This window comes from Hippoglossus hippoglossus, chromosome 10 (genome assembly GCF_009819705.1).
Source record: "Hippoglossus hippoglossus isolate fHipHip1 chromosome 10, fHipHip1.pri, whole genome shotgun sequence".
NCBI lineage: Eukaryota > Metazoa > Chordata > Actinopteri > Pleuronectiformes > Pleuronectidae > Hippoglossus > Hippoglossus hippoglossus.
Window position 1 is genome coordinate 9,335,671 of NC_047160.1, and position 144,179 is coordinate 9,479,849.

The 144,179-nt window shown below is 42.4% G+C and overlaps 2 protein-coding genes across 3 annotated transcripts; one reads left to right on the top strand and one right to left on the bottom strand.

Moving 5' to 3' along the window:
* Positions 1-718: 718 nt before the first annotated feature.
* Positions 719-15,502, top strand: lonrf1 (LON peptidase N-terminal domain and ring finger 1). 2 transcript variants are annotated; one of them, XM_034598400.1, is made up of 12 exons: positions 719-1,611; positions 5,791-5,909; positions 6,846-6,968; positions 7,976-8,164; positions 8,262-8,379; positions 9,512-9,587; positions 9,743-9,857; positions 10,399-10,520; positions 10,630-10,788; positions 11,468-11,630; positions 11,718-11,867; positions 12,901-15,502. In XM_034598400.1, the coding sequence occupies exons 1-12, from the start codon at positions 1,311-1,313 to the stop codon at positions 13,048-13,050; spliced, it is 1,785 nt and encodes a 594-aa protein (XP_034454291.1). In that variant the 5' UTR covers positions 719-1,310; the 3' UTR covers positions 13,051-15,502. The 2 variants fall into 2 exon arrangements, with proteins under 2 accessions (XP_034454291.1, XP_034454292.1); XM_034598401.1 differs by having other exon boundaries at positions 773-1,611; positions 8,262-8,371; positions 9,510-9,587; positions 12,901-13,487.
* Positions 15,503-36,399: 20,897 nt separating this feature from the next.
* On the bottom strand, positions 36,400-109,260 carry gria1a (glutamate receptor, ionotropic, AMPA 1a). The gene is given in 19 exon segments (XM_034598010.1): positions 36,400-37,982; positions 38,071-39,699; positions 39,702-39,770; positions 39,772-39,933; positions 41,834-41,968; positions 48,236-48,350; positions 51,685-51,932; positions 52,520-52,718; positions 69,776-70,218; positions 71,315-71,521; positions 75,933-76,043; positions 76,816-76,920; positions 78,041-78,208; positions 78,609-78,767; positions 82,887-82,940; positions 86,030-86,214; positions 91,445-91,684; positions 108,497-108,631; positions 108,778-109,260. Coding segments are annotated over 18 exon segments (2,892 nt in total). The 5' UTR covers positions 108,866-109,260; the 3' UTR covers positions 36,400-37,982; positions 38,071-39,630.
* Between the last annotated feature and the right edge of the window lie 34,919 nt (positions 109,261-144,179).

Sequence of the window (144,179 nt, forward strand, 5' to 3'; positions counted from 1 at the left end):
ACAGCCTAATTCTAGCATCTGCTGAGGAATTTCTATTTCTGCAGAGCATAAAGCAAATGTGTAACCTCATCTTTAAAGTACATATTTGTCAAAGGTGCTCTGGTTGCCTAACTCTCCCCCTGAAGCCACTTGCTGTAGTAATAATAATAATAATAATAATGATAATGAGTAAAGGTGTTTGGCCAGCGGCAGACTCTGGCCTCATTCCATCGACACTGCACGCGGCTTGTGTAACACTGGTTCTTTACGGTTATACGGTGTTATAACCGTAAAGAACCAGTGTTACACAATGGGCCTCCTCTTGTCATTCCTTAAAAGCGCAGGATACAGAGTCTCCAGCCTCTCCTCGTGCAACCTGTTAACCCCATAGACTGTATATAAAGGGTCGACCCCCATTTCCTGGCCTTACATCAGGTGCACGTGGCTTCTATGACAGGGTATGGAAATGCGAAAAACAAGTGAGGATCACCACCACTGGGCTTATGTCACTGTCACCACCTCGCCCCCTGGCTGTTCTCATCGGCCGCTGCTGCTGGGATTCCCTTCCCTGTCTCCATGCAACCGCGTTACCATAAGCACGCCAACCAGTCGCACGACGTCCCTAACCCACTAACCCAGTGGAGTTTTAATTAAACCGGGTAGAGAAAGAAAAGAGGAGCATCTTTGTCGCAGGGAATTATGTTACGAAACTCGGCATCCTTTGGTTTCACAACAGGCTGGAAAGGCGTGCTCTCAGCCAATGGGACGGCGCGTCGCTGCGTCACGTGGCCTTGTATTTATGTAATGTAAATGGTGTTACACAGTAACCCAGCTCCGAGGCTGAGTGTGCACGTCGGGTTAAGATCGGACACGGACCTCGGTATAACAAATACCTATATGTGCACCTCTTCTTCTTCTTCTTCTGCGGGTCGTGCATGGAGTCCGGGGCCGATCGCTGGACTGGAGCTGACTTCTGATTCTCCCTGGCTCTCTTTGCTCCAGCTGCTCTGAGAGGGGGAGCTGCTGTGCGCGCCCCGAGGTGAAAACACCACGTTAGCCCTGGAAATGGACCATGCCAGTTTAATACGTAAATGAACATTACTGAGGTGAGCGTGTGACAGCTGGAGTTAGCATTTAGCAGCGCTGGACAGGAGCCGGTGGGTGATCACAGAGGAGGGGGACACACCGACGGGGTCTGGCTGCCAGTGGGTTATTTAAATGGTCCGCGCACGACCACCACTGGTACCACGTCTTATAAAACCGTCCACGTCTCCACGGAGCTGCGTCTCTTCCCCTTCTTCTGTCCGACACGGCCGCATCCAGTCCTCCCCATGGACCTGCTGGAGTGTCCGCTGTGCCTCTTCCTCATGTCCGAGCCGGTGACCGTGGCGTGCGGCCACTCGTTCTGCCGGAGGTGCGCGGTCGGCGGGTTCCTCCCGTCCAAGTGCCCGGCGTGCAAAGCCAGGCTAAAACAAAGGGAGGTGAGGGCCACCAAGAACAACGTCCTGCTCATCAGCGTCGCGGGGAAGTGCTGCCCGGACCAGACCCTGAGCACGTGCCACATCCAGGAGAAGCTGAGAGCCGGCGCCTTCTCCGAGGCTCTGCGCATCGCCAGCGAGGGGCTGGACGAGGGTAAGGGACACACGCACCTTTCCAGCTGCATGCAGATGTTTGTCGGACATGTAAACCCGCACTTCCGGTCATAAGTTTTATAACACCTCAAATGTTTTTTTGTTTTTTTTCAACCTGTCATTTAAATCCACACTTTAAACGGTGTCAGTGTTTTTGAATTTGAAACACATAACAATCTATAACATATTGATAATAAAGAGTCATGGAATTTATTGCTGAATTAAATTTAATCAAGAGTATGTGTTTATTCATGAAGCAGAACACACCCATGATGTTTTTTTTAATGCTGGATATTAAATATTGTTCATATTGTTTGTCCCATTAGTTCCCATGGATGTGTCACACTTTGCAATTATGCAAAAGCAAACTACAATATATATTATAGTATGACAATGTTTTGTATTTTAACAATACTACAAAATGCAATCATGAATGTGTCACACATGTAGTTTGCAGTGACTTTCCCCCTTTGTCAAGTTCATGGTGGCAAAAGCACAAAACGCAACAAGAATTCACAAAACGCAACAATAATTCACAAAACGCACAGCAAAAGAAAAACGCAATTGCAAAAATGAAAACACAACAACAAATCACAAAACACTTGGACAGTGCATCTATTCAATCAGTCATGAGCCGTGTTGATGCCCTCATAACTGTTCCATACCAAGTTCGTGTTTAGTGGTTTGTTATTGTCTTTTACTGCTGTGATTTGCCCTTCAGGGCCACCGTACAACCTGCTCAGAGGGGTTTCAGTCTGGAGACTGTGCTGCTCTTCACCCTGTGAATCCTAATCCTAATAATAACTGTATTGCAGAGCACTTATCTAAACAAGGTTACAAAGTGCTTTACACATAACAATCTAGGGCAAGATGAGGATTTAAATGAAAATAAAAGGCATTTAGTTCAGTTCAAATCATAACATAATAAGGTCAACACCTGCAATTTATAGAGGGACCCAACAGTTCCTCTGTCCGATTCTGTTCTTTATTGCTTTGATTCATTATGTTACAGTACGATCAATTTCTGACCTTCCAGTCTGTCTTCCTCTGTTACATTGTCTTATTCTCACCATTCTGACAACAACACACAGCTGCCTACTACTTCCTGCAACACAGCGTTGACCTAATGATGCATCAGAGGGTGTAATAGTAACACACTTTGTTCAAACACTGTCTCTGTGCAGACAGAGGGTTTGTGAGTCATCAACAAACGTTAGGTCACTTGTTGTTAGTTTTGTATTCAAACTAATTTACTTCCATATCTGCAGGGAACTGTATGTTTAAATCATTCTTAAAGGTTCAGTGTGTAGAATTTAGTTGTGAATTTTCATGTTGCAGCTGAATACCCCTCACCTCCCCCTCCCCCTTCCAAACATGAAAGAGAACCTGTGGCAGCCTTAAGTTGTCATGTAAAGTTTTTCTAGTCTGGACTACTGTAAAAACATGGCGGCGTCTGTAGAGAGGACCCGCTCCTTATCTAAATATAAAGTATTTAAATATAAAGGGCTCATTCTTGACATAAAGAAAACAACTATTTGTACATTTAAGAAGATTATACACGAGTGAAAACATCACTAGGATTGTTTTATATTCAATTTCTGCCAATAGATCCCTTTCACCTAAATCTTACACACTGATCCTTTAATCCCTGACACGTAAATGGACTGTATTTAAATAACACCCTTCTAATCTAATAAATTACTCAAAGCACTTTACAGTACAAGTCACATTCACCCATGCACATTAATACAGAACTTCTATATGCTGCACTTTTTCTAACCCAGACCATTCACACACTATTAAAGCCATCAGGGGCAAAATGGGGTCCAGGGTCCTGCCCAAGGTCACCTTGGGCATGGTGGCTCGAGGGACAACTCGCTCTACCTCCTGAACATCAGCCACCCAAGGGCCCATTGTACTAGTGACTTTTTAAAAAAAATTACCAAATAAGCCACTCAGGCGTGAATGGGGGGGATCTCGGTCCGACGCGTGCTCTGAATCAGCAGGTAACAAATTCTATGTCCGGTGTGCAGCTTGTCTTGCATTCATGGACTAGATTTATTTATTTATTTGGATTTTTTGAGTTCCAATGCACAACACAAAACTGAAACAGCTACACGGTCAAAAACTGTTGATTCTCCCAAATCCAACCCACACCTCATACCCATCACCAGGTGCCCCATTATATTCCTTCCCCAACAACAATGCTCCACCCAGTTTTTGTATGCAAATACTGCAATATAAGAAAAATAAACACAAACAAGTTAACATTATGGCTGCAACACTCAGTTTTTGTTGACCTTAACCTTTTTTTTTTTTACCTTGAGCAGTTAACCGTCCACCTTTATACAACATCAACTGTAAAATTTTACAAAAAAAATGAATACATATGGGTGTGTTCTAAAAGTTTTAAAAGGAAGTGTGACTGCCTGTATGGACAAAAGGGAAAACATGTTTACCTTGGATTGCATTGCAGTATAACAAGAAGACGGACTAGTTTGGCGTCCCACTTTTCATGTCGTGCGCACAGTCTTGTCTGTTGCCCAGTGATAGTGGCTGGCAGTGCATCTATTTCACAGAACAATATTGTAATGGCAGGAGATACAGGAAACTAACATTCCTGATGAGATAGAATTGATTGTGTTCACTGTCGAATGACCTGAATGTTTCCAGATGCTGCTTCCTCCTTGTTAAGTTTATCGACAGAGGCTTGTTTTCCTTTTTGTGTTAATCCACTTGAGCAAAAGAGCAAATACGTAAAACTTATGTTTCAGAATAATCAATCAATCAATCGGAGGGCCGCAAGTGAGGGATCCTTCTCCCAGGACAGACAGAGGTAGAATAGATGTCACATTTAATAGAGCACAATACAAAAAAGCACTATTTACAACATTCATGAGAAAAGACAATGCCTAATATAAATGGAGAGGTCAATCAATGTTAAAAGTAGTTACACAAAAGAAATTGTCAGACAGAGATGAAGGGAGCTGCAGTGACAGCTGTAGTGATAGTGATATTCACAGTAAATAGCATTTTTGAGTAGTAGGCATATTGTATATCTAAGAATGAGAAATGTGCTACAGAAGAAGTTTACCTGCATCGGTTTGATATAACATTTACTTTCATCACATATAAGAGGCAGTAAAAGCAGCTATAACAGCTGTTGTCAGGGTAAAATGTTGGACTCAGGACAATTTCTGTTTTTTTTTGCAGTTTTTGCACATGTCTGCAGTTAAAAAAAACCCTGCACAGACGAATTGGATGCAAGGGGAACATTGTGAAAGATTTTCATAGCTCAGAGCGCTGGATTCCCCAAAAACAGCCGTGCAATCAGATCTTTTCTTTTCTTTTATTTGTGCAGTTATACTTACAGTATCTCCTGCAAATTACCTTATTTTCTCCATTCAGCAGCGAGAATGTAAAAAAAGGGACAATTTCCGCCCCAGTTATTTCGGCGGTGTGGACATCCAAGAGTGTTTACTGCTACAGTGAATCTACGGACGTACACGGTCGCCATCTCTGCCAATCCAGTTCAATAAATACCGCCGCCTCCCTCTCTCCGGCACAATCGTACCTTGTGTAATGATTTCCTTGCACTTTTTTGTCATTCAGCCATTGGAGGTTTAAGTTTGGGCGTGGTCATTTTCATTTTATAATTCCTCTGTATGGGCATTGTCAAGGGCAGAGCGTGTGTTCGTAATTATAACCCTTACATACGGTAAATAAACATTATTTAACTGGAGCAACAGCTTCAGGCAATAGCGACTGTATGAGTGGTGTAACTGATGAACTAAAACATTTGACACAAACAATAACTTAACTTATTTTAAGTCTGTATGAATATTAATTATGTTGTTATAAAAAGCTAATTTAAAATTGCATTACTGCGCATTTATAATGACAGAGGCTTTTAAGGAGTATTTCAATGTGGATCAGACCCATCCTGCCGAGTCATTATCTGTTTAATAAGCACTGTGTCAGTATTAATAGCAATCTGGTACTTCAGGTTTGTGGCTCAAAAGTTATTTAATGTATTTCGGTCATGTTCTAAATCGAAAGCAACTTGTTATGCAGGTTGTTTTATACGTGTTACATGTGTTAAGTTTGTTGGTAGTAACATTTCTAACTACTCGTCTTTTTCTCAGTTTCTTTAACCTCTCTCCTGTGTTTCCACCCTCAGCCCCAGATGACCTGAGCTTGAAGTTGTACAGAGCAGAAGCTCACTGCGGCCTGATGCGTTTCTCTGATGCTCTCACAGACCTCGACTACCTCTGCTGCCTTCGACCCAACTGGACCGAGGTGAGAGACGGGACGGTGTCGGTCAGACTCATGGCGTCTCATGTCTTTTTCATCGCATTTCTGTCTGTCTGTCCCAGTCTCATGAACTAGATATCAGGCACATCTCCAGGAAATGTCTTTGAATTTGTTACAAACGTCCACTTGGACTCACGGATGAAGTGATTAGAATTTGGTGGTCAAAGAGTAACATGTGATCTCATTACTCAAGATTTCATGTGCTGATTGTGTTTAACTTTCTTAGTGCCCTTTCTTATATTCATTAAATATGAAGTCTTAAATATAAGACTATACGTAATATGACAGACGTGGATGTAACTGCAACTTGACTGATGAAGGAGTACAAGCACGAGTCAGTAATTGCAGTGTCTACACAGCAGAAAAGAACAAATCCACTGTAAGTCCATGAATAAAACCAAATTCATTGCTGTCTTTTCCCTTCGGTTGATCTCTGTGCAAGTCTGCTGACTTCAACCGCAGACGCACTTGAATCATCTGGTTTTGTGACGTGCGTGTAAAAGCACACATGTTACCACAGGAGGAAGGTGCTGCCTCTCTCATTTATTGAGACTTGTATCACTGTACCTGTAGAAAGCTGACCCACTAAAGAGGATTTTATCTGCTTTTATTGACGTTATGTCATTCACAAAGTTATGCAAACAGCTACTTATGTCATAATCGCTCTGTGCCAGTGGGTGGCCCGCTGCTAATGCAGTCGTTTCATTTTATTTCCAGAGATCCGTTACATCACTTTTAAACGTCACATTGCATTTAAGCAGACACATGATGCAAACGACCATCAATGCATTTGTGTAAACTTTTCAACGAGGTTGGTGCTTTTGAATCTTAATGTTCTCTGCAGTGACATGGTTTGAATGTCTGATTCACTTTAACAGGCAGTGATGTGCTGGTTGCACTTTTCTCTCTCTCTGCGTGCAGGGCTTCTTTCGTAAAGGGAATGTACTGCTGGAGATGGGTCAGCAGACAGAGGCTCTCATCCAGTTCCACCACTGCCTCAAACTGCAAGCCGACTTTGTTCCTGCAAAGAGTCAGATCAAGAAGGTTTGTTAACATCACCACAGGGCTGTTCTATTTCATTGATCTGTTATTTATCCTTTATTTAACCAGGAAGGGTATTTTAGATATATGTCTATTCGTCAGGGAGTCCCAGTCAAGATGGGTCAGCAAATTCCATAAAGAAGGTTCATATATAAATACAAGAATGGACAGAGACAACAAAAAAACATACTAAAACACAGCAATCAGACTAAAGTACAAAACAGACACAGTAACACACAGGGAATCATAAAATTAGGCAAAGATTAGTTGAGGAAAATAAGAAGTACATGCTCAAAGCAATGACATCTTTCCTGAAAAGTACCGAGAGAAATAATGATTCCAGGCGTAGAATATCTTACAGCTCATTCCGAGCATCTGCATATAAACATTAGTTGGGACCAGAAGGAGAATTTAAAGCTGCTCTAATGAATCAGCAGACCAGATAAGAAACGCTCAGTAGTAACAGAATGGTACTCAGTAGAAAGCATACCTCCCTCAATGCCCTACAGTCCCTTTAAATGAAATCAAGCTGCACCAAATTGCACACATTCATTCACACAGACAATTCACACTGATCCTGAGCAGAAATGCAGGCTGATGGTGTTTGCTACATGAAAGACTTTCCGTATCATGAATGTGTTATTTTTCACAATAGGTCACATCCTGTTTCATATGATCACAAGCCAACTTTACGCTGCCTGATCGTCTACTCTGATTGAAGCTTGTTTTCATTATGTGTGGGTGGTGCTTATTATAGCAAGAATTTGTCCTCTTTTGCTTTTGCTTTGCTTATAAATGAATTTGTTTTGATAGTTGTTTATGGTGTCAGTTTGTTCCATTTTAGCTCTTCAATCTGAAATGACAGCAGTAATCTTACATTTACACATGTTAAATGTATTGTTATTTAATTATAATAATTTCTTATCACCTTTTTACTTTCATTTTAGTTTACAGCACTGGTGAAAACAAACAGTGTCCTTTTAATACATTTGTTTCCATTCAAACGGCAGATCCTGGAGGCAGAGGGCATGGCTGTGCCGGAGGAGGTGCCCTGCATCCTGCAGGTTGTGTCAGAGTACCTGAAAGACCCCTGCCCAATCACCAGCCTCAGTGGCTCTCAGGGGCCGATGCACCCCGAGGCCCTCAAACATCCACTTGGGGAAGAGGGAGAGGGTAAAGGGAGGAGAGAGACACACCAGGTAAGCTGGTTAGGAATGTGTGCATGGCTGGTTTTGAAGGCGTTAGAATGTGAATATCACCCTCACTGATCAAATCATTTGTCTTTTGGGCTTCAAGGTGAAACACGACACGGGTACGGAGTGCTGCCTCAGCCTCTGCCAGGCTGTGTCCTTCCTCCCTGCAGCTGAAGAGGACGAGGAGATGATGATGAGGAAAGAAGATGAACATGACAGACGTAGGCAGAAACACTCAATACACATACTTATCATGATTTGACTGACACCGTCATCATCTTTGACCCCGTTCCGACCTGGTTTTAACATCTGTCCTGAGTGCTCTGTTGTTAGGACAGTAGACCCTCAAAATTCTGAACGTTTTAATTATCTTTTAACACCAAATCCTCTTCATCCTCAAAGGTCAACTCTCATGTGATAAGAGCAGACACTTTCACTTAGTAACTGTAGACTAACAGCTGTGGTGAACTAGATCTGTGAGCTACGGATGTGCGTTGGGGAACCACCGAAGTATTTATAATTACTGACATGGGAACTGGTACACAAAAATGAACAAAAAAGTTTTATGTCTATAAAAAAAAATGAAACAGACAGTGTCGCTGCAGGGAAAGTTATATTATCGGTATGTGTCTCAACGCTATAACTCCAGTAACACTGCCTACCCCGACAACCTGAGTGTGCACGTGAACGCCTCCTGGGCCACATATGAAGGACGACCTACTCGACGTCCTCTGACCCGCTACAGCTTCAAAATGAATCAAATACATTTTAACGGTTCTCAGTGTTCTCATACGTGGATTCGTTTGTGGCCACCATCCCTATATCAACACTGACCAACACATAATGACTGATTCTTTTCTCAAATGGGTAAAATCTTCTCCATAGCAGAGCTGCACACAGCACCCCCCCCCCCCCCCCCACCCCCCCCCCCCCCCACCCCCCACCCCTCTCTCTCTCGCTTGCACCAACACACATACACACAATGACACATCTGTAAACTAAAAAAAAAACATCGAAATTTGGACTTCATGAACAAAAAACATGTATGTGTATTTTTAAATAGAGCAGGGAAGTGAGATCTGATCACAAGTGTTCACAGGAGACATTTTAATACCTGGTGTGAACAGAAGAATGCTGCCCTCTTGTGGTTAGATCTCTTAGGATGAATGTTAGGACCAGGTATGAACAGGGCCTTTGTCATTGTCACTATAAACAGTTCCACTAATACACGTAACCAATGAGTTTAATAATCATTACATTATAATCATTGTTTCATTGTCTTCTTCTTCTCCAGCAGAGGAAACTCATGACAGAGCTTGAGTGTGACTGTGTTTCTCTCTCTGTGTGTTTCAGTTGAAAGTATTCAGCTCCGAGAGAAAACTCTGGGTGTTCTCACGGTGTCCGATTTCGAGTGCCCCCTCTGCATTAGGTCAGTGTCCTGGATTAGTCAAATCAATTCTGTATCACTATCTTCTGCGGAAGTCATTGATCAGACTGAATCTCCTCTCTCTGGTTAATGTCTACTTCTACTACTCACACAATAATCACCACCTCCACTGTGCTAAACATTCCTCCTCTCCGCAGGCTGTTCTTTGAGCCGGTCACGACTCCTTGTGGTCACACCTTTTGTAAAAACTGCATCGAGCGGAGTCTGGACCACAACCTCCGCTGTCCACTCTGCAAACAGCCACTGCAAGAGGTGACCACTGACAGCACAGACACACGCAGCCATACATCTGTTTTCAACACGAGAGCAGAAGACCCCGGTTTTTAGCTCCACTGATTTCCACATTTGATTTGAAGCCGATTCATTATTCAAGATTTTTTACTTGGCTCCACATTGTGGTCTCGAGATAACAAAGTTAGCTCTGGCAGGGTGAGGCAAATCTCACTCCTTTTTGTTTTGCTGACAGCTTTGTAAAAAGGATTTTCTACTATTCATAACCGATTTCTCATTAATGACTCATCTGCTAACAAAATCCACACCAAGTTACAGAGAACATCCCTGGTTCCTCATTGCTTGTGCTAAATGATAACATGTATTGTTAGAAATGCTGCTGTAGTTGTCTGTATGCTTTTATCTCCATGGACAAGCAGCAAGACTACATTTGAATATAATACGATTAATACAAACAAAGTTTTAGCTACAAGTATTAATCCCTAGTTTTTTTTGTTCCTGTTTGAATACAATCAGTATTTATGCTATTTCTGATATCTTACTGTCACCTTTCTCTTCCCAGTATTTAAAAAACAGGAAGTACAACCCCACGCTTCTGCTTCAGGACATCATGAACTATCGTTTCCCATCACAGTTGGCTGAGAGGAAGCAGGTGCACGATGCCGAGATGGCTGAACTGTCCAAGTAGGCACCTCTCTCTTGAACATACAATAAAATATCATATAGGTTTAGGATTTATTGTAGCCGCTCTGTGGACTGTCTCCCTGATTTCTCCTCCGCCTTGTCTTTGCAGTCTAAATAAGGACATCCCTATATTTGTCTGCACGGTGGCGTACCCCGGAGTCCCCTGCCCCCTGCACATCTTCGAGCCTCGGTACCGGCTGATGATGCGCCGCTGCATGGAGACAGGCACCAAGAAATTTGGCATGTGCAGCTATGAGCACGGCAAAGGGTATGAAGCACACAAAAAAACACACCCTTCATAGCTCTGTCCCTCACTCGGTGTAGGTACATATTTTCAATTATCCACAGCAAGCAACATATTTGAAAATTGAACTCGAGCAGGACACAATGTGGGCAAAGCTGAAATCCCTCATACGACATGTGAGGGTGGAAAATAGCACCATGGTTACAAATCTGCCCTGGTTTTAATTTCTTAGATTACTGACGGAAAAAAAATTAATCTACATCAGAGTAAAACATCCAAATGAGATGCAATATAATGTTGTATTTTAGATATTTAATTCCTTCATGTCATTATATTGTGTCAATAATCATGGGTCAAAACGGCCTATTTAGCAACGTTAAAGAAAGTAAAAAGAAAAATACTGGATCCAACCCCTGATCCAGATTTATATCAAAATTGAATAGGTACTTTCCTGACCCAAACCACATCCTTCCACCAAGTTTCGTGGTAAACTGTTCAGTTGCTTTTGCATAATCTTGCTTACAAACATACCAACCAACAAACAGACAGGGGTGAAAACAACAACAACACAATATATTTGTAGCTCTAAATGAACCCGATTTTGTTGAACTTTCTGTGTATCTTATGTGGCAAATATTTTGCATTCAGATATGTTTTCTTTTGTACAAGCATGAGATTTCTGGTTTTATCTAACGCCCCATAGGTTTGCTGACTATGGCTGTATTCTGGAGATCCACAGTCTGGAGCTGCTGCCTGATGGACGGTCTTTTGTGGACACTGTGGGTGGCAGCAGATTCAGGGTGGTGAAGAGAGCTCAGAGAGATGGCTACCACACTGCTGACATAGAGTACCTGGAGGACCTCAAGGTCAGCACCATGAAATCACAAACTATACTATACTATAAAATGTTACTGCTCGACAACACAACCACTCTCCTCTCCCCTCTCTCTCAGGTGGATGACAGTGAGTTAGAGCTTTTGCAGCGTCTCCATGACAGTGTGTACCAGCAGGCTCAGGAATGGTACCTGCGCATGGGCAGCCGCATTCGCGAGCAGATCAACAGACAGTACGGCACCATGCCAGAAAAGGAGGAAGACATTCAGGTTGGGGCCTTTACATATTTGTGGCAGCAGTCGCAACCTTTATCCTTTAAAACATTTCCACGATAGTGTAAAGAGCCTATGTGAGAATATAGCAGGAAAATGTCCGAAGTGCATGAGTGGGTGTGTCAATGATGACAAACACACGACAGAGGCAAAACTGAAAAATACTAAAAGAATATCAGACACGGTGCTTTTCGCATTTATGTCGTGTCCTGCCTCCTGCTGCTCTGCCCAGACACCCCCCCCGCCTGAATGTTCCGGACATTTTCCTGTTGTTGTGAACGTGTCTGTCTTTGACAATCTTCTGCTTGATTCTTCATATGTGAAAGGCAGAGTTCGAAAAATGTTAGGACCCAATTTTCCCCATTTCTGTACTTCACGTCTGAAAACGGCTTATCTTTGAAACCATTGAATGTTGTCTACCGCTGATATGACGTGGACCTTGTTTCCTTACTGATGAGAGTAAACAACAGAAATCAAGTTTAGTTTAGTTTCCTAATGCCTCTGTGAGTGTTTTCAATGTGACATCACAAGGTTTCAACACTCCTCAAACAAAAGCAGCTAAATGGTTTAGTTCATTTAGTAGAATTCGTGTCAACCAAAAATCACTGGAAACCAAAGCCTGCCATTGTTTTTTATATGTATTTACATGTTTGTGTTACTCATGCTCCTGGTAGTCACTGATTTATTTATTTTTGTATGAATGAAAATGAATTTGCAGAGACTTTAATCTTATTTGTAATTGGTGAAACTGCATTCAGAGCTACATTATGGTAACATCACACGACACTTATAAAAACAGAGTTCACTCAGATAGGATCTATGCATGCAGTAAGCGTTCAGTGAAATTAATGAAAATGATAAAGTAGTTGGAAGTTGTGTGGGAAAACGTTTTTTGACATAAAAAGTTGAAAGTGAGAGTGATTTCCTCTAAAAGGGCTCATGGGCTTGAATAGTACGCCATGCTTTTTCCTGATAATCAACGTTCTATGTTTCTGTTCTAATCCTTCTTTCTTTTTTGTATCTCTTGTAGTCCTCAACCAATGGTCCAGCCTGGTGCTGGTGGCTGCTGTCTGTCATGCAGCTGGACCCAGCCTATCAGACCACTGTCCTGTCCCTGACCTCGCTCAAAGACCGCCTGGGACACCTCCGCCTCGTCCTCGAGTACTTCTCTCAGAGCTAGACTCCGCAGCACAGCGTTTTACATGCGCACGGATCAATGGAGTGAAACCATTGAATGCACTCACACCACAGAGTTTTGGGACTTTTTTCATTTTTTTTTTTGACTACTCTGAATCATAGAGGGACTGTTATAAAATCACAGCTCAAGGCCAAATCACCTTGTCGAAAGGTGAAAGGGTTGTTGTCTTACAAAACGGAGCAGTTGTGCGGGGGTTGGATTTTTGCTGTTTGAATTTGCATAGGTTTTCTTTCTTACACCATCTTCTTCCCTGGGAATTCAAATTTGTCGTGTCTGAACGCACACTGTACTTAATTGCAGGGTTGACCAAAGATGCTTCTTATTTATGGTCATCAACGAGTGGTTAATTATTATAATATTATTATTTGTGGATAAAGTAAGTCGTTTTCTAAATAATATTATGGAAACTCAACACTAGGTGTCACTGTTTTTTCACCAGGTATTACAAACATGGAGAACATGCAACAGGATCACCTGAGCTAGTACAGTATAGTGACTCAATTCCATTTAAACTCTTTGCATTAGTATAGCTAAGTTTGAAGTGAGAATAAACATTACTAAAACACAATTAGTGCAGAAGTTTTCAGGACTATGCACGTCAGAGGATTAGAGTTCATGCATTGCGTCTGATTATTTGGAGTGATTATCATTTGCTGGAGGGCTTTATTTGTAACACTTGCTATTTAGTTGCAACTATTGGCCTTGGCAGCAATTGACTGACTCATTTTATGCCATTTAGTAATCCCAAAAGATCCCTATTTCCTATTAGTAAATATCGCAATAATGATTTGACGTGTCACTTGGAATAGCACCAGCTAGAGGCGAATTTTTTTTATATGAATAACTCTGCTGCAGTCGTCATTTTCTGGTGAAAAAATGAAAAAATTGAGGAGATTGATTTGGTCAATTCAGGCGTACCAGCTTTGTTTTATACGTATGAGCCAGTGTGATTATGTGTGTGGATTTGTCTGGTGTGGATGCAGCACTTTATGTTTGAGTTTCATCTGTAAAGAAAGAGTTACTTTTGTCAGTCAACGTGATATTGTGTGAGCACCGATGACAGCTGCCTTGAAATGCAGAGACGCAGCGTGTAACATCTCCTGTGCAGGGACAGGTGTAGAGTCTGAGGCTGAGCCCCCCTGCGGTGGATCTGTATGGGTGGGCCACCACACCTACTGTACCTCCGGCCCCTCACTCTGTCTCCGTGCGTGTGTGTTCGGCCCTTCTAACAACGCACCATGGTGCCTCCGAGTGCCTGGGCCACACAACCTGGAGACCTGCAAGTCTCAGTCATAACATTATAAGGACATATACGTGATTTTTGCCATCTTCATATTTTTAGTACTACATTCCATAGAATGTTAAATCTGCAATGTTACGTGGAGTTATTTCACAATCACTAACAAACACGGGCTTAACTGGGTGAAGTAAGAATTGATGTGGTTTATTTTGTACTTTGATACATTTTTTCTGTGTAATGTGTTTAGAAGCTAGCGTTTAACTTTCTGTAAGTGCACGGACACTGACATCGATTTCACCATCAAAGTGTGCATGCGAGGCTCCACACAACTTGACAAGGGAAGCAACAGTGCATGCACTCCTCCGCAGGAACGATAAAAGCTGTATAGTAAGAACAACTATGTGTCCACAAATTTAACTGAGGCCTTATAAGGACAGTTTGCGGAATGAAATCAGTGTTCGTCTTCAGCACAGCCTGAATTTAGGCTTTGGCCCTCATGCCTTTTGTATGGTGGATAGTGAACGATCATGTTTTCGTGGCCAACATATCACTTTTAAACAGAATCAGACTTAGTGCACCAATCACGCTTGAACAGTAAGATTCTGCCTAATGTTGTGTGTGTATATATATTGTAGCTTAGAATACTAGAGGACAAATGGACGGACTGATGGACAATGGGGCAGCAATGACTATCTGCATAACTACGACCTGGGAACTAACATTTTACTTGAGGAGAACAAACACTGTTTTTTACTATTTCTTAACACGGGATTGTTTGACGTCAAAGTTTTTGAAGCCATCTGGGAATGAGATCAGAGCCTCGAGACTTTAATGTGCCAGTTACCACAACTTTTCTCCACAGCTGCTGGTTTCACTGAAAAACAAAAAGCATGCACCATAAAGCTCCATTTCCTGCAACCGCTCACTCGAATCAAAAAGGGATGAATTTTTGAATGTCCAGCCTCGTGAGCCTTTGTGGTGAACACATGACGTGACAGCAATACATGAGTCCACGGCCACTCAGGTGAACTTCACCTCAGAGAAAATCTTATTTTTGCAAAGTGACATTATTTTGTGTTCTGCTGCTCAGAAGTAGTTCTCACATGTTTTTGTCATGCATATTTCTTTGTATTACTTCAATTACTTGAAGATACCACCCGTCATTGAATAAAATGGTGAATTACTGTTTATTGATCACAGCAATTAGTCTAGTAGTGATTTTCTTTGTTTACACTGTCTAAAACAGAACTCAATCTCTGCTACATACGGTATATTTGGCAAATCAGGTATTTCACTCCCATATTTTTGAGCCAAACTTGCTTGATATCATTTACTAGCTTCAACTTTGCTGTTGCCAATGCAGCGCGGTCATGATTCTTCCTCTCATTTAGACCCACAGCTTTTGGCCCTTCCTAAACTGGGCAGGCGTCCACATGTGGCATAATTATCCATCAGCAAATGTCCTCTAACACAGTTAAAACGTTTTGCACTGAATCCACATTGTCTGTAATGGACAACAGGCAGCATAATAAGTGACCCGTTGTTGGCAGCGATTCCCCCGCGAGGACAAGTCTTACACTCGTGTTGTACTTCAGAGAGGCTGTGAAAAGCACCATGGCTGACATGTTCCTGCTATGTGCTGCAGCTTTGCAGGAAATGTTGGCTGTGTGTAAATTGCAGTCATGGCCGTTGTTCTCCGCACAAATACCTTAGTACATGTAAAACTAAAACAAGCAGTTCTCATGTGTTGCATCTGTATTCTGCTTTCGAGCCAAGAGCAGTACACTATCCTGATCTGATTCATTTATTTGCTTTTTAAACGTTACAACATATATATATATAAATAGCAAATTTAAAAGCAAATCCTGCAAAATCTTTATTTAATGTTTGTTAGGTTTTTTGTCTGAGTGATTTTAAACGTTATACCACCAATGTTTTGGTGGTTACAGTGACATTACGTTCCAAGTGGAAGTGCTGAGAAATGGTGCAATTCTCAGCGTGACAAGAAATTGGTGTAGAGGAGTGAAACATGCCTCACATACTTATAGATAGACACTTTGGTACGGAAACAGTTATAATTACGGAGAGAAGTGTGAAGTGCTGCAGCTGCAGAGGGCTGAAAGAAGCCTCTGGTTTCCTCTCTTGTGGATAGAAATTAAAATTAGAATAGCTAGAATGGGTATTCCCAGTGAATTTATAATTGAATGATATTTTTAGGCTTACTTCCAACACTTTCAGTGTGTAGTCGTGAAGAAATGGCAGAGGTTACTGTATTAAAGTTCACTGTTTAAGTTATGTTCTTCTTTTATCCAGCCAATTTATAATTTGGGAGGAAGCCCCTGCAAAGTGTGATCCTCACAGCAAGGAACAAATGTGAACAAATCCTTCTATATACAAAAACAAGTCTGCAGGTTTCCACCAGGGGGCAGTCTGTAGCTGTGGAAGGAGGTACAAGTATAATACAAATGGAATCACACTTTATAAACAAGGCGAAATCTTGTGAGAATATGGCTCATAAGGAAAAGGAAATGGCTTTTCAAAAAATACAAGCTCACGGTTATCATTTCAGTGTCACAGATTGGGTCAAAAGAAAAGTGAGGTTCTGCGTGGGAGGGAGAGCCATCACATCAAATAAGCTGGGAGAAGGTGATTATTTCCCATGAAGCTTCAAGAGAAAAAAACATTAGTGAAAGTAAAAAAGAGGATGTGTTGTAGTGCGTGAGCGACACTCCACGAACAAGAAGCGAAAAAACTGTAAAATCAGCGTGGCAGAAGTCTCATGACTGTGTCCTCTGCATAGGGAGCAGGCAGATGAAAAGAGGTTTCACTGGCTTCAGCTAGGTTCTGTAATGCAGCTCAGCGTCTACATCAAAGCCCATTACATTTGAAGAATGCTGCAGCTTTTCTGTACTAAATTGATCCATCAGCTTGCGCTGACTCCCTGCTTGTGTATGACTGAGTAAGGATGACAGGCGTTTTATAGGAGTTATCACAAAGAGGGGGACCGTGTGTGTGTGTGTGTGTGTGTGTGTGTGTGTGTGTGTGTGTGTGTGTGTGTGTGTGTGTGTGTGTGTTTGTGTGTGTGTGTGAGAGAGAGAGAGTGTGAGTGTGAGAGAGTTCTGGCATGACTACTGTGAAAAAAATTCCTCACAAGGACAGATATGTGACGAGAGTCCATCACTGAGAGGATGTTTGGACTAGTTAGGAGCCAGCGTCGAGGATTTAAGTTGTAATTAATGTCAGGCTAGGGTCAAAGTGCAACAGAGAGGATGGTTTCAGTATGAGCCCTGAAAAGCATATTACACATGCGTGTGTGTATGAGTGAAGCTTTAATAATCTTCTTCCATAATTATAAAGCAACTCGCTGGGGTCCCCCTTAAAATAGACCAGCCTGCTTTGTGCAATATAGAACGACAGCAAGAGAGTCACAAAGAGTATCAAAGGATGAACGCAGCACTGTTGTCATAGGAACTGAACTCAGCCTGCAAAACCTCAATATCATGGGTAAGATTGTCAATTAGATAATTGTAAAACTTTTGTCTTAAAGTGTAAAAGCCTGAAAGACAACACTTAGGGAGCTAATTCCCTCAATACAAACCAGCAACGAGAGTCACAAGTATCAAAGGATGAACACAGCAGCTCTGTTGTCATAGGAACTAAATCCAGCCTGTAAGATTATCAATTAGGAAATCAAAATTTTTTTGGTCTCTGAAGTGAAAAGGTAAAAAAATCCCACAAAATAGAACAACAGCAAGTCACAGAGAGCATCAGAGGATGAATGCAGCTCTGTTGTCATAGGAACTAAATCCAGCAATATCAAGAGCAAGATTATCAATAAGGGAATTGTAAAACATTTGTCTTTGAAGTGAAAAAGCCTGAAAGACAATCCACTGCAAATTCTCACAATATTGAATAACAGCAAAAGAGTCACAGAGACAATCAGAGGATGAATACAACTGTGTTGTCATAGGAACTTAATCCAGCCCGCAAAACCTAAAAATCAAGAGCAAGTTTATCAATTAGGACATTGTAAAACTTTTGTCTTTGAAGTGCAAAAGCCTAAAAGACACGACGCAGGGAGCCAATTCCCACAACTAGAAGTGCGGTGAATTGGAGCAGAGTGGAGGGAAGAGAAGATAGTGAGCTCAAGTTTCCAAACGTGTGTGTGTGTGTGTGTGTTTTCTGCAGTGCTCAATGCCTCTTCTTTGGAGGATTACAGTTTTCCTGAGTGTATGTGTCAGTAAGTGTGGCGTGTGTGTTCTTCTTTGGGTGTGAGGCTGACAAACCGTAGCTCTTTTCTGTCTTTGTATAATCCCCTCGAGTGTCAACACGATGATAAAGCCATGAGTACGCTCTTCTGTGGCAGTGCCTCTGAGACCCAAGGTAAACATAACGGCCACCTGCCTCTGTCAGTACCGTGGGACATCTCATAAATACCTTGATATACACTAACACAAGAGATCAGAGGAAAACATAAAAAACAAAGACTCTCGACCCAGAAAGAAGCATTGTGTTGCAGGATTAGGAAACAAAACTCTTTCCTTTCTTCTTCTCAAAGATCTTACTTTTCCCCTCCAAGACCGGCCTGGCTGATTCAGGCCCTAGTTTTGTGAGGGGAACAACTCTGACCTTTCATGTTGCATGATTGTCCAAAAACAAGGAAGGATCAGCTCGTTTGTCCCCACTTCAAAGTCAATATCTGAGGCAGAATTGGCACAGCTTGAGGGGGCTACAGGGGGAAAAAGTAAACTTGGCTGCCCATTTATATTCCGGTAATTCCTCGTGGAAGAAAAAAAAAAACAACAACAAATGAAGCAGATCAGGATCGCCTGCTGGGAGATGAAGGACAGAAAAAAACAGGAAGCGGCGGAGGTAGGAGGGGGTGGGCGCTGCGGGAGACATGATATAATGCAACTGGCTCACTGATTCATAGAGTTACCGCCTGCTGGGACACACACCTGGCTGAGTTTCAGAAAGTCCTCATGATTGTATAAAATGAGGTGTATATTTTTAGACCTGAAGGACAGAGAGATCTAAATGTAATCATGGCAGGACATGCCCAAAGACAGTTTGTAATAGCAACGCATGTGTGTGTGTGTGTGTGTGTGTGTGTGTGTGTGTGTGTGTTTGTGAATTCTTGATTCTTCAGCTGTTTACTGTGTTGTGTGAACAACAGATGTTTGAAGAGGCGTTTCCATATGTGTCCAATTATACTCATTGCGTGCTTTGAGTTAAATTTAAATCAGTTTGTATGTAGAGACAAAATAGCTACATTTTTGCAATCAAACGATGGCGCCCCATGTGGCTTCACCCACAGTGGGCAAGAAAGATCAAATGTAGCACCACCTGTTTTGTGTCACTAGAAACCTGTCAACAAAATCTAACTGATTTACAGTATTTCTACAATTTTACTGATTTATCTCTTTTCATTTGCTACAATCTGCTTGTCAAACCCATAGTCAATTAAAGGTGCATGGACGACGTGTCCTCTTCTTCCTGTCGTACAAAAAGTCAAAATATCATGAATACGGGTGCCGTCATATTGGGCTTTGGAAGTTTTCGGAGCCAGTCTGCACAGTAATGATCACAGTATCGAGGTGCTGCCGATACACACGCTCAACCAATTGCAAGTCAGTCTCAGCTGTCAATCGATATCAACATGATATCTGTGAAGACTCTCAGTCATCCAGGTCATGGCATCTTCAGAGGTTGTACCAGTGCACTTAGGCAATTGGACTTGATATGTCTCTTTAAATTAACACAAGTAACTTCAGCAGCATATGAATAATTGTATAACTTCTGAAAATGTCCATCAAGATGTTTTGCCCTGTTTTTATAGCATCAAATTACTAATTAAAACCAAACTTATCAGAAAAATGAACACTTAAACAAACATGAGTGTGGTGAGAACTACTTTAATTGATAGAAACCATCTATGAGAAAAATGTATTTCACGTGGACTTTTCAAACGTTTGGTTTTGTCCCATCCATTAACATGGAGGAGTTGGGGTTTACGACCTATACTGTATCATACTGATCAGAGGCAAATGACTCAAATGCAGACATGAAGCAGGATGAGGCTCAAAATCGAGGTCTGTCATAAACAAGTACACAAGTCAGTCCAAAACATTGCAGAAGTATCAGAAACATCAGGCTAAGAGGTCGTACACATAGAACAGCTGAACTCAAAAAGTGTAAAGATGAACTGGCGATGACAAAAGATAAACTCTAGACTAAACACTAAAAGAGGAGGGGAGACATCGAGACACAGGTGTGACACCTCTTAGTGCAGGTGTGGAGCATCAGGAGAGCAGGAAACACTGGAGGATCAGGAAGTGAAGTGACCTGAAATGAGACCAGATGTGAGTTTCAAAATAAAGCAGGAAACAAGACAACTTGTAGAATAAAAAAATGACTTACCTAAAGCGAGGATGTGACATACTACAGCCAGCCAGCAGGGGGGGATGGAAATGATTTGGCTTCACTTTTTGGGGGCTGTCATGTTGTCCACCTTTATAAACAGTCTGTGGTCAAACTTACTAGGAGACAATATGTCAGAATATATTGTACGTATGAATTATGTGTGTAAAATGATGCACAGGACCAATTTCCACTAAATGTAAGTGAACAATAGCTACAAAACTTGCTATTAGCCTTAAAAAGATTAGTTTGAAGTATTTCACTCAGTGTAAACATATACCTTCAATGAATGTATTTTCTTCTTCTATCTTTCAGCTCTTTGTTTGAGTTGTCCAGCCCAAAAAGAAACGACTGTTCCTGTTGTAGCAGACTGTTGTTTGTAAAAATGAAAAAAGCAGTAAAACCCTTTTTGCAATGAGCTATAGAACATGGGGAAAGGGGAAAAAGAGGGTCAGGGGTTAAACCAACAAATCACAAGTCAGACTGACTTCCTTTACTTTGCAAAAGCATTTCAAATTCTTTGGTGGGACGAGTAACATGAGCCTTTGACACCTATGATGTAACGGAACAGAGAAAACGTCAAACCAGACTGTCAAAGTCCAGCACATCGTAGAAAAGTATTTCTGCTTAAAGAAAGGGATGGTGGGAGGCTGGGAGACGTACAGTTTGGGAGAGATTACCGAATAACCATCTGTATTATGAAGAACTGTGCAACAGTTCATAATGTATCAACAACAATTCCCAAGACCATGGCGAGGATAGTGAGTGTGAAAGAGATGATGAAAGAAGAAAATAAGTATTGAGGAAAAATGAGATCATGCAGAGGAAGCCAAGGAATCCAGGGAGGAAAATGAGATAAGAGGACGGGCAGATTCAGGGGTCAGCTCCGTTTGATAAATATGCTCATTTCAGTAAACACAGTCATATCGGTCTATTCCATCTCATCACCTGGTGGCAATAATTTTCCCAGATGCGTCTTACCTCAGGTGAGTTTTAGATTTGAGCGCGCTGCTGAGCAAAGGTGTGTCTGGAAGATAAGGAGAAGTGCGAACACAAACAGCAGAAGCCACGGCTGTGGATGAAATTATATTTGCTGTTAAGCCTTTGAGTCTCACCATTACAGTAAGTCCATGAACAAAGGAACAATGTGCAGCAGCAGGGAGAACGGAGCAGCTCACTGTGACGTGGACAAAAAGAATACCAAGTCAAGTGTTTTCCTCAAACATCAACACGGCGCAGTGACTAACTGCTTTGATCCGACTCATCTCAGTAGCTAGCGCTGAGCACAGGAACTTTCTTCACTTCTGATGTTTGGTTGTCATGGATGCAAGGCGGTTGGCCTTGGTTACCAGTACATTTATAATCTGCTCAGTGGGCATTTCTTAATTAGATCACTGCTGGATGCAGACATCCTGTGTATTCAGGGACAATATATTTAAGTTTGTATGTGCGCAAATAAGTTAATAATACCTTAATAATAAATAGTTCTTATGAGTATTTCAACTCGCTGAAAATTATGCAAGTTGATGCCAAAACTAGTTTATTAACGTCAAGATTTTTGTACAGTTTTATAAGACTTTATAGTTCATGCGGTCATTTCTAATAAATGGGATAAAATCCACCCTAATGCTGAGTGACAGTGGCCTGGATCGCTGGATGACGCACAGCCACCTCTGTCTCAGTTTGAGCAGTGTGGTCCCACTCAAAACACAGCAGGCGCAGAGTTAGAAATATACAGTGCTCAATTAGGTGTACACGTCCTGACACGTGACCACAGGGCTCTCAGTGTGAATATTCATTACTTGTGTGTGTGTGTGTGTGTGTATGTGTCGAGTTTTATCATGTGGCTTTATAGTCGCCCACAAAGACACATGGAACGTGCTGTAACAGGAACGATAGAAGAGGAGGAAGCTCTGTCGTGTCTTTGTGGTTGTAAGCTCAAGGTGTGTGCACGAGTGCATGTGTCTGAATGGTCATATGCCACAGTGTGCCTTGCATCTTTTTTGCTGAAGGGAACACTTAAAGAGACGTATGACAACAGAGATGCAATATTGTTCTAAAGCTACGGAAAACCCCCCAGAAAAGACGACACATTCAAGCATATAAGTAGCCATGTCTGTCATTATTGTACATGAGCGGGAGCATGCACACACATACCCACATGCTCCCACACACACTCGTACACAAAAGCATGTGCTGGAGATTTGTGAGTGCAGTGTGCGTGTCTCCTGTGGGGGATTTGCAGAACATAGCAGTGAACATAGTGCAGGATTTCTGTCATCATTGAGCACATGGGGAGAGGAGTCTGCCTCGACAGCAGCATTGACAGATTGCATGAATAATTTAGGAACAAAGTGAGAGGCCTCATAGACCTCTGAATCACTACCAATGACAGCTGCCTGCTCTGACTTCGTCTCCTCTCTCATCTTTTTTAATGCATATTATTTCCATAAATTCCTTTTCTTACATCTCTAAGCTGTGTCCGGATGCAAAGGGCATGGTGCTGAATCTGTCACAGCTCGGACACAACTTTAAAACATTTTTTATCTTGTGTTTTTGCTTCCACCTTCAGCGAGCCGTCGCCGGCCCCGCCTCCTCAGCTGCAAACCTCCAGCCAGACAACAGCATCCCCGGCCTCACCCTCCAGTCAGCTTTTCTTTCATTAATCCACCCTAAACTTGCTGACCTTGTCTGGGTGTGCCTTTGGGTCCAACAAAAATACAAAACAAACTGTCCCAGGTTCTCTGACATGTGAACAAAGGCAATGGGCTGGAGGCAGAATGGCAACAGGAGAGATGGCCTTGAGACTTCTCACATATTTTCTTGAAGCAGTGAAACCACAAGTGTCTTTGCTTCCTGTCTGAATTTATAGGGAGGAGGTATAGACGAGCTGGACCCGACATAAATAACCTTACAATGTGTGATACATGGGACATTACAAAATGATCTCCGATGATCCAGGGTGATATATATCGTGGGCATTCTGTAACGGGTGGCAGAGAGTCTGTATTGATTTGCAATTTCCAGTCAGATTTAATTGGGGGATGGAGATTAGTGGACTTGTTGATTTCAGAGGGAAGAGGAGAGCTGGAGGAGAGAAGGGAGGAAATGGAAATAAAAGCTGCTGGGAAATGTTTACAAACTGGTTTGCTGCACTACAGAGGCCCAGCATCAGTGGAAAACAAGCTTCAGTGACGTGATTCAACTTCTAAAGACGGAGATGCCCAAAATACAGATGTGCTGATTTAACATCTCAGTGCTCGCATCAATGAAGACGGAGTAAAAAGCATGTAACTGAAGCTTTACTGAATTTTTGTTTAAATTTGCATAATCATAGCTTTCTTTATCATGTCATTATTGAGACAGCAGAAGTTCTTCACAAGGAGATGCGTAGTGTATAAAGACAATGTTGTTTTTTTTACATTTACATGCTACATTTTCTGCATTATATAAGGCAGCCAATTTTAACTTATTGATCATTTTTGTCTGTTTGGCTTGCTCAGGTAAAAATGTTTTGTAACAGATTAAATTCACTTTGTGGTATTGATACTTTCACCTAAGTAAAGAGTCTGAATACTGACAGCAAATTACTATTTAGTAATACGTGAGTACTTTTATTTTCCTGCTGCTTGAATTACAAGTTTCAAATCATAGACGTCTTCGCAGGATTTTGAGCTGACCGGTTGTCAAGGGGGATGTTATTAGTTGAGCTATTCTCTGGTTAGTTATACAGGCAACAGACTAATTACTTGTTGAAAACTGTTATAAAAGCAAACTCACATCCGTTGGAGATTCACAATGTCAATGCTTTATCCTCTGGTTCCTGGGATATACATGCACAGTGTATAGCCGAACGCTGGGATTGTTAGACAGGCGACAAACTGGACCACTTCACTGCATCATGTTTGAATTTTAAGCCAAGCTGCAGGGGTTGATATATTCACTTGAGCTCATGATTAAAGAGGGTTTAAAGCTCTGTCTGGAGTGTGTGTTTGTGTGTGTGAGTGTGTCACACACAGAGAGGATGGGATATGGTAGTCAGAAAGGATTGCAGGCTGCAGCATCAGTGCCTGCAGACTCGCTCCACAGTGTTTGGACTGATTTTAACTTTGGACAACTTGCCCCAAGAGCCCTGACTTCAGGAGTGTTGCAGAGTCACTTCTCCAAGGCAACCCAAAAACAATCATGGTACATTCTGCCTAAACCCCATCAGGCACTCTATAATCCCCACAGCCTTTATTAAAGAGTGACCTTTTTCATTGTGGATTTAAAAAAAAGAATTCACAGAATCCACTGATTCGCAAATGGTCTTTTTGCACTACGAGTGATTAGAAGCAGCATTCCTGTTCCCCGTGTCACGTACAGAGGAACAGGCGGACAGACCTGCTGTAATCTGCATTTTTACCCCCCTCCCCATCCTTTCTTCAAAGAGGAAGTTGGAGGTTTATTAGAGTTGGTGGCCTGTGATTGTGTTTTAATGAGAGAATGACTGCGGAGGGGAGATAAGGCACCCAGTTCAGGCTGAGAGGTCCTTGGTGGGATTAGAATAATCATCAAAAAAACGCCATGTCTTTAAAACACACACAATGGAACAGGGTTGCTCCTGTCATCCTCCACTCCTCTGCCCATTCATCCCTCCATCTCTCCATCCCCTCCACCCCGACGCCGGTCGGCCAATTGACATTCCAGGGTGACGGTCCGCTGCTTGCAGTGGAGTGTGACATTTCCTCTCAACGCTCTCTGCACCGAGCCAAATGTGCGGTTTTACAGATTAGAGAGTATAGAGGGGCAACGAGAAAAACGTAAAGATGGGGCGGGGAAAGTGGATGGAGAGAAGATGTGATAGATAGAGTGAGAGGGTGAGAGGAGGGGAGATAGAGAGAAATAAAGTGTTCAAGTACCGACTAAATGCAAATCCATGATAATGAGGCCTTCAGATACACGCAGCATCATTAATCATCAAGATATCAGAATTACTGTCTTAACTTTATTTACACATCCTCTATTTAATGTCAACAGTTGACCAATGGCTTTCAGCAGAAGGGTGAGTAGGACAAATACAACAGCAGTTTTTAGTAAGGTCTCTCGTAAATGTCAGATGTTAATGTGACATTAAGACTATTTACAGTTCTCCCTTTGGCTGGAACATAACATGTTTGTATATCTATTTTCATATTATGTGTTTACATCGAGGAAGTATTTTCACTAAGGTGCAGTAGATAGCTGTGTTTTGTTCTCCTCCACCTCCTCAGAGACAGGGTCAGGCTAAATATATTTGCTAGTATTTTTATACTCTTATACTGTGGCTGCGGTATATGAGAGGGTGATGAGAGTGAAAAGAGCAAAGTTGCAGACAGTGAAACAAAAACAATGAGCTGAAAGGCACTAAAATGCTCTTTAGAGGGAAACCGGGGTCTAGATAGAAGAAGCTGAGCCGCTTTGTTAAGCTTGTGATTAACCGGTCGATCGAAGTTCTGACCCTTAATCATGGTCATAAGCGCTGGGCTGTGGCAGAAAGAACAAGGTTTCAAATACAAGCGGCCCACATGAGTTTCCTCCGTCTGGTGGCTGGGCTCAGCGTTAGAGATGGGTGAGGAGTTCAAACATCTGGAGGGAGCTCAGACTAGAACCACTGCTCTTCCACGCTCTTCAGACATTTAAAATAGACTGGAGAGGAGAATACGATTAGAATAGAACCAATTAAAAAAATTATGTATTGTTGAACATGTCGGTATGAAGAGAATTTACCATCCGTCCTTCTGCTCTTAAATCATCCCTCCGCAGTGTTGACGATGACCTTGGCGCTGCACTATGCGGTGGCAGCAGACTGAATTTGTGCATTGAGACTTTTCACAGCTCTCACATGTGAATACTTCACAGGGCCATAAATTGACCACTGGGAAGAAAAGCTCCCGTCGGACCCCACCGACGGGTATTATTTGATTATTGATAACGATGGCCTGATCCCACAGAGAAGCAGAGCCTGTGCTGCAGAGTCTCGGAAAAAAGCCACCACACCACAAGAGATTGTGTGGGTTGTGAATATTATCGTGTGGTTACCGTGTTTGTGGTTTTTTTGTGCGTGCGTGAGGGAGAGAAAGTTCAAGGGGTGTCTAAGAGCTTCTGTTGTTATTCTGTATTTAGTAACGCCTCCATCCCTGTGCATGTGTTTGCCCTTTTCCAAATCCGATCTCACTGCACGTGTAATTATGATCTGTTTTACAATATCATTGTCCTCTGTTAGCTTTGCACTAGTCATTAACTAAGCAGGGAAATGAAGAGGAGTTTAAAGGTGTCTGTTATCAACAAGTTGGAAAGGTGTTTAACATTGGTAGAAGCCGCACATTCCCCTAACGCAAAGATGCCACTGAGGCCGCCGTGCAACTTTCATTCCAATTATCAAACGGAGAGGACCTGGGTGTGATAAGGTGACAAAACCCTGCAGGCGACAGGGGGATATGTGAACTCAACTGGAACACTCCCTTATTTACTGCTCTTTAAATGCTGTTTAAATCAGGCCGGCTAATCTGAAAAGCTTTACCAGTGTTGTGTGCGTGTGTGTGTGTGTGTGTGTGTGTGTGTGTGTGTGTGTGTGTGTGTGTGTGTGTGTGTGTGTGTGTGTGTGCAGTTTGTGACAGAGAGAGAGCGAGAGAAAGAGAGAGGGTGGGGGGGTGTTAGTTTGCAGCCTCTCTCTACAGGGACTGTGGATTATGTTTCTCTGCTGTCATGTGTTCTGACATTCAGAATGTTATTAAACTTCAATAGGCTGAGCTCAGGGTTCACTGATTACTCTTACTGGGGCTACATCCATTATTCAGGGTTTACGCAGCACCGTGTGTTTAACAAAATCACAATCACACCTGCACGCTTCACGAGCCGATGCATGCACACCTGCACATGCACTACTACATGCATGCATATATGCATCCTTCCTCCAGGTGCTCCAGCACGCAGATTTGTGCACACAGATATAAATGCATTAGGCTAAATGCACCATTACTGCGGTAATGCGTTTTAGGTAATGTGACTGTCTTGGGCAATTTGATTTGTGTGCCTACTAAATATGCGTTCAGGATCGCGGGAAGGACAAGGCCAAACTTTCGAGTTAAGAATGTTTCTTGGGTGATGTGTGCGTGTTTCAAGTGAACTCTGACATTGAGAATGAGAACGGAGAAAAGAAACTGTCTCTTAAAGCTGAAGAGATTGCACACGCACGGCTCCGAGCAGCCGCAGCACCGTGCGCTGACTGGTAGAATGAAAAATGCCTGCTTGTGTCAGAAATGGAGAGGACAGATGAAGCATTGCTTTGCAGCAGGGCGCTTTAAGAAGGGAATTCTGGCCCATTGTGACCAATATTACATTGAAATGGAGGATATTTCCTCTATCTTTGGATTTTGACCCTTACCCCCAGAGCGATTGGCCAGGAGTACACCTGGGTTGTGCAGGGGAGGCTCCCTAACTTTGATCACTGTGGAAAGTAGCCGTGCTCCATAATCCCTTCATCTGTCATTCTGTCTGAGCCGATGTGGGCCGCCATACATCTCTCCCTCACTCCCTCTCCCGCTCCCTCTCTGTCTCCAGCGCGCCGTTTACTACCTCCATCCATCTTCCCCTCAAAGCCGTCCTCTGCCTGCGTCCACCGAGATGGACAGATGGGAAATGGAGGGGAGAGAGAAGCGGGGTTCAGGGTGCACACTTTCCCTTCAGTCGGGGAAAGGCTGGCAGAGGAGCAACTTTCCCGTTCGCCAAGCAACGAGGAGGCACATATCTCAAACAGGGACAGTTAATCTGGAGAGCATCGGCTCTGTCTCGTGATTGACTGTCCCCTTCAGTCGGTCCCTGGGTGACCCTCAGCACCCCAGATGGGAGAACCAATAAAGCTCCAACTGGATAATAACCCACTATCACCTCATACGTTTTCATTTACAGAGCAATATAACTGCATTACCAGTTATAAATCTACAGCTAATGGGATAAGCGGCGCCTAAACTTTCAGCTTTGATGTGTGTACTGGCCACTGAGGTGCTGAAGCAATAGTTAAGACACTCCTGCCTCAGGCCAGTGTTGTATTAGCTGATCACCAGTCTGGTCAGAAATATGTTTTTTTTTTACTGCAGCACACTGACTTTGAATTGAAACAACTGACTTTTATCTTAAATTTGAATTGTTTGCATTCACATCCAATTATAGGAGTTGATCTTTTCTACCCACAACCCCCCAGATCATAGAATGTAATTTAAAAAGTTAACACAATTTAGAGCCTCTATTTGTAAGATTAAGGGAGTCTGGTCTTTCCCAAGATCATAGACTGTATATCAGGTCCCTAAAAGTGAAGCCCAAGTGTCTTGATCGCCACCTGGTGATTGGCTGTAATCACCTGGAGACTAACCCTGCCTGTTTTTAAAGATTTTTTTTATTATTAGTAATTCGATTCTATAAAAAGGCGAGATGTCATGATTTGCAGCTGAGACTGACTCAGGATTGGTCGAGCACGTGGATCCACAGGACCTCACTACTGCAGCTACATCCTCCGGACACGACTGCGCATGTTCAAGCTTCACATGACCTCATCGGAGCAAGATGGCAGCATTCGTTTCCAGGATATTTTGGCAACGTCGATGACATCACAAGGGGTCTAAGCACCAAATACTCTTGTTTATGTCACATCACCTTCATCTCTTAGTGTGCATGGCAACACATTTAGTTAATTCTTTAACTGAAGTCTCTCCTGATTGAATTACTGTTTCCCTTTGAGACGGTTTGCACAAACTATGCTTGATGAGCAGCTTCCTCACCCTGTTAGGATGCAACAACAAACTGTCATGGTTACACACACACACACACACACACACACACACACACACACACACACACACACACACACACACACACACACACACACACACACACACACGTTATATGTCACTTCCTGTTTTACTTGTGTCTCACGGATTACCTTCCCCTCCCTAATATGTTACACCTGTGTCGAGTTAACCTCACTTCAGTTAGTGGTCTGCATCTCCCCCTGTCCAGGGCCAGTTCATCTCGTCTTGGACGTTGTTCGACCCAGCCTTAGCCTCACGCTGTTGGATACCTGCCTTGTCTCTTCGTCTCTGTGTACCGAACCTGGATTGGAATAAAACGACCACTGTTTTGGAAATAGGACACTGTGTTCAGAGTTGTGCTTTTGGGTTCCCGGTTCACGTACTCAGCCCTTACACAAACCCTGTTCTCATTCTGAATGGTACAAAGCATTTGGAGACTTCATGTTATTCCAAGCATAGCTCCAACCAAATCACATCTGACTTAAAGTCCAAATCTATTTGCTCCGGTGCAGAGCCCAAACTATTTGACACATATCACATCGCTTTTCAACATATATTGTTCTGCATATGTGTGTGTCTGTGTGTGGTAGAAGACTCACAGTTTGTATACAGTGTGTTTGGAAATCAAGTAAGCACCAAGAATGTCCTGGAGAGATGTCTGTGTATGTCAGTGTGTTGTTAGAGGCTGTCTTCAGATCTCATCCTGCTGCGAGTGCCTGTCACTCAGACTGAGGGAAACGGCCTGAGGGCTCGATGGATGAGAGGCGAGAGGTTCTACATGCTACTGAACAGGGCTTCTGCCTTACAGCATCTATGTAGGCAGTGTGTGTATGTGTGTGTATGTGCACTCTCTGTGTCTTTGTTCATGTATGTGCGGGAAAGAAAACTCCCACTCAGAAATGTGTGCAGCCCCTGCCTGCATCTGCTTGTCTACATGGTATACACAGCACACATGGAGGGACAGCTATAGGGGGCAGACACACGAGAAACAGAACGACTGACAGGTGAATAACAATTACCTTTAAAGAAAAAAAAAAGCTGTGAATGAAGCTATGAGCGTCTCTTCCCTTCAGCTAAAGACTGAGGCAGTTCACGGAAGCTGCCCCAAAGAGGAGCAAGCATTTCCTCCCTGATGGGCACAAGACTTTACTCCATCCCCACAACACGACGTGGCAGCAGTGTCTTCACCACTATTGATTTCCTTTCCTCCTCTGTTTGGAAAAACATGGCTCACCTGCCATGAAGGAGACACAGCAACAAAGTCAAAACCAGCTCTCTTCATAACGGGATTATTAAAATGCAAAGGAAGAGGAAGACGGAGAGAGAGAGAGGGGGCTGGGTAAAATCCCCCCCCACGCTCACAACAAAACCTGATAACAATAACCTCTCACACACACACAAACATCCAAAGTAACAATGAAAATATTCTCACAAGCACAAGCTGCATGCGTAGAACAGCTAGCATCTGCTAATTGAGTTCAAAGGTTTGCGAATACTTCACCCAAAAATTGTAGTTATCCAAATGCTCATGTCTTCACAGAACTGGGAGCAACAGAGGTGGTTTCAATGAGGTTTAATGGACCATATTGAAACATTCCTGAATCACTATTGGTTGACTGCATCGCATATACTCACATATCTGCTATATTGACACAATTTGCTGTTGTTGATTTATCATTTAAAGGTACTACCTTTACAGTGTCTGGTTTGTCTGCTCCAATGTGAGCTAAACACTGTCAGGCTGGCTTACACAGTAGCTTACTACCTACAGTGAGTCAGTAAGTGCAGCCGAGGAGGATTTCATACTAGATTATTTTGTGGGTTTAACAGCTTATGTTAAAATAAAGCCCTTCATCATATCACATCCAATGTGTGGTAGTTTGCTTGATCAGATAGACTCTGACACATAGTTTCCCCGTAATACTCTATAACTCTGGACTGCAACAGAAGAACAAATTAACTGTGTCTCAATTCAGGGGCTGCATCCTCCCATGATGCCTCCTTTATGGGCCACGTAGCTGAGGTCAGACACACCGAGAAATGCCTGTTTGGTTGAGGTGACACTGAAGCGCTGGATGTCTTGTCGCTTGTCGGCGTCATTATCTTTTTGGAAAATATTTTGTCACTGAAGTGCAATGAATAGGCAGGGCCGGCAAGGATCCAACTGTTGGAGCCTTGGTTTCTCGGGGATTGTCGGCTGCATTTGAAGAAGCCTTTGAAGAATCGGTAAGTCACTGTGACACAGTCTTTAAATGGGACGCAGCCCCTGAATTGAGACACAGCTGTTGTCTTTTATGCTGATCATTATCTGATAAGGAAAAACTGTTTGTCTGGGAAATCCGTCTTCAGCTCAACCTCTTCACGACAACATGCAGCCATCAAATTGCTGTTTTAAAACAACTCAAACATTAAAGAGTCATTAAAGAGAAACAATAATGTTAGCTAGCTCTGCTCCAGCTAGAATGTTTTGGAGATTTCTACTTTGTGTGTTTTTTGTCCTTTTCACCTTTCCACATGTTTTGTATATTTAATACCAGAAGATGTACAGTATGTAAATTAGGGGTGTCTTGTAGTCAAAAGAAGGGGTGGGCCAAAATGCATTGGCACGACACAGCAATAATAATATATGTATTTATGTACATATATAATTTTTGGGTTTGGGCTAAAATATTTTGTATCTGTGACAAAGACAAATACACACCTGTGTTAGTCTGGGAGTAGTGCAAACTGTCCCTGTTGCTAATAAACTGTCCCAATTAGAAAAGCTATGCGTCTGCTTATGAGTGTGTGTGCGTGTGCGTGTGCGTGTGCGTGTGCGTGTGCGTGTGCGTGTGCGTGTGTGTGTGTGTGTGTGTGTGTGTGTGTGTGTGTGTGTGTGTTCACTTGTTGGGCATGAAGCTCCGGGGACTCATCAACAATCCGCTAATGAATGATACAGTGTCTGTAAGACATCTGAACATGGACACGATGAACCAGCTAAATACTCTCCTTGTTCTTTTCTCTTCATGTCTTATTTTTCTCTCTGTCTCTTTTTGTTTTGCAGGCTTACTGACTTACTCTTCACTCCTACATAATATTCCTGCTGCCTTCACCACCATCACTGCACCTTCAGGTGCTTCAGAGAATCTTTTCATATTCCTTGAAAACATCATAGTTTTAAAGGACATCATAATTTTAGGATGTGATTTCACTGGTCTGCAAAAATCCAGGACAGGTGACGTGTCCAGATTTAATTTTAGATAAGGACTAATTAACCAGGCTCAAACCTGGGGACATGATTTTACTCTCCTGAGATGAATTTCCTCCAAGGTGTGAGCTCTGAGTCAGTGACTCGTAAGGACCAGCAGACAGCCCAGGACATTCACTATCACAAACCAGAATCAATAAGCAGCAGGGAGAGGAAGCTGTGACGGACCTGTATGTCTGATTTCACATAAATAAGATGTGATGCTGGAAAACACATTTAAAAGGGTTGACAGGTCTCCAGGCTTCAAAATGAAGGTGAAAAGCAAAAGCAAGACTGTGAGTCTGGAAACACCTATCTCAGGAAAAGAGAGCGACAGAGAGGAAGAGAAATAGAGATGTTAATTATACATTAGGCCTGTAGCTGTCGGGGGGGGGGGGGGGGGGGGGGGGGGAGAGAGAGAGAGAGAGAGAGAGAGAGAGAGGGGCCTCTCTGGCTTTCGATGTCACTAATCATGGGGTGTGACACAGCACGACACCCTGCTATCTCTGTGTAACACACACACACACACACACACACACAAGAAGCACCTCGCTACATGACACATTCTATATTCATCATAATGGTAATTCCTTCCTCTGGGCTGAACAATAACATGAGAGACAGCTGTTGCATGAAATGTTACTTCCGGGGAATGAAAGGACGTTTCATAAGGAAAAAGGCTCAGAATTGGAGAAATGTAGTTTTGATGAAACTCAAATCCCTGTCAATGTAACTGGAATTGACCACATTTATGCAGTTTGTCTTCATTTATGATTAAATGTGCTGAGCTATAATTTCTGAAATTACAGTGGAAACAAATAGATTAATAGAGATGCACAGTGTAACTGCTCATTTCCTGTTTGTGCATCAGTGAAGGGAAGCCCGTCGTCTTAGTCATCAATCTGCCGCCTCACTCGCTTGGCAAACTCCTGTCGTATCAGTCTTTCACATGACACGTCTCCGCACAGCATCCACCTGCAGAGCTGAGTCTACAGTCTCCCTAGGACAAAGGTGCCACTTCCTGCCATGCTGGGCTTCCGGTCGCTTGTGTGGAGTGATGAGTTCAGAGCGGCGACGTCATTATATATATCTGTAACAGTAGTAGTAATATTGTTAGTATAACAGTATTACAGTAGTATAAGATTACTTGTGATACTACAGGTCACAAATGAGGATGATGTGTTTTGAAAGAGGCCAAAAAAGTGGTTCCAAAGAAACATGAGAGAAAACTGTGGTTAGTCTCACTCAGACCTAATAAAGTTTTTTGATTGGTTATTTAATGCTACAGTACATCATATTTTAAAGTAACAATAGAGACGTCTCTTATCGTGATGAGCCCACAGACAATTATCGCCCCGGCCCCGTGGTTCCTCTCTGCTGCATGGAACATTGTAGTGTCTTTCAGCTCACTGTTTTGATTTAGAGCCTCACTATTTTGGTTCGCTCTTGCCATCACAGCGACAGATATTTTCCTCAGGCATCAGTGGAGTTGATCGAAAATGACTGAGAACTGTACGAGATGACATTATAAGCGTGCTCTTGTGCCTGAAACCAAAATGAACCTAAAATCTGAAATTGAAGAAAGAAAACCTGGCTGTTGACTCAGAGAATTAGCTGTTAGCTCCAGTGATCTGGTCCGAGCTCTGGATTTGATGAAGGCTGTGGAGGGTTTCACTCAGAAACTGTGGGGATAAGCAGCAGTTTTCGGGTAGAACAGTTCGCAGGTTTAATAGGTTTTCAAGGCTGAGGCTCTGTGTTTGATATGTTTTTTAGAGTCACGTTGTTATGCCTCTAAATTTTCAGAGAAGAAAATGAATCAGCTGCAGAGAGATCCAGTGAGACCGATAAATAATACCGATTTATTCCTGTATTGACAAAGCTTGACAGGAGTGAAGCTGTGTCTGCTACACCACATCTATCTTTAATATGAGCTCCTGGATTGATGAGGCACAGCTGGTCGAAATCCAGTGTCTGGTATTTTAAGAGTGGGTATAACTTTTATACATGTTAATATTACCAATATAATAACCAGAATGGGTATAATGCTAACATTAATCATGTTTATTGTGATTTTAACCTGCGTTAATAGTTTATTTTTTATGATCTTATTTTTTATGTCCAACTCGAGCTGTCGAGTAATGGTGTAAAAATGTATTTGTACCCTAAATATTTCAGTATGGGTCTTTCAGTTCAGCATGCCTGTTTACCAATGCAGCCTCTGCCCTTGTGGAACTCTTTGTGTGTGTGGAACTCAGTTTGAAACCCCAAAGCGATAACAAACACCACAGGTCCTTTTAGAGCAGTGGATATGCAGTCAAGTCGAGAACACCAGTTTTAAACATGCTGAAAGTTATCGAGTCCTGCAAATGAGCCCTGAAAGCTGCTTTCTTGTGAAGTACAATAAAGTTCAAGCACAGGTAGATTTTTTTCTAAATGCCTCACCTTAATGGATTTTAAAAAAAATTGTATATTAAAGTATATTATGTGATTTACCATTATGTACTTTTTTATTTGCAGCCAGTTCTAGCAGTATTGCAGACTTTAAGAATGACAGCCATAGTCTGCTCAATGGGTTAGTATTGAATTAAAAAAAGAGCATAAGCAGTTCTTTTGTGATTTTTTAACTAAAAACATACCGAACACTGCCCTCAAAATTGAACTATATACCGAAACCGTGCTTTTTGTGTAGCCTACCGTTACACTCCTACTGTCGAGGTAGCTTTGTGTTTACCCTCGTTATGAAATGTGGAGTGCGGTTAATGAATTACATAAGCAATGTAAGGATGTGTCACTCACAAAATCACCACTGGGATCAGTATTGAGTAATAGGGATACTAAAGAGATAGTTCTGTTGTCAAAATGTGTCTTTCTATGAATGTGTCAGTTAATAAAACACATACAAGCCACTGGTGGTGACCTCTAACACAAACTGCAATGTCCCCAACACAGACTGTATATAAAGATGACGATGTGTCTCCACTTCCTCCCTCTATCCAGAAATATTTGCATATTTAGAGCCAGAGTCTGCACAATAGCAATAGATGGAGGTCCCACCGATACAAACCAAACTTATTGGAAAAATTTTAAAATTGAACGTACATCAGTGTGATAAGAACTGCCTAATATGACAGAAACCATATTATTTTCCACCAGGTGGCGATCTAGATGCTTTGGCCTCACTTTTGGGGAGCAGTCATCTTGTCCATCTTTATAGTCTATTGTTCCCAATATGAACCAAGCAAAGGAACCTTATCATGTCATCACTCTGTTTAGATCTCTCCATGCTATCTGCCTGAAAAAGGCATGTATGCCTACATATGCAAATTAGCGTGAGTGGCGTGAAGGTGGCGCTTAATTAAGTCTCGTCTTGACTCACTAATTTGTAAGTGCCTGACGAGGACCATTAAATCGACACAAATTGGTTCTTTTTAATTATTTCGCAGCTCATGTATCCCTGTTTTTTTTCCATTCTTTAACATGAGACAGGGTGCTGAGATAATTTTTTGGATCGCTGCTTTTCTTTCAGACGCAGACAGTGCTTTATCCCTCGCTGCTTGTAATATCTAAAATCACATACCATTTGCCCAAGGCCGCGAGAATTAAAACTGAACAAATACATCGTTTTTTCCCCTTTATTCGGTTACAAAAGCATGATGACTTCCTTCTAGGACACTTTGGTTAGAAAAAAAAGTTTATTTCTCAAAAGTTGGATTCCTAATATCTGTATTCTTTAAATTCTTTTAAAGTGTCAACCCATTTATTGACCGTAGTTTTCATTTTGAAATTCCGCAACACCCCTTGTCAAAGTTTAAAAATAAAAAAACAAAAATAATGATGCTTCTGGTCAACAAACTGTGATAAGATTCCAATAGTCAAATACTGTGGAAAAGAAAAAACGACAAAGAATTATTCAAATGGTGTTAAATCCCAAGCACTTAAAAAACACTGACAAATTAAACTAACTCAAAACTGGCTTTAAACAACATTAGCGTCACAGATTATTCAACATCAGTGTGTGTGTTTTTTTACACTTGTCCAAGTGTAGAACACTTTGCCGGCACCCCAACTGTTTCTTCTGTATAATACAAACATTGAGTCTTTTTTTTTGTTTTCCTTTTTTTTAAACAAATCTTGTTATGGCATATAAAACATCTTTCTGAAGGTAAAACCTCCACTGAAGAGCTGTGCTGTGTCCTAATTAATACAACATCAGCAAAAGAAGACGCGTAGATGACGGAGGAAAGGAAAAGTACTCACGCAGTAGGTAACTAAGTCAGGGACACTGAGGCATGGTTTGTAGGAGAACGTTTTCACCGGGGGAAGAGGAAAAAAGCCTTTTATATACATAATAGGTGGAGATATGTATGATTTCAGTAAACTCGACCTGCCCGTTTTTTTGTGATTCTGTGACGAGTTGGGGGGGAAGGAGAGGAGCCGTACTTTCGATGTGGTACTTTTCAAAGCAGAAACTCACAGGAGGAGAGAAAGTAAAAAAGACGGCCAGTTGAGGAAGCAGAGGATGAGTGCTGCCTTTGTACAGACGCTTGGCCCCTCCTGTGAAACGAGGGGTCAGCGAGAGTGTGTTGCTCATCGTATAGAGCTGACCACTGTCATCACACAGCAGTGAAGGTTGAGCAACAACCTTCCTGTCACCTTCAAGTCAAATCACACCTCTGAACACATATCCACCCTGTGACGATGATGTTCAGTGCATTTCAAGACGACTGATTCCCACTTTTACTCAACCTACTTCATATACTTCATATGTATTACTATATCAGAAAATCTATATTTGATATATTTGTGATACTACCGGTATCTGAAATAGTTGTATTTAGCTGTGGATTATTTGTGTGGGTGGAGAGAGCGAAAGATAAATAAGCAAGCGGAGAGCAGTGAGATTTCTAAGAAGGCACATAATGTCACCTTTACATAGCGTCTGGCTGTGATGTGTTGTAAAAAACTGTTATTGGTTTGTCTCACGCTCCGACAATTTTTACCTGTGACACAGCTGAGTTTAAAGGAAAAGGCTGCCGATGATTTTTTTTACTGTCAACAAATCCTATAAAAAGACTAACAGTAAATCCATCTTATAAATAAAGGACTGCATGTGTTTTACAAGCCCGATATGGTACTACTAAAACCATATATATCACATTTTGAGACATATATTTCAAAATCCTGACCGTTTCAGAGATATCACCTTTTCCCAATCGAGCCTCTTGTCTCAAGTGATAAGAGGTTAGACAAGAGTGAAGACGATGACATTTTACATGCCTCCATGTTAGAACTTATCGCTCACTGGAAGACGCTGGTTTTCAGGGAACAAACAAATTATTGTCATGTGTTTAAATAGCACTTGTTGACAATAAGGAAACAAATAAGCCAGCTTATTTCTTTTGCTATTCAAAAGTGTAATTTAATTTTAAATCAAAAGTTTTCTGCTGGGGGTCATTAATGACAGTGTCCAATCGTACAGTCCTGCAAATGCAAATGACATCAAGAGTCATTTTCTTCACAGTGTGGAAATGTTTTGGGGTGAAATTTTCCTTTAAGGGCCGCCGCTCTGATTCCTGTTTACCTCACATGATCTGAAAGGGACGACTCAGAGCTGTGCAGCCACCACTTGACTCGCAGTAAACACAGACAATTCTGACTGTGACACCACCTCCGCTGTAGCTAGCAACAGTGAGAGGAGGCGAACCTTCCTTTTATAGGCCGTGCACGATCTGATGGGGATGTGCCACTCTCAATTAATCGAGGGAGAATAGCTGCGCTGCCCATTTCATTAAAAGTGAATACAGCTGAAAATAAATCAGAGGACCGAGTGAATTATGCAGCAACGGCTCTAACGGTAGGTGGAGGAATATTTTCTCCAGATAATATCTGGATTTTGTCGATCTTTGTTCTTTAACGTGCTGCAAATAGACTCCCAAGGTATATCGATGGATATGCTATGAATGTCACAAGAGTACATTTACAGTGTAAGGTCACTCAGTACTGTACAGAACCAAAGAGTAATGTGTGTTTTCTCCCATCTGTCTCACTAAGATCAGAGCGTTTGAATCTGACCTCTGCAATCATGAAATACTAAAACTCTATCGATCTGCAGGTCAAACTGACCCAGCAGCAACAGGTGTAAAGTGGATCTGTGTTCATCTGTGAGAATGGTCATATGGCACAAGGACAAGGCATGATGTGTTAGATGAGGTGTAGCAGCGATGCATGTTTGTCATAGCCTGGTCAAACGGCATCAACCTTCAGTCGGGGGGGCAGTCCAATCAAACTACCCACAAAGCTCTTTGCGCTTCTTCAACAGTGTAAACCATACAATATATATATATCATAAAAACAGGCTATGCTACACAGAGCACTTTGTCCTTCCAAAACATAGCGTGTAAATGTGAGAGTGAGAGCGAGCGCAGACGTCCCCAAAAACAATATCAAATCATGGCAGCAGTCACAAGTGTTTGTCCTCCTCCGCCGACGTCTGTGCAAAGACATGTTCCATTAGCCGTCGCAAAGCATCTAGGTAGTACAAGGTCAGCGGTGGAGGTGAGGATATTGCACACACAGTCTAACGTCAACAGCTCCATCGAAATGGCACAATGCAGGCGTCACACTGAAGAATAAAGTTCTTTTTTTTCCCACACACAGTAAATGAACACTGTAAAAAAATTCAAAAACACGCCCCTCGTCTTTATTGCAGCACATTTCCTTTCTTTTTCTTTTAGAATCTCTTTTCAACTCTTAAAAAAAAACAAAAAAAAAAACAAGTCTCTGTTCTGTTCATAGTTCGTAAGGAGCGGTTCGACAGTGCATTTTGGCAGTAAAGTTAAGTCTTTAAAGAGTCAGAGCGCATTGACAGCCAGGAGAATAGATGGGTCAACGTGGACAGCCATGATTTTCGAGGTCCTTAAAGAGTCTTGTGCTCTTCTTTTACCCCACCCTGCCCGTTCCTCGCCGCCAGCACAGTCATGTGATGATCACATGCCGGAGGCACCCAGACCCATGCTGGCGGTGTGGCTCATGCAGGGCAGAGTTTGAACGGTTTTGGGGAAGTCGTGGGTGAGGATTCGCCCGTTCTCGCCCCCGCTCCCGTTGCCACTCATCCTGGTCAGGGTGGAGCAGCGCATGGCGTCGTTGATGGATTGCTGTGGAGACAAACAGTTAACAGTTAGTCTACAGGTCTGATTTCAATGTATCTCAACTTAGAGGAATCTTAATCACAACAGAGACGGCTTATGTAACAGAACTAGCAGCACACAGAGATACTTTAGAAGGTTTTGCAGCTATAGAACAAAAAAGATAAGTCTGCAGAATATTATGCAATTTCTCTGCTCTTTATTCTCTGAATACATGCTCACAAGCAGCTGCTGAGTCCCTATCTGGATGTGGTGCTGGCACAGCAAGAAGATTCAGAGGCAGAATGGTCTGATAGGAGTCATAGGGTGCTAGTTTTCACCGTCTTTATCTGGACCTGACTGAAATTAAATGCTGGCCGATGCAACTGATTTGCAACAGGAGGTGCAGAGCCACGTGTGGGCGGCAAGACTGCAGCCGAGCCTTCACTCATTGGTTTAATAGGTCCGTTGTCTAGTTTGGCAACAATAAAAGCCACTGAGCCCGAAAGCCATCTTAATGATGTGTGATGCATGTGTGTGTGTGTACGCGCGCACACATGTGTCTGCCTACCTCCCTTATTCAATAGCTGAATAAATTGGGTAAAGCGAGGGCAACCTGAAGCAACCGGTGAGTGGGGCGCTGCAGGCGGATCGGAGAATCACGCCGCCCTCTAATTGGAACGACGTTGTTGTTTCTTTCAAGCCAAACAGCATAAAGGCACCTCTGGACTAATAAGCTCCTCGCCAATCTCATCAGCATACTGATCAGGTGTGTCTCCGTGGGCTGATTAAAACATACTCGTGTAGAAGATCACTCCTCGTTTTGGCCCTGCCTTGCTTTTTATTGCTGTTTACATGGAGAGTAAATCGAGTGGCTTTGATGTTGGACGAATGAATCAAAGGCTATTTGTTGTAAATTGATCCACGAGGCAGAGATGACTAACAGCATGTCGAAGCTGCTGGACGAGAAACCTCACGTCTCCAAATAGAAGTATTTCGCTGCAGGTTATTTTGAGATTTCTGAACATACAAACATTTTGCGTTAAGACTATTCTTGGTTATAAAGCGGTGATGGGACACATGTTAGCCGCAGCAGGCCTGCCTTATGATATACATATAAAGGATGTTTTCACCACAATGGGCCCTGCGTTTGCAAGACAGTCAGCAAAAAGAGGAGAAGGAGCAGCGGAGAGGTTTGCTCAGAGCGACAGAAGTAGATTGATGATACCACTGCGATTCAAATTGCCTTTATACCCACGATGAACAGTTACATTTCCTCACTTTGTAATGTGAGCTACAAGATTATTAAAAATATGATTTAACGAGAGGCCTGAGATGAACATTTTGGTAAAATGAAATAGAAAAGTATTTTCCCTATGATTGTCCAACAAAATAAACTGCATATTGAGATGATTTGAGGATATATTATAGAGAGTAAAGTCTTCTTTTATGACCCCCCACAGGTAAATTAAAAGATTTACTAAAGGAAAATGGTTTATTTTAACAATCTTGTTATACTAAAACAGGACATGAAGAAAAAACTGGCATAAGGGCAATTTAAAACTGAGTGATTCGACAACACTGCAGGTCAGTGACATAAAGACTGAGCGAGGGAGCGGCAGAGGTAGAAAGAGGTACAGGAGAGCGTTTGCACTGCGGTGGAAGCCTTGAGAGGCCGTACTGTGATAACAGGTTAGATGGGCGGGGGTGTGAATAGGCGGATGTCATCATCATCATCATCATCATCATTATGGCTTGATCACAGCGTTTCCTACCCCGTGGCTGTGCTCTGCTCTTATATCTTAACAGTGTTGTTCGCGTACAGGCCGTAGCTCTGCAGCTCAGTGTAGGGGGCGCTAGCACCACTGTCTAAGGCTGAGCAGTGAAAGGCCTGAGCGGCTGAGGCGGCAGCGGCCCGCGCGGTTGACACCTTCATTCGGCGCGACTCGGTCCTGGACTTGTAGCAGAACTCCACCAGCGCCACCAGCATGGCCAGGCCCAGGCCGCCGATCAGGATGTAGAAGACTCCCGCCACGTTGCTGAGGCTCAGAGCGCTCGTCTTGTCCTGTGGGGGTGAGGGAGAGAGAGCGGAGCCGAGTGTTGAGAAGCCGTAGTGAGATGGAGTGATACCAAAGACTTGACAGATACACACACGTGACACACACGTATTTACAGACAAACATTAACCTCACAAACAGGAATCACTGGTGCAAGGACTCACACACACATATACAGTATTTATATATACTCAGTCTCACACACACACACACACACACACACACACACACACACACACACACACACACACACACACACACACACACACACACACACACACACACACACAGCTGTACAAGTACATACTGTACATGTAAAGGATATGACCGGAAAACAAGACACATACATAAAACACAAAATAACACATTAACAATAAAAACAGAGGTTAGAGGCCTGTCTCACAAAGTTCAGTTTAATGCGTTACCTGGATAACTTGAATAATAAAACGCCTTTTTAATCTCACTAACAAAGGTAGAGTTTTTTTTAAATAAATTGTAATGGAAAAAAGTTTTTTATCAGGCCTATGTATGAAAACGTATTGATTGTGAGGAGAAAATGAGTCAACAATCCAACAGGATCCAAACTAGACAAAAACACACTCACGTTAAACTGACAGGTAGTCACAGCCTATATAACCTTTTATATAAACTGGTGACATGACTTTGTTTCATTACTCAGATCATTTATTTTACAGGCTGGTTTATTAGCTAGAAGTAACAGATATGATCACATCACACCTGTTTTATGGTTTTTACATTGATTCCCTGTTTGTTTTTGTACTGATGTGAATCAGATCTTATAATTCCCTATTTACCTCTGTGCAGCCTGCGATCTTCGGGCGAGGGTTTGCTGTCACATCAGAATCTAGGCTGACAACTAAGGGGGGGGCAGAGCGTTTGCCATCAGGAAGACATTCTTTTTATTTTTGCTCTGTTGTTTCTATAATTATGAGCATTATTATTTATGTACTTCTTTCTGTATTTTGAAGATTTGTTTTCTAGTTGTGCTCTACAAATTGTTATTAGTATTTTAGACATATATTAAAGACTTCGTCGTCCGCACAACAGCAGGTAATAAACAATTATGTAAATGTCTCAAAGGCAGTTTGACAGTATGTTAAAGCAGAGATAGAAAATGGTGTCATCTGTCAGAGGGCTCATTAAATGTATGACGATACGGCCTGATACCCACTACAGGGCCTAATTATAGGTCAAAACATCATTTAACATGAATACTGGGAATACCCACTCATCTTCTGATACATGTCACCATGGGAATGGAAAAAAAACCTCTCATTAATAATTGCAGCACAGCTAGCTATCTACCTTTCTGAAAAAAAAAAAAAAAAAACTTCTCACAGAACAGCAAGTACGGTGGGGAGTTAGAAAAGCCACGAATAGAGTCGAGTCTGCTGCTGCATACTAATATTATTGCACCTACGTTCTTTCTGATTGAACATAGACTGTTGGACTCATTTTCCATCACAGCAGAAACCGAGAATACAAGTCGACTTCCTTGATGACACTGTCACATAAATAAGAGACATTCTGATTGTTCCTTAATGACGAGGAGAAATCTGCCTTTTTTTTTTAATTTAAAAGAGAAGATGCAAATGAAAATTACAGCTCCCGGTGATTTATCCAAGTTACATTTTGGTCACAGGCCATCATCAAGTCAATTTTAATCTAAGAAAGCAGACTCCAGCGGTGAGCCACAACACTGGGAAACATTTAGATTTTCAGTCCCCCCCCCCCCATAATTATTCATCCTGTAATATATTTTCATAATAAGAGAGGAAGAAAACATATTAATGTTTTCATGTACACGTGTTTGTAGCTGTGTGGTCACCAGCTTTCCGAGACCATTGTCCAGAATCACCAGAGTAAGATTAGATTCACAAAACCAGACGCTGATTCAAAGGGATGTTGCTTTGTGAGACAGGCCCTATAGATATTGAAAAAATACATTGATCTAGACTTTTTTAAAACTTATTTATACATTTCTAAACATTTTACACAAAATTGCTGTCAAATTATTGCATTTTGTGAGGGAACAGGTAGGAAAGTGCATTACTACACCATGCATTCATGCAGCTACAGCACAAACGAGTCTTCAGTTTGACTTTTCTTTATTTTATAGCTCATTATTCTCTATTGCATGGCTCAGACCTATTTATACAATAGTAATGAAGTGGAATCATTAAGATTAGGATTTAAATCAGTCAACCTAACTAGCATCATGGAGCAATGAGGGCTAATGGGAATGTTATTTCCTGTAAATCCATTTGGGGAATACCTTTGAGTCAATTGAGGAGATCAATGGCACAATAAAAGCCATTTTGTTAGGACAGTTACACTTTATTATGCTTTGATATGGATTTGAGCTGGCAGGTAACACCGGTTATCAGTGATCCCTAGCTAGCCCTTAAATTCAGGCTTTCGTGTGTCCATTCACTCAGATAGATTTGCATTTGGAATACATTTAGTCAGACTTTGGGCCCAGTCTTATTTAGATAAACCCTGTTATATGAAGTCGCATTATGTGACATGAGTAATGGTTTTCTACTAGGGCGTGTATACGTGTCAAACTGTGTGCTATCGGAGTCTGCAGAGATTTCCAAAGACTATTCTTCCTCCAAGGTTGAATTTATGTTCATCACCTGGAGCTGTACAAAGCCTCCAAAAATATGTATAAATACAAATAAAACCAACGAAATGGTTGCGATAAAACATGAGCTTTAAAGGTGATGCCAGGTGGATTTCGTTACCACTGGACCTAGCTAGCTGCTTCCCTGTTTAAAATTAAGCTAATCTAACTAGCTCTATGTGCTAACCATGTAGCTGGTAAGCACATAGACATGAATATCAATATTCTCATCTCTCTGCAAGAAGGTGATCAAGCATTTGCAGGGATTTGAAATTTTGAAGTAAACCGCCTTAAAGCAACAATATGTAATTTTAACTGAGTAACAGCGCCCTCTGCAGCAAAATTTGGTAATTAGTTCTGTTGGGCTCCAACATACAATGATATTCTTCATTTTAAAAGTTCCCTTGCTGAGTATATGAGATAAACGCTGGTTAGTAATGACTTCAAAGTCTTTTTAACTGATCTACAGCTCAGCCTAACTCTTGAACTTTCTGGATGGATTCTGATTTATTTATGTGTTTTTATGCTGCGACAGTCAGTAATGCACTAATAAGAGGAGATCCTGCCCACTCACCAAAGTTACATGTAGAGAAAGAACGGGTGTTCAGGGTGAGGAGTGGGAATGAAAGCAGCTCCATTCTCCCCATTTCACGACAGTGAAACATCAAACTCATTCTGAAGCTGCTATTTTAATGTAAAGTAAGTGTCACGGTGTTGCTTTAAATAAAGACTGACTGTATTTACTGTATGTAACATGTATTTTCTTGGCCGCTGAAAATATATTCTGATAAATGTTAAAATCACAGATTGCCTTTATATGAGCCTTAAACTGTGTTAAGATTTCAAAAAGTCATTCTCAGATCATTTGTCATATTTTCTCCAGAGACAAAGCCCATCATAGCACACAGTTTGACAGCCCTGCACTAAAACTATACGGAAATATGAGCAGGGCTAAGGAAAAGTGCTGACAGATCAGGAGGCCAGCTGACATTACGGACACATACAGAGGAAGCTGAGCCAAAGAGCAAGAGCTTTTCTGTCGGGGGGGAACTGCTTCATGAGACAGTGGATCAACCACGAACGCATGCAAGCACAGTAGCAGACTGTGTGACTTGGGGGGGGGGCAATCTAGCAGACTGACAGGGATGGCATCAATACATGCACACTCTCCAGTGAGAGTTGCGGGAAGAATTTTCCTTAGAGCCAGAGAGCAAAAGTCACTGCTCAACATGTTCCAGGGCTTCAGTTAAGTCCAATGGCTTCATCTCATCATCTGTCTCACCCTGTGTCCTCCTGTCTTTTTCTTTCTCCACGGGAGGGAGATTTATTCTAACAAATTGCTTTCAGAGTGATTTATATTTAATCTACAGTACAAACTCAAGGTCATCATAACAATGTGTGTATGCATCTGTGTGTCTTGGGGGGGGGGCGGTCGGACAATCTGTCCCGAGAGGATTTATTCTACCTATATTGTAAATGTACTCTCTGTGCGTATAACAGCTTGAATAACAGTTTAATTCAACACACAATATTAATGTACACTCTGGTAACGAACATTAAATCTCTGACAACACAAGCTCATCAGTGAGAAGAAAAAGACACCTGAGAACCACCAGAGTACTGGCCCGAATAGAAGACGACATTTTGGAAAATTCATTTGTAACAGTTAGAGTCGTAGCATAAGAGGACTCAAATGTTACATATTAACAATAGAAGATATTATCTTTTAATACTGTGCACTACAGAATTGTTATTTCAAGGCTCAGCTGCATTAAGCCAGCTTGTTTTAGTAATGCTGACCAAGCTACGTTGTTATATCTGCACTGATCAACCCCAAACATTTATACTGGGCCTAGTTTAAAGCACGGCCATGCAACATTTGTTTTTAGTTTTTTTTCTAGAAAAACGCAAAGATTTATCATTTTGTCAACAGAATACATTTTTGTTCAGTTCAATACAAATGGGGCTTTTTCTTGACTTAGTTTGGTATAACCAGTTGCTTTTGGTAGCTAATGTTAGTTAAAAACATTGATAGCTGTAGCTGTTGAAACTTTCACATCTAACATTTACAACAACCTTTTAAATGACACTTCTATCTACTAGGCTGCTGTTCCGATAAAGTTGAATAGGCTAACTTGAATTATAATTTTTTGGCTGATGTAAAGAGATAGATCACCCAAAAATGAAAATTCCGTCATTATCTACTCACCACTATGCCGATGGAGGGGTGGGTGAATAGATAATGAGGGCATTTTCATTTTTGGGTGAACTATCCCTTTAATGTTACAGCAGAAAAGGATTGGACAGTCAGTGGTGTCCATTTTGTTAGCTTATTGGCAAGCCAAATAAAACGCTCCTAAAATGACAGCAGTAGTAAGAGACTATTGGAATTTAAAATATTAATTCATTATTCATCCTAAAGCCAAAGGGTTTAATCTAACTATTTGTTTCAGTAAATTAAAAAAATGTATGCTTCTGAAACTGTATTTTATTTACTCAAGCATAACTTGAGAAAAATGTAGCAATTATGTAGATTTTTGTGATTTACTGCACTTTTAATTAAAGGGAACACACTATATCTTAAAATCCAACATTTTGAAGATACATTTTTATGATAAAATGTGGGGTTGTCTTATATTTGAGCCAGTATGGTGGTGGTCTCATAGTCACATGGGGAGCATTGCTCAGTGTGATGGAGGCTGGGGGCAGGACTTTGGGCTATTCTAGGACCACGGCAGGGTTGTGCTATAGGAGGTGCTGTGAGGTGACAGGTTTGGGTTGGAGACTAACCTTTCTTGCGGAGTCCTTGCTGCCACACTCCCCTTTATCGTACCACCATTTGTTTTTCAGTTTGTCTAAGACGGCTTGCTCATTGAGTTTCAACACCGCTAGGTTTACTGGGATTCTTCCAACCATAAGGAAATAACATAAATAACATATTATACCATGTTATTTTATGTTATTAATTCAGAAACATAGAGCAGCAAATACATACACACGTTAATGCTTTGAGCTTATATATAAATATATATAAAAAACTTTGCACACACACAACACATACACACGCACACACATACACATGAAGCATAAAAATCATTAGAAACATCAGAGTTAAAGTGATATGCATTAATACTCCATCTATCTTTGTTGGCTTGCTCCCTAGGGCAGTAGATGTGTATTACTATATCACTTTGGGTAACCGGCACACTGCTTATCCTTGCAACATGAATGTCTCAATTATTTTAACAATCTTTTGTTGAAAGAAAATGGCCACAATTGATAATTTAACCAGAAAAAAATCAAAAATCACTAAATGTGATGTGTGGTCTTATATATCATTGAGCATGGGGGACCCAGCTGGATTAATTCTAGACTTTATCAATTTGAAATACCTTTTGTTTCAGCAAAGGAGATGATACAAAAGTTTCCTCTCTGCGGATTTCAAATTCAGCCACTACATCCCCACACTCGCCACAGCTCCTCTGCTTTTTCCCACGCTACAGAGAGGTCAGCGTCGCCAGAGTGGAAGCACAGCGTGGGCCTGCCGGTTACCCCGTCTCCCCACAGTCCCCGCCTCCACTCCCAGTGGTGGCGGGTTACCCGCAGGGTTTATCATACTGGCTCTGACCTTGGAGTCCCCGCCCCCGCTGCCGCACTCGCCCTTGTCGTACCACCACTTGTTTTTCAATTTGTCCAAGAGGCCCTGCTCGTTCAGTTTTAACACTGCCAAGTTTACTGGGTTTCTTGAAAATGATATCAAACAATAGCCATTAGGAGACACTCTATGGGACAGATATAAAAGAAGATTGGTCGCATGGTGGTGGTGATTATGGTAACACTGACTTGACTATTCGAGACCCTCCTGCATGTAACTACTGATATGAAGCAGGAGCACTGGCATCAGATGCAAATATGTTAGTTGGGGCTGAAATGCTGAGCACCCATACAGTAGTAGAGTCAGGTTTTACCAAGCAGGGGCCTCAGAGGGAGACAGAGCAGACACTATGAATGGAGATGATTTGGATACTGAATTCTGACCACAGATGGTAATTTCCTTCAGTGGCACCGGCATACAGATTTCCATGGTAACTAACCAATCAATATTCAACCCCTAACGGCATCCTCGTACATGTGGAAGCCCCCGTTGATTAATTTAGAGCCATCAGCAAAGACGAATGAGGCTTTAAACGTTTCACTTCCACACCAGAGTTATGTCTCTATCTGGCTGAGAGGAAACTGTGTGACCAGCTACAGGTGACGTGCTGAAACCACCTGAACCTCCTCATCCAAAGCATCTCCTCAAACGCTGCTCTCTCTCTCTCTGCTGAGTGTGTGTGCATCTCCTTTAGCTGACTGCCCGAGAACAAAGACTCTCTCCATTCGCAAATCACAGAAAGGCAGAATCTGCAATAAAGAATTTGCATAAAAGAAGTCCAGATTACAGCCTCTGCCAGATTTATCTTTTCCCTCAAATCAGTCAATCTGTGCAGCAACATTTTAATTAGGTGACATTCTGCCTTTCTCACTATCAGATGAGTGGAGAAGAGTCTTTATCCCCCAAACCTTGAGTGCACGACACAGCTGTAGGGAACACAAGTATCCTCGGAGCTGGTAAAACCTCTGAATTCTTTCTCGGCCAGTGGACTCAGATGGAAAGAAAGAAGTCAAAGTGTGTGGACATGAATGATCTGGAGACCTGCAGGTCGCTGGAGAGGCTACTGTATGTGAGGTGGAATGGGGGGAAACAGTCAGGCAGGTATGGGGGTGGACAGATGAAGAGTTCTTTGAAGAAAGTCCTGTAGAATGAAAAGTTATGTCATTTGAGTATCTTTGTTTCCAAAGCGCTAATTTCAGTTAGACCAGCACTGCAAAAGAATAAATAAAATATAAATATATAAATATATTCAGTAGTACGCTCAGATCTTTGGGCTCAGTATCAAGTGACAGATCTGAATTATATATACAATGTGCAATTTTCAATACTGCTCCATTCAATTGCTGCAGTGAACTAATTTTGATGCGTTACATTATTTCTATTAAAGTATTCAGATCTTTTACTGATGTGAAGGTATGTATTAACAATGCATTGCCGGTATAACTGAATCCAACTCTTTGAATTCACAGCACATTCACTCATGTCTGATTCTGGGTGAGCCGGACAATTGCAACTTCTACTTCAACAGTAAAAGCATTTGAATTAATCACGTTCCCATCCTTTAAAAACAAAAATCTGAAATATTTGTCATCTGTCAATGGAACTCAGTATCAGACATCTGTGAATGGACCAAGTGGCAGCCCAGGTACAACACATGAATGATAAGTAAAAGAAAGAGGGAGGTGACAGGGACGTCCTCTGCAATTAAACACTGCATCCCATTGGTACATTGTAGGTTTAGACCAATCTGACCTGGGAGCAGATTGATTTCACTTGTCTCATTACTAATACAGCACTTAACTCGCTGCATGAAATCCAATTTGTAGGAATTTTATAAGGAGCCTCTGCGTAAACATGGGAAACATTTCTCGTTCTTGGTGTTCTGACCTTTGGCTGTCAACCAAGGTGGAACCCCGAATGAATCCTCAGCGACTCTGAGTGAAACCTCCCCATATGGCTCCTTTCATTAAAATGAATGAGGCCTATTAGAGACAGATTAAAAGCTTCAGATGCCACCAGCGTCTGTGCACTCTCTCTCTCTCCCCCTCTCTCTGTCAGAGCAGGAGAAATTTCGGATGCAGACGTTGGTTAAGGTGTTGTAATGTAATGTGAAATGGCAGCTGCTGCTCTTGGACATCGGCGGCAGAAGAGCATCAAGTATGAATTATCATTCATTACAGCAATTATCACATTGCAAATATTAATTCAACTCAGCTGACTTCACATTCAAGGTGTGAGCCCTGGCCTAAGTGGGAAAGTAGCCACATGAGATGCGGCCTCTAGCTGTGATTCCTGCTTCTGGGGCCCTGCTCGTCTATGGCCCCCGTTCAGACCTGGTGGTGTGGACACATTCTTTTCGCTGAGTGAACACAAATGCATCCTGGGACACATATGAAGGACAGTCTACTCAGTAGACTTCCTGTGACCTGCGACAGTTTCACTATGAAGCATATTTTTACTCTTCTCAGTGGCCATACAGTGATTTGTTTGTCGGCATCGCACTGAACACTGATAACCACATAACGATTGATACGTTATTTACAGCCCCTCCTGACCCCCCTCTCTCTCTCTCTCTCTCTCTCTCTCTCTCTCTCTCTCTCTCTCTCTCTCTCTCTCTCTCTCTCTCTCTCTCTCTCTCTCTCTCTCGCCTGTGCAGACACCGTTACACACACGACACACACATCGGGATAAATCTTTAAACTCAGACTGGGCAAAACAACATAATTCTGTCTTCCCCAACACAAATGACAGACGGGATTATTTGCATATAGAGCGGGGAAGTGAGATCTGATCACAACTGTTCTCAGGAGACACATTTTGATACCAGGTCTGAACAGAGCCTCTGACACATACATTTACATTAAGCGTGTGTGTCTTTAGGTGATACTACAGGTTTACAGAAGACTCATGAAGAAGAGTATAAATAAAGGGCAAGATAAAACAAGAGTGGGACATCTCATTGTCCTACTTCCCACTTCTGCCAGAGCTCAAAATTCAGCTATGAACAGGCTGGGTGCATACACACATGTGCAGAAACAAACATGGATGATCTTCAGTGGTGCAGATGGACTAGCAGACGATGTAAATGTCTGTGTGATGAGTGCAAACTATGAACAAAAGCAGAAAAAAGTTGGATGCAGTGTTGTGAAAGTAAAGGCATGCATTCCATATTATGTAGCAGTCTAAGGAACTAAAATTGTAATATGGACATGTTATAAGATAATTAACGAAGCATGAATAAATCAAAACGCATGAAATGTCACACAAAGGAGGAACTAATCAATCCAAGCTCATGTAAGTGTTCATACATGAGCAGATGCAACAAGAAGCAAGCTCTGTGAGCAAATGAAGGGATGACAGATGACGGCCATGCATGAGCTGGATGGCCTCCAGCCACGCTGCGGTGGCTGGGGCGTAGTTACCTGAGAGGAGAGCCCTTCGGCGTGGCGATGCCGTAACCTTTAGAGTCCAGGTTCCCCCCCACCTTCATGGTGTCGCAGGGTTTCCTCTGCTCTATGTACTCGTTCATCGTGGACTCCAGCAGGTAGGCGTACTTGCCCTTGGACTTCCTGACCCTCATCACGCCCTCGTCCGTGGTCTTGACGAACACGGACGGGTCAGCCGCCTTCATGTAGGACCACATCTTCTCAAACACGGCGATCTTAGACCTCTGAAAACCACAAGTGGAAACCAGTGAGATAGGAAGATAGAGAAAGAAGCAGCATCAGAGTGAATATTATACTATAAATCTTTAAACTGTAAACTACTGCATTAAAATAATATACATTTTTTTATTAAATAAAACTCCATTTCTGATTGTATTTACGGTGACTGAATAGATATATTTCTGTAGTAATGTGTATTACATCATGTGTTATACCTCCTCACAGTGTTTGTACATTCTATCAATATATATCAAAAACCTTTGTTACATTGCTACTGATTAAATTTACATTGGGATAGTTATTTATTGCCCAGACATATAAGAAGGAGTCGACGCTAACCAGAAGCTCGGTGGTTCAAAGTGTCCTAAACCCCGACAACCTGACAATGGTAGCGCTGAATGTGTGCATGAAAGGGTGAATGAGACTTGTACTGTGACAGGCTTTTAGTGGTTGAAAAGACTCAAAACGTGTTATATAAATACAGTCTATTACGAGGGAATCACCGGAAATTATGCACGTATGTAATCCAACATTGCGGTTTGTAATTTTGAGCATTGAGCAGGCAGGTTTGAGTCTGTATTTTTCTTCTCACCCTGAAGAATTCTTTGGTGGAGCCGGCATCCAGCGTTCCATAGGCGATCTCCGTCTGCTTGGCCAAATCCTCGGCACTCTCTATAGGAGACACCATCCTCTCCACTGTCAGGAAGGCGGCCAAGTTGGCAGTATAGGACGAGATGATGATAAGGGTGAAGAACCACCACACGCCTCCGACGATGCGGCCCGACAGAGAGCTAACAACAGAGGGACAGGATGTTTGGTTTGGACGAGAATAGACACATAAAAGACCCAGCATGTTCACACAATCATATATTTTAATTCATGACATTTTTTCTGCATGGTCTTTTCATTCCTGATAAATGTGGTGACCCGGTAAATAAACAGCGTCAGTCTTTTTTCTTCCTGGCCAAGTTTTTGCACACAATCAAGAAAATCGATCTAAGACGTGTGTGATGTTCACACCATCCACATGACCTACATTGCATCACACTCCCTCCGCACTCACACACCCTTCATACCACCGGGCTTGGAGAGCTTAGTCCAATGTGCTAAGGAAAGATAACCAGTTCCACAAAGGCCCACTCAGCTTCTTGCCTGCCAAATTAATCTCACTTAAAGAAATTTGCCAATATGTTTCATGCAACCATGCGTATTATTTGTTGAGGATTAATAGGCGGAGGAGAACACTTAGCCACTGCTCCTAATTGCACTTAATAAAAAAAAAAATTTGCGCAAACTCCCCTGAGTCAAATCCCTGAGTCTTTCCTCTCTGCACGTCTCTTCACCTCAAGAGAAGCCAGCGAGAAGAGAAACAGCAGAAATCATGTTGCGTTACATATCGGGACCCCTGACAAGAGTGGTGCGGCTTACGCAATGAAAATGACACAAATCTGAAACAAAAAAAAAAAAGGCTTTCATGATTCACCTTTGTACCGTCGAGCCAAAATGAGCGTGAACATGAAGGCAAGATTAAGTGCGGAGAGTCAAAAAAATGGAAGAAGCTAAAACATAATCATTTAAGATGCTTTTCAGATGACGGGTGGATGATGAAAGAGCAGCCAGGGAGCAAGTGGAAAGCAAACACAGAATGGATGCCGAGGCTTTGAAAATCAGTCGGGAGAATGCAGAGCTGTCTGCAGGCTGAGTGTGAGTGTGTGTGTGAGTGTGTGTGTGAGTGTATTTTGACTTGTTCACTCATCACTGCTCAAATGGGTGTGGGTGAGGTTAAGCTTTGACTGTGAAGTGAGAAAAACAACATGTATTTCCAAATAGCTCAGTGAAATCATGAGCAAGTGGTTGGTTCTCTAACGTGTCGCGTAAGCAGCACTGGTATCATGTATATATATGTAAACAAAGAAACCTCAGCACCAATACGTGGGGTCTATAGTGGTAAACAAAATCCTTACCTCTTTAGGTTGTAAACAAGAATAACACATTACCAAATATCAAAAATCCAAACTACATTTATACATATTATGCTGAAACTGGTCCAGACTCATACAATCATTCCTGTTTCATCCAAATTATAATAATTGTTTTTTATTGTAATATTTTCGATTCCACTGCACGATAATTTTAAAGCTGCACTTTGTGTCGCTGTTCTTATGCATCACATTAAACAAAGAGGTAAGTCTGTGGTTCAGCCTTCTCTCACTGGTTTTACTGGAGTGGACAAAATAACAGCAACACCCCGAAACATAATGCAACGTAGTTGAACAGCTACACAGCTCACATCCTCTAAAATGATCTTTAACACAGTTTAAACCTAAACTCAACATTGAAACCTTCATGCAGGAGGATTTATTACACAAGTGTTGTATTAAGCTGCAGTATTAATAGCTGGGTGTACCTAATGAATTAAGTACACATCTGTCCAATCCCCCCTTACATCTATCTTACTCCTCTTTCTGACAGTAAAGGCATCTGCAAATAATGAACTGGACACGTCAACCCACATGTTGTAACTCATACATGAGTGAACATGGCCGACTGTTTTAAGTGGAACACTCCGTAGTATGAATACATGTCACCAAGGTCAACAGAAGTCGTGTTAAAATGCAACATTAGGGGAGAGCGACAAGTCACTTGATTAACTATTGTCCATCGAACACACAGAACTTGTGATGCCATAAAGAGACGAGTGCTTGTCCTCAGCCTCCCTCCAGTGTTCCACAATCTGTGACTCATCAAACTCTCTGACCTGTTGCAGTGTAACTACAATTTCGCATTGTGCCAACATGCGTTCAGAACAAGGGATTTATTTAGTCTGATTAAGTAGAATCAATATTGTTTCTACTGAGCGTTTTTTTACTTAAGCATAAAGAGCTTCTGTAGCTGCAGCACACCAGTGAGGTGTAAATGTCACCTTCCAACCGCAAGAAGAAAAAGGAGTGATGGCCGGTTTAATGAAGGCCTATGTCACAGAGCAGTGAGAGAACACATGGTGAAAGCACTTTGCCCTTAGAGCATAGTACAATCTCTGTGGTTTGGATGTAACACAAAATGGGGTAGAAATGCTAGACATTTGGAACTGGATTCAGGTCAAATAATGTGAAACTCATCGAACACCATCCCTACCCGAATAAAATATGTACACGGCCACATCCAGAAGTTGATGTTTTTGCAAACCAAGAGCCTGTTTATAGTCACGTATGACAAAGAACAGCAGGACGTTTTCATGTTTCAGCTGCGGAAAAAGTGGCCAATTAACTCTCTGTCTAGCAGGAGATTAAATTTATCAGATGGCGGGGGGTCATCTGCAACAATATAAGAAAAAGCAATTATTCATCTCAGCTGACGCGTGATAGAAGTCGAAATAACTAGATCGAATATAAATCTTTCAAAAGCAAAGAGCCCCCCCCCATACGATTTGGTGTAAGTGTGTGTTATGTTGGGCTGCACAGCTATAAGTGAGCGAGATAAAGCGAGAGGAAGGGAGAGAGAAATGGCAGCAGAGATGAAAAGTAAACTGGATAGGGCCACCAGGGGCTGACAAACTTCCCAGCTTTGACTGCTGCCGGCCTCCAGAGATGGCAGTAAACAGCTGTCTAATCCTCCTCCAATCAATCGGTCATTCCTCTTTCCTGCTCCCTCTCTCTCCTCTCCTTTCTCTTTCCTTCCACCCTGACGTCCCTGCTGTGCTCCCCGCCTGTCTCCTCCTGCACTCCAGAGCTGACAGGGGTTTGTTTTTGGCAAAGACAACAATGGCCTACACCTTGGCACAGACACTGATGCACCCAATACACACATACACACACACATACACAAACTCCTCAGGAAAGCAGTGTATGCATGTTAGCTATACGTGTGTGAGTGTGTGTGTGTAAAAGCGGGTCACCAGTGACTGTGCTGAGGAGAACTAAAGGGGCTGTGTGAGAGTGTGTGTGTGTGTGGGTGGGTGTGTGTTGGTTCTCATGCAGCACTCCTCCTCCCTGGTCGAGCAGAGCGACTGACAAACACAGATCTGTTTGTCTCCGTTTGTTTCCTTTTGAACTGGTTTCCGTCTCGCCTCCTTTCCGCTCCTCATACATTATTGCACAGGAGCCAACCTTGGTGCTTTGGTGAGACATTAACTCAGCCGTCTCCTTACAGTAAGGGACATCCTCAAAGTAGCACTGTGATTTCATAGTCTTGTTAAGGCGATGATAAATTATTTATTCACTCTACCTCTGTTATTGCATTACCTTGAAAATGAATGGGAGCGCTGTGCACAGGAATACAGCTGTGCATCCAAATCATTAGTGCTGAAGTGACTTTTTCATTATTGTCTTGTTGAAATCATCTAAGACATAGATATACCAAAGATTTACCAGTGACTAGAATACAAGACTGTGAACTAGAAGGCCACTCTGGGAGGGTATACCTCCACCAAGGCTAATGCCCAATGTCACCATGTCAAAGCAGTGTTTCCCATTAACTATCTAGACTGTGGAGGCCCACCATATTCTAATTAGTCCTTACACGGTTTCATAATGAACAACAACCATTTTTACACTTCTCATAATTACATTTGTTCCTTTCCACGCAGTCAGACCTCGTAGCTGCAGTTGCTCTCGTACCCTCAAGTGGCATGTAGTGCAGTTCTCTCTCTCTCTCTCTCTCTCTCTCTCTCTCTCTCTCTCTCTCTCACGCAAGAAGTTGACTTTCACCCTTTAGTCTGTTCACCTGTCACTCAGACTCTGTTTTGTGTAAGAGCGACGTTAGTGCATGTGCACCCCCGCTACTGCTATAGATCGAATTAATTCTGTGGGAAAACGCTGCAGAGAATGTCAAACAAAATTCCTGGATCCCCTATTTATTGGAATCCACACCAACATTCTATGGTTTTTCCCCTAAACCATACTGCTTCCTTTCACCAAGTTTTAATCTGTCAAGTAGTTTTGTGTAAACCTACTAACTAACAGACATACAAACAAAATACATATAAACAGATTAACTCCTTGGTGGAGGTAATAACAGATACAAAAAGTGTTTGTCAAATTTGAATCCAGTACCAAACTTCAAATCCCTGTTTGAATTAATTAAGGTTTAACTGTTTTTAGGTCATGCAAATTATAAATCACTAAATATTTAAGAAGTATAACTCAAAGAGTGCCAATCTAAGCAGTGTTTTGAAAAGTGGGGGATAGTGAACATGTGATTAGGAAACCACACTTTTAGCTCCAAAACCTTGAAAGCTGCTCTAATTTAATTTGGGGCTTCCATGGGGGGAAACACAAAACACAAAAGTGACATGACTGTATCACCTCATAAAGCTGATAAGGCGAAAGTGTGAGTAAACAGTTGTTATTTACACATCCAGTTCACAGAGCAACAGAGCCACCTGTTCATGTCCGGCTCTCCCTCTCCTTTAACACCTGAGGGAAATATGTGGCTCTCTAACTGCGTAAAGCTCCACGATGTTCAGCAGCACGTCTCTAACCTTTAGCTTTTGTTTTTTGCTGAACAACTTAAGTTTCACTATTTGGGGTAGATCCCCACAGTGAGTCATCAAAATGAGTGCTGTGGAGGAAAACAGCTGCTGCTGCAGTGTCTGGAAACTGGGTTTGACGACGGCGGCAAGACTGAACCAAAACAAGGGGCTGATAGACGGCAAAAGACTCTGAGCATCATCATCTGTGGACGAAATGCAAATCCAATGCAATGCTGCAAGATGTAAGTAATGTATTGTGTATTTGCAATGTATTCTACCCTTGTCAGAAGCACATGCTAATGTTCTCAGGCACTTTTCCAGGTGTGCATGTTTTGTTATGATGGAGATCGAAATGAATCGGAGCGTCTGTCTATGTCAGATCCAGATCTTTATCCTTTGTTATATGATCTCCACCCACAGTTCCCTGAGATTCTGCCCGAGCACTAAACTCTCATTAGAATTCCCCTGGCTGGCCTGCTCTATTCAATATGGTAATTAGCAATGACTAATGACTTTAGCAAGTGTAAAAAATGAGCCAGTAATGGCCACATTACAATGGATTAGGAATTACAGAGGTTTAAATGAGAAAGAAAATGGTCTCTAATTGTGGTGTGATTCTAAGACAAATCAGGGATGGAAAAGGAGTTTTCTGCTACACTGCCTTTTTTTTTATCGCTTCGGGAAAATTAGCGAGACAGCTGTATGTTCTCATTGATCGGGCACAACCCCTCCCATTATATCTGTTCTGACAAGACTTATTTTTCACGCCAGTCAATCGAGAAGATAAAATGAGAGTGACAGTGGCTGGCAAGAGAAAAGCACTGAGGCAGGGAAGATCTATAGATACAGCAGACGGAGAGAGTACAGAGGCTACATACATAAGCTGCTCTCAGACCTGCACTGGACGCCGCAGTTCCTTCGTATTTTCTCCCGAGAAGGTGCATGTGTGAACACCAATGTCCGAGTGAGACTCTCCGCAGTTTCTACGGACTTTATCTGCCTGGCCTCCTAGTATAAAGTCTGTAGAAATCCAGGGGAACTTGATGTGTGAATCCAGCGGAGGATCCCCCCCACACACACAAAGAAGATTCCGACGAAGCTGACGACGGGGTCATGTGTTGTAAACAAAATCTTGTGATCTCCGCAGCAGAGTAAATACGTCACTACCTGCCTTTGACTGCTGCATCCGGCTGGTACCCCCGACCTCATGTCTGAAAATGGCTATACAGTGAACATATAAAGTGAACATATACGTCAGTGTAGCAACAGAGTATGAAGTGTTAGTGAGTATGTGCTGACTAATTGGCCACTGCTGTGGCTAAGCGCAGGAAACATCCTTAGCAACCACAGCTCCCTAGATGTGAAAATTATGACAGAGTTGAGAAGAGGAAAAAAAAAAAAAAAAAAATCAAATATAACACCCGGGCATCATTTATATCAACAGCACACCGGAGAGCTTTCACTTAACATCACAGGACCACAGAGGAGGGGATGTGACACGGAGACCTCAGGTTCAACATGTTCAACACTTCAACACGACTGTCTAAGTGAATAAATACACCTCGTCCTGCTGCTTTCAGCCGATACTTCTCGAACACAAAAGCAGTGCAGCTCCACAGTCATGTTTCCAAGCTGTGTGTGCACGGTGTCTGTATTTGCCGACTTATATCACAAGGCTTTTGCTAATTAGCGCACCATCGACTATGCTTCAGCTGCTTGCAAATGTTAGGAATAGATACAAATTTTATGAAGCCTCTCGAGCTCCCCACAGCCTCCTCAGCAGAAAACAGCGTGTGAAGAACATGCATAATAATGTGCTAGTGTCAGGGTAATTAACCAGGATAAAGTATTTATAAATGTGATTACCTTTTTATGGAATTCCATATAGGTCACTGTGGTTCCTGAAGCTACACGCAAGGGGGCAACCAGGCTCATTGGAGATGTGCATTATGGGTTTGATATGCAACACATGATGCTTCTGGTGCATGCTCGGCCCATAGACTGTATATAAAGATGGATGACGTGTCTCCAATTCCTTCCACTATCTAGAAATGAAGTCAAAATATCTATATCTCTATAGATTCTGGACAGGAGCAGCGGCAGTGAGGTTCTGCAGATGCGCTTGACCAATTATGAGTCAATCATGGGAAAAAAAGTAAACAAACATCACTGAGGTAAGAACTAAAATGACAGAAACCATTATTTAGGGTGTACTTTGATTTTTAGTTTGGTCCATGTCAGATCCAATAACATGAAGGCTGTTGTTTTTTTTGTAAAACCTATACTACAGCCAGCCACCAGGGGGCGATCCAGATGAGTTGACTTCACTTTTGCGGCGCTTTAATGTCGTCCATCTTTATATACAATCTATGGATTGTATTTTTTTGCAACCATACTTACACACAAATAACAATTTAAATGTTGTTCCAATCATCTAACACAACTATACATCTAAAGCCATGATGCTAGCTGCTCTGTGAGGCAGCAGTAGGGCACAGTGTTGACATGAGCTGAAAGCAAATGTCAGCATGCTAACTTGCTCACAATGCTAATATAGTAGCAATCAGCAGGTGTGATGTTTACTATCATCACTATCCCATTTTAGCAAGTTAGCATTTTTTTGCTCAAAACTAGCAAACAAAGATTAGCTGAGGCAAACCAATGCTGACATTCCCGTCCTTGGAGCATTAAATGACTTTAAAAAAAAAACGGGGGAAAAAACACTGCAGCCAGCAGGTGGCGATCGAGACCCTTTGGCTTCATTTTTGCAGAGCAGACATGTCGTCCAACTTTAGATACAGCCTATGGTCTTGGTACAGACTGGAAAGAAACCAGTATATATTACATAAAGTTACTCTAAATTAAGTTTGTAAATTACATTCTATGACCTAGAATGGGGCTTTATGTATAAAAAGAGCCACAATAATAATTTAACATAATACAAATAATTAAAAATCAAGCTAAAAGTTAGTGGTTTCAATTGAAAGTCATGGTGCTACAGCACAGAACAAGAGTGGCCATCAGTTGCGTGCATACTTCTACCAAGGCCCAACACCCCCCTTAAGAAACCACATGTATATTCACAACATCTGGATTTTTGTACTTAGACTTTAGTTTGGTCCATGTCCCACACGCTCACATGAGGAGGTGGGATTAATAACCTACACTGCAGCCAGCCATCAGGTGGGGATTGAGATGCTTTGACTTCCCACTGTCTCAAAATTGCCGAATGAGGCTCTGAGGGATGAAAATGTGCTGATGTCAATGTTGTTGCTAAGCGGTGAGTTTACTTACAGATTTTGTTTGCTTGCGCTTTTGTTTTGTGGGTCTCACGATTGTTAGGTTGTATATTTTTTGTGCACTTTCATCTTCAAGGCCAAACTGAGTCGAGTTAAAAGCGAGGGGAAGAAACAGATGATTTCTTGAAGCATCTCTCCTTCTCCTCCTCCTCCTCTCTCTGCCGCTGAAGGTCAACACCCCCACACCACTGAGTTGAAAGGGAATATTATGATAATGCTGTTGCCAGCCTCCCACAAACACACTAAGAGTGGGTAAGTACATTCATTCAAGTGCGCTATGGAGGATCCGACAAAAGGCATTATGATTTAAAATGCAATGTTTATTTCATTAATAAGCAGCTGGGTTCAGTGGCGAACGCAGAACAATGAGTCTTCCAGTTAATGATTGGCGCAAAGGAATCGATATGTTTGCGATACGACGACTCTAACCTTCGGATCTGTGGCTGTACGTACACGCGTTCACCGGATGATACCATGGGCGCTCTCTTGTAACCTCGTGCAACCTGAGATAAGTCGGTGTTGGCGAGCTGTGAGAGCACTCGCGACGCGCCCACACACATACGCACAGCCTTTTAGTCACTCCGGCAAGAAAACAGGAATCATAACAGATACATCACAGCTGTTCACAACTGAGGAATCAATAACCATCAGCAGACACACAAATGACTTATGGCGCATTCAATCAGGCTGCATAGTAACGCCGAGGAGACATGCATGTGTGCTCAAGTGCAGTTTTTAACAGACCAGAGACACTTGATGTGAAGCTGCTCCGCTCTGAAAGAAAAATCTGTCTCTTTATGGTTGCCATGGCAGCACACTCTGCGCTCCAAACAGTACAGCTGAGCTGAGACACTTTTAGTCATCCCACTCATCTCCCTCTCTGTGTGTGCATCTATAAGGGCGAGCACCCCTATAGTAAGATGGATTTGCCATTACCTGCGGAATGCTCTCATTATATCCCCTTTCGACTTACTTATCGTTCCAGTCAAACTATTGGCATTTCCTGCGATCCAGGTAGATTTCCCATACGGCCTCTTGCCTGGTGTATGATTCATGGCTGCTGAAAAGATGTTCCTATACCATCACAGCTTGATTACAGCAGATACCCTTGCTGCTCTGGAAACATATGTGTGGCTCTTTGTGACTGTTTTAAATGCAGATTTGACAGAGTGTGCTCCTCTGAGGAGATGGTGTGTCTGTCTGTGTACAAAGTGTGATACCCCAGTGAAATCCTCAGGGTGTGTGTGTGTGTGTGTGCCTTTGCATGTATGATCAAAAGTTGCCTTCATGCGATTTCCAGATAAATAAAACATAAGTGTTGCTGTGAACTAAAATGAACCGTCTCTTTATGAATAAAACATGCTTTCCTACCAAGTCTTCCCCAACTGCTTTGACAGCAACTTACTAACTTCAGAATTATGTAACTCAGTGGTGTGTAACACAATCTAATTTCTTGTGGTGAAGATAAATAACAGCAATGTTATACCTAATGGATTCCTGTGCAAGATCAATAACGATTACAAGAATCTGCTGGCTTCGTCCCAGGGGGCTCGATTAGCAACAGCCGCTTGCATCTGATCATACAACGCTCCGAACAACATCACATTTCCTGCATCATGAACCCTATGGTGCTGCTACAGTATGTCTGACAGCACGGATGAGAGTCTTTTCCAGAGATATGTAAAGTCCTTTGTAAAGGCTTTGTGAACTCTAGGTGAAAAGATTAGAAGTGTATGATGTGCACTAAGTTGAGCATCTTATAATAAACATGGTGACACATAACAGCAACAAGAAGGGAATCAGAAAACCATGATCAAAATATCACCTACAGTAGCAGTGCCAAGCCTTACCAAAGAAAACATGGATTTTGCATATTTTAGTTCTTTAACTTCGTGTCATATTAAATTGACCATTATAAGTCCATATTTGAAAATATGGAGCCGCTGGTTTCTATTCCCTCGGAGTATGTCATAAACATTAAGCTGAAAAAAGCTGAAAACATTATCGAGTTAAATTCTTTCCCACAGAGAACATTTTGTTGTCCTTATTTGTCCATTAGCACCCAGCGCTAATGAAGATGCAAGCAGGGACCATTGTGAACGCTCTCCGTGGTGGGGTGTTCAAGGACACTCTGACATAGAAAAATATCACAGTTTTGTTATCGTCATCTGTGCAGAACTAAAAGCCAATACTGCAACTATAATGAAGACGATGTGATATGAAACTTTAAAAAATTACAGTTTGCTATGGAGAATGTTCAATTATATAGTATGTAAAATGGTTAAAACATGATAAAACATTGGTGTGGTACTTTAAAACACCCAAATAATTGTACACTGTATCTTTGTGGACTGTTGCTATGCATCTACTCTCTGTCCAAAGGCTCATTTTTCAGAGTCTGCTTTAAACTATGTAACCGTTACTGCCCACATACTTTCATGCCCCTTTACGTTGGCATGGTTGATGAACAATACATCCACTAGAGGGCAGCGCAGACCCAAGAGTTGCTGACAACAACAAACATGTTGACTGTGGAGGAGGTTGTGATGATGGACCTCTTAAAAAGGGACAAAGTGCCCCTACAAAATAACACCAAATAGATGCCTGTCGTGTCCTAGCAACTCGCAAAGTCGCAAATTTCTTCTTCCTGCCCTGTGATCGTCTTACTTGAGCTATTGGCTACAATTTCCAGTGGTTCTGCTCCATTTTGTCGGTTTCATCTGTATCTTTAGGCCTTCAGAAGAAGCACACAAAATTGTTTCCATATACCTAAAGATGGACATATAACTGCCCCCCAAAAGTGAGGCCAAAGCATCTTGATCGCCACCTGGTGGCTGGCTGCATTATAGGTAATTCAAAGTACACGTCAATCAAGTTTTTCTCAAAGATGGTCTCTGTCAATTTAGGTAGCTCTCATCAAACTGATCGCTACTGTGGCTCCATCCCCTGATTGCTACTACACAGGCTCCAAATGCACAATGCCTTTGTATCGGGGTATTTTGGCTTCATTTCTGGTTAGTGGGACGGTAGAATAGTGCTGTCCATGTTTATAAACAGTCCATGCCTAACATGTATCGCATGTTGAGCAATGTAAGCAAATCATTTCTTCAACAGATAGATGTCTATTAGGATACTTTGTCTTAGCCCTGTCCTGTTCAATGCTTCAAAGAGGGAAACACGTATGATAGAAAACTCAGTTTGAGAAACACTGTCCCTCCCCAGGTTACCATAACACACCACAGACACACAATCCATTATTGAATGATTTTGACCGGCAGACTGAGAAATTGCTGTTGTGGCAGCAGGGTGTGAGTGACAGAGCTGATTTATTTCTGTCTACAATCATGTAACAGCAGCAACACAGGCACGGAGGAGAGTCGGCTCCATGGGGCCATGCAGTTCAAACACACACACACACAAACACACACAGATATCAGACACAGACATAAACATCTGAGAACACATGCTCTGGGGGAACATCGTGAACCCACGCCCTTTTTACGCAATTTCGCTTCCTGCCGATCGAGACCCTGCAAGCTTCATACGGAAATTGAAAGGCCAGTCAAAATCCACAAGGTCATGTTCGACACAGGTTGGTGCTATAATAATATAAAGAGTCAGTTTCTCTGTGACGTTAAGAAATCCAGACTCTCACCACCTTTCTTTTGCATAACTGCTTTACAGTAGGCGCATTTGCACGAGCAATGGAAGCATTAAATTTAGGAACATAAAAAAACAAAATCTGAGCCCGAGGTGCAATAATCTGTGAGGATGCAATTAGAACTTCTGATTCTGACAACTAACAAACGCACTCGGTTTTTTTCATTATCATGAAAAGACAAAAAATCACACTCTTGAGACTGTTGGTTTCTGACTGTGTTTGGCACATATGTGATATGAAACCTAAAACATTACTGAAGCCATGACACGAGACAAGGAACACATGAACACAAATCATTGGAAGAGAGATGAAGGATGGAGAGCAGAGAGAGAAGACTGAAAAGAGGTGAACGGGGAGGAAGTAAACGTGTGGATGGATGGAGGTGGTGGTGGTGGTGGTGGTGGTGGTGGCGGTGGTGGGGGGGGGGGTGGTTGCTCTCAGAGTGCACCTGTCTGCAGAGATAAACACGGGGAGGGTCCGACTGCACGGACTGGGGCTTATGGGAGGGCCTGACTGACAGCGCTGACATTTAGAAAGAGCACAGTAAACAATGTCTTGCAGAGGAAAAATAGCAGGGGGAGACACACATGTTTACGTACTGTACATTAATGCATCACATCTGTGTGTGAATGCGCACAAAGACACACACACACACACACACACACACACACACACACACAATGCAGAGATACCTTTAGGACGGTCCGTTCCGATTGTTATGATGCAGAAACAGCAAAATGGCAGTAAGTGTTTCTTTTAATAGAAACAGCTAATACATACACTTACACACGCGCACGCACACACGCACCAGCTCATACAGGCAGACAGGGAAATTAAATACGCCCACTGATTAATCCAGGACAGAGTGGATCGTCAGTGTTGTTCCTTGGCCTTTTGTCTCTTAATTAATGGAGGATCGTAAAGCACGAAGCTCGTCACGCTGCCTACCTCCGAGCTGAACGCACCTTTTACAACACTGGCTTTGTCACCGACAGGCCCTGTTCACAGCGGACATTTTGACTTGCCACAGTAGGAAAAGCACAGGTGTAAAATATAAAATGAATGACGGTTGAATTGAAATGAACAATGTTATCATGAAGACCTGAGCTTCTCCTACTATGACATGTCAAAATGTCCACCGTGAAAATGGGTAAAGGCACAGTGTTGTTCACAAATTTCAGCAACTTCATGAGTAAAACATCTACTTCAAATTTCTTCTGCTAATTCTGTCTTGGGTAAAATGTTACATGCAGGACATTGAGCTTGTTATGTAACAGTGTATTTTTATACTCAAACTGAATACTTATTCCACCACTGTAACTATGTGGTATATATGATTTCATTGTACAAATCACTAAAATCCTCTGTTTGAAAATCATAAGATTTTATTTCAATGAATTTCAAGTCCAAATAAAATAGAAGACAAAGAAAACACAAAAGATCAGCAGCTCCAGCTTTTCAAAAACACATAGAAACCGGAAGACATCTTTACTTGGAATCCATTTTAGTGAAGTTTTCTTCATAATCTTACAATTATGCAAATAATCTGTCTGTGTCTTTATGTATGTATATAATTGTGCATGTGCATATGTAATTTGCCTATTTCAAGAACAGTTTCTCTGATCTACTTAAGACTTGGCAAGTGTGTTGCTGGGAGTGCAGTAGCAAATTTGGCGCAATATGGGCCCATGACATGTGAAATATTGATACATTTTGAATAAACAGAAAATCAGCACTCTGTAGCAGAGGGTGCTGGGGCTCTTCGACATACGTGATGTCATCAATCCCGACTATGGCAGCCCCTGGTCCAATAGAGTACAGAAGGATCTAACCATGATTCTTCTGGAGAACACCCTGCAGCTAAAAACCCACTCACCCCTGATCATCTAAACTGTGGGAGTATTTAACACAGAGACGAACCAATGTGATTCTCTCTAAACTCTGTGCATTGGAAATGTCTCATCACAGCCTCATAATTCAGGATTACCAACATAGAGAACGTGCTTCTGTTTGTAGTAGACACAGATTTTCTAAATGTTTCATAATTGGTCCCACGACTATTTCTGCACAGCTGATGTTAAGGTAACTTTTAAATGGGTTTAAAAAGGAAATACTTCCATCCAGGTTGTAAATGAGCTCAGAACCTCCAAGTATGAAGAAATGAACAAATAATTGCAGGCACACAAGGACTAAAAAGCCTCATTCTCTCAAGTCCCATTAGCCAAGTGAAACTGTACACTGCGTTAATGCGAAACTCTGACAACAAAATATATGTGAGGTTACGAGTCTCCTACTGTTTTCATCTGACAGGACACGAGTAAAAACATTACATGTCCCTTTAAATCCGGCAGAGCAACGGAGAGCTCGCTTCAGGACTCGCATCAACCTGCAGCTCGGTGTGTGAATACGCGCTGTGCTAACTGGAGCATCTAGGTCACCCAAATTTCCGAGCGGAAGATGTTTCCTTCAGGGCAGAAATTAGTGGGGTGAAACATTCGCTGTGTTGGTTTTCAAGACATCAGGCAGACTCCACCATGGTGATCGCTGCACCGTGGACTGCTGCACACGATAAACCTGTCCTTTGCTATTTTCAAGAGCTTCCCTACTGAGCTCGAACGAGAACAACCTTGGAAGGACACTGTAAGTAAAGGAAGACATCTCACTCGAGGCCTATATGAGGATACCACCCTCACAGATGACACAAAGGACATTTTCAGTTCTACCTGAATTATTTTTAAGCTAGAACTTAACAAGTGCCAGTTACCCAGTATCCCAAAATACTAAAAACTGTTGCTGTTACTGGGCAGACAAAACTCAATATAATCTGTAGAGTATGTCACATCTCAGTATGACAGTAGGTAAATGGGCCAACAGTCTTGTAACAGTTATTAAGGGATGATGAAATATTTCTCACAACTGGTTATTTCTGCAGTCGGAGGCAGCATCAACAGGATTTATCTGTTTTGTCCAGATAAACCGTCAGGGAAAGGTCTTGCATCAGGAGGGATTGCTTCCCCCGAGCAAAACAAACGCAGATACCGTACAAATAAGAGCAAATCCAAGCTCAACCTCGCATATAGTAACATGCATGCAATACAAACAAAAATAACGTGTGTGCGCATAAGAAGCAAAAACCACAGGGACCAGATCATTTGCAGGGGCACGGTGACATTCTCCCTGCCTCTGTAAGATGTACAAGGAAATCAATAGGTATTGGAGATGTATTTTCAGCTTGTAAGAGAAGAACACTGAGACAATAGCCATCACCCTGCATGAGGCGCAGCAGAGTCTCCAGGCAGAAAATGTAAATATCAAGTGAAGGCCTGTGGGAGTGGGGTTTCGCCACCTACACCGTGTACCGCTGAGCACCTATGTGTCGCACGCAGGCCCTGTGGGTGCAGAGAGATTTTCTCCCTTCTGATATTTGTGCAAGGTAGAAGCAAAGTGGAAATACATTCTGTAAATGTCACACGATGGAAGTCGAGATATAAATCGAATGTCGCGCGTTGATATAATTTCTTTAACCTTCAGCCACTCAATCAGGGAGGGTAGACTGAGAACCACTGATATTTATCAGCAAAATGCTACAAAATGAATAAATACATTCCGACCTGGCAGCCTTGCAACACATTTCTCCTATAGTTGTTCACGGATCGGCCTCGGTAGTCAGTTCATCCGAATCAGCCACACACAAAAAAAAGGACCGGTGGTATTGACACATGCATATTTGGTTAATTTTCCTCACTAAAATGCAAGGTGGATTAAACATGAATTACAACAGATGTTATTGTGAAATCTGGAAGGATATTAGAAATGGATAGGTCTACGTTATATTTTTAGGGAAAGGCAATTTCCTTTATAGATTACGTTTCATACACAGAGGTAGAAACTGATACCTCTCCCTTATCTATCAATCCAATGTGCACTTATTGCCAGGACATGGTTTGCCTTGCTAACGTTTAACCGTTGACTTTAATCTATACAATAACTGAAATATTATATTATAATCACAATTCAATTTGTATGCACATTAACCAATTCGCTTTAGAGGCGCTATTGGGTAGATTTATTTCTATTCTAGTCCTTGTGCTAACCTAACCAACCTTTGCCTCAGGCTTCATATCACAGAACATGGGGAAAAAATGTATTGACTCCTTTCCCATCGCCAGAAGAGGAGTTTGTCTATATGATTTTTCTATACCCCTGCAGTGAGACATGTTCGACGTCACAACGTCACAAATGGGAAACCAATGCTTCTGACACCTTGCTTTCTCGGCAGTGTTGCAATTTGCACGATACAAAGCAAAAAAAAACAACCTGTTGCACATTATTCCCAAGATGTGAAAATCAATAAGCACACAAACCTTTAACGCACGGAAGTTCAATATCTGTCACAACGCTGCACCAGAAACATTTCTTTCATGTAGTTTAAATGTTATGGCTGAGTACAAGTCATTATTTGTCCAGGTATTGATGATATTAAGAACTTTTCAGCGTTGAATCCGAACCACAGCAGCAGCCTCTCCATCCTCACAGTATAGTACACTTCAGTGTAGATACATTATGTATACGTGCGCCACCACACTGCACAAATACATAATGCATACGCAGCTTAATGTTTAAAGATACAAGAAGCTCTGTGTCTGTCCATGACCTAACCTGTCTGTGCTGGTTCAGAGCCTGCAGTGATCACACTCACATTATCTTCTCATCTCATCCTTCAGGTCCCTCTGGAAAGCTCAGAAAGTCGACCTCGGTGTCTCCAATTTCAGACACTTAATGAGATTTTTAATTGGTGACCTTTTGAGGACTGTTTCATTCCACAGCTCTTGAGAGCACTTGAGGGGGAGCAAAACCACACCACGCAAAACTCACACCAGGATCCTTCATAACAACCTCTCAGTTGAATATTTACCTTTACCCACACATGGATAGATATATGGACAAATAAACAGACAGAGGTAGGTAGGTAGGTGGGTGGATGGATAATGGGTGGATACATAGATAGATTGAATTTTAAACATTGGAGGGAGCTACCTGTAAGTTGTTCTAGTCCCAAAGGTTCATGCCACGTTTATAACACTACAGCAAGTGTCTGGAGAGGAGACTGAGAATGAAAACACAACATCTCTGCAGCATGACCACATCATAAACTCCCTCGGCTGCTCCTCGTGCCACTTGTATCATTGCTCCGCATGAGAAGTGACTAGCAAAAACAAAATCTCAATAAACAAAGCCCCAACTGAGTCGAACACAAATGCAACCTGTTATGTTCAAAGCGTTTGTGTGGCAGACAGAAGGACACTGTACACAGGTGGTTCTGAGTGTGTCTTTGTGGGCCAGCAGTCAAAAGGGATTCAAAGGACAGTGGATGGAATGCATCAAAGTTTGTGTAAATCTATGGACTTGGTTTCTTACCGTGGGGAGATATCACATCCCTGCTGCATGAAGGCGCCCAGTGAAAACCAAAGGGAGTTGAAGATGCCAAACTCATTGGTCTGGTCAAGATTCTGTTGGTTTATGTTCTGCTGCGTCTGTGTCTGGCCCTGCTGCACCCCGTTGGAGGCTGAAGCTTGCGTGGGAGACTGTGGCTCTCCTTCCTCATAGTCCTCGGCGTGCCACTCGTACGGGCTGAACCGGCTGACGAGGAAGAGGACGACGCTGACGCCGATGTAGGCAAACACTATGCACATCCAGATCTCGTAAGCCAGCGGGTCGAGGAATGAAAACACACCAGGCTTGGATTTGGTGGGTTTCTTAATCATGATGGAGATTCCGAGGGACATGAATGGCTTGGAGAAGTCGATGACTTCTTCACGGACCAGGGTGATGGTCAAAGGAGCCACAGCCACATCCGCTTTCTGATGGAAGAAACCAAAGACATATAAAGACATAAACAGAAGTACAGTGTGCCATTAATGTTTGAGTAAACCAGAGTTACTTATCAAACACCTCGAGGCAAAAGGATCTTCAGCAGAATCAAAACTACTTATCAACTTTATAGTTAAATAATTTTTCGCTCTGCAATTGTCAGGGAATGTCAGCATCGGTTGGCCTAAGCTAGTCTTTGATTTGCTACTAATTAGCAAATTATGCTACCATGCTACAATAAGATGGTGACCATGGTGAACGTTATCGCTGCTTACTGGTATTATATCAGCATTGTTAGCACGCTGGCATTTGCGTTCAGCTCAAATCAACAATGGGCCTGACTTGTGCCTCATGGAGCTGCTAGGATTGCAGCTGCAGACCCTTAGTCCTGCTATATGACCTTTAAATAACCTTTAAATGATTCTCATGGTGCAAGTTTATAGTTGCAGACTGAACTGAATAAACATGGACGACATGACAGCTCCCTAGAGGTGAGGCCAAATCAGCTAGATCGAGCCCTGCAGTATAGTGCCGTGGCTGGCTGCAGTAAAGTTTATGAACCATGTTTCATTCATGTTAGTGGATGGGACATGGACCAAAATAAGTCCCTTTATATATTTTTCTCTAAGATGTTTTTTGTCATTTGAAGTCGTAAAAATAGGGTGAAACATAATGATTGACAGCTGAGACCGACTCGTGATTGGTCGAGCTTGTTTATTGGCCGGTCCTCAACACACACGGTTCCACTCCCTGATCACTCCTGCGCAGAATCTGGCTCCAAAGGACGTCAAAACCGCAAGATGGCGGCAGCTGTACCCGAGATATTTTAGCTTCATTTTATGAGACGGTGTTGCAGACATTCCTTCTCAGTGGCCTTGTCTTTTTGGTTGTATCATTGCGGTAAACTCTACACAAAGTGTTGGTTCTGCAAAATAATCAAGGCAGACTACTAAAACAAAACCAAGCGTTAAATAAATATAAAGGATTTGGCTTGTTTAGTGTAATCACTGTTAAGGCATTAGACTTTTTGTAGGTTTTGTCTTCCAGCTTTAAGATGAGAATGATCACAAATCTCTGTCTACTCACCCCATACACCAGTTCTCCCACCATGCCGTTCCACATCTTGGTATCTGGGTCTCTGGCTCCATACTTGCCATCTGAGACAACCTTGAGTTTGTACTGGTAGCCCACATGCTTGGCTATCTCTGCAGCCAGCTCCACGATGTAGCCCTCGTACTTATCGTTTCCCACAAGCTGCTCGTGGTTCTTCTTCAGCATCACATACGGTGACTCCTGTCAGGTGAGGGGAGGTAACCATCAGTAAACAACAGCTGTTTCTGTCCACACTCATCGATTCTACATCAGGCGTCAAAAATCACACCCAGGAAATAAATGAAGAATTTCACTGAAAATAAATCTACACTGATGTGAATTCCTTGACACAAGCTGATGTGACTGTAAGACACATAACATTTACAGCAACAATTTGTAAAGCTAATTAAGTCAAAGGCAGCATTATGGCTGATGATAAAATTTAAGTATGTAGTTAAGTTTAATAATACTATGTGAAAATGTTGGAAGACATGGATACTTTTAGTGCCTCAGTGCAAACCCACCGACCCTGATCAAAGCTACAGGCTTTAAAAAAAATCTTACTCGGCCCAAAATATAATTGTTGGTGTGAAAGGTTCACAAGAAAAGATAATTCTATGAAATTACAAGGTATTATTTTGGCTTTATTCCTTGAAGGTATGGTGTGTAATTCAAATACAAAAGGTGCCTAAGTATGATCATTACAGCAGCGTTAGAACGGGCTGCGAGGAAACGGAGGAATAGGAGGAGGGTTATTAAAGCTGGGAAGACGCTCCGAGAGGAAGGAGCGCGCGCGTGTGTGTGTGTGTGTGTGTGTGTGTGTGTGTGTGTGTGTGTGTGCACGCGTGTGCATGTTTAAGCCATGTAGACGGGGAAGCAGACACTGCTGACCTCTGCACCGGGCACACGCTGTTCTTGTTGTATCACACTGACATTTGTACATGTCCCACTGATTGGGTGTCGTTATAAATTACAGCAGATATGACATCTGGGGCCACTTTCAGAAAAATGCATTTCATACAGAATTCCACTGCATTGTCCACCTATGCTATAGCACAGCCTCAATTCCCACAAGTTGTTATGTGGCTGCTTTAAGCTAAGGCCGTGCTGAGCTGGGCAAATCCTGCCACCGTATTTCATCTGGGTTCGGGAGACGAGGTGGGGGTGCTGGGGGTTTCCTCCGTGTGTTACGGTTATCTGGGTTCTCCTACTCTTTATGGCCGAGGTGAAGGTAATCATTGTTACACATGGAAACCCGAGGCCTGCTGGTGGAGACACGGCACCCCAGGGAGACAGTGGAGAGAGAGAGAGTGAGAGAGTGGGGGCTGGTGTGCAGCGCTTCCACAGGCTATGCACTTGCACTTAGAGCCACAAGACAAAAAGAGACACGCACACACACACACACACACACACACACACACACACACACACACACACACACACACACACACACACACACACACACACACACACACACACACACACACACACAGAGACACACAGACACACATGCACATAGAGATATGGCATGACATACAGACGGTCCTCCAGGACTCAGTCTCATTGACCTCAAACTGTTCCACTGAGATCCGCCGTTACTCAACCAAGATAAATATGCCACAGACACACACATACACACAAGAACACATTTTAAACTAAATGCATGGAAACTAGACTGGCACTAGCTTACACCTCTGCCATGGCCCAACATTCCCTTTATGAGTTAAGTTAAATTAACTACATCGAGATTTTTATTTGGATCTGCACACACTCATAAACATGTCTGAGTTTTTTTAAGAAAGGGAAAAATAATTCCAGGTAGTAATTTTAGCAGTCAAAAACGAAACCACCTTGACTGAGGTATTCGGTAGGTTTCATAACCAGTTTTTTAGTTAGACCTCTGCAGCGTATAACACAATTTGATTTTTAAAAAAGCCACAGTTTCTCGCTGAAAGCCTAATAAACAGTGAATGTCATTAATAACCAACTCCCACCAAGCAAAACTAAACCCTACAATTCCAGTCATAGCCTGGTTTTACTGTAAAGCCACGATGGTGAAGACCCAAAGCTCAAGCGCTCAATTAAATATGTTCCGCTTCACTCCTCCAGAGTTTGTGTGAACCCAGGCTTGGACTGTGTGCACAGGAAGGGACAACAGGGATAGTGTGCGTGCGTGTGTGTTTGTGTGTGTGTGTGCGTGTGCGTGTGTGGGTGTGTGTGTGGAGGGGGGGGGGGCACACTGGCAAAACAACATGTTCCCTCGGGCGACGAATCAGTGGGGACAAAAGTTATAAGTTGCAAGAAGAAAACTCCACTCCACTGCTCCCCTGCAGCCCAATAACTGTTCGCACCTTATCTCCACTCTTAGGTTCCAAGACAGAAAACCAATTTATCTTCCTAGAAAAGGGGACACTGATAGGAGATTATGTCAGAGAGACTTATTTTAGATCCGTTCTCTTGGGACACTGCAACCTTTGGGTTTAAATGAGGATTTTCCTGTTTTTTAATTAGTAGCCAATAGACGACATGTTAAGTTTTCCAAACTATGCCTAAGCTCCCGACAGTTTATTTGTCAAATGTAATTCCAGAGTCTCTTTATGTTGCTTCGATAAAATCGTACTACTACCACTGGGAGCGGATGCCTGTTTGTCCATGACTTTTAACGAGTTTCTCTAACAACTAGTTTGCACACAACCTCAGTTGCAACATTTTCATTTATTACAGCAGGCTTGACTTATATAGGAAATCATAGTTTAATTATTTTTAATTAATTGAGCTACTCAGTCTTCCCCTTGGTGTATTTTCAAATTGCACAGGATTTATGCACAATGTCAAAATGGGAATAGTGCGAAAATGCCTGTGTAATTAGGCAGTTGCTAGGCACGTACACAGCAGTTAATCTAAAAGCAGCCCAATACCCTGTCCACACTAATGCTGATATTTTGCAAAACAAACCGTGTCCTCTGCGTTTGGGCCTCTCCCTCCACAGGCAAACGGTGCTTTAGGTCACATAATCAAGCTGAGATGTTTAAAAATGTTATTTTGTCTCACATATTTCTATCCTCAAACTCTACACAGGTATAAACAAACTCTGCACAGCTTGTTTTTTTTACTTTGTTAAATTGATTTTTATAATATTAATGCTGAGGTTCATTTAGATTCAACTACTCATGTACTTATACAACAATTTTGGTAAAAACATTTGTTGACACTAGACCAAACCTTTCCTCCATTTTGGAGATACAGTTGCAGCCAGAGATTCCTCATATCTTAATTCAAACTAAGAGGCTGACGTGAGTGGTTATTCCCATTCACGTGCTTGTATTTTTTCCGACAGGAAAACACCATTACCAGATGATTCTCATTGGTAATGTTGCTTTACATTGTTGTGTTCGCCTGTTTCCTGCTGATGCTGCAAGATCTCCGACTGAAAGCCTTACATCTATAAAATAAGATGGCACAGGTTGGAGTGTGTCGCTGCGTCTTCCTGTTATTCTGTGTTGTCTGTCAAGCTTGTATCTGGCGCGCAGTGAATTTCTCATAAGGGAAACCCTTTTACCCAATTAACCTCTCACAGCGGAGATCAGCTACTCGTGCGCTGCCCTGCCAGACCTGAAGCCTCTGACAGAATATCTCAAATCAGCAAGTGCATGCTTTATTCTTTGACACACATTTCATCCACACCTTGAAAAGCTGCGCCTTTTTCTTATTCCAATGAAATAACACGGTGGAAGTAATACCCAGAGATGAAAGACATTCCCATTTGAAAAAAAGCAAACACCTGAAGAGCCAATGCTGGGCTCTAGGGGTCCACAGGCATGGATCAATCTCTGATATTACATTTTCAACAAGACTCAGACACTGAGAACATCCTGTACCTTCAGAGACGTGCACAATACCATCTGTGTTATCCTCGGATGTGTATCAGCCACGTCTTGCCTGCCACTGTATGTCCTCTCTTTTTCAGAAAATGTCAGGATAAGCTATCCGTCGTGAGAGTTGGTCAGGTTGAATTTTTTCCCTCCCTGTTCCCAAATCCCAGCCCCTGCTAACTTCCCTTCCGATATATAGGCCAGAACACTTCACATAACCTGGCCACGTCGCGTTCAGCAGCCTGGTGGTGACATGGGAGCCGAATAGAGAACATGGCAGCGGAGAGGAATGAAGGACACATTGACACTTCACAGCCTCAGGAGTCAGGTGCTCAGAAAGTATTTTATAACAGTGCTGTTTAGGAATGTACGACCACCGGAGCCTTCAACTCTACCTGTGTTTTCTTGACATGGAATTTCAAGGTTGTGTTGCCCTTCTTTTAAATGTACAGTATTACTATGCCGGTAAGCAAGTGAACCCTGTACACATTTCTGTACTCCTGCCCTGTACCTGCCAAATAAAGGCGTTCTCATTCCGAGCAGGCTCCAGACAGGACGGAGAGAAGTTAGCAGAACAGAGTTAAGAGTGGAAGAAGGGGATGGATATACAATCACAGGTGTCTGCTGAATTCTTTCAGGGGCCCTGAACTTAGGGAACTCTATCATAAAAAGAAAATGAAAAATGACTTTCTCTGTCTCGTCTCACCCGCCTCCTAGAAACTCGTCTCTGTTTGACTCACCAAGATAGTGGTGACGATGTAGGTTCTGTTCTGCAGGCCGTACGTCTCGTTGCTGCCTCGCATGAAGCTCGCCGTGGTCACGTACTTCTCATCTTCGTTCCAGTAGCCGACCTGTGAGTCAAGAAGAACGAGTCATAAACAAGGACCTGTATTTTATTAAACTGTCACCGCTACTGTCTCTTAGGAAACCGAAGTAAGGACGCACCCTGTGTACATCGCTTTTACAAAATATCATTAGTCATGATGATAATCTTATCATTAGTGTATGTACAATCAAATCAGAAAAGGGTAATTACGCCACATTAAATATTCCACTTTCTTTATTTATCAGCTGAGCAAACAGCACAAATGAAGCTGACACACATTTTTTTGTCACTTCAAAATGTTTGTACTTTTCAATGTGGTACTAAATTCACTGCAGCAGGATTTTTGTCCTCCTGATTTCATGGTTTCCATCATCTAATCCCAGTTTATGCATTGGTATGGATTACTCATCTTCATTATGACTGGAAGATTTTGTACAGATAATAAAATAATAATGAGAAAACAATTTAATTGAGTTAATATTTTTTCTAAGAATGAACCACTGTGCCAATTTCACCTATATGCACCTAAATAATCATGAGATCACTTGAGAGCTGTGATAGAAGGTTTGTTTTACACTTCACTCAAAGTAGCAGAAAGTCTCTCGTTAAAGGTGTCTACATTGTCACGGCATTATTATTGTAATTCTTATAAATCTGATAAATACAGGCCCAGGTATTTCTTGAATTTTTAAAATCCTGTTTATCAAGCAAATAATAATGATAATGAGCATGCAGCCACAGTGTTATATACAGCAGGAATAAATATTTGAATTTTACACCCCAGGATACAGACTTACCTTCTTGGGGCCGGATGGGGCCAGTTCCATGACGCTGACAGTGTAGTTTGTTCTGCGGCCTTTCTCGTTGAACTGAATGTGACCCGTCAATCCGTCTATCCGCACCTGTAGTGGAGTCACAGATATAGAATTAGCAACATGCAGGCTCGGACTCACCTGGGCAGATGGGTAAATAAAGGCTCCCGCCAAGCATATTCATACACGCCATTTTCTGAATGTCTGCACTGGCAGCAAGCGTTTGCATGTCACGCTCACATGCGATGCATGTTTAGCATCGTTTTTTTGTGCGTTTGTGTATTCATTTGTGAAAATTCCACAGTGCCCAGGTCCCTGCGGAGGTGAATGACAGACGGCGTGCGTGTATGTGTACAGCGCGGTGTGTTTGTCTTGGCCGTGTGATGGGGTTAATTGAGCGAACACGGCTTCAATCTCCAGTCTATCCGGAGGCAGATGGTTAGATTGACTATGAAGAGGCCTCTGCACAGCCACTCTGCAGACAGGGCCTCAGGCTGCACACACACACACACACACACACACACACACACACACACACACACACACACACACACACACACACACCCTTGCAAACATATTGCATTTATTATACACTAACGTGACTAAAGTACATAAGGTTCCAGAATAAAAATATAACATATGAGATTTGGCTTTTTACTCAGGACTGTGCCTTTGCAAAGATAGAGTTGAAAAAATATAATAATTGTGCTTACTCCTTAGATTTGTGCGTGTGTGTGTGTGTGTGTGTGTGTGTGTGTGTGTGTGTGTGTGTGTGTGTGTGTGTGCGTGGGTGTGTGTGTGTGGGTGTGTGTGGGTGTGTGTGGGTGTGTGTGTGGGTGAGTGTGTGTGTGTGCATGAGATCAAGAAGTCTCGTAGCCGGTCCTGCATTTTCATTCCCAAATATTACATCTCTAAACTCAATTGCTGATGTCATATTCCATGATGATCACAGCAGAGTGTTACTGCCCGCAGGTTTTGTTTACTAGCCATGATGTCACATTTGATACTGGAGAGCTCTCCAACGACTTAATGTGAACTTTACACGACAGAATGAGACCTAATTTGTTCAGCTAGCCCCGACTCAGGAGCTGTTAGCTGATGTGTCACTCAAGAATTTGTGCAAATGTGAGCCTCCGCCCATGTATGTGCATGTGTGGTATGTGTGTATGTGTGTCTATATGTGAGTGTGTTTCTACGTATGGATGCAGACCTGCTGCAAGGCTCTCTGGATGTCTATGCCCTGTCCCCAGGGGGCTGGTGGGTTGGCGAGACACTCGCCAGCGTTGCCCCTGCGAGAAATGTCTATCCTCTGTCTCCTTAAATTCTGGAAGGCCGTGGACATGACTTTCACCCCGTCGTACGTTAGAGCGCCAGTGTACTGCAAAGAGAGAGCGGACAGTTCAAACAACAGCGACACTATTAACAACCGATAAAGGTCTAAGCTGAACAGAGGTGATTTGAGCTGGTTTTTGACTTTCTAAACACAAATGTTTGGATTTGGAATTAATCCTCTATCTCAGCTGGGTGGCCGGTTGTTAGGAATAAAAATCAATAATCGTTTAACAGCAGAAATCCCACATCTGAACCAACAAACTCAGAAAGGTTGAAGGGTTATCTGCCAACTAAATTTAATGAAAACCCTTTCGTAACTTTTCCCAATAAAACCCACTGAAAAGGGAAATAAAGCAACTCTCTCGATCAAGGTAACCGTGACCTCGAACAGAAAATCAGTGATCACAACTCCACAGTTGAGTGACAGGAGAATGAAGGGCAAACACCTTGAGTCCACTCTTGTGCACTTTGGAGTCTTTATTGTCAAAGTCCAGCCACTGCTGGACAACGCGGCTGACGCTGGGCTCAGAGTTGTTGACGAGCTGGAAGCCGGTGATGTTCGCCCCACCTTTCCTCAGGTCTGTCAGGTCGATGTCCAGGAAACCCTGAAGACAGCGAGGAGGACAGGCAAGGACAATGTTAATTAATGTGCACAGTGCATGATTACAATGAATAAAGTGTGTTCTTCTTCAAAATGCCAGGGCAATTAACCATGCTTACAACAAAGAGAAAAACAAGAGACTGTCCATTCAAGCAGATTCACGACTGCTAATTGTGTTTTATCTGGAGTGGCCATCGTGCTAAATGGCTTGTGACCCCTGAAAATAAATCAATGTTCATTTGCAATCAATCATCACAGGTTGTGAAGTGGACTTCAAATGTGAGCAGTTCCAAAGTCCAAAGAGAGATTATTTCCTTGAGCATTCTTTTGATGGGGATTTTCAGAAGATGTCAAAGTATCCAGTACTTCAGCCCAAAAAGAAACCTGCAAATCAGCAACAGATTTCGGGCTCATACACGATTCAAGGTGGTTCACCATGGCCATCTTTCGAAAGCTTTGTGTAAAATTTTCAGTCCAACTACTGACCCAGATCCTTTAATTTCTATATTTGGAGTAAGGCCTGAAAACTGGGATTGGCAATCAACATTTAATATCCATTTTACTATCCATTTAAATTGGAAGAGCTAAAAAACTCCATCCCATGTCAGGTGGATCATTATTTTTATTAAGTTTCATCTGAAATTGAAAGGATAAAAATCCCTTTAAAGTGGAGCGCGGGTAAGTTCACAAAAGGTCTGGATGCCTTTTCTCATCTACTTTGATAGTCTAACCACTGTTTAGCTTTTGATTAGAGTCTGACTGTATCCGCTGTAGAATGACTGTTTCAATATGTATATATGATGAACATTGTTGAAGCTGTTTTTTTTATGATCTGGCACCAACAGTATTTTAGTTTTTCATTTATTTACCTATCAATGTATTCATTTTTGTATTTATTTATTTTACTGTGAAGGGAGGGGAGTAAGGGGGATTTGCTATGTGAAAATATTCAACGTGTGATTTTTACACATGTTTAAACAAAACCTATCAATAAACAGATTAAAAAAGACCCTGCAAATCTGTTTTTACTTTCTTATTTAATTATTTGTCTTGACTTCGGGGGTCCCATCCATCAGGTTCAATGAACCACTGCACTAGAACCACTGCACACAGAAAAAAAACATTTTTCCCACCTTTTTTTTTTTGTGTGTTTTAGTAGAACAACTCTAAACCTCTAAAGCTGCTGATCAGGGGTCACAAGAAGGCATTGCTTTGTTTCTGGGCTCACAAGCTGACAATGTTGGAAACCAGTGGGTAATTCGAAAGTATACTTTGTGGTAAACGCTTTAGACTCCTCCATCTAAAGTGCGAAGGTTGATTGCGTAATGAAAATGAAAAATCCCCCTTTTTCACTCAGAGAGTTTATCCCATTGAACAGATTCCATCCCTGTCTTTCCTGAGGGATGAGAGTAGTGAGAAAAGAAAATAGGAAACCTAATTTCATGGCGGGAGCAGTCCACTGCTAATCTATGATAGACTCCGAGTCCTCATTGGCCACTGTTATCAATGGCGGGATCAAACCCTTATGGGGCACTGTGAACAATATAAGCGACACCTCAGGCAAAGTGGAATGGGAAAAGGAGTGATTCGCTGTAATGGTATCTCCTGTTTTTTCCTCTGACTATTATGTGGAGGAGACTGTTTTTTTAGAGCGGCAGCGGAGTGGGAGAGGTGGTTTCGGTGTCTCAGCGGGCTGCCTGTTAGCATGGGGGAGAAGAAGAGGCAGACAAGTGGGGATGGGTGGGAGCAGAGGGAGAGAAGATTTGTCAAGATTTAAGAGCAAAGTTTTGACAGACGAGAAGAGAAGGTGCCTCACAGGATCGTCTGCCGCTCGACTGGCATCTGTCTGACAGCACAAACCTCCATCCCCTCCTTCCCTCTCTTCCCTGCTCTGAGGATATTTGTTTCATGTCAGTAGCAGCTGCGGCTCTCTCTTGACCGTGCTACTTGTTGCAAAGCCTTGTTTGTTTACTTCCTCTGATCTTCATATGTCCTCACAGAAAGGGAAAAGAAGTCCAGTAGAGGTGGTCGCCTGTTAACGGGGACAAAATTGGTCCATGCTCCTCACGAGTGTACAAATGGAAACGAAGAAGAGGGTGTCCCAATTCTTTTTTGGATGAAGGGTTAGGGGCAACTGTGTTAGGGCTTTACATCCCTCAAAACAGAGATTTTTCAGACCTGCACTTCAAATCGAGGGCTATGAAAATTTCAAAGAATGCCCTGCGAATCACATCAGAATTAATTTAACTTGGGTATAGCAGTGAGGTTCCTCTAATAACAATGCATCCTGGCAGGGTTGCTTACAGACCACTGCTAGAAGCCTGAAGATGTGGGCTTTTGATTTATACGTGAAATAATGCAGATCATCCAAGCTTTTGGAGAAGGGTTGAAACTGGATTGAGCCTTAGTCTCCCCCCCGTCATCCCACCGCTGTCTCCCTAATGTACCTGTCTGTTGCAAGGTGTCCATATTTCTCAGCTGAACACACAGAGTCGTTTTTTCTTTTCTGCTCCATGTATGAGCTAATGTAGTGCAGTCAGCTAGAGAGGTTACTATAGAAACTAGGCTTTCCCACACTGGACATGGAGCACAGTTTTTCAGACAGTTATTTAAGCCACGTTTAAAGATTATATATATATATAAGGTTCTAACCTTTAATACACCAGCCAACGCATATGTTCTATGTAAAGATATATTGCAGCAATAGCATATTTTTATGATCTAGTAGTCGGTTCTGACATATGTTCTTATCACTGTAAGTGCAAAGAGCAGGACATGTGAGTCCCTATGCCCATGTGGCGGCGTGTTTTCACTTTGCTGTACAACCTTTGCCCAGGAAGCAGAGACGATCAAAGCTATGGGTAAAGCGGATATTTAGGTGTGTTTGCAGCTGGTTTCTCTGGGCTTCACATAACTTAGAGAGTGTAGAGGCAACAGCTCATCTACAACACAGAGAGGGGCTTGACGTGTGGCCCCCGAGGAGTCGTTTTGGTTCCGAGATGCTGGTGCTAGTTCCACATTAGAGTGTTATCAAGCCTGAGAGAAAACTGTGAAAAACCAACTGTGTCCGAACCTGACCAGAGCCAGATGTTTTCCTTGATTACAGGCATGTGCAGCATAAAGAAAATCAAGGAGACGGCACAGCCAACATTACCAAACCTGAGTCAAACCAAACTATGGTCAAAATCCCAGCCCGATGGGTCCTGGCGGCCCGTGACAGGTTCGGGTATCCACACTCGACTAGTGGCTATGACTTTTGTATACAACTTTCAGGTATGTACTTAAATGACGTCCTCTTCTCCCTATCACACTGTGCTCTGTTTTTCATATACACACTCCAAGCCTCAGATAGACGCACAAGTAAGTAAATTAGAAAAATTATGAAAAGGTGCAGGGACATAAAAAAAAAAAGGACCTTATTTTGCACAAACCTTTTAATGGGCCCATTATAAATGACGGTAGCCACTTTGCCTATCAGCTGTTATTACCCTGCAAGTCTTATCATTTAAAATTAAATCTGGCAAACTGGCCAGACAAGAGAGATTGAGCTAATCTAAAAGCCCAGCAGTGAGAAATTGTTCAGGCCAGCAGCTGCATATTAATGCTGTTATTACTACAGCTTCTGTTGATGTCAATTTGCTCTTCATTTGGCTGCATTTAGTGAGACTGAACAGTGCTGCAGGGGTCTGCGTGACACGTGCCCTGAGAAAATGGCAGCAGACAAAGGGAGCTAATGTATATAAGCTTGCATAGATTGGCTCCCTGACCTTTTTCTGTCACGGTGAGTCTGCATAGATTTCTGTGTCTGGCTGTCACAGTGTTCCCACTTGTGCTTCACTGGAAGTCTACTAGTGTGCTACTGTTATGTATGCAGGTTTGACAGCGCAGGGGAAATAACATATAGTGCAGCTGAAGAGGAAAATGGAATAAAGGAGCATAAAAGACTTGAGACCATACACTTGAAACATTAGGTACGTGCAACTCGTTTGAACAGGTAAGAATAGAAAATCTGGAATCCTGATAAAAGCCACATTTAACAGAAATTCAGTCTGAAGGTAAGTATAGAGAATCTCAAAACAAATGTAAATAAAAGCTAAAATGCAGTGATATTATATTTCCTTACCAGGTTAGCCAGGATGTAGTGATAGCTCTTAGCATTCTTGCCCTGTTCGACAATCTGGAAGACAAAGGTGGAGGAGAAATACAGAATAAGTGTAAGTAAGAGAGCCAGGGGAGGTGTTTGACAGCGTCTCAGCAGCGAGCCTGCTCCAGTGTACAGAATTTGACCTTGTGCAAAACAGACAGAAAGAAATCGGAGCAGAGAGAGTGAAAATGGAACAATCTACCGTATAAAAGGGCGAGGAACTTCACAAATGTCAGTGTTAATCTGTGCGGTGGCATATTAACAGATTACCAGCTCCGTACAGACAAAGTAGCTTAAAGAGAATGACAGGTCTGGAGTCAGTTAGAAACCTTTCCCATCCTCCGTCACCTCTGCTGTTTCCTCCTGTCTCTCTCGTTTTCTCTCCTCTGCCGTTCCTCCTCTCATCTCCTCTGCCGTTCCTCCTCTCTCCTCAGTGATGAAAGGTATTACTGTGAGGAGTCATTTCTTACAACTGTGTTGCCTTTGGCCAGACCACACATCACTTATTCATATATTAAAATAGCCACTAAATTAATTAAATCCCTTAAATATTTGAACTACAATGTATCAACATATAAAGTTTAGTCAGGCCCTTTAAAGACCCAGGCTTGAAAAGGAATGGAAATAGCAGTGGCATCAATTGACTTAAGAAAATTAATGAATAAATTAACATTTAATACAAGTAAACCTGTCAGAAAATGTGCAATTAGTGATCTTATTTGTAAACAGCAAACTGTACACACTGTATTTGCTTCCCTCCCCCTCCTACTCTGTTTTCACTGTGGTTCCCCTGAGAGCGCTGGTTTGATCTTTGATCTAATGTTTAAAAAAACACACAACACTCTACATCCCTGGAACTGCTCGTGGTCTAACAATATCATCGAGTAATTCAGTCTGTCAGGGCTGAACTGTACACAAGCCCCCCGCCTCCCACCTACTGTACACTCCATCGCTCTTCCGCCTGCAACTGCTGTCACTTTCCAACTGCGGGCGACGCAGGTCAGCTGACCACCTACAGGTCAGGGCAGTTAAAACAACACACTGAGGTGTGTGGTGCCAGGGCTGGTTTATTCACTCTGACTGACACTTACATGTAGATACAGAATAGGGGGGGAAAAGCTGGTGGCACTCTCGGCTGAGCCTGAGCCCGCTGCGCTGTAGTGTGTTTATGTGTCATCACAGCATACTGGGCAGTCACATGAAATAAGGCCAAGTGGGCAGCACTGATGTAAAGCCATGCACCATCCAATTATCACGGAGGATAAAGAATCCCACCGTCTCCTCTCCTCTCCTCTCCTCTCCTCTCCGTTAGTGTTTCCCCCGGTGTATACTTTGTCGAGTGTACTCTTTTGTTTGTGTGTGTGTGTGTGTGTCAAATGATGCTGCAGGTCATGACAGAAGGTGGCATTTGTTATTAATGGTGACCCTAGCACAAGGCGGGCCTCGCGGCTGAGCCCCGGGCAAGGAACATTTCGAGGGAAAGAGGAGAGACACACACCCGACACCGTGGGGACGCGCACACATTACTGCCACAGTGGACTGTCGAATGGAAATGTTTTGGAAGCGAGTAGCATTTTAATTATTCATAAAGATTTGAAGAGTCATTCAGAGTTCAGCCCCCGAGAGAACGGCTCATTATCTTCTCTGACTCTCTGTAGAAAAACACACTCTGAGGTAGCTCTTCTGTCACAATCGATGTTCTCCGAGGAGACGACATCAACATTCAGGTTACATGAGAGGTCACCCTCAGGATACTGTCAGCGACTCTATCATGTGAGAATCTGTGTGCTCTATGAGATGAACACAGGAGTGAGTCTAAAGGGCAAAAGAGGCAGAAGCGAGAGTGACGCAGATGTGGGTGATTGATGGCGGCCGTCTGCATGGAGAGCGTCTCAGGCTCCGCTCCTGTAAACTGGTGAGAACTCATGCAATAACCTTAACTGTAGACACTGGGCCATCAATAATGCTCACGGAGAGCAGACGTAGCCTACACATACAGATTGTAAGTGTGTGTGTGTGTGTGTGTGTGTGTGTGTGTGTGTGTGTGTGTGTGTGTGTGTGTGTGTGTGTGTGTGTGTGTGTGTGTGTGGCCTAAATCGGTTTACACAATCACATTTTGGGGTCTTGTCTCTCTTACGGGGAAGAAGGTAAGGCTATGGTTTGGTGTAAGTCAGTGTGTGTGTCGTGCACATCATTTATTTTGCCTTTCCCTGCAAAAAGAAAAGTGTCCGCTGACAGATGCGTTATTTACATTGGCATGGTTGTTAAGCGATACATCCACTAGAGGGCAGCACAGAGGCGAGTGTTTCTGAAAGCTACAAACATGGCTGTTGGAGGCCGTGATAATGTACTAGATAGAGGAACAGGCGGCTGTTTGTCATTATAAAGACTTAGTTTCTTACCAAATTGCAAGTCTGTACAAATTGGCTTTTGATAAAATAAGATTAGCTTGTCCGTCTTGCCTGTACGCGTAAGCTTTCAGAAGTCGTGCACAAATACGAAAAAAAACAAAAAACGCAGAGTACATTAGACACATATCCTTGTTTAGCTTGTTTACATACAGAAGTGATGCTTCAAGTCACAAATAAAATCCACTGCTGAGTCTACCTATTACAGCCCCATGCACACCTCTTCCACATGCTGTGAAATCCAAAGCCAGACCTGCCATGCCTAGTTACGGTTGCTAAGCTATGATTGGATCTCTATTCATGGGAGGACACCAAGATCCTTTTTCCTTTCAATAGTACAGTGGTGAGTGAGTGATGATGCTATCAAAGAAGAACTGCCGACTCCAAATGCCAAAGCTGTGTTATTTATCGCTCCTGTCCTTAATTCTCCAGGAGACCAAACACAAGAGCAGACCGCCAACCAGCCCCCACTTCCCGTTTACACCCCGTCTTTCTTTCCCAACTGCATCTCTCCTTTGTCCATCAGATTCAAAGATGCGCAGCCTCGCTCTTAAGTGTGTGCTTTTTATTTGTCTTCAATATATTATTTCTGAGGAAGTCTTTTAATCTTAATGTGCAGGCTGAAAACGAATGAAATTTCATTATAGTGTAAATTCCGTCATGATTGCATTTTCCCGTATCATTGCAGAAACAGTGCAGAGAAATGCTCTTTACCTTCCTGAGGATGCCAGTGAGCCTCTCGGTCTCACAGTCGATGATAATCTGGCCCTCCTTCCTCTTGTCCAGATCCTGAAACACTTTCAAGAACGAGGCCTCCGTCATGGTCTCCACGTTCACCGAGGTCACCAGCCAGTTCCTCTCCGCTGCTGTGTCCAGAACCTTCTGCAGCACCGACAGGCCTGGTGAGAAGAATGAGAAGAGCTGAAACTCAGTGGCAAAAATGAAAAAAGGAACTAAAATTTAACTGAAGAGGAACTTCAGGAGCTACATGTCTGGGTATTTACACCAAAAGTTCTGCAAAGATGAATGGAGTGATGAATGACAAATTGTAATTAACTCACTGAAAGCAATAAGGGTTGGGTTCCAACATGGGCCGAATCACAATGCAGATTCCGGTGCCTGCCCTCAGCACTGAAATAGTTGACTTGCTTATTGGCTGGCCTAATTAAAATTACACTCAACTCTGGTGGCAACACAATCTCTTTATGGCTCTGGCAGCACGCAGCGTTAGCCTACAGTTAGCTAGTAGCTAGCTCAAACTCAAGTCAACACGACAACAAAATGTCTAAAGCGAAACGGTCCAGATGTGGCTGTATTGCACTCGACAGGATTCCAACACCTGCAGCAGATGTTTGAAAACAAAGGGAGGAAGATGAAAAACTTGATGAAGCACCTGCAACACGCAGGATACATCTGAAAGCAGAGGAACACTCTGTGTTTGCATGCGTGGCCCCATGTCGAGCACATCAGATGGCAGTGTGAGCGCCCCCTGGCCCCGGCAGTGGGGAGACCATTGATGACGAGTTGGAGGTGGAGTATTTTACTGTATTAAGCACTAAAACTGTTATTTAGTGTTGAATTGCAGAAGTTGGGTTCAGTGTTATTTATAAGACATTTTGCACTTTTTTATATCTGTATATTTAAGTTAAATATACTTTTAACTTTATGAGCTAATGAGTTAAATTTCATCTTCCAATTTGCCTTAGCAATTAAAAAGAGGGGGGGGGGGGGGGGGGGGGTGAAGTGAGAGTTTTTTTTGTCAAGTATCGATTTAGCATCGGTATCGGAAAAAAATATATAACATCCAACCCTAAAAGCGAAAGAGAGCATGACACAAATAGATGCAGGTTAATGTAATACTCCATGTAGTTATAATGTGAGCCAAAAGATAAATTAGAATAAGTTGAGGATGAAACAGAAGCTGTGCAGCAAAGCAAAGAGCTTGTGGTTTGCTTATCCATCAGCATCTTCCCTGTAGCTTCAGTGATATAATCTAACATGTAGGACAGTCCATTAAACACACTGACATGTACAGGTGTGCTTTTCCAGCTCATACAGCGCCGGGCTAAATAATCACCACTTTCACACTAACAAATATTCAGCCAGCGCATCATCGCAGGCTACACACTCACAGCAAGCATTACGCCCTCCGAGCACCATTACAGGTGCCGCTACTCAATTACACTGTCACCGATACGCTAGTGAGACCGCCAAACATGGCGGAGAACGAGGCAGAGCAGCCAATGAGCTAGGGGCTCACGCTAAGTCAGGAAATAAAAGGCGATTAGAGAACACATTGATCTTGAGCTCTGATTTACAATCTGACTCACTGTTGTACTCCTTCGCTGTTGGCAGCAGACCAATCAGATTCTTCCCGAGTTGGCAGCCGCTGTTGTTCCACAGAGTAAATAAATAAATAAAAAATTTCACCCGCAGCAGACTGGCAGCCATTACCCAAATGAATTATAGCAATTACAAAATTTAGAAATGTAAACTAATACACGATGTAGCCACATTTGTTTTTTATTTCCACTAAGCTGGCAAACACTGTTAGAGCCACTGTGGGCCTATATGCGGTGTGTTTTGCATATCCTCCATGCTTGTTTGTTCACATTCATACAGGCTTTTTTATGCATATTGAGCAAATGTAAAAATGGCTCATCCACAACAACAAACACAACATAGAGGCTGTCAGAAGAAGAATGAGAGATGCAGTCACCACCTCTGAAAGATGATTGCCGGGCTTTATTAGAATGCACACCAGCTGCTCTCCAGGCAATTCACGCTGCCTGTTTGACACCAGGTCATTAAGACATAAAAAGATGGATGGTGTTTCACCTCCACATATGACCACAACACAGAATATGTAAATAAATTGGACAAACAAAAAAAAGATGCAGGGGTGTTGGATGTAAATGGTGCACAGGGCGTTGTGAAGCATAACTGGAAAGGTGCATCGCGACATATGGCACCTGTCAGAGTTTCTTTCCATTCACTGTTGCTCATGAGTAAATAGTTGTGACCCTTGGTGCTGACAGGTTTAATAGTAGCTGTGAAACCGATGATGGACGTGGGAACATAGGAGGCAGTTTATCATGGCCGTGAATAAGGTCAGTAGGCGCAGAGGAGAATGGGCAAATGTCTTTGAATGGAGCCGAGTCCTGGTTTATGTCGGCTGCACACTGGAGGATCATCAGGCTGATTTGGGGTCCGATAGAGCCCTCCTGAGGACCGTACAGGCGTCACTGATAAAACGCAGATATGAACAGATGATTTGGTCAAATGATCGCATATTGTGATGGGTTTACAGACATAATCTTAATGCCACCGACTGAATCTGAGCCTCCCTGATTTTGAATCGTAAATATATCAAAGATGTTTAATATTTATCATCTGAAATCGTCGACTCATGTAGTATGAAAGGAACCGCGATTGGAATGTGGCAAAAAATATGCTTGTTTTGTTATGTTTAACACTGAATTTGTTTTTTTAAACAACGACAGCCATAAGGAGCAACTCTAGAAACACAGAGGATGTTTCGCAATACAATAAAGAAAAAGAAAGAAAACACCAAACTAAAATAAATCAGAACAAAAAGAATGAGAGATGGGTGCTTATTTAACGTGTCCTGCTGTCTGTGCAAAACATTACACAAACAAGCGCAACCTGCTGATGACGCCCGGCAGTCTGCCTCCATGTTTGTCTTTATTCTGAAGTCACGTGTGATCGCGCACGTTTCTGCCACTTCAAAATCGGTGGTTTGGACGCCAAGTGAGTTGTTCTGCATCTCGACTGAATCATCTTGTGGGTGCATTGTCAAAATCGAGATTAAATGTCAGTTGCATCTTTTATGTCTGTGTTTTCAAAATTTCAATAATCCTTTTGAGTGCTGCAGGCATTTAGCAGGAGGTTTCAGCACCATGGACAGCTCCCTTTCGAAAAGGAGGCCGTGTCTAAAGCGGTTCACTTCATTTTATTCTTTTATCCTTTTGTTGCTTCCATTTTAATCATCTTCCATCTCTCCTCTCATCTTTACACTTTCATTTGTTTGTGAGACTGGTTCTGCACTATGTAAATTATGTCCCAGCACCTGAGCATACAGCTGGGCAGCAGTCAAGATGAGCTAAAATTAGTGTTTGAATCTCATTAACGCTTTGTGTTGAACATGTTCTGTGCTGAAATGCATTACAGACGGAGCTGGAGCCCACTTTCCTTCAATGTTACCACTGTGGCTGAACTGCAACAATTCATTTCTCTCCATATCTTCCATCTGTTTATTTATTTATTTATTCCTCCTCTCCCTCCTTCCCCCTTTCCTGCTGGCTGTGTTTGCATTGAACCTACTCTCTTCTCTTTAAATGTAGCTATGTGCTGACGCTCCCCTATAAATCAGAGCCCGGCTGACAGAAAGGCTCGTAGTACAAGCCATGGAGAAAATGGTCCTCCAAAGGCATCCTGGAAGAGAATTATATCATAATAGAATCTGGCTGTCATAAGCACCCTTTTGGCCGGAGGCACTACACAGAGACCTGGGAACCGGGCAATCGAGGGAGGAGAAAATAACACTTTGGGAAACCATTACCTGAATATTGTTTACGATAGGTTTAATGGCCTATCAAATTTGCTTTCCTGTTGTTGGCTTTTGAAAATAAAAACAAGAGGCACTTTTATTAACAGATGCTGCGCGGTAAGACAGCAAGACAGATGTTAGAAGAAGAAAAGAAGTAAAGAGGAAGATGCTAAAGCTCTGGAGATGGCAGTAAAGTGGTAATGTCTGTGGTATATGTGCACGTCCTTATCCACTTCAGATAATTGACAAAATCACAGGGAACATTAAGAATATGAATATATATCTAATAGAAATATGTAAGAGCAGAAATCAAATAACTTTTTGGCCTCTTCATAGGAAATATTACTAGGTAGAACAGACACACACACACACACACACACACTCACGACAAATTCATCACAAGTCAATATGATTTTTCTTTAAAGGCTTAAAATAACCCTGTAGGAAAGGTGACTGCAGCGTAGTATCCAGGCAACAGAAGACTACTGATATGGATTTCACTGGCTCCATCCCACCACTCAATCACACAGGGGTGACCCTGCACACACACACACACACACACACACACACACACACACACACTCACACACATATATACACATAAACACCCAAACAGTTTGTGAGTGGATAATGAAGGGATCACAGAAGATTAAAAATATCTGTGGGACGTGTGTGACGCCACAGCCGTCACACATCAATAGGGCTGGAGGCCACTGTGAAATCTCCCTCGTCAACACTGTGCGCTGTGAGGAGTGACATGATGGCATCTGTCTTTTAAAGCTGACTTAAGCTTGCTTATTTATCTCACTCAAGTCAAACACATCAGTGGATAAAAGTTTCACAAAGCCCTCGGGCTGTAGCATGCAAATATGCGTCCGCAAGAAGTACACACGTATTGAGAGTGTGCATGCTTTTGGGTGCGCACACACACCCATCACGGTCAAGCTCCAAAACTCACAGCACCTGGTGCAGATGGCATGGCATTATGGGAAGGGTACAGCTGATTGGTTAGAGAGGAGCGAACGAGGAAGATGCCGGAGGCTGACAGGTGTGCTACTTTATTTCTGCCTTTCTCTGCAGAAGTGTTATTAACAGTCTGCAGCACTTTTTGTGTTTTTCTTTTTTCTGACATTACTGACTGCTGCGGCACTGGTCACTCCAGAGGGCTGCTCATCTTTTGTTCCATTGTGAGATTATCACTGCAGGTCAATACTTCTTTTATGTGTTTGTTATCTGTACAAGGCTGATGGTTGAAAAGAAATGTTCCGACGTGTCTGCACAATGGTTACGATTGACCCCATTGCTGTCGCCATGGCAATCTGAAGACGACTAATGGGGGTTGGTTTACAGGCTGGTGCAGGCTCTGACTCTCTTTGTGTGCATGGAGTACAACTGCATATTTGACATTTAATAAATTCTAACACGTGCAATTTTGATTTTGAAAGACAAATAAGGATATGACATTTAATAAAATTATAAAAGTAAAAACGTCCACTTCAAAAAAAGATCATAGTGTGATTCATGAATTCGAAATAAATCCTAAATAAATATAATCTTACCTGAATCCGAGCTGTACATGTAGACAAACTTGGTCCAGCCGTAGTGGTCGATTACACCCACCAGAGCGTCCTGCAGCTCAGGCCTCAGCTGGATGACGAACTGGTTGGCCGTCTCGATGGGGAAGGACGGCGTGACGAAGCAGACGTGCAGCGCTCCGCAGAAGGACATGAGCATGTTGACCGTCTTCCTGTCATACAGGCCGATGATGGCATACACACCTTTGGAGAACTGCGAGCAAACTGTAGCGAGAGGAGAGAAAAAGAGGGGAGAGGAGACAAGAGGTTGGTTATTCTCAAGACGTTCCAGAGTGGAGGATTATGGAATACTTGCATTGAACTGAGAGAAACGCTGGTTAAACCGAAAGTGAAAGCCGAAGCAATTATAGTGAGACACAACAAAATGAAAAGAACCTCTTCCCTTCAAGTAGGCATTTGCAGCATTGCACACCCACAACGTTTCTGTTAGCAAGAAACCATAACACACAACATTGTTTGGTACTGATAATGGTAATTTTAGTTGATTAAATCGAGACATTTCACAATGTGTCATACAGTTTTTATCTGATTGTCAATCGGCATCAAATTAAAGCTGAAATGAGCCAGAGCAAAATCAGTTGGTTGCTTAATTCCAGCTTCATCAATGTGTAAATTTGTTGCTGCCTCATATTTAATGTGTTTGGGGGTTTTAATATTGATTCAACAAAAAAAAATGTTTTTAAAAAGTATTAGGACAACAACTTTGGCTTTAAAAATTATGATGATTGTGTTTACTATTTTTTAAAGTTGTATAGACAAAGCGATTAAAGGGGAAAATAAGTGACAAATGAATCGCTTAAGTGTAAGTCACACCTTATATTGAATTGAATGAACTGAGGCCACATCCACACCACTACCTTTTCATTTGAAGACGCTAAAACAGAGAAGATAGTAAACGCTTCTGGCCCCATTTTAGTTTGAAAACTCCAAAGCTGAAAACCACTGGCATTAGCCTCAGCTACCAGTGTACACCACAACATGGATCTATCACAAGCGTTGCTGAGCCTGTTGTCTTTGCTAACAGCTGCAAATCTGCATTTCACATTGATACAACTGCTTACGTGTAGAGACAAACTGTTATTTGAGCAATCTGCAACACATGTACGTGAGCGTTTTCAGGTGTGTTTGTATGGATGGTGATTGAAAGTGATACAGAGCCCAAATTACTTGACAGAGATCAAACATGTACCTGTATCGATGAAGCCTAAATTCAACTAAAAGAAGTACAGACGTTTTCAACAATCTTCAGCTGAAATTAACTTTCCTTAGCTTTTGCCGCTCGGTGACATGTTTATGCAAAGCTGGCCCGTCGGTCCATCTGTGTACCACCAGTCTGTTTGCTTGCCTTCGCTGAGAGGTGGTGGAGGTGAAGGCAGATTAGGCGTAGAGAGGTTAATCAATGCATCCCCAGGGTTCCATTGACATTTTACTGGCAGCAGGAGGCGGCTCCCGTCTCTCATTTGCTTTTCTCCCTCGTTCTGTCCATTTCTCTTTCTCTCATTGTCTGCCTGTCACTGCTCACACTCACACTTCCCTCTCACCCTTTAATATCTCAAAATAGCTCATTTACGTAGACAGAGGCGTATCCTCTCCGTGGTTTCAGGGTAGCATCCTACCTATACACGCGCAGGTCTGACCTGGGCTAGTTCCTGTGCTGTGGTGATGGGTGGGCCTTACTCGACTCAGTATTTACCAAACAGATTGAAGTCTCTGCCTGTCCCTCGTGCGAGGGCCAGCTCGCTGCTAGGCGCCAAGGGAAAAACGGAGAGAAGATGGCCCGCACCCAAAACGCCTAACCTGTCACAGACCTGCACCATCCATGCAGGCACGGGTGACGGAGGGAGAGCGGTATCACATAAAAATACATGTGCACACACACATATGCAGACACTAGCGCTCCAAAAGCCTGGTGACTCACCCTACTTAAAAAAAGGCCCTGAAATAGACATTTTGCGCCTCGCCACACTGACTCAGTAACAGACCTATCTCTCCTCCATGGTCTGCACACGCTCCTGCTGGTAAATGGACCCTCTCTCAGCTATTGCCTTCCACCAGCACACATTATATTTCCCCCTCACCATTTTCTAGGACCAATTTCAGAGGTGATCCCATGTTCTGCTTGGATAAAAGGTAATGAGAGCTTGTTTGACTTTTTGTGCAGTGTCCCATTACTCTGCCCTGCAGCAGGTTACCACGTTTCACTGAATATGAGTCATTTCTCATACCTACAGTATGTCTGACGAAAAACAGAAAAAAAACCCAACATGCAGCCATGTGGCACGGACCTCCTGCTCCGAGTTGGCAAGAGAACCATGTGCTCGTCCGATTCGACACGACGAGACACAGAACATTAGTGTAACTCAGCGGTCTCAGTTCAGATAGCAGAATAACCGGAGCGGCGTGGCGGGCGTTGTGTTTGTGTTGTGCGCGGCTTGTTAGCGAAGCTCCACCTGAAGTAATGACATTTGAGGCAGGGCTGAGGCACCGAAGATGATCGTGAAGACCCCGACAACACCTGTCCACCCTGGCACTTCGTGTCTCCCCGTCCACAAGCCACAGCTGCCATGGCGGCAGGGCTGAGGTTGCCCGGGCAACAGCAAGGGATTACAGTAGCTCAGAGCTGCTAAAGGACTTTTGAAAGATGGAGTGGGAATTTTTTTTTGAGTGTTTGGACATTTTGTCATAATTAGCCTTGCCCCTTGAGGAATTGCCAAATTTGCAAAACTCACTCTGCTTTGCAAAATCCTTAGATAATATCTGAAATAATGGGGAGATTTGCAGCTGAGTTTCACAGCACGGCATTCTTATTTACACTCCCAACAAACCATGCCAATTTCCAAGAGTCAACAAAAACCTTGAGCATATGCATACAGATGTGCGGGCGCTCCAGCGGTACGGTCCCCTGAGTCGAAGTATTCACTTGCTGTAAACTTTTGCTATGAATGAACAATGAGTCGATTTGCATTCGGTGTGGCTGAAGAGTTTTTGGTCAGCAGGAAAAGAGAGGAAGGAAACTCAAATCCTGAAGGGACAGATAGTAGCACAACAGGAGGAGCTGTCAGAAACAACTCACGCAGTTACTGTCTTCCCTGTGCTCTGTTTCCTGTGCCCTGCAGCTGTTCCTCTGCTTAGCATGAGCCAAATATCAAACGACAGACGTGTCTGTGCCGGCTGCAAAGAGGGCGTGTTTATGACAGTTGCTCCTGAATCTGAAGTTGAGGATGATGGGAGGGCGTTAGGCAACGCTGCATCCTTCACACAAGCTATGAATGTTTAAAAAGCCCAGCACTAAATCAAACACTGCCTCTGAAACATCACCGGTTCACTCCAAAAAGAAAGTCTGAGTGTGACTTGATCATATGCATTTACAATGAAGCTGTAAAATCTGATGCAAGAAGTCAAAGACATAGACTGATAGATTTTCTTTACTTGTGGACAGGGGGAGACATCCTGCTTTCAGAGTGAGACTATCTGACTGGTCATGATAAATGAAATGTCAATATTATCCAGATATATGGATGTGTAAGTCAGAGGCTTCAAGGTGCCCTTGAGCCTGGCGCCTCCCTGCTGCTCCACTGGAGCCGCTCACTAACCTGTGTGTAGGACTGAATATTGCAGAGCAGCTCCTTTATGTGAATGTGGGATTTGTTATTCAATAGCTCTTCGTTGCTTGATGTGTCAAAAAAATTAAATAAAAAGACGAAATCAATTGAGCTGGCCTGTATTGTACCGAGAGCAAGCGCAGAACAATTCTTTTCAATGTACATTTGGGGGAACACACAACCAGTTTTGCAATAATCAATATGAGGAAGGTCTTCTGAGCATGTTGGCTCGGAAAGCATGAAAACCACAAATTCTGACAAGGACATTATACAGAAAATATAACCCCCACCTCCCACACACACACACACGGAACAGAGTTTTTCTACTATTCCTCTCCTCTGGGACTTGCATGCTATTATCCTGAGCAACATTAAGGTCAGCCGTACACAGGGAATTTCAGAGCAGCAGGAAGCTGGCTTCAGCTGGAGGGAGCGCACTGATTGGAGGGGTCTTGCTCAGCCATCCATAAAGGTCTTTTTTTAAATTGTGCCCCACTACTGTGGACTGACATGTCCACTGACTCCGCAAAATACAAAGTATTTTACCCACTGATATATTATATACAATCCTCTGTATTTTTTACCTTCAAACTCCAAATAGATCTGTTTTTGTTTTAGACATGGATGAACAAAGACTTAAAGGTAAAGTTCACCCAGAAATGTTAATTCACTCATTATATACTCACCACTATGCCGATGGAGGGGTGTTTACACCATGTTTTTAGCCTAAGGAGCCGTATGGAGGCATGTTGTGTTTTTTTCTGTTGTTTCTTTACGTTTAAAGAAGTTGTCCCCAGTTACTTCAATTGTATTGGATTTGGCTGCCACACTGTTTACCCCTGAAACTCCAAAAGTGTTTTGTGGACTCAAACACTTCACGAGAGAGTGGATAATGAGTGAATTGTTATTTTTAGGTGAACTATCCCTTTAAGAAAGGAGCGGTGAGATGTTAAATCCAGCCGAGCTGTTCTTCATGACACTGGCAAATAGGTTTCCAGAGTAGAACACCACTTTCATACACTGAGTGCTTATCACGTCAATCCACTGTCCCCTTTACAACACAAGGCCACAGCTTCCACACTGATGCCAGACAAATCTGTCAAATGTGTTTTCTCTCTCAGTCAAGTCGGACTGAAAAACATTTTATTTTAAAGTCAGAGTTTTTTGAAATACCAAAGCATCTTGATCGTCTCCTTGTGGCTCCTTGTGATTTAAGTCATAAATCCTGTCTTCTCTATATTAATGGATGGGACATGGACCAAACTAAAAAGCGATACAACACTTTAAATACCTTTGATCATTCTTATCTCACTGATGTATGTCCGAGTGTCCATTTTTATGGTAAGTTTGGTTTAAATTAGTTATTAGATGACATTAAAGAGTGATGAAACATCATGATTGACTCACAATCGGTCAAGCATGTTTATCAAAGTGGCACGGATCGCTACTGCGCAGATTCTGGTTCCAATTGCACAAGATGGCAGCATAGTGGGAGGTAGTGGAGACATATTGTCCTGTCTTACAGTCAATGCATCATGTCCCTGCTTGCTTTGGCTCAACTTTTGCTTTTCTTTCATTGTTAATCATTGATCAAACAGTCATAAATGCTGTGTTGTAGAAGTGAACACACTATTCTGTTCGGTCATTATATTCTATTTCAGTGCACTGCGTTGCTAAATGTTTGTGGGGGGCTCAGGAGGTACAGGTCCACTGGCCAGAAGGTCGGTAGTTTGATTCCCGGCTCCTCCAGTCTGCATTCTGAAGTGTCATTGGACAAGATGCTGAACCCCAACTTTCCCCTGGTGACACTGTATGAATGGTAAGTGATAGAATATATAGAAGTGCCCTGTGTGTGGTGATCGCAACTTTAGTGCTTTGAGTGGTCCATACGACTAGAAAACCACTATATAAATAGAGTCCATTTACCATTTCATCTTCTATTGTCAAAAATCTTACAGTATGAGAGGATTTCAACATAAACCCCACTTGTGTGTTTCCATACAAATCATTCAAATCCTTGTTACGTATCATACTCACAATGCCATGTATCGCTTGCATATTTAGTTTAAGGGATCCTTCTGAAAGACGAGAGGGATGACAGGAGCAGCGCCGCCGCTGTCACATCAGGCAGTAATATACAGCACCTCCGTAAGGGGGACGGGTCGCTCAATCAACCGCAGCGCACTTTGAGGGGAGAAATTCACATCTGACACCAGACACTGCAGACACACACAATCATCCTCCACTCAGCCACCCATGGCTAATAACTGTCAGATGATGTGTGTAATAAAAACAGAGAGCATGTTGTGGTCCCTCTGGTGCCATCCATCTTCCACAGGGCTAATCAGCTATGTTAATGAGAGGAACCAGAAAAAGAAGTTGATGCCTGACTCTCGCACACACACCCCCACAGTCAGGACCCGTTAAAGGGTGCACACGCTTGATACACTTATCAAACAGCACCCTCCCCCGACAACCCACCAAAAAAAAGTCTCACTGATTTTGACAAGAGCGAGTCTCGCACACAGCTTGTGCTTGTGAAGATTCCCTCAGGTGACGGGTGGGGGAGGCCTTCGCTGTGAGCCCTCCAACACAGCATGACTCACACAGTGCAATCAATCTCCCGTGCCAAGGACAGGGGGGCCGGGGGTCCAGGGGACCGAAACGCAGCACCTACGTGGATCTGCATCAATGTCTCCACACATGACCGAGTAGGAGGACTCTTTATACCAGGAGAGCTTTTTTTTTTTACTGGGATCTTCCACAACTACTTGAAATTATTCAACCAACCGGCTCAGTGATAGCAGGTCAGCGTACAGTAAAGAGGTTATTTCAACCATATAGATTCTATAAGAAATACAAAACAGGCTTTTGGAAGTTAGTGGGCTTTGCCTCACTGGCTTCCCATCTCTCCGGAGGACCCATATGCCCCATGGAGTGCTGCGCTCCAGAGAGGTGCACTCGCTGTTCCCCAGCACAAACAGCTTTAGCTCCTCGAGCTCAAGGGAGATTTAGAGCCTGTGGAAGAGCAATAAAACTGTGTTTATGTCACCGCTGCTACCAGTGTGTGTGGCAAATAAAACAGAGGGACAATAATAGAGAAAGTGGAGGAAAAGACAGATAAAAAAGTAAGAGCTGAGGCAAAAGATGGAAAAGTGACAAAAAATGAAAAAACAGAGGAAGGAGGCCGACAGGGAAGACACTAAACTCTTAAGCTTTGCACCGCTGGGAACAGCAGAGATCGGAGCAGATGACCAGCCAAACAGTTCCTAGATTAATGTTGGAGAGCGGCGGATACTCATGAGAGATTACATTAGCTGAAACGGGGGGGGTAATGGAAGGTTAATAGGGATGAGCCAAAAAAGCAAGCGTGTCTTGAAAATGTAGAAGAGGGCAGACAGAAGGCGAGGCTGGTTGCTGGAGAGGAGAAGAAACAGAGGCATTAGTGTCAGTGAGAGGAGATGATAGGGAGACTGCTGAGAACAAAGGGAACAGATGCCAGCCTAGCAGTGGGAAACAGGGCCACACGGTGAAATCTAGATTTCTCCTATTTCCTCTAAGTAATAAAACAATGGCACTGCATCGCCTCATTAAATGGGTAATCGAGGGTGTGAGAGTGCTCCCCTCGGCCCAGAACATCTCTCTTGCTCCCTCGTCCTGTGTCTCACTCTCTAACCCTCCCATGCCAGGCCATTGTCTCCCCCCCTTGCTGTTTTCTCGCCGCGCTTCCAATCTGGTTTGCCGCGGAGCGTGCTGAATAAACGGTTACCTGGGCAGAGGGTCAGAAACTTAGCCCAGACCAGCTCCTTTCAGGGGGGGCACGGAAACTTCAATTATCTCCTTAACAATCATCCCTTCCCAATTATCTCCCCATCTGCGTGTCAGCGTGGACAGGTGCAGAGGGACGGTTCCGCTCGCTCACTTTCATTTCTCTGACAGGGGAAGTGATGGAGGTTGATATGCGGAGCAAGAAGAGGCGGACGCACAGCCGGCATGCCAATTCATTAGGCCCCACTGTAGAAATTAACAACTGTCTTCAACAAATTCCAGCCAAGCCGTATGGGAAATAAAGAATTCTTAATGGACCGGAGGAGTAAATCCTAAAAGGCTATTAAAAGAAAGAAGAATATGACCAAAGAGCCCAATGATGTCCTTACATACAATGTTTTTATAAAATAAAAGAGTCAAAAACTCAAAGATACTCAATTTAAAAATGAAAGAAAATCGTCTCATTTGAGGAGCAGGAACCTACAAAGCTTCCATCTTCTTAAAAAAACACTACAAGTGAAATCTATTTGACGCAGTACATAATATGCTCTCATGGATCATCCCTGAAAATAAAAATTAAAAATTTACCATCAGCTCTAATAAGCAGCTTTTAATTTGAACTTGTCAAATGTTACATTTTGTCACTTGCAAACTATGTCCATCTCCCAAATTCACCTAACACTATATTTTCTAGCTAATACAGATGTTTGTGATTAATGATTTTAAATGGTTAATATGCGTATCCGGCCCAATACTTTTTCTTTGGTCTTTCTATGCACATATTGGAAAACGTTGTAGAGGTGTTGTTTAAACACATACATACAACACATACAAAAGCAGCATCACTAGCAGTTACATAAAAATAAAATCCAATACTTGCACTAATACATAACTTCAGCTAATTTAGAGGAGCTATAGACAGAAACACACCAACTGTTGGATATATATAATACCAAAAGCGGTTTATTTGGTGTGACGACGAGGTTAGCACCTGAACTAACCACCTAAAGAATAACACGTGGACACGAATTTGCGTGTTTGTCTTTTGCCGTCTTTTTGGTTTCCTCGTCTTATTTGCGTCTCCGACTTTCAGTAACTGTTGCAGGCCTGTTGTCATGGCGAGGCTTTTAGCACTGCGAGCCTCTGAGCGTCTGTGCGGCTGCGTGGATGACAACAGCAGTCTTTGTTGTCACTGTAAAAGCAACTGCACCATGTCACATTGTTTAATATGCTTGTAGGCTGTGTCCCTCATTAAAGTACACATAAGCTCCTGAGATGTACTGTATGACAAAAGAGGGACTCCGCTTCTGTCTTCGCCGCGAAAACATGACAGCTGCCATCATCCGGCGCTCGTGCCTCCCCCCCCCCACAGCACGAAGCCTGGTCCTCATCCCCAAACACATTGTTTTCTAATTGCCTGCCCCACACTTCTCAGCTCAGACCTCCAGAGATGACAGATTTGGTTTAAATACTTGTATGAATACAGAGATGGATTCAGAGCAGATTTGGAAAAACAAGGAGGAGAACAAATTGAAAACGGGATGGACATTATTTGGAGAACTGCAGGTGCGTCTGTGGTAAAGGTTTTGTCTACACTACTGCGGATATCATTTTAAATGGATACTTGCACCTCTGTTTTTAAAAATATCTCCGTCCAGATGAGAACACATAAATGCGCAAACAAGAATGTCAGGCCAGTAGGTGGCGATAAGGTCTACATCAAATGGCAGAGAAGAAAAGTGTTAGCGTGCTCAGTGAGTTTAATCTCCTTTTGCGGTACGAACTTCAAAACAACAACAATAGAGCTTAAACAGTGATGCCAACTTTTAGAATGGCTTTGTCTCCAGACTTAAATTTATATTCCTTTTTCTCCATTCAGAAAATCCTTATCAGAAGAGTTTTAAGCCTGGAATGAAGGCAAGCACCTACGAGATGAATCGAGGCCATAAAACATTTGATTCAGAACACAAAAATATTGGAGATTGGAAAAGAAAGCAAAGTTACAAGACCGTGTACGTAATAAATATAAGAGTGAAGGACCTGCACATCCCATAAACTATTGCAAATGATCCCTTCCAGTGCACTTCTTCTTTAAGGATGAAGAAGATTAAACCTTTGCAGTGATTTTCACCACCTTGGACTTTCTTTTCCTCCTCTTTGAATAACTGCAGCATGTTAGAAATGGAAATCGTGGTTTTCCTATGCTAAATAATAGAAGTATTATGGCTGATTATCAAAATCTCTATTCAGAAAATAATGAGATTTTTTACTTCTGGAACCACGCTGTTAAGCTCTGTAGTTGCTCATTATTTTTTCCTTATAGATTTGCTTATAAATTGGGCAAGGCGTCACAGGCGTCTGTGAATGTCTGCAATGAGGTGTAGTAAAGCTAAATTTAGCTGTAACTAGACTGAGCAGTTCTAACCAAACGTAGAGAAACAGGTGAATAGCCGCCATTGTTTGTGCCGAATGCCCATTAGACAAAGCAACTGTGGGCATGTGCAAAGTAAACTGCCTTGTCACTGTTTCCCAAATGCTCTATTTTACTTGCTCATACAAATACACAGAAACTGAGTTTTAAAAAAAATCTTTGTAATAGTGACGGGAGGCCCAAACGTAGAGGAAAAACTTAGTTTCACAAAATATCCACATTAGTGTGAACAGGGGCTGATTTCTCAAACGTCAGGTGCTGGATGGCTACGGGGTTACATTAAAGTGCCTCCTGGAGAAAAGGGCCATCAGAGGGAGAGGAGATTAAATGACAGGTTGCCTATTTTCTCCTTCCATGTCTTTCTTTTGTCTCCTGTGTTGACCTCGCTCCGTGTGAATTTGTCACCTCTGCCTTTTCTTTTGCAACACACAGAGACAATCTCCACACTCCGTCACCCTGCTGCTGGGGGAGCGGCCTCAGCTGATCTGCATTGATTGCTATGGGCCATTCTCTGTCACTGGCACGGGAAAAAAAGAAAAAAAAGAATTCAGAGCTCTCTCTCATTCATCAAACCAGCACCTGCCAGACAGTAGCCCAAGAGAACTGCGGCGAGTTTCTTCCCTTTCTTTTTTTCCTCTCTTACACCAGACTCTTTGTTTTCTCACTGACAAATAACTGTCATGTCCCAACCAGTCAGGAGGGAGTGGTGATCTGCTATCCGGCCGCCTTTTTCAATAACACGCTGAACACACAGTAATCCCTCTGAACACGCATTGTGGAAGTCAGTCACCGGGGTGCAGCCGGGGTGACACAGCGGCTACACAATAAAATACAACACCCCAGTGCATCACTGACACCAGCCACCGGGTCTTGATATTGGAGCTTAACCACCTCCGCCCCCCCCCCCCCCCCCCCCCCCCCCATCGCCCCCCCCTTCCTCTTCCTCTTAACACTTGAACCCCAGCAGAGACTTTGCTTTCCGGGGGGTTGTTGGCTTGAGAGTGGAGCAAAAGAGGTGTATAGAAAGAAAGAGATAAACAATCAGGCAGAGAGACATTTCTTTTTTTTGTTTCTCCAGGAAGGTCCTACAGTGAGCTGGAAACTTTCAAGCATTAGTCAATCCTCCCTTTTCCCCCTGCCAGATTATTATTACATATTTATGCCTATAAGTGAATAGAGTGATCGCTTGGGATGCGGTGCATTGAATAATACATTAAATGCATCTGCTCAAGCTCTGTCTCATGTTAACTGCTGTGTGTGTGCGCAATGGTGTGACCACTGAATCTCATGAAGCCATCTTCTAAGCTTTCATACATTTAGTCGTGTGTAGCGACGTCATGATGCTGGGCTGATGAGGGACGGGGGGGGGGGGGGGGGGGGGGGGGGGGGGGACGGGGGGTCCAGAGTACAGACGCAGAAAACAACAGATTTTTCATGCATGTTAAATGAACCGGGGCTTTTTGTTGGACATAGAAATGTTTTTGATAACGTTGCACTCATTAAAGTAATTGCTGAGCTGTGGGAACATGAGAGCACAGGGTTGACATTGAGGTAGCGTCCGTACAAGACTGCAGCTTCTCCTGCAAATTTGAAAACAGTGGTTTCAAACCTGAGGGTAAGGACCAAAGAGGGGATAGGAAAATAGAATGATACACACTTATATACAGAACGTATTTCTTTATGTCAATACACTGATACTCAAAGCTTTTCATATGTGAATTACTGTTTTTTAAAATAAGGAAAAAATTGCCATGTTTGGTTATACAGAGGCAGTGATGATTCACATTAGAACACATTCATTGTTTTGTGAGGGATCATAAGCCAAAAGTCTGGGAACCATCGGTCTAAACTAATTTATTTTGGTGCCAAACTGAAAGTGAAGACACCTGATTGATCCACCATGAAGTCGGACTGGGTTATAACTTTTCCATTTTTCTCCATTTTCTCTTTAAAATATAGCTTTGAATAACCTGATGAAGAGAGTGTCAGAGTTCTCTTTAGGTGGAACACAGCAACCCCAAATCTCAATGTTATTACTGAATAAAACTACGATGCCACGAAGTCGAGCAGTTACATCTGCCAAAGGCTAAGCAATCTCACACGTCTCTCAGATCTGGATTATTATCTGAATCTGCACCAAAATGTACAAACTCACAGATCTCTACACCATAATTGTCAGAGTTTTCACCGAATCCGAACTAGGGGGCTTAGCCTATGCCCCGTCCCTGCACTGAATTTGGTGTTTATCAGTTCAGTACTTTTTTTTTGCATAATCCAGCTGACAAATAAACAAACAAACAAACACACAGAGGAAAACATAGACTCTTCGATAGAGGTAATAAGTTGTAACAACCAAAAGTAATATTTCTATGTTGAGTCATACCACTCTGTGAAACAATTCAGCTCTCTGCCTCTCAGTCACCATGGAAGCTGCTGTAAGTGAAGAATTCAATGATGTATAGGACTTGGTGCATGGTAAAGATGTTCCGTTAAAGATACGAGCATCGGAAATGCCAGGTCTGTCATCGGCGAGTACATGAATCTGTGCACCACCCAGATAAAACTGCAATTTTCTTTTCCCAGAGATCTTTCTTACTGCTCCAAAATAGCAGTTGTGTTATACTGCCACTGGCAAGAACTGTTTTTTGAGAAGTGAAGAAGCGATTTCCAGTTGTGTAGCGTTAGCCACAACTAGCTAAAATGTCAGTAATTTGGCACTTTTTCACGCTGGAAAGTCCCACAAGTCATAAATACAGAGATGTGTATCGTGCAAAACTTCAGTTTCGAACTATATTTAGGACGTAATTGTTTTGTTTTCCGCGATTAATTTATTTATGTTCTTTTTCAGTTAGGACTGTCAAACTAGATAAGTAGTTATGTAACATTCCTTTTCTATATGTCTTTGTTTTTCAAAGGGTTTAACCTGAGTCAGACCAAACAACAGTGATAGAAATCATCACTTACATACAGGGTTAGTAACATAAAGCGGTCACATTTTTTTTTAAAGATACTGGTATCCATTTGTACTCGGTATCGGTTGATACACAAAGTCCAAGCATCAAGAAAAATGTATGAGAGACAAGTCAAAGCTTCCACACACCTTCCTCTCCCACAACCAAACTTTCTGTTTACCCTCATTCTTTATGAGAGGCCAATAACTCGAGTGGCAACTGTCTCTGTACACAACAGTAAGTTATCAAAACATCAGTGTCTCTGTGTTCAATATTTTCTAATTATCCATCTGTTGTATCCATCAAATCCTGATGCAAAAGCGGATCAGTTTTGTGCTCTCAAGAAAATTCTGGTTGCATCAGCACACCTTTCAATTTTATCAGAAAATTTATAAATACATCCGATACCTAATAAATATATATATATATTGTTTTACATGTTATTGTTGGGGAATCCCATTGGCACCATCGATGTTACAACTTGTATCCAACAATGCAGGATTTGATTTACGATCAACGTTGGACCACCCCTGGACTTGACCTCTACCTGTACACTCCCTCTGTGACATAGACCTACATACGTCCCAACATCCGGCAATAATTCATATCTGTCCTCCAGGCCTGCACCGAGGGAAGCGTCCCCCCCCAACCTCCTGCCCTCCTCTCATCTGTGCCGTATTGATCGGGCTGGGCAGGCCTCCATGCGGTGCTCAGTTCATTGATCATGGCTGCCTCATAGATCCTCTTCCAGTCCTGTTTAACTGACCCTCAGAGACCCGAGGAAATACTGCAGCCTGCATCACACTGACAGCACAAATCGTCTTTTCCATGAACACTAATTAGTCTCAATGAAAGGTTTATTATCACAATGGCTGAACCGGACACAAAATCAAATAAGTGAGTTAGTGACTCGAAAAAAAGTTAAACTTCAATCCGACTTCAAATTCCCAAGTGAAAGTCAAATGTTAAATGATGTTGCTCGGTTGTGTTTCCAGGTGCAATATCCTGCACAGAGAAGAGCCAAAGTTTAGACTAAATCTCATCACACATGTGTAGGATATCAAAGAGAGAAGAAGATATTGTAGGCGGGAGCCTGCAGGGGATTTGACACAACGCTAGCGATTCAGTGACGTCCTTATTATAAACCAAGTCAATAGCAGATTATGGTAATGTGATATCTAACTGAGGGGAACAGTGACTAATATCCTCCATGTACACACAGCATCCCTGACGGTTATTTTTAACCAGTGGAAACGTAAAATGAGCCAGTCCACGAAAGTGCTTTCACTGAAAATGTGACAAAACAGGCACATATATAAAAAGGCATCATCCATTAAAAACATCACGTTATGACTTGGTTTGTATACGTTGAGAGGAAGAAAGAAGACAGAAATGCAAATGATTTCCTCCACCCTGTCTCACAATATGCCGGCAGCATGTGGAGTCAACCCCGTTGACTCCACATGCGGGAAATAAAAGGAATCGCTTCACCATTAACTATTTAGTGATTTTATTTTTTTATCTTTTCCTCTTTGTGTCTTCTTTCATCTTGCCCTACTCACCCTGACCTCCCCACCCTCAGCCCTTATACTCCTACTCCTTAGGCAGGTGCCAGTAAGTGTGTGAGCATGTATGTGTTACGTGTGTGTGTGTGTGTGTGTGTGTGTGTTTGTGTGTGTGTGTTGGAAGGGCTTGCTTCTGAGAGGAAGTGGCTAGTCATAAGAGCCAGCTGATGAGTATCACCCTCATCCGGAGCTCCATTCATCCCTGTGCACAAGGGGCCATTCACCCCCCGCTTTTTTCACACTCGTGTACCCCGAGGGCCACACTCACGCGCACTTACAGAGGTGACCTGTCACTCACCCAAGACATCCTACACAGATGCAGATGCAGACACACACACACACACACACACACACACACACACACACACACACACACACACACACACACACACACACACACACACACACACACACACACACACACACACCACCACTCCTCCATATAGGCTTACTAAATAAAAAAAAAGCCAAGAAGGAGGAAGCCAAGGCAGCTTTTCTCATCTGACTCATTATAAACAAGCCCTGGAGCCTTCACAAATACGTCTCCATAGGCTTTACGACTAAATACTCTTTCAGAACAAGTGACACATGGCGGAATGAGGTGTCATTTTCTCCTACGCTGTGAATCCTTCTGACACACTCGTACCAGAGAGATGGCCGCGACTGGATCTAGCAAAACCTCAATACCGGCGGTTATACTTGGTCAAATCATCCGTTTTCAGGTAGCAACCCGAACTCTGTCCGTTTGGGATAATGGCTCTTTGTAGATATTTAGTGTATCCCATCTAAAAAACACCTGTTTTCACATTTTCACCGGATATTTTAACGGAGTTTTAAACTGATAACACCAATCAAATCAATCTTAAGAAAAAAGCAGAGAACAGAAGGTCAGCCATTTCGATCCATATTGTTCTTTAACAGCCCACTGTTCGTACTGCTGTCTCTCCACTGGTTGCACAGTGTGACTAAGACATTAATGCCCCCACCTCCCTGCAACCCCCCACTGTGGTCTCACATTTGGTCCACTGGCGACGTCCCTGGAAAACGCTCGACAGCAGCTGGACCCTCGCTTGTACGTCATATTCCCTTCTGAGCGGAGGACCATCTCATTAATGAGGGTATCTCGGGTGTGTTTACATTTCATTACACCGCTCCTGCCTGGCTCCTCGCCTAAATAGCTGAAGGGGAGGGGGGGGGGGGATGGGGTGGTGAGTGTAGATGTCCAGGTTTCTAAATAATTTACAAAGCTCTTATGTTCCTGAAGTCATCTCTGCAGAATAATGCACACCACAAAGCCAAATCTGGACAGGATGGAGTTCATTAAGCCTGGCTTTATGAACAAGTATAGGAAGATGGTGGTACATAATAGAAAAGTGCAGTGAAATCAGTGACAGATGAGAGTAGATTTCCTTCTAGTGATGGTGTTCAACATTCGGTGGCCACTACTGAGTACCACATTACATTAAACCTCTGAGGCAAAAATGTCATTACGCTTGTACGCTATGTCTCAATAAAACTGCGTCGTATTTTTCCCATTTCTTTGTTTAATCCGTGAGCTACGAATGAAATCTGTGAATGTATGGGAGCCGGTTTCTGAATTCCAGGCAGGTTGGAAAGTGGAAAGCACAACAATTTGTGGCTGAGGGATGTAACCAAATGCCCGTCACTGAGGCAATGTCACACATTATGGGAGACAGACAGACAGGAAGGCCACGCTGTCAGAGGGTAGATTTCCAGTGTGAGTGCAGCCACGGACATGCTCAGAGGATAGGAGGATGGAACGGGGCAGAAAACGTGCCTGGACGCCCTCGGGGGCATCAAAATATCGTCATGGATAAGTGCCGGGTAAGGTGGAGATAACAAGTTAGACTGTCATCTAAAGCTCAGAGTGATTGTGTGGCTGGCATAATGGCACACATTATCACCCACAGGAGAATGGCGTCGCCACAGCTCAGACCAGTGACTCAGAATGATGATTATCTTAAAACTTCTTCACTGACCACAAATCCTACATCCAAATATACTGGGAGATAACCCTGCGAGTCCTGAAAGTTGAAATATACAATGTGCGTGCGTGTGCGCGTGCCTCTGCAAAGATGTTCACTGTGGGAGGGTTTAATAGCGCGTGTTCTTGCAGAAAAAGATTAATCGGATTGCGATCCATGGCTAATTAGAAATGCATTTAGAGTCGTTTCCTCCTTCTTTGTTCGCGGTGCCTGGTGAGAGCGCCCTGTTCCTGCGCTCTGCCTCTTTTGTTTTCACACCCTCGGTTTAAAAGAAGCAAAGACGCACTGTGGATCAGTGGCAGCAGTTTTTTTTTCTTACAATTCTTACAGATGTAAAAAAAAAAAAAGATGTTACATGACTGTCTGACGATGCTGCTGAGGCTGGATCTTCATCCCTGTGGCCGGAGCGCAACAAAAAAAAAAAACGCAGCAATCACGCAGAGGAAGGCAGAGCAAAATAAGTCCCACGCAACAGTTATTAAACCAACACAATAAAACACGCACGTCTTTGCACTCGCAGGCCTATGATGTCTATGTGCGATTATACCTGCACAGGATTATACTCGTGGAGTTGCACGCGCTCCGGAACAAGTCGATCCACAAGACTGAGATCGGGGGGGGGGCAGGCTGAACAGACTGAACAGACTGAATGAGACAGATGAAATCACGCGTCTCCAGTGAGATGACACTTACAGGCATATGTCATGGAGAAGCTATTCCCCATCCTGACCATGTCCACCTGCGGCACCAGTTTGGGGATGTCCTGGTGGTGCGAGAGGGCGAAGCGGAACACCTCATATTCGTGCGATTCGATGGGGAACAATCCTCCTGTTGAGCAGCAGAGGACAAGTCAGGAGAGATAAAAAAAAAAACAACAACACGCATATTGCAAACAAGACAAAGACGAGGTAGAGAAGAAGTAGAGGTTCTGGTGCGGAGACAAAGGCGGTGCGCTGCGTGTGCGTAATTCTCACCTATATTGATGTTACTTGGGAAACTTGAGCTTGAACCCAAGCACACCCCCAGTAAACTGGTGTAGAGGATGGTGAGGCTTCGCTGCATATTTCCTTTTGCATTGGCGAAGGGGAGAAGAGCCGAAATCCGAGCATAGGTTTGTCCGCGTATGTGTGTGAGAGTGTGAAGTTAAATCCTCCAGGCTGCCTCCGATCGCTGCGTTTACACCGACATCGATTCAACGCGCCGAGACAATTATGGCAATGGCGAGTGAGAGGAGGCACCTTCCCCTCTCTCTCTCTCTCTCTCTCTCTCGCTCGCTCTCTCTCTCTCTCTCTCTCTCTCTCTCTCTGATGCTCTCTTGTCCTTGGCTGCTGTTGTATGAGACGGAGACTTCAGCAGGAGCCGCGCTGCAAAAAATGCGCCCCTCTCCCTCTCGACAAGCTGTTGAGTCTCGGGGATCAGATCAGTCTCCCCGCACGATGCTGCGACATGGTTTCCACTTGCTTTGTTGCAACGAGGAGTCTTTATTAAAGGAATGCCTGTTGAAGCGAGTGTGCGCGCAACAGGGCTGCAATAAAGGAAATTGCGCGTTTGGATAAATGAGAATTATTACAGGATATAAAAGAAAGAAAAAACCTGCTTTGCATGAGGAATAAAAGGTGTTATCTCACCCAGCGGTCGATGGTTTCTTCTCATCTGAAAAATAAAGACATTTGCACTCTGGATATTTGACTGAATGACTCGCGGGGCTGGATATTTTTTGCAGTGTGCACCCTCACGCGCACCCGCAGGTCCCTCACAAGTCGCACGGGATTTCACGGTTGCCCATTCATTTTTCCCAGCACTGCAGACAGTATCCATGTTACTATATGTCCAACACAGATCTATAATGTCTACTGGGATTTTAAACATATTTTTGGAATCATATGCATTCAACAATTGTAGATAAAGATTTCAGATTAAATGTTTAACAAAAAAACCTAGTCTGCAATATTTTAAATGTCTGGTGTACTTTGATTTAAACACAATCAAATACACAAATCTTAGGTAACAATAATAAGGAAGATATAGACATGCAGTTTGTGGGTATATGCACATATACATAATCAGCAAATTTTAATCATGTTATTTCATATATGTACAATATATTCTATATATTTCTGTTTACAACAGTACATTTTCCCTTAGTGGGACAAATAAAGAACAACCTTACCTTATACATTCCCTCATCTTATATATACCTAATGTATAAAAGGAACTAACTATGCACAGAACTGATTTGAAGTTGGTGACATGTTGAGTTATTGCAAACCAGCTCAAAATGTCACATTTCATTTTTTTGCCCTTAAAATACTTTTTCAATATTCCATGTTTCCATGGTCAAGAATTAACTTTGAATTTTCAATCTTCAAGCCTACATGTGTGAGATGTCCATAAAGTCCACAAAAAGGAACATTTGGGACCATATATGTCGGAAAGCTCCAGAACATCGGCTATAGATGTAGATGGGCCATCAACTGCTTCTTCCAAACAGAAGAGTAAACCTCATTAGAATGTACACATTACTGTTGTGCTTAATTTTTAAAAAAGATCAATTTAATTTGTAACATCTAGCATAATGAAGACCTGCTCTTCATATTGTTTACATCAACATGGAACTTAGAGATGTGTTGTGTGCTTAGAAAGCATTGGGACAATACAGCTGATTACTACTTTAACATCACAGGAACCTATTAGTTTGAAACATTATTTCATTGAGTGAAGTTGTTGTACACTATTATTATGTTTAGTGTAGAAAGAAAAAAGACAATGCAGTGTGCAGTGTGCAGTGCAAATACCGAATATAATCTTCCAGTCAGTTTTGCCTTTGCCTGTAATACAGGATTATGAAATCAACACAATAATGCATGAGTGGCTGGATGGGAACATCTCCACCCGGTATTACCGTGCTTTGTTTGCCACCTGAGAAATCTGCTCTCATTATGGGAGCTGAAAGCACAAGGCAATTTGAATTATATGTAAAAAAAAAAAAAAAAAAAAAACACAGTTTAAGAAGGTTGAAAAAGGAGAAAGCACAGTCTGGAAAATGGGCTTATTAATGCCAAGATTCATTTCTTAAACTGGTTTAGTTTAATATGAAATATGAGAATTGTGAATGTGGAAGAAGACTTTAGTGTTTACATGCTCCCCACCCTCACACGAGGCAGGACTGGCGAGCAGCTGATAAGGCGGGTTATGATTTAAACCACGTATTTACTGACAGCTAAAGCCAATTATTTCCTGAAGAGAAAGGTACATGCCCCCCCCCCCCCCCCCCCCCCCCGCTATTGTACACAGTGCAAAATTAACCCAAACTGGAGATATTCACAACAGATTGATAGCGAACCACAACACGGAGTGACGCCCCAGTGCTTGTTTAGAGAATGAAATGGTAAATCCTGCCTTTGACACAATTAGGATTAGGAATGAGCTCATTTATCAGACCAAGGCAGGGTACTTTCTTTCATTAAAATCACTTTTCCACACTCATTGTTTCCACAACACGAAGGCAGGCATTAACACATTTCTGCAAGAAAATGAAATTTAAAAGATTAGGAGCTTATTCTGAATTAGATTTCCAGTGTTTCCAATTGAGCAGAAACAAATTCTGATTAAAAAAAGCACTCCCCGGCTGCAGCGTTTCACACACTTGAGCAATAGAAATGCAGGAGGTATAAAGGTTATCTAATTTATGAATGATGGATACAAGCAGAATGGTCCATTTCCGACACCTTTGTTCAAAATGATGAGGGGCGAGCATAAATGGTCGGGCAGGCTTTCATTACAGTACTTCAGGTTTTTTTTTCTGTAACATCTTTTGGTATGTCATTCTCTGTGTGCAAGTACACACTTGACTTATGCATATTCCAAGCCTGTTTCATCGTGTTTATTTCAGGGTTTGGTTCAGGGTGCGCTTGCTGTTTGCCTGCAGTGCCCCGCGTGTAATGAGCACCATGCAATCTTTGCTAAAATCCTGATTAATGCAAATAGATCTTAGAATAGCATCGGTAACAATGTTGGTGCTAAGGAGAGGAATAACAACCACAGAGGCAATCGCTGTTGTTCTCGGTTAGAAATATCGTCACCATCCAGAAGGAAAGACTCTAAAGTACCTAAAGATGTCACCATCATAGATTATAATGCGAGTGTCTGTCAGGAGGTTTTTAATAGAAGTCTATGTGAAGAGTATAATGAGGCTAATCCATCAAAACCTGCTGGGAAAAAAAAAATATCTAGCTTGTCATTCCTATAATTCAGCCACCACACTTGTGCTGTCAAGTATACTTGTGTACGTCATACTGCTGCAGGCAAAACTATAAAAAGTATGTTGGTACAAGGGTGACAAAGGAACAAAATATGTCAAACAGGAGGATTGTAATAATAACATAATGTCAACCTGCCACAGATGGTTCTCCAGGGACAACAGAACTACTGACAGCAAGAACAAAAACACAGGGAGAGATGGTCTCAGATTGTCAAAGGCCAAAAATATTACAACAATTTGGTTTTATAGTTTGTCTTTCCTATCACCCTGGATTCTTCAGTGTTATTGATCATAACAATCAACTCTATAAAAGCCTTTTAGCTTGTTGTTTTGGTTTATTGGTCTACGTTGTCTTTATGATCAATTCTTACTGCTTTCATCAACTCACATCTGTTTCCAAGGAACAAGCTCTGATAAACCAACTAGAGTCCTATGCTACGTGTGGCACCAAACCAGAGACAAGTTAGCCGCTAACACTCAAGCATTCAGCAGCTTAAAGCAGCTAAAGGTAGACGTTTTCTTCAGGAACTGGCGGAGACCAAAATAAAGTCAGTTACATTTGTCAGGTGACCACAAACAACTCCAAAGTGTAAAAGAAGGAAACAGTTTGCTAACAACTCGCCAAAACATCTTCAGAATCTAAAAGTTGCGTCTGTGCATCTGTCAGCTCGTATTTGCGTTTTTATGCCAATACTGATCAAAAATTATTTGAAGCTGCTTCAATTGATTGTACAAGAAAATCACCTTTACTCATATCTTTAGCATTTAAATATGTTTTTAAAAAGTTTGTCATTTAAAAACAATCATATGTATGAGATTATGTGATGGTGACCAAGAGCTTATCTCCACTTCAATTCAAGTGGGGACATTTGCTGACTTGAATGACATTTTCTTTACATTTTCTTGGCCTGGAAATTTGTCAAAAAACGTTTAAATAACATAAACTTAATATTGGTATTAGCCTTTTAAAAAACTCATCAGAAGCTAATGTAGCTACAGCCCCGGTATTGAGTCACTAACATGTTGTGACTAATAATTGTTTTTAACAATAATGTAGGTTTCAATGGTGAATATGCAGAATGTCTTTTTCAGCTTTGGTAACAGTGACACAAGGCTGAGTTTTAAACGGTGGAGGATCTCTAAGTAAAACTATGTAGAAAACAAAGATAGGCCGAGAGCCTCCCACATTGTTTTTTTGAAAATTCACCACTCCTGAGATTTTCCCTTCCATTTGCCTCGGTGAACACTATGTGGTATCAAAAAAAAGCAGACTAGAACAATCAAGTTTCATCATTTCTTAGAACTCGGCAAAGAAAAAGAGGCACAGCAAAACACAATTCATTAAAGATGATGGTGTGAAAATTGCCCTTCCATCCCTCTCGATGTGATCCAGCAGCACAACTCTGATCAATCTTCATGTCACACACACACAAATCAGTAATGGATTCTGACAGTTTGGGCTTGTTACTCGCTTTATCGGCAGACTTGATTACAGCACTTGTTGGCTGCATGGAAGACACTGTGGAAGCTCACCAGCAGCCTTGCATAAATGCCCAGCATTAGCACAGAATCGATAAGAGGCAGACCGGCCTGGACTCCAGTGCAAGTCTGATTTCTGCTCTGTGCTTTAATTGGGATGAGTTATTGACATGTGGCTTGATTAGCTGCCACATAATTGATTTAGCAGGTCTGCACGGGGAGAAAGAGTTGCTTCTAGAAGATACATGCTGACTGAAAGTCTCAAAGTTGTTGAGAGAGAACACCTACCATGTGTTTTAGAAGAACAGGTATTCTTTGTGTATTTTAAACCAGCCTGCTTGTAGCTCTCACCCTCAAGTACGTCATTTCCTGCAGGAGACAAACGTCTTTAAAAAAGGGTAAGAAATACGTTAACATTTTTAAAGGGCTATGAGTTACTAAAACACCGGGACACAGTAGATTTTTAGAAAAAGAGGACCAATAATGGTCCTCAGAGAGCATACCTCCTCCAAGCCCCAACGTTCCTCTTAAATTCAGTCAAGCTGGACCAAACTGCACAAACCCCCTTTAAAACCCCTAAATGTGCTTGATGTTTTCAGCTAGATTTGTGGGAAATCAGTGAAAATGTCGCAAAAGTCTCACAATGTTAAAGATAGTGATAAAAAATGTCCTGTATTCACCCTCTGATACGGATCTGCAACAAAATTTCATGGTTTCTTCCCTGACCCATATTGCCTCCTTTCCTGGAAATCCGTCAGGTCGTTTTTGCATAATCTTGCTTACAAACAAACATTCAAACCAACAAGAGAAAAAGGGACGGGATGAAAACACAACCTCCTTGGCGAAGGTAATAAAAGATAAAAGATATTTTTCACTATGGATGAATAAGAAAACATCTTTTGCACTGTATTAATTATCAGTGAGTATTTATTACAGCAGGAAGGCGTATGTGGGATTGACCAGCAGTGCCAATGAAGGAGCATGTTTTTCCGGCTTTGACTATACAATACGTTTCAGTAATTGGACTAGTTTGGTCATTAGGTTTAGTTGGGTTCTCGTCACAGTGCACAAATGTCTGCTTTCATTATTTCTAGCTACATTGTTGCAATTTACCAATTCGGTGCACATTTTTGAAGCAATATGCAATTATGCTCACTGTGATTCACTGCAACTTTCAAGTGTCTCTCTGTTGATATTTATACTCAAAAAAAAGGAAAGAATAGACGAGAGTGTCTTTGCCTTTTGTCTTTGTTTGATATTTATAGTGGTGAATTGAGTGGAAGTAGTACTTCAGCAGTATTGTGTATCATAGTCAATAAGCAACGGGGAAAAACATTGGGAAACTCCTTTAACCCCGACTCCATCTTAGGTTTTCAGTTTCCAAATTCAGAACAGGCATCAAATATTTGTACCAGTCAGCCTCTTATACCCAGGGAGGCTGTTTATGTAGAGAGCAAAGTCAATCAGATAATGCCAGTTATCAAACAGGCGTACAGCACAAAGAGAGAAGCATTAAGTGGCTTGGGGAATAAACACGCTCTCCTCCTGTCTAACCTTTTACTGCTAGTCAGGTGTTCTCTCTCTCTCTCTCTCTCTCTCTCTCTCTCTCTCTCTCTCTCTCTCTGGCTCTGGCTCTGTCTCTAGATCCCTCTCCCTCATATGCTACCTGAATAGCCTAATTGCCTTTCCCCTCCACTGGCCGCAGGAGAAGTTGAGCTCTCACAACGTTACTGTGGTAATTCTGATTGATGGAGTCGATACTCGTGCGGTTCCAGAACATCGAGCATCGCCGCGGACAAACATGACAAATTTCTGGTAACAAATTATAATGGCCTGCATCATGATTAATCCCCTCTGGGGAAATGGAAATATTGTGAATACCTATGAACCCATGGAGGACGTAGAGCTGTACAATGGGACCAGACTGAGGGAGGGGTGTGGGCTTTTGTATCCAATGTCTAGTTGTAGAGACACAAGTGAAGGTTGATGGAGAGGAATTTCACGGCTGCTGCGCCTTTACAAAGCATGAAAGACTAGTAAATGATAAATCATGCCGGAGTTCAAAAGAATATTTTTTTTGTGACATGATTAGTTATTAATCAGACTCTCTCCAAATGCTTAGAAATTACTGTCTCTGTTCTCCTCTTGATTAACAGGAAGTCACTGTGAGCTGTGATGAAGCGGTGGAGTCGTCACGTGGTCAACAGTCGGGACAGTGATCCAGTCTGGAGACGGTGTGCGTCTGTTCAAACCCAAGTGTCTTTAATGGATTAGTTTACAGCCTGATAATCTACTGCTGTTATGACTCATTCCACTGTTTATAGCTTTGAAATTATAACACAGTACAAGTCAAACCCTATATAACAACAAAGGGAGTAACTTGTCCATTTACTAGTAGCATATCTGTTTACTAGTAAAGAAAATTTTATGAGAAATGTGTTAACTGGCGTTATATGCAATATCATATGCAATTCATGTTAACGGCCAAAAACCCTTGGGACTATGCACAATGCTTTGAAATCACACGGTTAGCAAACATAAAGAATCACATATTAACCTCCATAAATTATGTGCTATTGCAAATAAATTAACCTAAATTAAATTAACCTAATTACGTCAATGAGTTTAAATTATCAGAAAGACATAGAGCAGTAGTTTGTAAAACACCTCTTGACACAGTGAAAGGTACCTTTATTTGTGGTTATATGCTCCATTAATAGCTCTTATTATAGTAAGTATAGTTATTATAGTGGTGAAACCTAGTCCAATATTGCCATTGCTGGAAGAAAAATGCAAAAACAACAATACTCAATAGCAATAAAATGTGCTTCAGTATAAAATGTATCATGTACCCTTAATGGATACTGCCCCTCTCAAAGTGATAAATTATGAATTCATTAGTGGGTCTAAGCTGTAATTTAAAGCTCTATAGCTGCGAGCCATCCAAAAGTGCTGATGCCAGGCTTTTGATGAGGTCCTCCCAAACACTCTCATGTGACAATGATCTTGACTTCTCTTCAACAGCTCACCATCACATTCAAATTCCATTCAAGGTTCTTCACTGGGCTCGGCATGGTCCGACACCTGCCTCGACATCAGAGATCTACACTTCGGCCCTACATCATCAGAAGGTCTCTGAGATCTTCGATCAGGGTTGGCTCGCTCCAGGGTTAAAACTACAGGAGACAGAGCTTTAGATTTGGCTAATGCTACTTTTGGAGGTCTCTTCCTGTGGACTGAAGATCTTCCGACACTGGATTGGACACCTTTATAAACCAGACAAAACTGTCCTCCTATAACTAATGGCCCCATTGTGTGGGGAGCTTATTACAACCCAAACATGCTTTACTGTTTGACGTCCAGCAGTGATTTGACACAAAATTATTCTTTCGTGCAAATGCTTCAAAATGATGTTCATGTTCAAGTGACAAAGCCCCCTAGTGGCTGTGGTAATTATGACAGGAACAAAGGAGGACGTCAGGCGACTGTATAGAGCGACAAATCCGCCTGTGGGTAAGTTGTGGGAGGAACAATAGGTGGACAAAACTCTGTAGGCCTGTTTCTATCCAACAGTCAACCCTGACTTACCCTTGACCACAGTCGTTACATAACCTTTAACCACAGGATTTAACATTGTAACCATCACAATGAACACCCATCTTAAGCAAAGTACTTATTCAAACCATGAAACCTCTCCGAACCTAACCAGGTATTTTTTGTGCTTATAGTTATAACCTTTGTCACAACATATAATGATTAGTTATTTTTTTCTTCTACTTTCCTTTTGTATATTTCCACCCACTATAGGACGTTATTTCAAGGAATGCATTTTTTGAGTTTTTATTTAGATTTAACAAAAAATAAATTGCTTTGGAACTATTATGGCTAATATATGATATTGGGAATCGGTTTTAAATTGAATTTGATTTCTTGTGACCCCCCAGGGTCACAAGAAAATGTGAAAAAAACTGTCTCACAATGTTGAAAAAATACTTTTTTTTAAATTACTGGATCCCAGATTCAGATCCACACAATAATTTAATGGGTTCTTTCCTAAACAGTACCACAATCTTCCACCATGGTTTTGCACAATCTTGCTTACACACAAACAAACAAAAAAAATACAACCCAACCAACACACAAATGGACAGGTGAAAACATAACCTCCTTAGCAGTGGTAATGATTACATTACATTTCATTTAGCTGACGCTATTATCCAAAGTGGCTTACAATAATGGCATTCAGCCATGAGGGTACAGACCCAGAACAGCAAGAATCAAGTAAGTACAATTAACTTCAAAAGAGCCAAACCACAAGTGCTACATGTACTGTAAGTGCCATATAAGTACAACTAAACTTAATTATGAGTAACTAATGAGTTGCTAAACATTTACCGTAAATACCCCAAGTGGGGCTGATTTGGTGTCGACGGCCATATGGAATCTTCTCAGTGATGTTGCCATTTACTTACTTCAGTACTGTACATATCAGGATGAAATTAATGAGACCAATAAACACTACAGGGGAAGAATGGTCCTTTTGACTGATGACAGACCCTTTCTTTTCCTCACTCCAGTCGAGGGGTTAAGGGCAGAGAATGTTGCAGCTTGTTATCTCGTTATGTTATGCTGTGAATATGAGCTATACAAATAAACTCTGATTGATTGATGACTTATAGTGGTTAAAGCTCAGGTGTCACTACCAACTTAAACAATGGCTCTGCTCTATTCCAAATGTCCCAGTAAGTCATGACAGTGTCAGAACATGAATGATACCAGGACCCTGAGACTGAAGCAGCTAAATGGAATTCAGCCGTCATTCATTTTATTGTTTACTCCAGTGCTGCTCAGACTGTGATGTGTCAGAAAAGATTTATTCGTAAGCACAGATCTGTCGCAGGTTGAGAATCAGTGAGCGGTCACGTACAGTAAATCAAACTATATATCTACGACTACTGCTGCAAGTTTGGTGTGTCGCAGTTTAAAGCATTCACTGTATATAGTGTACGATGGTTACTTAATTATGAAACTTTGGTTTAATTACAGTTAAACAAGTGAGATTGCTTGTTTCTTCTTAATTGAGTTACTGAAGATGATGAACATCTCTTGTTAGTTCCATAAAAGCCTTTAGTCCCTCCACCATCTGCCCCTGCAGAGACACGCAAAACAACCAATCGGGAGATATTTTCTTTTTTAATTCTGTTTATGCATCTTTTTTTTTTGTATGGTGGCGGGGAGACGTCTCATATAACAGTAAATTGGCCAGGTGTAAACCGATATATATATCCTTACTCTCTCACTATCTTTTGAGTTTCAAGCCGCCGTCTCTCCTTATAAACGTCCCGCTTCGGCTAACAATCGTTTAGGATCAATCAAAACAAATTAACGTCCTGCGCGGCTAACAGAGTCAACTCAAATGAGATCAGACACGCTTACAGGGACAATCAAAGGAAAATTAATGATGAACGGGACCCAGAGCTGCCAATCTCACTGGCCAGTGTTTACTCATGAAGCACTTTCATGAGAACGATTTCAGAGTAAACGTGGAACTGGCCCCATATGATAATAGTAATCATGGCCGTTTAGCCAGAGGAAGGCAGGAGGAGAATATTAATATACTCTTGAAACAGACAGTAGAGTATTGAGTCAGTAGAAAAGCCTCCACTCAGGAAAATCTTCACCAAAAGAAAAGAAAACTTTGGATGTAATGTAATTAATTTTCTAATCATGAAATCCCTCTGAAACCTTTTTGGCTGGTTTGAATGACCACCGTCTGCCTCTTTATTCTTCCCTCTCTCCCTCTTTTACTCACACACACTCACAGGGTTTAGTATCATGGCTCATGTGTTGCAGTATACATTGCGGGTGATGGAGCCGACAGCTCCTTCCCGTGAAAGCAACCACGCATCACATATTTGCCCAGGGAAATCAGTGCAGGTCCAATCAATTTAGACATTTGCGTTTTTGTGTGTGTGTGCGTGCGTGTGTTTACTTGAGCAGTGCAAACCTTTAGTGCCTCAGCTGAACGGGGGTCTGGGAGCTCGTTAAATCAGCGGTTTTAATGATCTCAATCGCCACCTGATTCAGTTGGTCTGACTTGATAGTTGAATAGAACGTCCTAGAAAGTGGGAGAGAAGCACAGGGGTGGAAGTGTCCGCTGGAAGGACAAAAGCAACATGAGTGAGCTCAGTCACTTAAACGGAAAATATGTCGTCATCTACCTTCTAGTTCCACAAACATCTGTCTATCCGTCTGTCTGTATGTAATTATATTGAGCTGAATTACAGACTTTTTATTTTTTACTATAAATTTTCATTGCAGATAAACCAGGTAGGATGAACACAAAGTTTTCTAACTTCACTCGGCATCAAAGACTGTTTGTAAAAACCTCTGCACAAAACGTCCAGGACACAAACAATAAAAGCTGACAGTGTATTGTATTGTGTGAGGACTCACTAATGACATGAAGCTTTAACACAGACCCAGCAAGCAGCACGTTACAAAAGTCAGGTTTAGAATGTGCACTGCAGTAGTTTTATTATAATTTACCATAACCTTTTGAACATTGCATCGCTTACTATCTCTGGATTGTTTGTGATGGCAATATGTCACAGTTCACATTAAAGTACATGGGTATATTAAAGTAAACACACATTAGTTTTAGTTACATTTTATTATGTTGCGTCTAGTTACCTGTTCCTCATGGTTCAGGCGGACGGTGGGAATTGAAGACACTGTAGATGCATCTGAACTGTGCCATTCCACAGGCAAGGGAAATGTGAAGCCACCAGCACATGCCCGTGGTTTAAGTTTTTATAGGATTTTATTTTAAATATGCATTTAAAAGTTACATGGGATTTGGTGAGAACTATGAATGAAATGATTCACCTCTGAACTAAAAAGGAGCCTGCCTGCCTGCCTGCACCATCTTTCTTTTACCCTCATGCTTGTCTATCTTACAACATTGGGATTGAGAACCATGAAATTAAACGTTCAGGTAGATGTGACTTTAGAAGACACACGTGAGAAGATAAAACAGGAGAAAAAGAAGCTAAACCGCTGCTGGCTACAACTTTATAATTTTAGTTATAATCCTTAAGACCCATGGATGGTTATTAGGGTATAAGAGCAGGTATGGTTTAACACTCCTAAACTTAAAGCAGCTATTTTATTAGACATACTACCATGCTGTCAGCACTAACCTTGGTAAAATTAGCCTAATGTTTATTTTTCCTTCAGACAGTAGAACGAAATTACGTTGCACAAATGCAATTTGGAATGCTACGGCTGTCCTACAATACACTAAAAATACAGCTTTAATACAGAGCCTTTCTCAACATCTGTCGCGTGACTCACATGTTTAGATAAGGCCAATCGAATATAATCGCTCTATTTATATCCGTGAGCAAATGATAAGGAACGACTCCTGTTGGGGATGTAGTCGAACGAGGTTGATTTTGAGAAGAAACATTAAGTTAGAGAAGCTGATGGCACAGAGGCTTGTGACGTAATTTCTTAAATACATAAAAAATATATAGGAAAAGACAGACCATATATACAGTAGTATCAAAACCAAGGTTGGATCCTATACACATTTTATTTTTTGTATTATAAATTTGACAGATATATGTGGCAGTGGTATTGATCTTATCTTTTAACTTACAAGAAAGTGAATGTATGTTTCCCAACGTGTCAAAGCAATAGCAGAATAACACAGATATTATCTTCAAATAGAAACCAATGAACAAAGTCATTTACATCAAAATTAATCTACTGACGAATCCATTAAAAATTTAGTAGTTCCTTTTGTGAAAGGGTTTGAATAGTTTAATCCACGTCCCCAGGTCTACAGTGAAAGGCTGAGGGGCCACGGCTTCGACTGTTTGAAACAAACAAGCAAAAAAATGTAGCTCGATTCTCATAAAGTCACGGGAAAAGACCCCGCCAAGGTTTGTGAAGGTCACAGCGCACTCTGGATACTGAGAAATCAATTTCCCTTTGAGCTAAAATGTCCCTTGTGTTTTATTGACCCATATCTTTTAAGTCGCCAACACCATTCTGCGCTCACCCCCGAGTGTCTTAGTGCCAAAAATGGAGCGAAACAATGGGCCATAGAGTCAAGCTGGAGCAGTGTGTCACCAATACAGTATATGCATACCTGTTCGTGTGTGATGGAAGTGGATGACCTGCTTTTGCTGTTCATGCCTGTGTTAATTTTGCATGTGCACATTCACAGACCATGCTAGAGTCTTCACTATTTTCTCTTTTGTGTGTGGATTCTCATGAGTGTAGCCTACGTACATGCGTGCATGTGCGTGTGTGCATGCATGTGCGTGTGTGTGCGCCCGTCAGAGTGCTGAATTCGTGCTTTGCTTTGAAGGACAGGGAGGCAGGGATGGGAAGTCAATCTGTTCCTCTGCAGATTAACTCTCTCATTCCAGACCCCTCGTTTCTGCAAAAGACCCACTATCTCCAGCGTCTGTCTTCCTTCCCCACCTATGCCGCCGCCTCCTCCTCCTCCTCCTCCTCCTCCATCACACCATCCAGTTCCTCCCCCATTCCATCTGTATACTCTCGGTCTCTCTGTCCTGTCAATCAGGGTACCTGCATGGGCCCCTTGGCATTTGTGTGGGAGAGCGATGAATCTGTAGTCGCCGGGACGGTGTAGAGATCCAACCTTATTTTGAGTCCTTGAAAGACCGCATCTCTCCTCAGGAAGGAGCATTGTCAGAAAGACACTGAGGGGACAGACTAAGGCCACAAGCTGAGAGAAGATGGAAGACGTGCACTGCATCCGGCCCGGGGTCCCTGTGACAAAAGGCGCCAACATTTCACGGCATTCACTGAGTGGAAGTAAACAGGAGAGAGGAACATTGTTCCCTGTCCAATTAGCTGAGCATCCAGCCGCTCCCAGCCTATTCAGCATGTAAGGAGTGAGAAGCTAAGAGAGAGTGATTATAGAGCGGGGCACAGAGAGAGAATGAGGACATGTGAAGGAATAAACAACTCACCTTCAGGACCACTGGGAACTCATCCTCCCTCCTAGTCGGGCTGCAACAACGGGAGGGAGAAAGGAGAAAGAAAGAGACGGATGAAACATGAACAGAGCAACACTGGGTGCAGGTGATGGTGGCGGTGGCGGTGGCGGATGAGGAGAGAAAGAAAACCCTGCGGGGCTCAGCTACCTCTCCCACACATTTCTCTGTTTTAAGTTTGGAGTCCATCCCTCTGTAATTGGATGGTGTGCCGAAAAAACACTAGAAGGTAAAGAGATAGGACGACAGAGGGGGCCTGGACAGGTTGGTGGGTGGGGTGGGGGGAAAGAGGTGCTGTAGATAGTGTACTGTGCAGTGGTGGGTGGTGGCGAGTTTGGGTGAGAGGAGTCTAGTGTAGGGAAACAGCGAGGGTGCTAGCACTCTGCATGCTTTCATTAGCACTCTAAATGCTAATGAATAAGTTCATTGCTTTGAAGATGCAGCTATGTTAAATATGCATGGGTTAGAGAGGGGGAAAAGGGAGTGAAAGAGGAAGGGAGAGGAGAGATACAGTAGAGATGGAGGGAAGGGTGGGAAAGGAGGTGGAGAGAAAAGGGGAGAGGAAAAGAAGCTGGTGCACTCATGTCTCCACTTCTCTTCTCTCCCTTCATTTATTTACTTTGTTCCTTATTTGCCTCCTTTTCATGTACTTGCTATGCTTTTCTCTCCTCTCCTATCGAATTCTTGTCTTGTCTGTATTTTCCTTTCCCTCCTCTCTTTCCTCAACCGTCCTCTTCTGTCATCCTCTTTCCTCTCTTCTTAGATCTGATTCGTTCCTTTCCTTTCCCCCCTTCTTTCCTGCTCTTTCCCATCCTCATCAGATCAGATTCTTTCCTTGCCTTTCTCTCCACAACTGTCCTCTTCATTTCGCCTCTTTTCTTTCCTTTTTTCTTTGAAAGTCATTGTCATTTTTCCTCCCCTCTCTTCTAATGGGTCATCATTTCTTCGCTAACGTCCATATGAAAATCCAAAACATCCTTCAGGAGGTACTTTTAGGAAAACGGACGAAACTTGAATCACTGGCTTAATTGTTGCAAATAAAAGTTAGCGTGACTCTTCATGGCGTTCCTGTCCGCTGTCTTCCCCACAGGGACAGATGCAGAGTCAGTCATTAGCGTTAAGTCAAAAGACATTAAGCCAAGCTGCTTGTGGTGCGGTAATGACCCGGCAGTTTGAAGCGATGACAACAGCAACTAGGGACAAATCTCGGCGGAGAACAAAATCATTTTCTTCCACCCCCGCAGGAAGGATGAGAGTAGTGTTTGGTTTAGGGAAGCCCCAGACAAAAACATCACATATATTTGTATACAAACACTAAAGAATATACACACGCTCCGTACCATTACCATCATCTGCATTTCTAACACGTTTGAGGCCTCTCATCTTATGCTTTGCCGCGATGTTTGAACTCTGCAGCACAAATTGAATAAATGCATGTATAATGTCAGTTAATTGATCATTACAGTATGCTGGTCGTTAACACGTTAATGGTTTTGCATTAATACCTCTGCAAGAGTGATGGGGGGGATGGAGGAGCTTCCTCAATTTGATTTCTAATTAATATGTATGAGTAGACCTGTGTGAGAGAGATGATGTGAAGACACATTATCGGAGCTGAGCGGAGATGAAAAAGCTATCTGATGACTTGGCCTGAACAGGAAGTGACCACACTGTTAATGGTCTCACCACTGATTGGAGAGCAGGTGTAACAGGTGTTCCTTGCTTCTTTTACTACATGTTAAAACATTTAGAGGGAGGCACCATGTTTGTCCTATTTCCATCTCTGCTCTGCCTTTACTGTCCATAAATCTTCATTCAGCCGTAGCAAAGAACATGGTTTTGCGGCTTTTTATATCCGACCGGAGTGAGAATCTAAAATATTCGCACAAGATTAAAAGATGTATTACAGGTGGTAAAGGCCTGAAAGAAGCGAAGAAATATGGACGCCGCCATCCATAGAGTCTTCCCCCCCTCAATATCATTGCAAGCATAAATAAATGATCATTTTAAATACATGTTATTATACAATATGTACTGAATGCACAGATTTGGTCCACTGCTCCCCCTCCTGTCTCATTCTCTCTCTCTCTCTCTCTCTCTCTCTCTCTCTCTATCTCAGAGCGATGCAATCTCAGTGTTGACTGACCTCCTCTAAGTTCCTGTAACTAAAGTGTCAGACATCTTGCATTATTTCTACCACTCAATAGAATAAAACACGTTTAAATTTAACCAGACTTCATATTGTTTGTTTTACCTCACAGTTGAATCTTGAATCTAAAGGTCAGAGTTTTTATATGTCCCAGAATGGAGTAATTTGTAGAGGATAATTTTAATAATATTTCCATAATTAACTTTCCCAAAACAATTTAGGTTCTAGGTGCATTATATTTTCCTACTGTATGTGGATTTTCTCTATAATGTTGGAAATAACTGAAGTCTTAATTCATTGAAAAAAGACAATTACAACAAACACTGTTATATATGTACAGTGTCTATAGGCTTCATAATGTTGTGGACTTTTACACATTGACAGCAAAATATTAGAGATCGGCTTCTTCAGGAAAACAATATATAATGTTATTTGCTTTAGCTCAGTTAATGGATTTTGCTTCTCTACTGCGACTGTGAATAACCTGTGAAGAAAAGATATCACCATTCACTGCACCAAAACAACAAGTAAGGACACCAGTGATATATGCAAGTTGATATAAGGAAGGAATGAAATGCTTCTGGAATTGTTTCACAAATGTGTCGTCAGACAAAGGCACCTCAGAGAGAGGAGCTGGGCACAGACAGGCAGGGACAGTCAGACACAGGCGTGGAGTCTCAGGTAAGTTTGTTTATTTTTGTCTCCAAGTTATGATGTAAAAGCCCTCTCGTATTTAGTCTTGTTGTTTCTGAGTATGGAAAACACCTTATTTCTATTGTAGGAGACCGACAATAGGGTCATTGAGAGGGGGGGTAGTGTCAGATCCAGGGAGAGAGCAGGTGACAGGGGCCCAGCACATCTGGGCCCTATTGCCAGCACCAGCACAGAGGATAGGGCCAGCGGCAGCAAAGATCATAAGGGCCTACAGTTTGTTCAGTGGTCCCCTTTGGTGTCCACTCCAGGAATGGCTGTTTAGAAATGTCTGTTTATCGTCCGCCCCCCCCCCCCCCCAACAGAAAGATGAAAGATCCATCCCTGGTAAGATTGGAACTTTATTATTTAAAATAAATCTCAAAGGAGGGGGAACAGTTGAATGTGACTGGGGAACAGCTAAAAACATTTTTTTAATCACTGTAAGGCAACCCTCCTCAGGCCTGTCATAGTAGACTGGTGGAAAAATAAATATTCTGAGGGAGGAGACTTGACGAGATGGGCACATTCATCAGGGTTTAATCTGTGACTGCGCTAATGAAATTTCTTTATATTATTTGTATTAAAATCCTGGTAGATAAAAGATGTGCTGGCAGGAGATGTAACAATGAGTGAGTAGAAGTTAGTTGACTTAATAGCATTCAAGAAGTGTTTTTTATTGTGATGAGGATTGTGAATGGTCTTGGTTATAGCTGAGCTGCAGGCTGCACAACTTTGACCATTGCCTTGGTGATCAACATCCAAATCAGCATTTGAATGCTTCATTTTGGTGACATTTTTGTCATGTAACAGATTTACAGTGTCTGGAATAAATCACACTTTAAAAAAAATGAACCACTAAAAGTTGGTTCGACCATCAGTAAAGTATCAACTGCTAAAATGCAAGTTTCCCCCCTCTATGAGTGATGTAAGTGTGAGGGTAACTCTCAGTTAAACTACAGAGACACCAAAATAGTATTTGGAGCAGCCCTAGTTTTGGAAACACACACTACTGTTCAGTGATCCTACAAGAATAAATAAATTAATAGTATAAACAGCGGGGGGAAGTAAAGCAGAACCAGCATCAATCCCAGCACCTGCAGGGCCTACACTATCTAAAACAAAGCTGTAAAGAACCAGAAAGCTTGCCAGGGTCTCACAGGAAAAAACACTAATTGACTATTAATTAATGCTGAAAGCGATAAGATGAATACAATTTCAAATACATTTTTTAGTCTCATGTTAGGATGCCCATCATATTTGAACAGCTCCCACTTAGTCCATCAAGAGTCAAAATTAATAAAACAAATTCCAGTGTTAGTATTAAAATTTTGCAACCACAGTTACAGACAAAAACAGAGGCTAAAATGCTCCGAGCTGTGTCGTAGTGGGAGTTTGACCAGACAGGACACATTTCCTTCCCACGCTTTCATTTGTGGAGGCCAGAGACTTACATTCCGAGTGCAGCTGAGAAGATTGCCTAGACATGATGTCATTTATGAAAGTGTGCACTATCAGTGTGGACAGAGGGATGTATGTCAAGGAGAGCTGGAATTAGTTTAAAAAAAAAAAAATCAGCTGTCTTGTCTCCTGAGAGACAGTGTGTGATTGCACCAGGGAGCAGGAGATGCAGCGGAAGGCAAGTCTGTGGACAAGGTGAAACTGGCGGGTGTGGGGTACTTTCCAAACGCAGACCAAACAAGCATGAGGTGGAGAAGAGAAGAAGACAAGCTCTGGAGGAAGCTCTGCCAACAACGCTATAACACTGTAAATCTGTGTCATCAGCAGACGTTTTGTGATATATCATTTTTTGTTTTCTATAATCAGTGTTCATCGGAGCATGTAGAACAGAGTAGGACCAAAAATAGACCCTTGGGGTACTCCACTATGTTTTATATACTCCGATGTGTAATTACCAATTCACTTTGCTCCCAGTCCTTCAAATAGGATTTAAAACAGCTCAGCACTGTGCATGAAAGTCTTCCCAGGTTTTCCAGTCTGTCTAGTAGCATGTTGAAGCTGGAGGAGGGGGAAGAAAGGATGGAGCAGAAGGTAAGGTTTATTCTGAAACAGGCACGATTTCAGGACATATGGTAGCACAAAGCTGGTTAGGTGCTGAAATATGCTGATGGCAAGCATGAGTACCAGAGAATCCAGGGAAGTTGGATAAAAGGTTTAAGAGTTGAGCAGAATTTGCATACGTAGGCAGTGGGTGGAAAATAAGACCCTACATTTCATCATAAATCCCATGGAATGTGTCTTTTTGCTGGGGGAATACTTTGATGTCAAAAAACGCAGTGCTTACTGTAACATATTCTATGTAAACGATAACAACGGCGGAGGATCTAATTCTTTCTCTCTCTCCCCCCATGCATTAATGACCAGCTATTTGTTTACTCACAGTTGACAGCATTAAAGCACATGACTCCTCCATCTGTACCACTGCACTCTCTGTTATGAATTATGCTGTTTAAATGGGTTCCCTCCTTTAGAAGAGCTCTGGGCAGGGTCTGTGGAGAGGCATCTAATGGCAGCTAAATGAATTCATGCCCAGATAAGGCGTAGGCTGCAAACACAGCAAAGCAACAACAGCTGTTAGAGATAGAGAGGGAGGTAGAAAGAGAGGGGCGACAGAGGGGAAGAGAGGAGAGCGGAGAGGGACCGGGACTGGAGAGAAGTACAAAGATGTAAAAACAAATGGAGTGTGTGAGCGGAAAATGAGAAAAAAAATCTGGTGCTGTGCTATCTCTCAACAAGTGAGGAGGTGTGTGGGAGAGAGCAGAACAGAGTGTGACATTAGTTGTGAGGAAATCTATTGATTGCCACAGCAGGCATTATTCTCGATGTCAAGAGACTCCAGTGAATAAAAGAGGAGGGATGTGATTGATGGTATTTGATGTGATTTTCAATTTCTCATCCCGGGTGTCACTGATTTGTAATGGTTGGTGTTTGCAATTGATGGCTAATATTCTGTTTTGCTAGAAAAAAAACCTGCATTTTTTTCCCCCAAATGTTCCATTTACCAGTGGCTTTAACACTTGCTCAGAGCTGTTGTCACTCTCTTTTAAGTCTCATAGGAACGCAGGGCCAAAAAAATTGAGATGAAATACATTCGTTTCTCGCTGGAAAGATGTGTATTTTGCTAAACTACTGTTGACGTGCAGATATAATCCAGGGGGGGGAGAGAAAGGGAGGCGGCACATGTACCAACAAATGAGTAGGGGGTGGCCGCTCAGCAATAGAGGGGAGGGAAGCATTTATGTATGATGGATGAGAGGTGGAGGGGGTTGCAGACTGTCAGATGTTCCCTTTATCTCTCTTATGCGTTTTTGATACGCAGTGTGAGGGTAGGTCAGACAGAAGGAGGGTGGAAAGGCTGAGGAGCGAAGACGGATTGGCGGTGATGATATACAAAAGGTGGTTTGGGGGGGGGGGGGGGGGGGGGGGGGGTGGGGGTGGTAATGAAGGAAAGGAGGAGGAGATGCTATCACATGTGTTACCTGGCAGGCTGTTTCTGGCATCTCTGCTCATCTTTAATGAGGCCAGTAGGAACATTATGCAGATGAGCCTTAATGGAGCGTGGACTATACAGCCCCCAATGCAGGGTCACCGGTCGCTACATCTCCCTCTTCCCTCTCGTTGTTGCCCCCGTCTTCTTTCTGTCCTCCTCCTTGTCCAATTTGTCAGTGTCCTTACCTTCCCCTGCTTCTTTTTAATTATCTCCTTGAGGCCTTACCTTTGCAACCTCCCCCCTATGCACTCACCCTTGTGTTGGCTTCTCCAGCCCATCATCATCATCATCTCATTCTCCTTTTCACAAAGCAGCACTGTGCCATCAATCTCCACTTAAAGACATGCTGGCTGGTCAGAAGATGAAGAGGGCCCTTATGATGCAAACATGAGATTCATTGCACAAAGCGTGCTTTAAACTAGCATCTGGTGAAGAGGAGGAAGGAGAGGCGGAGGAAACACAAGCAGCGAGAGGAGGGAAATGAAAGATAGGGCATCGTCTGGTGGATTCTGAACGTCAAAGATGGAATTTCGAGGGCCATTCCTGAATGATGGCTCATCAAGCTTCATTCAGCGTCTCATATCTAATTGCGCTCAGACCTGTTCCTATGGAAACTGCAGTTCTCTTTTAAGCTGCTGAGTGGGGATGTTTTATCACCTTTTCTCTTGGGGGTTAGCGCCACCACTGCATGTATGGTTTGGATGAACGCTAGAGATGGATAGGCTCACTGGGCCTCAGAGGACAAGCGTCACAATATGAAAGCAGAGAGGAGGATAAAGGCGCCGCATTTCATAACTGTGGAAATATTGAATGCATAGCTCGCTGTCACATGAGACAACAGAAAACCGAAATAATAATGAATATGCATTGGCGAGCATGTGCAGAAATTGCCTGTGCGTGTTGTATGATATGGACCCACACATGTACAACAGTACAGCACAATCGTGGGGGAGAAACTCAGAGATATGGACCCACAGAGGAAAAGACGACTTCTTTATACAGCTGCTGGAGTACAGCACAACAGATACAGTGCGTAGCTGGGAATCTTTCCTTGGTCATATCTCGAAGCTGTAACAACACACAATAAAAAGGCTTTTCCTCATTGTATGTTGCGTGACAATGCACAGGAGGTGTTATTATAGTGGGCTTTGTAAGAGCAGATGTAATAGATTCCGGTGCTATTGCCTCTGCAAACTTACTCTTTTATGCGTTTCTTCCATTCTTCCACTACAAGCGTTTCCTTATAATGCAACCACCCCCTAAAGTGATGGATGAATGTTTACTAGTAATTTGGGTATGACTGATAAAAAAAAGCATGCTTCCTTTCAGGGGAGGAAAACAGAGAGACTCATTTATTCTCAGCTAGAATGCCTTGGAGTTTTTCTCACTCGCTTTTTGCTGCAAGGATGTCAAACATGTCCCATATTAGCCCAAGCGGTGTGCAGTGCACTCTTGTTCATCTTCAGAAGTGACACATTCATACTGAGTAATGCAGGTTTAATTACAATATTTCCCCCCACAGCCCTGAAGCAATTCTATTTTTTTAATTAGCATGCCTAGTGGGGTGTAAAACATCAGGGTTGGGGCAGTTGTGTACAGACTCATTACCAAATATATTCTTTATATTATATACAAGAGCATGACACTGGGGTAATGCTGATGTAATGGCAGTAGTTATTCTGTTTATCTCACTCAGTAATGTGTTTTCCTACAAGATCTTGCGGTCGAGCGGCTGGATATGGAGCAGCAAAGGTGAAGAGGATCCTCGGTGGACTTTGGGTAAACAGTGATTGTATCTGTTTCCTGTCTCTGCAGCTCCCCCACTGTATGAATTATGCATGGCTCTCTTAAAATAATTTGTTGGTTAACAGAAAGTAATGAGGAGGATACTTAGCAGGATTATGAATTTCTTAATGGGAACCATGTCAGCTACAGTTTGCTGCCTTGGTACTTCTACTTTAATTGTGTCAACCACCGTTGAGGGCCAGTCAAATGCAAGAATTTGTAGTGATCCATTCAGTTAAGCGTTCACTGCTTGTGCAGATAAGCAAAAAGATTCCAAACAGTGCATGTTGTGAACTCGCTCCCCTGCAGAGCTCAGTTGATGGCCTTTCGTCCGTACCCTCATGGGCAGCATTACAGAGGTAATCCCTCTTTCTCGCAGCCTTGCTCCACTTGGCCACCTCGGCTGCAGAGGGTCATTTGTCGCTGTACAGTGGCACTTCATTCAATTCAAGTCCCTCTTCTTCGTATCTAAGCCACTGGGACAGATGATGGAGGAGGAAAACGATTTTAGGGATTTCCAGCCTCAGCCCCACATGGACTGCTTGCCAGCCTTCAAAGTTTCCAGCGTTTGCCAAACTTTGCTTTCCGGAGTACGTTGTTTACTTTCATGAGGAAGGTGGTGCAGTTCTCATATCCAAGAAAACACATGGGTCCACACATGCATTTGACCCACAGAATGCCTTCCTTCGCACAAAGCCTATGCCTCTGACTCACTGGTTTACCAAGATACACTTGAACACAACTTTTATCACGTATCAGTGCTTCCCAGACACAGCAAGTTTCCTCGAATCCATTCACTGTTTGGCTACTGTCCAGTGACTTCCACTACAATTGTATGGACACAGTCTGCTCCAGTCACTGGTGCACCAGGCAAGCACTGACTGTTTGAGAATGAGTAAAGTTCTATAGATGTAGGACTGACACAGAAAGGATTTGGGTTATACAGACGGTACGTAGGTAATGTCCACAATTTGTACACACGGATACACAGTGACCAGAGTTTTTAAAAACATGGCATCTGTACAAAAGCTGTTGTAGTGACTTAAAACACAATTTGCAAGTGGATGAGAGGCACAAATGCAGAGGGAAAAGTTTGTTGTCCAAAATATCTGCATTAGTGTGGACGTACATACACACTTTTGAAACTATTGCACACACTACTTATTATCAGTGTCAAAATCGTTCCTTCTAGACTGACCAGTGTCAGCTGTGATTTGTCACTGAGAGTTCTTGAGAGTAGAAGAGGTGTATAATGTGCACATCGAAACGTCACACAATTTGCATGGCAATTCGTACCACATATCTGCATGTATGTAGCCTGTGAACATACCATTTGCCATTCAATCATACACGACTATTTGGATTGACTTGCTGGAAACAAGAATTTAAAGTTGAACTGAAATGGGGAGGGCTGGTGTAACCTTAACCAGGACCTCAGAAATGATGTTTGGCCTCATTAGGACCAGGCTTTGGTCCCCATGAGGTTACAGGTCCTAACAAGATCAGTGTTTATACTGGAAAAGGTCCTGAAGATGTAACAAAAATGAGAACAAACACACACACGCACGCACACATACGCACCTTTATCCCATTCGCTCTTCCTTGGTTATGGCTCTATTTCTTCGTCATTTTCAATCTCTTTTTTTACCTCCAAATTGTTTGTCTTTCCCCCATCCTCGCTCCGCCTGCCTTCCACTGTTTAGATAAGATGATGTATAAATTCCTCCTCGCCCCTCATCGTGGCTGGTTGCCTTATCAAGGTCAAGAGAGTGCTTTGCAACATTTACAGCATTTTATCGGCATATTACCCAAGTGCAGGAGAAGACAAGGAAACAGGCCTGAGGGCTAGAATTCACTGGTGAATCTTATTAAGCACTGTAGTGTTTTTGATGACAGGCCGCGAGTACGTTTAATGTCGCCTGTGCTGAGGCTTTTGCTTTGGGAACTGAGGATCATTACAGTCTAATCTTCAGCGACCAACCCACCCACCCACCCACACCCCAAACCCTCGGCTCCCCAGCAAATCCTCAACCTTGACTTGGCTTCATCTGTTTTAACAAGAGCCTATCACGAGGCTTAACCTTCCCCTGGACTTAAAACATCAAAAGCAACCCTAACTGACTCCATGAAAGGAAAAAAAAAAAAAAAATTCTATCCAATGCACACAAACACACAATGTCTGGTGTTACAAAGGTATTACTCCTCACCCACTCCCCCGTGGTTGTTCTGAGCATGAAACGGTTAATGGCATTTGAAGCCATGGCTGCAATTGCTGGTTTTACAGAGCCAATCAACAGGATGGTGGTTGATGTAAATGGAAATTAAAAACAAAACTGTTTCTTTGATGTCCGTCCTCCGGGAACGAAGGTTAAAAAAAACTCCAGAGAGTAAAGTCTTTTAACAAGAGAGCTCTTTTAAGATCAAATGCAACACAACTCAGTGAAACATCACACCAAACTAGACTGAAGTGATAAACACCTCATTGCAATTTATAATGAAGAAATACAAGGTCCAGTTGGAGGTCAGAGTCTAAAACAAGGGGCGATTGATTTTCCCTGAATGCTTTTACTTCTTTCTCATGAGATAACCATCATTACTTTTACATATTTGGCATCTATGAAATCATCGTTATTTTTGCCGCCATCACATTAATACTTACATAGTTACATGCATAATTACTGTTAATTAGTCTATTGCATTTCCATATCTTGCTTTTCCCATTAGTAGCCCAAGGCTGTGTCATCTGCATCATCAGCAAACCCGAGTGCTGACGTGACCTACATGTGAGTCGTCAAAGGATCCGCGTTTGAAAAGTGCCAGTGTTGAGTCAATTCAAATTGCCTGCTATGGGTCACAGGATGTGGGAATTGGGAGCACGAATGACGGTTACATAACAGTACGACATCAATAAAAGAAAGGAGACATCGCAAGAACAACATATAGCTCATTTAACAGATCCAATTGAAGTAGAAGGCTGTGAGGCTGCAGAGGCTCGGTACACAGCAGAAAACAAAGAGTGGCCAAAGCAAACTTGGTGGTATAATCCTCTCTGGTATTTTTTTCAACATATTTCAGGATTTACAGTTTGGACTGGCAGCACAGTGGTGCCTCACAGCGAAAGGTTCCTGGTTTACATCCCAGTTCGGCCAGGGTGTGGAGTTTGCCTGTTGTTTGTGTGGGTTTTCTCCGGCTTGTTCCCACAGTCCAAAGACAAGCAGATTGGGGTTGGGTTAATGTGAACGTTAGTGTATGTATATATATATACTGTATATATATATATATATATATATATATATGAGTTTGTCTCAAACAAAATCTTAATGACAAAATCCGGAAAATTTGGTCTGGACTATCCGCCTTACAGATGCATTCACAACAGCAACAAATCCTCTGCATAATTCAGGCAAAGGGTGCAGGAGGCCGAGGCAGGAAGTGATGTATTAACGTTGCAGAGATCAAATTATGTTATTTTATAGCACATTGACACCGGTGTCAGCTTTTAGCACCACAAACTGACATCTTTGTCTGTGTCCTCTACATGTATGGCACTGCTTTTTCACATGGAGATATTTCTTTTCTTTTTGTTGTTTTCATTTTTGTGTCGGCCGCGTGTTAGAAGCTTCACCGACCCCCCCACTCGCTCACATTGAATTCAGTGGGGGATCCACTGCAGCATTTTCACATCGACTTCTGCAGACTTTCTCTGGCTGGCACCCTAATATAAAGTCCACAGAAAGTCCAGAGTCTCTTACTCGGATAATTGCATTCACACATACACCTCCTCTGGAGATAATGTGGAGAATCTCCGGAGTTCATTGCATATCTGACAGCAGCTTATGTTGGGTTTGTGATATACTGGCGACCTGTTAAGGGTAAACCATGCCTATCACCCAATGTCAGCTGGGATTGGCTGCAGCTGCCCCCAGACCTCAAAAGGATAAGCGGTATAGATGATGGATTGATGGAGGAAACTTGTTTGACTCACCTCTATGCTGATATTAGAAGAGCTAAACATTCATCAGCCTAAGTCATTGATACTCAAGCTGGGGAGTGGGACCCCCTGCGGCAGCACAAAGCTATTAAAGGGGTTTTATCCTCAATTGTGAAGTAGCATTTTGTTTCAATGATCACTATAAATTAATCATTGATTATTCTCCAGGAGTTTAATGATGATGATTAAAGTATTGTGCGTGTGATAAATTAATGGAACGGCTGCTAAAGAGCCTTGGGTGTGTAACTGTTGTGCGTATAACAGCTGCTCTGGTGCGGTTGCAGAACTGAGACAATCGATAAAACTGTACTTCTTCTTTGCAGCTCTGCTCACTGACAAGTTTAATGAGTGGTGGAGCTGCCACTACTATTGATATGCAAACTGAGGTTTAAGGACAATTCTACATCCATTGCCACATGGCAAAAATATGGGGGTGATAATGAGGCCTGTGCATGTGACTAAGAAAAATACAAGTGTGATTTAAAAAATGTTACAAATAGAATGAGATTGTGTATTTGTGTCTTTGTGTTTACACATTTTAAGATGTGAATACAGAGTTTTATGGATCTGGCATCTGGTCGCTCAGTATGACAATACTGCATTACATTAATATTGTTTTTATATTGTAATTGTGATCGGAGCAAGACTGCGTAGTGATGAGGATGTGGAGCTGTGATATCGAGGTCCTGCAAAATCATGCACTCAACCAATCGGGAGTCAGCCTCAGCTGTCAATCATGTGGTTTTTCTATAGCATCAAATAACTGATTCAAAGAAAATTCAAAGAAAACATCAACACTTAGGGACTTAAGAATTAATGTTGTCCATCTTTATATACAGTCTATGATCATTTATAAGTTGAATAGATAATGCCATAATTATTTTACATTACACAAATTATGTTATTAAGAGTATGCTTTATCTGTTTGGTTTATTGACAATCATAATTTTGCATTCAATTCAATTGTGAATACAGTGATTTGCATCTTTTTTTTAGCAGGTCTATCATTTGTACAATATCCTCAACCTTTGTGACAGTTAAACCTGAGTAAATATACAGTGTACATATACCTTATCTAACTCTTACAACAAAAGAGGTACATCAGCATTAGAGCACTTGATTGATTCAGTTTGACTTTAGATCAATCTCTAAATCCACTCAGCACAGCTCCAGTATTTTGGTTGCGTTAAGATGAGGCAACAGTGCTGAAGGTGCATACGTCAATTATCGTGTCGCGGAAAGCTTCCAAGTGATGCAGGTAAGTTCACAGGTTCAGCCAAACAGCGCTTATCTCCAGCTGACAGCTGGACGTGGCAGAAATGACTCAATTTAATACCCATGGCTGTTGTGTGATAATGGCCACACTCCTGTGACGATGGGAGACTTCTCACCTCTTTAACCCCACAGCTTCACTTCTCGAGCTGCTGGTTTTTAGCTGAGAGAGGTGAATTCTTTATTGTGTGAGCCCTCACCTGTCCCTCATCCTGCCCCTCATCAATCATATTGAAAGTAACATTATCAATGCTCTCCTCTCTATTCTTCTCCTGGTTTTCCTTAAGACAATAGGGCTGAATTATTTCCACTTGAAGGCTAAGTTATAAGTCTTCCTCATTGGTGTGTCACACACCCATGACTCTGAAAGTAGACCACTGAAAAGTTTATATTAACGCACCACAATACAAGAGTGGAAGACAGACAGCTTGGTGACTCATAGCCAATCTTTGTCTGTCATACACTACTTGGCCAGTCAAAAGAAATTCACTCCAGTCACTCGCAGACATGAGGGCTCACCCACACCACAGCAGATGACTGAGAGAAAATTACAATTGCCAAGTCTTTGTGGCCGAGCTTGTCAAAATATTTTTTTCCGTGGCAGGGCCGTGATCTGTCCTGCAATACAACACTTGGAAGAAAAGCAACACAAAAGAAAATGGCCAGACTGCATTGAAGTTTGGTATTTTTTAGTAATGGTTCCAAGAGGATCCTGAGGATTCTGGTGACCTGCAGAAATTGTCCATGTCATGGTCCTGGGCAAGCTTCCAGGTTTATTCTGCTTCTCTTGTGCCTCCTCTGTTGTCTCTTATTCTTTTCAACCCTTTCTGGGTTGTTATGATCCTCTCTGCACCTCACCTGCTTCATTCTATTCCTCCTCCTCAATGCATCAGCCAGCTCATTATCCTCTTATCAGGTCTGCAGTACTTACGCTGGACTAACGTATGTGTTGCCTTAATGCTTGATGGTGGTTGTGCCCGACGCTTGGTGCTGGTGGGACCATCATAACAACAGTTTCATCTTGGGACACACAACATAGCTGGCTTTTACACTAACAAGCCACGCTAGTTGTCAATGCAAGACAAACGAGAAGTACACAGGGAAATATAATCCACAACCAAAACAACACACACTAGGTGCTTGTGCCTCCTCTTTCACATTTTCACTAGCGCCTGTTCTTTAGGATTTGTTTAAACACGATTTGATAAAAAGTTGAGATCTCCTCAACTTCTGCCGTACACATTGTGAGCAAAGCAATGCAATGGAGCCAGAATTCAGTTCAGCAACGCATGTCGTCACGATTAAAAGTGCATGAGCAGTGTTTTGGTTAAAGCCTCCATTACGACATACGGGTGAGTCCTGCCTTAAACCCGGGTTCTCCAGTCACCACCAGATTGTTCAGTCTACCTGTGTGGTACAAACTCTTTGGCTTCCTCATGTTTTGCTCTACTTTGTACCCCCTGGTATCTTTTAAAGTATGTCTTCCTGTCTCTGCTCAGCATCTCCGACTCAGCTACTCCCTATTGTTCACCTTCACCACTCTGCTATTCAACGCCTGGCCGCCTCTCATGCATCCCCAGTCCTCGCTTTGCTTGCTCTGCTTAAGCTGGGTTCAGAATAAATCCTCAACCTGCTCACCAGTGTCTGTGTTCTGGTTCTGGATCTGAAAACCGTCTTTTGTTATAACACATCTCTTACACATGAATCCTATGATCTAAGGATATTACAATCCCAAAAACCTTGTTAGTCCTTTTGGAAACTTAATCAGGCCTTAATTTACAAAACGAGTGTCTCAGATCATTGTCTTTGTTTAAAAAGATTTTAGCAAGATTTCTGTGGTTAGTCTTCCCACTAACAAATGTTTCGTCATAGGAAACCCCTGCAGTGAAATGATCCTCTTCGCTCATTGATTAACGTTGTTCTAACTGCTTAAGGCCTTTTATTGCTGAGTACACAGGGCTGGTAACATGTCAGTGAGATAATGACTTGGAATCATTCCTCAAGCTGAGTGTGAATCAGTGCTCTAACGTACCCGTCAAAGTCACCAGTGATGCATCCTCTGCTTTTTATCTCGGGGGCAGCTCTGAACGTACAGTATGTTTTCATGCTCATTTGTCATGTATGGACCACATAGCAATCTCCCTCCTGTTTTCCATGATCAGCTATCATGGAATAAATCTGTTTATCACTGATGCTGACGTGAGAAATTTATATTGCGAATAGGAATTTTGTTGACTGCTTTTTATGCAACACAAAGAAATACAGTTTTCCTGCTTCTGCTGAAAGCGACCAAACAATGTGATATTAATGGGAAGCTCCATTTGGACATCTACCTCTGTTCTCCCTCCCTTCCTCTTACACACACACACACAAGGCCAGTAATGACTATGACTTGAGATCCAATTGAAAGACTATTAGGGGGCATAATGTGTTGCTGCCTTGTGCTGTTCCTGTGCTAACCATAAACAACTGGGCGCACTAATACCTAGCGGTCGGAGGACTGATTCCCTTAAGTAACTCAGTTTTGTCAAGCTGTCCCGGGGAAGCTGTTAACTTTATTCACTTGATGCCTCTGCCTGAGAGTCACATTCAATTAACTCGTCAAAGCTGCAAACGATTGCTCTGTAAACATTGTCTATCCATTGCCAAGGCCAAAACTGTGTGTTGATACTCAAATATTAGCCAATGAATAAACTTAATCACTGAATTTAATGTCTAATATTCTCAAGTAATGTTTTAATGCAGAAAATTGTTTTTTAAATTTAGATTGAGTAGACTGCCAAACTGATGTCCTGCACACAGACTGACTGTAAATGCCACGCAATGGTCGAATTGCACAGTGGCTATTGGGGAATGTCTATTTTCAGATGGTGTCTCTAATCATGTCACACATGAAAGAGTGCTCTATTAAACAGTCAGTTGAGGGGGTGTTGCAAAAAACATTATGTTTGGGTGTCTCTCACTCAATGGCTGTCCCGTCACTTTCCTGCGCTTTCCGTTCTGTCCGACTACCACGAAAAAAAAGCAAGCCAGCATCTGTCTGCCAACTCAGCGGTAAAAAGTTCAAAAGGCGACGTAGTGTGAGGAAGAATATGTGACTTGAGGTCAGTGCCACCACACATGGATGGTCACAGCAGGAACAGACACAGTATTGAGTTAATTAGTGAAGACATAAGTTAGAAATTGGTATTTTAATGAGATAAACACATACTGACATATTTTAAAGCAGATCAAAGTCTGTAACCTACAATAAAAGTGGAAGATGTTTCTAAATATTTCAAAGTAGGCTTTCGGGGAGCCCATCTCCCCTTAGCTCCTCCGTAATTCGAACCATAATGCTACGGTGCATTAGATCACCAGATTACTGGACCCACTCTACCACATGAGCCATGAAGGAGGTTTGGAAGTTTCAAGGAAATCCATTCCAATACTTGTCATGACATTGAAATAAAAACAAAAAATAGAGCAACCTGTCAAAAAAGGAAAAGTCAGGGCATCAACCATGTCTGTAGGATTATTCGTCAGGGGACAATGGAAATACTGGTACAAAATTCATGGAAAACCAAAGTAATCCATCCAATGACAAGGTGGACTTGCTGACTGAGAGACCAGCACAGCCATCCCTAGAGCTATGCCGCTACATAACTGAACAAATCCAACATTTGTGCTTGTGCTGTGATGCAGGATGTTGTTTCTTGTAAAGACCATAATGAATGTGTAGAAGCAGGTTGGAGAATGTGGATGATTGCACTCATTTTGGAGTGTGGCCAGCAAACACTCTCTGTCAAGCCAAACAAGTTATCTTCATCCTTAATCCAAGCAATTACAAGCAAGTCATTTGCTGACAAGTAAATGTGTTCAGTGAGGAACAATCAAACTGAAATACAATTATTTATTTATCTCTACATTCTTCCACACAACCAGCACACTTGTGTTTTTTTTAGCAGTTGTATGACCATCACACTGACCCTTGTCTTCCACCTGGTTGACTAATCTGCACACAGCCCAGCCTGAGTTAATGCTGATAGAAGCTGGATGAAATGGGCAGGTGCTGACTCTCCCCAGAGAGAGGGGCTTCAGCAGGCAGTCAATCCCACTGACCCTGTGACCTGAACCAGCCGTCTGAAAGTTACCCTGCCTAAAAGCCTCCATTAGACGTTTCTGAACCGCGGCTGCAGCCAGGAAGGCAAAGCTACGGCTAATGCAATTTCATGCATGACAGTGGTTTCTGCAGCAGAATTTATACTTTTATAAATTTGTACCCACATGTTGAAAAAAGGCAGGAAAAAAGAAAGAGAGCAGCAGCGACAGAGAGAGATAGGGAGACGGAAAGGGCTGAGCAGACAAAGATATTTTACCATGCCAGATCAAATTATTGAACTCCATTTGCAGTATTATCATTGTAGATTAACATTTTTATGAGTGTGTGAAATTACCCATGAACGCCTATTGCCATGCAGTACAATGAGGCACACAAAGAAGCGGCTTTTCAGCATATCCAGTTCTGAGGAGAGAGGTCTCGCAAGGCAGTCGAAGGTTTAGGCAATAAAAGCTTTTGTAGCCCTTTAAATGACACTGGCCACAATATAGTGAAACATCACTCACTACCAAGGTCACCTCCGGAAATGTACAACAAGCTCCAAAAGATGATTGTGCATTTTACATCTTTACCAATAAATCCTGAGCAATCCTGGGAGCTTCCACACCCACCTTGTTTGGTCCGGACCTTCGTAATTTTCAGTTTAGTCTGAACCAAAATAACAGGTGTGAATGGTGCCTAGGACCATGGTCCAGACCAACGAACAAAAGAGTCAGACCAAAAGAGGTGGTTTCGGTCCAGATGAAACTGAACCATGGTTGTTTGTTTGTAATGTGACAGTTTTTGGGGGATAGTTGGAACTTTCCGACGAATTGCAGGAAGTTGAGACAGCATTAAACAATAGAAGAAGAGAAGTGGAAGAGGCTCACAGGATGGCTTGTAGTCTACACCTCTGACGGTGTAGTGTTTGAACAATGATGGTGTTCATTGTGATGGCAGTAATACCATAATGATAGTACAGGGGCAACGAAATCAACAAAAGTGAACCAGTTCATTCATTTTCTCTCTTCAATGGAAAAACTACTTTTTTCGATGCACTTTATTGAAAAAGATTAGCGAGTACAAGAGCTGAATTGACAACAGGTCGACATCAGACGTACACCCGTCTACAAACCAATCAATGTCAGGTTTAGGAAGAAACAGCCCATGTCCAAACTTTTGGGTGTAACAACGCTGTTAATACACCTTTATGCCTTTTGTTGGGTGTTAAAGTACCAACCCGTTGCTGAGAGCAGCAGTCCTGCTAATGAATGACTTTCCTCTGTAGTGCTCGCTCATTGCAGAGCATCGGCTGGACAAGATGTAAAGAATTTATTTTCCCTGCAGCTTTACTGGAGTGTTGCTGTGTAAAATTGCCAGACTTATCTTGATCACTGTTCCAGAGCCCAGCTTTACAGGGGATGTGGGTATCAGGAGCCAGAATGTAGTTTACTCAGGATTTTTTATCTTGAAACGCATGTGAGGAGGGGGATATGCTGCTTCGGCAGGCTGAGCCGAAAGTATAGTGCTCCTTGATAATCGTGTTGCTACGTTAGGAACAAGGATGAAAGTGTATACTTCTACCACACAAGAGGCCCTACACAAACTTACACACACGCACACGCACGCACACACACACACACACACACACACACACACACACACACACACACACACAGGGGAATGTAACTCCCAATCACCTGAAGCCCTTGAACATAAACAACAAGGACAAATATATGCTTGTACTCAAATTGCCAACCAAACCAGTGGAGCGTAGAGATACTGATATCACTGTGGTTCACGGAGCGGAGCTGACATATAGATGCATTTGTATCATGCAGAACCATGAGATTGAATCTGACATGCTGTTTCATCCAGTTTCACTATTTCTCTCTAATACGTCCAAGTTCACATTTTAACTTTCACATCAACATCCATGACTCTTTAAATCTGTCTGAAAGCAAGACTCACGTGACAGACAGTACAGTGTGTACGAAGGAGGACTTTTAGGACCCCAGAGAAACACCTCCTCTCCATACACACTGTAAAAGTATCAGACAAATTCAACACCTCTTTAAGCAAAAATGTACTTGAAAGTTCAAATGACGCTAATACAAGGCTTCAGCAGCCAAGTGGGTATTTTCTTTTTTGTAGTTCAGTCGTCAGTAGTAATATCATTATTATTATTTATTGCTATTTTTCAATGTGTTGCTATTATCCAGGTCTTATTCTTCAGACTCTCATTTTGCTCATTGTTTTTTATTTCCATTTTATTTTTTCCTTTATTGTCTTCAACTGTTTTATGCCCATTGTAGGTCTCCAGGTCTTTTATGTTAATTTATTGTTGTAAGGTACTTAACCTAATCCTAAATCCAATCTTAATATTTCCTCCAGCTAGTCTTGTCTGCAGTACTTAACGTCAGAGTAAAGGAAATTCAAAGGCTTAGTGTACTTTGTCACTTGTACGTGTTAGAAAATATTTACTGAAAATGTGCAAATCATAATCATAGCTTGATGAAGCACTGCAGTCAACATTAAAATAATCCATATCCCTCCCTGACCTTCATCCTCACATGCTACTGACATCTTGTGCCGCCGTCATCACTACACGTCCATCAATGACTCGAAGAGTCTTTGTGTGCTCAGGATATTTCATTTGTGCATAATGCCAAACAACAGAACTGGCACTCTTTGAAAAGGATTAGACATGGTTTAAGTGCCCTTAGACACCCCCTACTGTACCTAAGTACCTAATTCCAACCATCTAGGGCAGTATTTGTAGTGTAGTCAGGCTTCAACACAAGAATGGTAACCAGGTCACATGCCATTATTAACACAATGAGGACAATTTGTAATTTGAAATCTGTTTAGTCTGTAACTTTTGAAGTTTACCACACAATTTGGCCCAATTGGACTGTTGATGTCATGAATTAGCTCGACAGGCTGAAGTCTCTCTGCAACCCTTCGAGTGGTATAGATAATACTGTAGATGCATGGGTGGAACTTTTTTGCTAATGGGTTCTTTTTACCCAGAGACTGAGCTGAACACACACACACACACACAGACACTCTTTAAACACAACAGGACATGCAGCTGTGTTGTGTAGCATAAAAAGATAAACTACGGACCGGTCAATTTAAAATGATCTGGTTCAGGAAGCAGAGTGGCATGCTACCTGATGGAAAGAAGAACATCTCCAGCTGAATGGTGCCACAAAGCTTCAGTGGATACATTTTGAATGAAAGAGCAAACAGAGCGTAAGTGGACGACAAAAGCTCAGGATGTAAGATGCCTTCATGTGTGCATGTTTGATAGCCATTTTCCATGACTGCTGTCACATGTGATTTATGATCCTTTTTGCTTCAACACATAACTATCAATCACTGTCAACAAAATTACTGGCCAGTGCTTTGCGTGAAGTGCAGCTTTTCTCCCTTCAGATCAAATCTGTGTTCCTTTCAAATCTTTGCACATTTTTTTTATTGTAGATCACGATGAACAATTTCAGCTTTGTGCTTCAAAATCAGTAGTTTCCTAAAGAGATACATTCAATTCGCCTTATGAGTCAGCAGCCGCGTGTTCAGAAAGACCAGATACTATCCTGTTGTTTCTGCCGCTGTCAGGAGGAGGCAAGGCTTCTTTGTTAAATGCCTTTCGTGTTGACAAGTATTATGACCGTGAGTAGAATTGAAAAGCCAAGTAGAAAGATTTCACTGAGCACACAGTGATGACTCACAGCCTCAGAGAGAGAGATTCTGACGCCACATATACCCCCAAACAGTTCAAAGCTGCTGCAAATATAACCGCAACACTGCCTCCATCTAGTCAGTATCTTCAAGGGGCCGTGGCAGGGTACTAAACGACACCGCAAAGAAGTTAAGATACTGGTAAACAGTGAAATATAAAGATATGTGAATAACAAGACTGGGTCAAAACCTAGATTATGGCTGAACTGTGTCTGGTCAATGTTAAAAACTGAGGATGTATTTATAACTGGTATAAGCACCACAAATAGAAAGTAGCTAAAGCTTGTAATCTTGCTGAATGTCACTAGATCGCGTTATGCGCTGTTTAGCATATTCATGACGCCTCGTGTCAGCCAGTTTCAGCCCTTTAGCTGTCTG

What these genes read in the sequence shown, in the direction of transcription:
- lonrf1 (XM_034598400.1), top strand. Translation starts at nt 1,311, where the DNA reads ATGGACCTGCTGGAGTGTCCGCTGTGCCTCTTCCTCATGTCCGAGCCG. An exon ending in CAGCGAGGGGCTGGACGAGG is followed by an intron (nt 1,612 to 5,790) that starts GTAAGGGACACA and finishes TTCCACCCTCAG; the next exon opens with CCCCAGATGACCTGAGCTTG. An exon ending in AGAAGATGAACATGACAGAC is followed by an intron (nt 8,380 to 9,511) that starts GTAGGCAGAAAC and finishes TGTGTGTTTCAG; the next exon opens with TTGAAAGTATTCAGCTCCGA.